This window comes from Panicum virgatum, chromosome 5N (genome assembly GCF_016808335.1).
Source record: "Panicum virgatum strain AP13 chromosome 5N, P.virgatum_v5, whole genome shotgun sequence".
NCBI lineage: Eukaryota > Viridiplantae > Streptophyta > Magnoliopsida > Poales > Poaceae > Panicum > Panicum virgatum.
Genome location: NC_053149.1, coordinates 67,660,858 through 67,791,978, shown reverse-complemented (window position 1 = coordinate 67,791,978; position 131,121 = coordinate 67,660,858). Strand labels below are relative to the sequence as shown.

Sequence of the window (131,121 nt, the reverse complement as noted above, 5' to 3'; positions counted from 1 at the left end):
TCAACCGGCAAACAAGCAACAACCCTTGGCCGCCACCAAGACAGCGATCGCCTCCGCGTGGGCATAGCAACATCCTTCCAGCTTGCCAAGCGGTGGAAATATCAACCCCAACTGAAGCCGCTATTGACAAAGGACCGCCGAAGCCACACACCGAGCTAGGTCTCTAGAGACGACGCCTCCAAGAAGGGCATGACGCCAAAAGCGCCGCCGTCGCTCGTCCAGAGGACAGGGTTTTCACCCGGAGAACCCCGTGCAGCAGAGTTGTAGCTCTAAAATGACGCCCCCAACGGGGAAAGCGACGTCAACGCTGATGTCATCCCGTCGGCAGCAACGCCGGCAAGGGCTTTCGCCCGGAGAATCCCAATCCCAAGCTGCACGTGCACAGCGTGGCAAAACCGGCACCAAAGCCACGGCAGCTCGTCCGGGACGACACCGCCGCCGCGCCTCCACACGCCAATGCCGCCGAACTTCACATCCACTTTGGTCGCCGCAAGCAGCCTCACGCACGGCCGGAGCATGCCCACCACCGAGGCCACCTCCGCGCGAGGGCAGCACCCCCACACCGAGACAGCTGCCGTGCGCGGGCACCATGCTGATGCCGACCAAGACCCTGTGCTGAAACTGCCGGGGCCACGCGCCCCGCACTGTCGCCGCCGCCACCGCGGCCGTCGTCGCCGCCACCGCGGCCATCGTCGGACGCCGCGCACCGAGCACCACGCCCTACGCCGAGGCCGCCGCCGCTACCGTGGCGCGCAGACTCCCGGCGCATCGCCCTCCGTCGGGAAGACGGGTCCCCAGACACCGGGCTGCCGTCCGTTACCGCCGTCCGCCCGCCCGCCGTCCCCGCGCGGCCACCCCCCATAGCCGCAGATCCACCCATAGGAGGGGCAGATCCAGCCAAGGAGACAACGGATCCGGCCGCCAAGTCGCCGGAGAAGCTCCGCCGGCCAGCCTCGCGAAGCTCCACGGCGGCGTCCTCACCTCCCACGCCTTCTGCGGGTCGCTGCACTCACTGGTCGCCGAAGTCCCGGCCGCCGCCTTCCTTGCCACCCACCGGACTTCCGGCCTCGGGCTCTGGCGGTGGCAGGGAGGAGGACGGGTGGGCCGGCGGCCTCTCGACGCGGGGCGAGTCGCCGCCCGAGTCGCCCAAGGAGAGCGGCTTGGGGCCGGGAGCAGCTGTATTGTGCTGGTAACAAGCGATCTGGATCAACAGCGTCCCGGTGTAGCAAGTGCCGCTTTGATTGATCCGATTGCTTCTCTGCAGCAACCAGCTGGTACTGTCCACTGCTTGCAAACAACTTTGTTCTCAATCTCGCTACTGCAGTGGTCTCATTTAGTTGCCTGGGCTGCAATCCCAAGGCAACATCAGTTGCCAAGTGCACCTCGAAATCTTCCTGAAAGTTTGGGAGCTCGATGGTTTTGCCCTTGGAGTAATACAAGGATGACCATGGCCTCTCCTTTGCTGAATATCGTGACTTAAGACCTTCAGGAAGCTGCATAATGAAGTAGACCGTAAGGAATGGATTGACAACTTATGAAAAGGTAGCTCTACTTGCTATGAGGAAACAAGAACTACATACCATTACGAACTTCGGTTTGAGCACTTCCAGTAATGTATCAATTTTTGCTGCCCTGTAAATAAAAAGTTGAGTTCTTAACTTATACTCTAGGACATGACATACCAGAAACACAACCTTTTGAAGTTCCAACATTTATTCTAGAAAAAAAAAGTTCCAACATACCTTACTCCAGGAAGGAAAGAACACTCAAGGACTCGAATCACCAAGGGCGTGAAAGGCTTAAGACTCAACTCAGCATCATTCCCTTGCTGCAAATAAAGATTTATGTACTTTAGCAACACAAAAACAGCAATCAGTAACACTACATGTTAGGTTCAGCAAAAATGGTTGTCAGTCTTTACCTCCAAAACAAGAAGGCATCGTTTGTCTGCACGCCAGTGACGAAGCAAGTGTACAGCCGGGCCAAGCCTAAGGCTCCAGTGTGGACAAATCGCAATACAAGGCTCCTTCCATGCTGCCCTGTCATGATTATAGTGTTGTCACACAGCAGAACAAATGGAGCAAACAATATGGTAAAAAACAGTTACTGAAGTATAAGTGAGCTCATATAGTCATATGGATGCATAAGTGAGCTCATATGCTCAATAAAATTAAGATCAAAGCCTTTAGTGATCATATATAAGAAAAGTAGCAAAGATCAAAAAAGAATTCCAATCATGCAACCCTAAGTCTTTTATGTGATAGCTGTGAATCACAATTTATAAAATTCTTACAGCAGGCCCTTTGAGTGTAGATGGGGGAACAGAAATAATTTGCCCTCCTTCAAAAGCTCCACATGGCCAAATAATGCCTCGCCAGAGAATAGCTTCAGCATAACCAAGCAATGAAGTGAGACCTTTTTTACTTTCATGTTTCAAGACTCAAGAGTCCAAAGTGAAACCTTCTCTTGGCGTGACTTGCATAGCCATTCAGGCAAGGCATTGGTAAAGGCAATTACTTCTGCTGCTGTTTCAGAAACCATAAATATGGGTACCTGACTCAGACAAGAACAATAATCAGACAAAGGACAAGAAAAAGAATAATGTAAGAAAAGGTGGGCATTACTGCAGAACATTGACACAATATTCACATTTCATGGTGTGGAATTCTATAAATGGTAGACACGTAGTTCTATGTCAAATACTAAATTAGCCATTCCTTATCAATGAAGAACTTAACATACTTGAATCATATGCATAGTTAAACATCCCTAAACACTAGAATTATCATATTGGCATCATGGTCCACATTAGGAAAAACATGGCACATCATAAGTAGAGAACTAGAGATACAGGGCAGTATTGACGTGAATGCTAGCCAGCTACACGAACTGAAAAGTGAATATGGCTCGGGAAAATAGTGCATTGATTAATAGAGGTACAAAGGGGTACAATATATAGGTAAGGAGCATCTAGGGTTTATAGAAATACCCAATCGACGGAGATCCTTGCCTAATCTGAATCAAACACCACAAAACCCAAGGGGCAACCCTAGCCGCATGGCTGAGTGCCACGGCCCAAAGGCCAGCCCACTAAAACCTTGCTAACACGCCCCCGCAGTCTGAACGTCAGCCACTTTGCACATTCAGACTGGACCTGAACTCCGTGAAGACTGAAGAAGGAAGGCCTTTGGTGAAGATATCTGCATACTGCGACGAAGTCGGCACATGAAGAACACGAAGATCACCAATGGCAACCCGCTCCCGGACGAAGTGTAGATCGATCTCAATATGCTTGTAACGCTGATGTTGGACGGGGTTGGAGGACATGTAGACGGCGCTGATGTTATCACAATACACCAGCGTGGAGCGGCGAAGAGGAGCGTGGAGCTCCTGCAGAAGTTGGCGCAGCCATGAGGCCTCGGCAACACCATTAGCCACATCGCGATACTCAGCTTCGGCACTGGATCTTGAAACGGTGTTCTGACACTTGGAGGACCAGGAGATGAGATTGTCCCCGAGGAACACAGCATAGCCCGAGGTGGACTTGCGCGTATCCGGACAACCCGCCCAATCAGCATCAGTGTAGACCACAAGATCAGCAGATGTGGAAGGTTGCAGCAGAATACCAAGGTGTAGAGTGCCCCGAACATAGCGTAGGATGCGCTTCAGAGCCGCCAGATGAGGTGCACGTGGATCATGCATGTGCAAGCAAATCTGCTGGACAGCGTATGCAATATCTGGCTGAGTGAACGTCAGGTACTGTAAAGGAGCCGGCAAGACTGCGGAAATCAGTAGCATCTGCTACGGGCGCACCATCAGTAGCGGCGACCTTGGGATTGGTGGGGGTAGCCTCAAATGTGCAAATGTTAGAGGTCATGCCGTCATGGGCACGGATGGGAGTTGATGGGTCGCACAAGGTCCGTCAACGGCCGGCCACTACCGCCGCCGCTCACCGTGCCGCCGAGGTAGGGGAGAGGAAAGAGGGGAGGGAAGGGGTGGAGCGGCCGCGCGATCGGGTGGTGGTCGAAATGGCGTGGTTAGGGTTTTGGGTTGTCGACCAATAGCAAGTGGGTTAGTGGTATGGCGGTGGTGGCGATTCGTCCGGCGGCGAAGGCGAGACTACGTGGGAGCACCGCCGGCCTAGGGGTAGATTTCAGTGGATGGTGGGCGATGACGGGGCAAGTAAAAAATTAGGGTGAAAGACATGCAACGTGGCGACAGCAGACGCCAACTGAGGTGGAAGCCAGCGGCGCAGAAGCTGGGGAGGCAGGAGGAAGATGGTGGAGGCGACGAAAAGGCTTCTGCGATTAGGTCCCCACCCCCCAAATGTACGTTGTCATTTGCGTCGATAAAGTCATCAGAACACAATATAGGTAGATCGCCGGAAGGGATACGGAAATTGGTCGACGGTGCGGAGAAACAGCACAGAATTGGAGTGTTCGTGGCAATTCACCCATCTCCGAAATTCAGAAGATGGATAGATGCAGCATGTCAGCAACGATCAGAAATAAACGACGTGCTAGGAACATACGAAAAAGAAAGGTGGTCAAACATTCTCGAAAGGTGGTCAAACATACGACGTGCTAGGAACATACAAAGTCTAGTGAGATAAGTATGAGATATTATTTTGGCCTTGCGTGCTCTGCCGCCCTGGTTGTCCACTCCCCACCGCAGAACCAAGCGCGTTCGTGCACGCCGCAGGATCATCTTCGCGTGCCCCATGTGGAGAGTTGCGCGCAACTGCACGTAACCCAGACCCCCATATGCCCATGACGTGATAGAGGCGGCGTAAGCGATTTCTGGTTGGGGTTCTCTTTTTTTTTTCTTTTCGGGGTTTTCTTGGAGCGATGCACATTCGCAACCACCTGCCATTTGCCCCAAATCGGCCTGATCGATCGATAATTAAAACAAGGAGCAGACGGGCGGCGGAGTTGATACATCAGCAGCTTGATTTGAGTTCCACTTCCACAGCTTCCGGGATCCTGGCTTGGGGATTTTAACTTTATACTATTATAACAAATGGCACCTCCTCAGATAGTATTCTTGTTTTTTATATTACATAATCAGCATCGGAAAGAAAAAATCTTTACATTTTTACTACACTCTTGCTAGCGTGGACACCAACGCATCGGTCCGGCTAGGATCCGCACGTCAGCTCTCACCGCCCGCGCCCGACCCGAGCCCATTTTTGTTCACCCCACGCGCTCAACCCATCCCATCCCACTCTCATTTGACGCTTTTTCCTGCATTCCTGCCAACTACTAGTAGGGACTGCTCAGATCAGAGCTAGCTGCAGGTAATTAATAAAAGAGGCATGCAGGAGGTCTCGATTAGTAGGGCCGTGATAATTAAGGAATTCGGTCAACCACGCAGGCTGTCGCGTGATCCGATCGATTAACCAAATGGTGGCCGATCGACAAAACAAAACAGCGGCCGCGCCAACCCGCTGACGCGTAACGACGACGAACTCGATCTGCTGATTATAGATTACTTCTGAACTAAGAATATGCGTATATAATATATCCGGTTTATGTTACGGGAAAAAATAGCTGATGATGCGTCGCGTTTTTGGTCCACGAGCAGTTACACGTCTCCCGCTACGTAATTTATATATACGCGTTTCCTCTTGGAAACGGATGCACAGAAGAAAACAAGAAATAACATTCACTACAAGAAAAAAGTCTTTCATCCCTATTTAATATTACCGGTCATTATTTTGTTTGGTACTAAATCTGGCGTGAGAACCTCTCGAAGCTAATTTAATACCGGACCAAAACACCAGTTGGTACTAAAAGTTATCAGTTAGTGTTTTGGCTCGGTACTAAAATAATGCAGCCATTCAATACTAATCAATGACACGGGCCGGTACTAAAGGGTGACATTTAGTATCAATCAGCGTCTTGATCCGGTATTAAATAGGCCTCCACGGATTACTTTAAAAGGATAACATCTCGCACCTAGTCATATAATGATGTATAGGTAAAATGGTAATAAAAAAAAGTTACGCACGAGGCTGGAGATTGTGGGTTCGAATCTTCACATACGTGTACATTTGTTCTTCTATGGTGGCGCGTTTGTACCAGTTAGAACATCCGATACTACTAATTAGGATCTTCCAATCGAACAAGCAGTATGTTATGTCTGTGTAATTGACGCGTATTTGCTGAGAGGTGGCCGCTTGTCTTAACTATAATGTATACGAATGCCATACAGCGATGACGCAAGCACGTCTACGTATGCAGGCCGTGACGTACAAATGACCAAGCAGCATTTCTTCCTAATCAGCTGAAGGTCGTGTATAATATAATACGGACTTATGATAGACCTGCAGGAAACAAATACTTTATTTTTTGAAAAGGATCAACCACTTGCTGACCTACCAATACACCAAATGTACAGGCATCAGCACTCGAAACAAACAGTCAGTACCCTTGTGGTCGCGAAGGTCATTGTCTACCGACCCCTTCATTCAAAATCTGTGCCATTTCAGTTTCGTCTAAAGCAATTTTTTTAATTCTAACTAAGTCTACAAGAAAATATATTGACAATAAAATATATCGCAGTGAATTTAATAAAACGATTAGATGCTATATAGTGGTTGTGCATTATTGACAAATGTGATCTGAATCAGAGGAGTTCGACTTATTAGGATATAATAAACACGACTTATATGTTTTTACAAGGGAGCATTTTGGAACGCAAATTAGAGGTGGAGAGGTGTATATTACAGTTGGGTGCATCATGTGAAGAAATCACGGCATATATGCAGTGTGAAAAAAAGGACCGGGAGATGTACGAGACTAAAATCATGTTAGCAAAATTCTTTTATTTTCGATAGAAGAATCCAAACATGTCGGCCTGGCTATTATTCCCCTCGTTCGTCCATAATGACCCATGAAAAGGACCCCCCGGCAGAGAGAGGGTTTCATGCCTTCATGGCGATTCGCTGCTCACAAAAACCTGAGAAGATAGATACAGCACGTGCCACGTGCTGAGGACCCGACCTGCTTTTGTGTGATTGAACAAAACAAACAAACAGGACTACAGGAGCATGGTCAAACATTCTGGAGGTGGGAAAGTCGGCATCGAATATGCATATGCACCACCAGCCTTCCAGCATCCAGAGAATCCCGCAACCACAGCCGCTTCCTGCACGCCGCGGCAGAGAGAGCCCACGTTGGGTTTCCAGGCAACGACCTCAACCTACCCGCGGGGAGATTGCCCGCGACGGCACGTAACCCAGCCCCGCGATGACGTGCCGTTGGCCATTCGCGACGCATCAGATTGCCTGCAACCCCAGTGCCCTGCGATCACCTTTTCTGCTTTTCAGGCCTCCGGTGATGCGTGAGGATATCCAGCAACCTTTTTCGCCCCTGCCCCGGCCTGGCCAAGATAATTAAAATGGTGGCAGATATGGATCCATCATCAGGTCCCGCCTCGTGCCTAATTGTTTGACGCTTGTCCTGCAAATAAGCTAGCAAACATTATTAGTTATTTGTTGAAAGCAGGGTGTGATTAGGGTAAAAGCGATACCAGGACTGGAGTAGCCGAGTAGGCGAGGCCCTCTGATAAGAATTTCAGTCCACCACGCTACTTAGCCAGATGAACAACAATGGATATATATCACGATATCAGGGGCTGCGCCAACCAAATGGTCTCGAGAAATCGTATCCTTTAAGTTTACTGCTATAGATAGCATATATACTTTCTTCATAGCCAAGTATACGCGTCATATATCCGCTTTTGTGTGTTTCAGCTGATTATCTGATCATCGCCGATCTAGATCTGTGTGGCAGCAAAACAGTGCCGACTGTTTGCAGTTGATTTCCTGGACGACAAACCGTCGTCTAACACGTAGTCACTACTAGAAAACACGCCATGAGAATCGGTTGGAAACACCCTTCGGCACCAGTTTTCCAACCGGTTCCCCCAAACCGAGACCAATGGTGTCTCCCTAAGACCCCGGGTTTTTAACACGGTGCCTTAGGCTTCCATTGGCACCGGTTGGAAAGACCAACCGGTGCCAAAGCGGCTGCCACGCTGACGCAAGGTGGCAACCCCTTTGGTACCGGTTGGTCTTTCCAACCGGTGCCAATGATCTTTTCCTTTTTTTCTTGTATTCCAGTTTTGTTTGTTTTATTTATTACTATTTATTCTTTTATAATTGCTAAACGCACTCGAGCTCTACAGTAGTATACGTTCATTGGTCGTACGTATGTGTTCATTTTCAAAGAATATCTGAAACTAACTAAAAGTGAAATTCGAGCATATAATTAAGCTAATTAGATGAACTAATATACTTACAAATATACAAACATCAAGACATCACGTTTAGAAATATTTACAAATGTACAAGTCATGTTTGTAGTCCAACTACTGATCTCCTCAGGAGGTCGATGGAAGTCCTCTATGGATGTGACCGTCGTGGTAGAACTCGCCTCTAGGATCCAAGATCTCGTTCAAAATGAATCCGGCGAGCTGCTCGCACACGGCGTTGATCCGATCAGTAGAGTAACATTCATTCCCCATTTGAGACATCTATCATTTAGGAAAAAAAGGATTAACATCATGTGCGTTAGTACAATTATGAAAATATACTAGTGAACAGTTTGGACGTACTCTCGTGTCTTCATCAGTAGCCTTCCCGCATGGAGTCATGATGTGCAAGTAGTCGCATACGTAGTATCCGCACCAATCAGTTCCTTGTTGTTGTCTCGCACACTTAGGGAGAAACAAATAAATTACTCAATTTAGAACAATTTGGGATTATATACTTAACTAGACAAATCTTTATGAATCAACATACCGGATAATCCATGTTAACGTTCAGTTCGGGCCTCCATTGACCACGTCCTTTGTTATTTTTCACAAATTTTTTCCAAACCCTGCGCTCAAAGTTAAGTTTGATATTCAGTAATTGTTATTAACAGGAAAGGGATTTGATTGTGCAAACTGAACTTACCTGTTCAAGGGGTCTAGGATATGTTGGATTGCAGACTTTGGATTTCTCATTGAGTCAAAGATTATAAGATTGCCGGTCTCTACGGAAAGTATGAGTAAAATCCAATGATAACTGCAGATATAGATAGGATATATACATACATGCATTAGACGACTTAGTATTTATTTAGTAATATAACAGAAGATTGAGTCGACCAAGGCTTACCCAAAGTTGTATGGTATGAATATATAAGATTTGTAATTTTGCCTAGTCAACGAATCGTACATGTTGCACGTTTCCTTGTAATTTTCGTTGAGCACTTTTTGGTTGACTAGCAAAGGAGACATGAAACCGATCTGATGGTGCCATCCATGTTTTCGGCTTCTTTGGGTCTCCTGTCTAAACGATACAATAGAAATTTTATAATGCACATATATAATTATGTTCTTGTTAACAAAAAGTATTAATGTAGAGGTAAGTGATACTTACAAAACCCAAATGGTGATGATAGAGGCGTCGAGGGCTTGTCGATGGTAAATGTGATATAAATTTTCGAAGTACACCCAGAAGTCGTCCTCCCCGCGGAAGAAATTATGGTCACGATACTTGACTCCAAATATTTTCCCATCGTCATTCGACATTCGCAGGTACCATCTATGCAAATTGAACATCTGCGTGCCTAGACTTTTCTCCTCTTCCTCAGTGACAAAAGGTTTTCCTTGCTGGAATGGAGTAAAAACGGGAGCGACAGGGATTTCCGCCTCCACTTGCCCCGTTGCCTCGTCTAGCGTTAATCCAGTTTCAGAAAGAAATATCGCGGCCTGTAGGTCCGCCTAGAGTTGTGCGTCCGTCGGGTGTAGGATTGGCAACCCTGGCACCCGGAGGGGCTCGAGTTCTTTTTGTTGTGTGCCAAGCTGAGGAATGGTCTTACCACATTTTTTCTTCAGATTTCTCATCTTGTGTGCCTTTGTCAGAGTACGATCATAATCCGAGGGTAAGCTTTTCGGTTTTGATGGGTTGTATAGGTTTGCGAGAAGTTTTTTCCCTAGTTCTAGAGGTACCTTTTCGCTCGGCGGGGGGACTTTAGGCTTCAATTGTTCTTTTATATATCGAGCAGTCTCCTCTTCCAATTCCTCAGTGGTTTTCTCGTAGGTTAATTTTCTTTCGACCGTTTTCTGCTTCTTCTTTGATGGTCCAGCCGCTGGGAGGGATGCTGTCTTTTTCTTTCCTTTTTCTGTTGTAGGAGGAGTTGGAGTACTCGTGGCCCTTTGCGCCGGCGGAGACGGTGGTGAAGGAGGTGGTTGTGGGGACGGCGGAGAGGGAGGCCGCGGAGACGGGCGATCGGTCTGCACGGGAGCCGTTGTGCTTGCAGTAAGTTTGATGTCGGCCTTGTGCCAAAGAACGACCCCGTGCAGTGTGTCTCCCAATGTCTTCTCTCCATCCCCTCCAACGAAGTCGAGCTCAAGATCCTCATTGTTTCCAACTATCTGCTCGACTGTGATGGAGGTGTAGCCAGGGGGTATCAGCCTTCCATGAATTGTAGTAGAAGGATTCAGGGGCAGGGCTGGCCCGTATGTGACATGAATGGATATATTTCTTGCTCACACATGAAGCTCGCACGGTGTCGGCATGGTGTCATCATCCACTGGATACCTCTGGTCATCTACCGTCGTTGGCTCAATCTGGGTTTGCTGTTCCGCTTGTACGTCGGGCACCGCCGTGGATACACAGCTGCTGCGTCGCTGAGAGGCCGGGCTTATCACAACATCCGGGTGCGACCCAGCAGTGGCCCTTTGGCTCAGAGCTAGCTACACTGCCTCATTGACCCTGGCGTCCATCTGAGATTTCAAGGACGCATACTTCCTATTCATCTCTTCTTGTATGGCACCAAATCTCTCTTCCTATTCGGCTTTGCTCTTTCGGTGAGTCTTGTAAGAGGAATCTCCGGCCCAAGCAACTTTCCATGGGACCACGCCGATGCCGCGGGCTCGTTCAAGGTGTTACGGATTCTTTAATGCCCTTGTCAGCTCATCATTCTCCCTTTCAGACTGGAATGTTCCTTGTTGGGTCTCATCTATTGCAGCGACTAGATCGCGGGACACTTCTTGCATATGCTCGGGCACGACCAAACTTCCATCCAACTGGTTTAGTGTCACGCCATTAGCAAATAACCACCACTTGGATCTATCCGGCCAATCCCAAGTCGTCGGCCTGATGCCTCTATCCATAAGGTCCTGCTCCATCTTCTGCCATTTTTTAACTGACTTCTTGTACCCGGCAGCCCAAAGGTGGTGGCTGTACTTCTTATTTGCTGCATTCACCTTGGCCTGTTCGGATTTTTCTTGGGCTTCCTCTGATAGTTTGTATTGTTTGAACTCCTCCCAGTATGGTTTAACCTGAGGAAGATCGTCCCAGTTCGGCTCCTTATCCTTCTTGATGTAATTGATGTACAAATTCTTCTTGAAAGTTGCAAAGGCAAGGGCCATCTTTTTCAAGGCACATTTCTTCACAAGTTCTTGGTCAACTCCTTCAGGAAGAGTGAACATATCCTTGAGTTCTGCCCATAGCATTTCCTTCTGATGTGCAGGCACGGCGTGTTGCTGTTCTTTGGGTTTGCTCGTTTTCCATAGTCTTGTGGTGATCGAAATTCTTGCCCGAACAATAACCCCACATAGGTTGACAAATTTTGTGCTAGCAGCCTCTGGAGCACTTGGACAACCCTCTGCGTCCACTTCTGTGACGACCTGTCTTGCCTCCATTTTCTTGGTTGGCCGGCGTCTCCCTTTTGACTGGCTCAACGAAGTCGATGCGGAGGTCGACTAAATTACAGAAAAGATATGTTAATCGCAAAGCTAATCTACCGAAGTCACCATGCATATAGTTTTAAGATTCGTACTAGAACATGCTGCTGTTGATTGGACGGCGGTGCAAAGTCATCATCTTCTTCATCAGCATCTCCAGACATATTCAGAAACGAATCAGCTGTCCGAGCATCTTCTTCAGCGATTGGCTGGGTGGTGTTGGCCCTCGTATCTTCGTTTATTGCGTCCAACATGTATTGCTTGGCGACCTCGTCATCACCGAAGGGGTCCATCCTTAACTAAAACCGTAAAAATGTGTTAGAGTATGTGTCCATCCTTAAATGAAGTTGGAGAATTCAATTCTTTGAGCGAATATGCGTGTTTGAGAGAGAGTGTGTGAGTGTGTATGTTAGAGGGACAGAGAAAGAGAGAGAGAGAGAGAGAGTTAGTGAGTGTGTGTGTGAGTCAGTGTGTGTGTGGGTGTGTCTGTGTGTTTGTGTGTTAGTGGGATAGAGAAAGAGAGAGAGAGAGTTAGTGTGTGTGTGAGTCAGTGTGTGAGTCAGTGTGTGTGTTAGTGGGATAGAGAAAGAGAGAAAGAGTTAGTGTGTGTGTGAGTCAATGTGTGAGTGTGTGAGAGTGAGTGTGTGTGTGTGTGTGTCAAGGGTCGAGGGTCGATACTTTATATAAATGTGTTAGAGTGTGTTAGGGTGTGTTTGTGTGTGTGTGTGTTAGTGTGAGTGTGTGTGTGTGTGTCGAGGGTTGATACTTTATACAATTGTGTTAGAGTGTGAGTGTGTGTGTGTGTGTGTGTTAGTGGGAGTGTGTGTGTGTGTCGTGGAACGGGGTCGAGGAACCGGGTCGAGGAACGGGGTTGAGGGTTGAGGGTCGAGGTCTAGGGTTGAGGGTCGAGGTCGAGAGTCGAGGGACGGGGTTGAGAGTCGGGGTCGAGGTCGAGAGTCGAGGGACGGCGAATGCGTGAGTTATATATGCTTAGCCGCAATCATATACGTGCCAGGATCAAGTCACACGTATATACAACAGAATGAGCAGTATATCACAGTACATATCACGTAAAAGATATAATAAAGCGAGTACGAATGTTATTTATTACATAAATGACAAATGTCTAATACAGAGTATGCGGAAGCGTAAAACATGTACGAAACTCAGAAGCTGGGCGCCACAGGGACGTCAACTGGGAGACGACCGCCTAGAAGTCCTCGTACTCCTGGTAGCTCTGGGTGAACTCCTCCGCGTCGCCGGGAACTGAGCAGCAGTAGAGTATCCCCAAAGAGAACAAGAGGAAAAGAGTAGAGGAGGCAACCAAAACATAGCTAAAGTTATTCTACGCGTTACAACGATCGCGTGGACAAAAAGAACACCTAAAATGGAGCTAGAAAGTGAAAACTAGAGCTAAAACTAGGTCTAGGGACTAAACTGCGAGAAAAACTTAGGTTCCAGGAGCTTCTGCGCAAAAACTAGGGACTAAAACGTAATTAAACCTTAGATCAAGGGTCTAACGTGCAAAAAGACAGGGGCTGGACGGCGGGTCCTATTTTTATAAAGGTCAGGGGCCTAAACGTTAAAAACTGGGCTGATCTGGAATTATTTTTGAACTACGCTGGACTGCGGGTTGATTTCTAATAAACAGAGGGGCTCTTTAGCAAAACTGCCTGGGCTGACCGGTACGCGGCCGGGTCAAACGGCTCTGGGCCGTTGGATCGCAATCGTGCGATCCCGAGCGAAGGGGTACGCGGGATCTAATCTGGGCCGCGTGTCCCGGATCGGGCGGCCAGGGTTGGTTGGGCGCGCAGGGCGGCGGCGATACGACGCCGACGAGCTATCCCGCGGCAGCGCTGGGCGAACTTCGCCGGACTTGGCTAAATCCGATGCTCAGGGGTCCAATTTGACCCGAGTTTTGGTCAGGGGTGGTGTACGCGACATGCGTAACCCTCCTAGGGCAACAGCGGGGTTCTGCAGGGGTCGGAGCGTGGTGCGCAGCAGCGGAGGCGGCGCTGCGGTGGCAGATCTCACCGGCGCATGCGGTTGGGCGACGCTAGTGCTCAGGTCTGGGCATAACCGGGTCAGTGAGCATGCGCAAGGTCAGCGCGGGCCAAAACAAGGGCCGCGCGTGGCTGTGCTGTGCTGTAGTGAGGTCCGCCACGGCGGATCCGCGGTGGGTGCGGCGGCGAGGCACCGGCGTCCGGTGTTCCGGCCCCTGGGGCTTGCTACAGGCTACGAAAGCTGGCCTAAAAGGAAGAGGAGAGGGAGGCGAGGCTCACCGAGGCTCAACACGGAAGATGGCGCGGTGCAGAGGGGTCAACGGTGATGTCCGGCGGCGAGGGCGGTGCGGTGCTTGTGGACGAGGCTGCAGGAGTACACCTCCGAGCTCCTGGACTCCACGGGTCAACGCACGAGGCTCCTGCGAAGCCGAGGGGGGGGGGTTAGCGTGGCCGGAGCAGCACCGGCGGCGACGATGTGAGGACGCGCGGTGGCGGTCGACTGGAGGAGGCGATGAGCAATGGAGAATTGGGAGGAAGAAGCAGAGGAGACGGATTTATACCCCAGGCCAAAGGTACCGGGTAAAAAACACAACCGATACCTATGTAATCCTTAGGTACCGGTTGTTGACCCACCCGGTACCCTTGGCAAGCCTAAGGTACCGGTTCTTGGCACACCCGGTGCCTTAGGCCCCAACGGGTGGGAAATGAAAATCACCTATGGTACCGGGTGGACTTCTGGAACCGGTACCTTAGGCCTTTTGAATTTAACTTTTCTGTCTACTTTGACCGGATTTTAATGAAATTCTTCAGTATCTCAATGGTAACGCGATGTAATTTGGGCTCCGCGGCTCCCGCGCGACGCCCCACTTTTGTTTTACCCAAATAGGCCGCTAAGGTACCAGTTGGATTTTCCACCCGGTACCAATGGTTCTCTTTTCTTTTCGTTTTTCTTTTTCTCTTATAATTGCCTAACAAATCATTTAGGTGCATAACTAATTAATTTAATTGCATAATAAATCATAATAAATCAAATAATTGCATAATAAATCATTTAAATGCACAATAATTTTAATTACTACATAATAAATCATTTAGGTGCATAACTAATTATTTTAATTGCATAATAAATGAAATAATTACATAATAAATCATTTAAATGCGCAATAATTCTAATTACTACATGATAAATCATTTAGGTGCATAACTAATCATTTTAATTGCATAATAAATCATAATAAATCAAATAATTGCATAATAAATTATTTAATTGCCCAATAAATCAATTCATTGCATAAGAAATCTGATAATGTTCACAGAAAATATTACAAGACATAATTATTCAACTAAGGGAATATTAACGATGGTTCGCTTTACAATCGTCCCTTCATTATGATCATGATCTGCGTACAGAGCCTCCTCTTCGGCTAAAAGAATACTTGTGTCAACCTCCACTGCGAACAGAGTCATATCTTCAACCTTATTGTATTCTTCTTCATCTGTGACATCGTCGACTCCCACAATTTTCCTTTTTCCTGCCAGAACAATATGGCGCTTTGGCTCATCTCCGGCACTTACAAAACTTGATTTATTCCTGGACTTGTCCTTTCTTGGTTTGCTAGACATGTCCTGCACATAGAAAACTTGAGTGACATCTTTAGCTAGGACGAATGGTTCGTCTCGATAGCCAAGCTCTTTGAGGTCTACCATTGTCATTCCGTACTCGTCGATATCGACACCTTTTCCTGTGAGTTTAACCCATTGACAACGAAATAGAGGTATCTTCAACGGCCCATAGTCAAGTTCCCAGATCTCTTCAATGTAACCAAAATATGAGTTCGTTTGGCCACTAGAGTCGGTGGCAACTATACGGACACCACTATTTTGATTGGTGCTCTTGTTATCTTGGGCTCTTGTATAAAATGTGTAACCATTAATTTCATATCCTTGGTACATCAGGATTGAATTTGCCGGACCCCTTGGCCAGCCAAGCTAGCTGCTCATGAATTTGATCATTGGCCATGACTTCCTTCTACAACCAGGTGGCGAATGTATCGTTATGATGTTTTGTAATCCATGTCTCAGACTTCAAAGGGTATATGCTTCGCACAATTTGCATGTGCTCCTCCATGTATGGAGCCACCAAGGCTGATTGTTGCAGAATTGTGAGATGTACTTTGCTCAACGTGGCATGATCTGTGGCATTTACTGATTTTTTTTTCCAAGTGTGCCCTTTCCAATCAGCCGCCCCTCATGACGTGATACTGGAATCCCAATTGAGCAGAGTTCTTCCATATAGTCAACACAAAACTCAATAACCTCCTCTGTGACGTAACCCTTCGCAATGCTTTTTTCTGGACGAGCCCGATTACGAACGTATTTCTTTAGGACTGCAAAGTATCGTTCAAAAGGGAACATATTATGAAGGAAAACAGGACCGAGAATACCAATCTCTTTGACCAGGTGAACTATAAGATGCGTCATAATATTGAAGAATGATGGAGGAAATATCATTTCAAGACTGACTAAACTTTGGACAACATCCTCTTGTAGCCTGCTTAAACTCGATGGATCGATTGCCTTTTGAGAAATTATGTTGAAAAAGGCGCATAGCTTTATAATTGTTGCTCGAACATTAGCTGGTAGAATACCTCTAAGTGCAACTAGAATCAATTGCGTCATCAACACGTGACAGTCATGGGACTTTACGTGTGCGAATTTCTTCTCTTTCAAGTTCAGTAGCCTCTTTATATTCGAAGAGTAGCCTGATGGGACCTTAATACTGTTCAAACAATCAAATATACTTTACTTCTCTTCCTTACTAAGAGTGTAGCACGCAGGACCTAGATAATGACGTCCTTTATCCCTTTTTTCTGGATGTAGGGCGGACCGTTGTTTCATACATTGAAGATTTTGCCGCGCTTCCAATGTATTCTTTAACTTACCGTAGACACCAAGGAAGCCTAGAAGGTTCACACAAAGATTTTTTGTTAGGTGCATCACATCAATTGCGTGGCGGACGTCTAAAACTTCCCAATAAGGTAACTCTAAAAAAATACTCTTCTTCTTCCACATAGGTGCACGTCCGTCATCACTCTGCACTGATATGCTGCCGGGTCCTTTTCCAAATACTACTTTTATATTTTTGACCATTTCAAACGCCATTTTCCCACAACAGTGTCTAGACTTGGTACGATGATCTGCCTTGCCATCGTAGTGAGCATGCCTCCTCCTTAATGGGTGCTTGATCGGAAGAAATCGACGATGACCCATATACACGATATTCCTACAGTGCTTGAGGTACTTGCTGTCGGTTTCTTCTAAACAATGGATGCATGCCATATAACCCTTATTGGATTGTCCGGAGAGGTTACTTAGTGCTGGCCAATCGTTGGTGGTTACGAAAAACAATGCACAAAGGTTAAAATGATCATCTGCGTGCGCATCCCATATACGAACACCCTCCTCTTTCCACAACAATAGAAGATCCTCAATCAGTGGTTTCAGATACACATCTATATCGTTACCGGGTTGCTTCGGGCCGGGGATAAACACCAGCATCATAATGAATTTCCGCTTCATACACAACCAGGGAGGAAGATTGTATATGCAGAGTGTCACATGCCAGGTACTATGGCCACTGCTATGCTCACCGAAAGGATTCATGCCATACGTACTTAAGCCGAACCTTATATTCCTCGCATCATTTGCAAATGTTGGGAATGTTCTGTCCACTTTTCTCCACTGCGACCCATCAGCGGGGTGTCTCAACATATTGTCTTGCTTACGTTCTTCTTTGTGCCATCGCATCAATTTCGCATTTGTTTTGTTCATGAACAAACGTTTCAGACGTGATATTAGAGGGAAATACCACATCACCTTGGCAGGCACCCTCTTCTTGACACGCATCCCCTCAACGTCGTCTAGATCATCTCGAGAGATCTTATACCGGCATGCGTTGCATACAGGGCATGAATCCAAATTTTCATACTCACCTCGATATAGGATGCAGTCATTAGGACAAGCATGTATCTTCTGTGCCTCTAATCCTAAAGGACAAACAACTTTTTTTTGCCTCGTATGTTGTCGCCGGCAAGGTGTTACCCTCAGGGAGTAAGTTTTTTATAAGTTTCAGCAACTCCTCGAATCCCTTGTCAGACAAACCATTTGATGCCTTCCATTGCAACAATTCCAATGTCGTACCCAACTTCTTTTGGTCTTATTTGCAATCAGGGTACAACAATGTTCTGTAGTCCTCCAACATACGCTTCAGATCTCTCGATTCCGTTTCTGTTTCGCAACTTTCCTCAGTTTCGCGCAGCATCTGACCAAGATCATCTTCTACAACGTATCCTTCAGTATCTTCTTCAAACACACCCATTGCAGTGTCATTGAAAAAGGCATTATAATTGGCTGCAAAGTCAGGAATCCTGTCCTCTTCTTCTACATTATTATCCAGCATAATTCCTCTTTCGCCATGCTTGGTCCAAATATCGTAGTTCGGCATGAAACCACTGTTGAACAAGTGACTGTGGATGGTTCTTGATGATGAGTAATCCTTCTCATTCTTACAGAATTTGCATGGATAACGAACGAAACCGCCATACTTGTGTTTCTCGGCCGCTTCTATGAATTCATGTACACCATCAATGAACTCCTTTGAACGCCGGTCGGCCATGTACATCCATTGCCGACTCATCTGGGTCCACAATACATTTATATACATCATTGTAGTGTATAAATAGTTCATTCATACTACCAATTTATAACTAATATTGAATACGCTATTAATAAAACTGAACTACAAAATTATAACGATGCATATGGGCTTCTGACTGCATGACTGTGTAAAAACTTTGTTTTCTATATGGAACTTTATATTTTTGTACAAGAAACGACGCATGTGGCCTTCTGGCCTAGCTGAGCTGCGGGTCTCGAATTGGCGCAGCATGCATCTCGAATGTGGAATCTTGTAAAGTTTTGGAATTTTGAAGGGAACTAAATAAAGCACCCTTGAATATGTAATTGATAATATTTCCATACAAAATTTGAATTCAAATATATAATTGATAATGCATATAACTATAATAAATAGATACTATTCACTTATCAAATAAATTGATAAAACATATAAATACAATAATTTGATAGTATTCACATATCAAATAAATTGATAACGCATATAACTACAATAAAATGCTACAACTAAAAATAATTATCACATGTATAAACTAAATTAAGTGATAACTGCTTCTAAAAACCAATTGCTAAGTTATGGAGAAAAATAGCTAATTTTTTTTGAAAAAAAATAAAAATTCGCCTTCCCTCCCCTCACTCAACTGCCGTGAACAGTGATTTCACGGCATCTTGAAGGTGGGAGGGGTTGGGGTATTTATAGACGTGGCTCAAAGGCACTGGTTGTTGCTCAACAACCAGTGCCAAACAATAGGCATAGGCACCGGTTGAAGTTACCAACCGGTGCCTTTGTTGTGGGCACGTGGCGGCACCGGGTAATGGCAAAACCCGGTGCCATTGTCCGCCCTTTAGGCACCGGTCCGGTACCTATTTCTCCTTGTTCTTTTGGTACCGGTTGGTGGCACTAACCGGTGGATTTTGGTACCGGGTAATGCTTTAACCCGGTACCAAACCCCATACCTTTGATCGCCGTTGGCCAAAGATACATCAATACTGGTTGCAAAAACAGCTGGTACATTAGTACCGGTTGCAAAAGTAGATAGTACCTTTGGCCAGTAGCGAGTCGAAGAAGAACACGCCCACTCTCGACGGCCTTGATTGCGTACACGGAGATGGCGTCAAATGGCCAAGTAGCACTTATTTCTGCATTAGTAAGAGGCCACTGCTCCACCTTGTCATAATTTAGATCGGAATTGCAGATTGACCTAAATTAAATAGGTCGACAAACTTAAGACTGGTACGCTGGATACAAAGACTGCAGACCAATCGGGGGCCGCCCGTGTCGTGCCCGAGTGATACGGAAAAGAAAACATATCATCTTGTTGGTTGGTATTTTACCTCACACAAAACTACAAAAGAAAGGGACTAGATGATTATCGAGTCGAGCGAATTTTCGTCATTTTAGTTGCCAGTGTAAACCATTTTATCCAAAATGAATTATCGTCGATGCGTGTAAACCAGTTGTTTTTTTAGGAAGGTGTAAGCCAGTTGTTTGCTTTGCAACTAGAAAAAAAAAGTATTTGGTTTACTTTTATCGCCATCATACTCTTTTGCCATGGGACATTCCACACGCACTGAATGAAATAGTGGTTATTTTTTGGAAGAATTTGAATGAAATACTACTAGCCCCGTGATTTCCCCCCACATTAAGCACCAATCAGACATTGCACATAAACCATGATGCATCAGCCTGTTACCGAAAGGATCCGATGTAATCATTGGAACGATCAAACACAGTGGGGCGTAAACTACGCGAGGAAATCATGACAAATTCCCACAGAAACATTCTCGTCTCTCAGTGGATGGCCTAACCACCAATCCAGGCTCTCCGGGGTTACACCATGGCCGTGTTTGGATTGGGCTGACCTTTGATCACTAATTTAAAGTATTAAATAAAGTCTAATTACAAAACCACCTGTAAAATTTTTGGTAAATTCACAAAACCAATCTAACGAGGTCTTTGACCGTACGATTAGAGAATAATTATTATAGCATCACTGTAGCAAATCATAGATTAATTATCGTCATTAGATTTGTTTTGAAAAGTACACACATCCGTGAAAAAATTTCGCAAATAAATTTCGTTTAATACTCCATACATGCATTCGTCTTTTTGTGAAAAAATTTTCGTGATCTCAACCAAACGCACCGCATGAAGATTTTTTTCGTGAAAGATGCCGCTGCAGTTGCGCAGTTTTTCTCCAAGATCCGAGACACGCAAAGCTCTGCTGCTCCGTGGTACAAAGGTCCTGTTTAGATCTTTAACAGTAAATCTCGTAAACAAAAAATATCACATCGAATGTTTTGACACATAGAGTACTAAATAAAATCTATTTATAAATTTTTTTTATGGATGGGCTGTAAATCGCGAGACAAATCTAATGAGCCTATTTAATTTATGATTTGCAACAGTAATGCGACAGTTACCATCCGCTAATTATAAATTAATCATAAATTAATTAGCATCATTAAATTCGTCTCGCGATTTACAACTCATCTGTGCAAAAAGTTTTATAAATAGACTTCATTTAGTACTTCAAATTAGCAAGAAACAAGCCCAAAATATAAAAACGATGGAAACCTCCTTCTCTTTTTTTTCCACCGCACGTGCTACGCGCACATGGGCCCACATTCAGTGCCCCAAAGCTGTCGCGCTTTTCCACGCAGGCAAGTCGGGAGCTTCGTGGGTTAACTTTTTTTTCCTGTTGGCCGGGGTGGTCCCACCGAGAGGCCCGTATATTAACCCCGGCTGCAAGCTGCCCGTGATGGCGTGACCCGTGAGCCAAGGAGACCAGCTCACAAAAAACTCTCGCAGATCAGCCAAGGAGACCAGCTCAGCGCCTGCGGCTCTGCTTCTGCCCCCCTCGCAAATCCACACGGTGGACCCGTGCCGTGCGCGGCCGCCGGAGGAAGGAGACGCGAAGCCTCGCCGCGCGTCGCGTCGCGCTCGCTTCACAACCGCTCGCGAGGCGGCGGCCGCGGTAGCTTCGCCGCTTTCCCACACCTGGTCTGGTCTCCGCCGCCGCCGTTGTCACAGCTGCTCAGCCTCCTGCACAAATACCCCGAACAGCGGTTGCCTCTTCTTCGTACTCCTTCGACGTTTCAACGCGGGATCCCACTAGACCGACCGGGGAGCCATGGGGGGAAGCTCGTCGAGGAGCAGCCCACGGGACGGGAGCAGCCACGGGCGGGGGTACGGCCGCTCGCGCTCCTTTGGCCAGCCGGCGGGGCCGCCGCCGCCGCAGTATGGAGGCTACTACTGCCAGGACCCGAGCGCGGGCTACTACGCCGCGCCGCAGCAGGGAGGAGGGTACGCCGCCCCGTACCCGGCCCCGGCGTACCAGCCCCCCGCCGCTGCCCCGGCGCCGCCGGCCGCGAAGCCGCGGCAGCTGGACCGCCGGTACTCGCGGATTGCCGACGATTACCACTCGGTGGATCAGGTACGCCTGCGATTATTTGTCCTTGGTGAATCGTAGCAGCAGCTGCGTCTCTATGTCTTCTGTTTGGATGTTGGTTGGATCTTAGTTAGTGGCAGCGCGGTGAATCGGATCGATTTGAACTCGCCGCTGGCTCGCAGAGGCCTTGGTCTAGATCTCAGAAGTCCTCAGTATTTTTCCATCTTGCAACCAAGTTTGGAGACCATGGCTGGTTTCTCCTCCTCCGTAGTTCCTCAATCTACAATGAATTGAAATGTAAGGAGATTAGAATGGCTCCGTCGTGGGTCAGCCGATTTCATGTAGCGCAAATTCAGATTGGGATGACGGGTTAAATGGTGGTCAACGATAGATACTGTTGATGAAGGATTCATGCACACGAAAGTAGATAGACGACTTTGTGACCACAGCTCATTGGAAAAATACACAATATTTTTCTGCAAGGTTGGCAACTTGGCATTATCGGGAGCACCAGCCTTTGGCTTGCTGCTGTGTTTGGTTAGAGTTGCTGAGTTGTCTGATTGCCTGGTTTTCTTCTCGCCAAACTGGCCAGACTGTCATGAGTTAATGGCTATGCGCCGGACAAAGTAGTAGCTGGGCTCATGGAAGTTATATAATCGACCTCTTGACACATCACATATTTTTCACAATTTTCTACTCTGGGATTAACCCTTTACATCCACCCTCCATATCTAATTATTGTAATGCGGGCTACACCTTATTAAAAGTCACTGCTGTAATTGATCGTTTATTGATGAAAGATTTATTATGTTCCATTAGTGCAAGTTTTAGGCACATACTAAATTCAGTTATGCTACTGTTACTCCTCTGAACTGTCTTTCTGAAGATCAAACCTTTCCCTTTTGCAGGTTACTGATGCCCTAGCTCAAGCTGGGCTTGAATCGTCGAATCTTATTGTCGGCATTGATTTCACAAAGAGCAATGAGTGGACAGGTTAGCGCTTACGGACTATTTGTTTGTTTTATTGCTTAATGCAATAGTTCGGTGCAATGCCTCGCTTACCGATGCTAATGATCTATTTTTCATTATCAGGGAAATTCTCCTTCCATGGACGTAGTTTACATCACATTAGCAGCTCACCAAATCCTTATGAACAAGCCATCTCAATTGTAGGGCAGACACTATCAAAATTTGATGAAGACAATTTGATCCCATGCTTTGGATTTGGAGATGGTAATGAATTTTAATATTTGACTTACTGCACTATTTCATAATTTCTCTACAACCTAATTCAACTGTACACTTATTTTTTTCAGCATCAACACATGATCAAGATGTCTTCTGTTTTTATCCTGTCGAGAGACCATGCAATGGTTTCTCAGAAGCTCTGCATCGATATAGGGAAATTGTACCACATTTGCGCTTAGCTGGTAAGTTGCTATTGCCCTGTTCAGCCATTTAACTGCATTGGGCATGTGTGCTAATTCATCTTTTTGAAAATGATTCTGAACAGGACCAACATCCTTTGCACCAATTATTGAGATGGCTATGACCATTGTGGAGCAAAGTGGTGGCCAATACCATGTTCTATTGATAATTGCCGATGGGCAGGTACCATGTTTACTTTTCTTGTTGTGATGCTGCAAGTAATTCCATGGTTGTGAATTATGATATGAGCAGTGGTTTTAATATATATATATATATATATATATATATATATATATATATATATATATATATATATATATATATATATATATATAAATATATAAATTAGACTCACTGTTGCATTGCTACTGCAAAATGCTGTTTTTCCTTGACCTGATATTGCTATGCAAATCCAGCATGTCAATACATGAAACAACAAATAGAATACAATTGTGTGTTTTGTTAAAGTTACGTATTAATGTGTACTATCTGCTGCCTGTGTGTTTTGAACTGTCGTATGTATGTTGGAATTCGAATATTTCCTTTCTGTTCACTAATTAGCTTATATAATAACTCAGGTTACGCGGAGTGTAGATACTGCATCTGGACAGCTAAGTTCGCAAGAGCAGAAGACTGTTGATGCCATTGTGAAGGCCAGGTAAGACATGCATAAATGTCGCTCATTATCTTGTTTCGTTGTGCCCATACTGAATGCACTCTGGCTTTTAGTTACAGATACAACTACTTCAAGTTTACAAAATTTACGAAGTCCGATGTGTCATGGGCGCTGCTGATTGTTTCATTTTCTTTTATCCAGTGAACTGCCTTTGTCCATCGTGTTAGTAGGAGTTGGTGATGGCCCCTGGGACATGATGAAGGAATTTGATGACAACATTCCTGCTCGAGCTTTTGACAATTTCCAAGTAAGTTGATGTGTCATACCTGAGGATTGGTTTCACTTCAAAATCTGCTCGTAATTTTGAGATGATAAATGATAAACTCCTGCTTCCTAACACTGGAAATCTGTTACTTCTCTAGTTTGTGAATTTCTCGGAGATAATGTCCAAGAACATGCCACAATCAAGGAAAGAGGCTGCATTTGCTCTTTCTGCATTGATGGAGATACCACAACAATATAAAGCAACCGTGGAATTAGGAATTTTAGGGTACGCCTTTCACCCCCTTGAATGTACATCACAGTACTCAGTTTGATTTTTTTTCGTTTTTAATTACATACTGACTTGTATCAACATGTTGCGAGCAGTCGTCGCTCTTTCAAGTCTCCTGACAGGGTTCCTCTGCCGCCTCCTGCTGGAATCGATGATGCTTATTCCTATTCGTCTAAAAGCTTTAGTAAGCCAACCACCTACCCACAGAGTTCATCATCCTCATCACCGTATCCTCACTACGAAAATCCACATAGCGCCACCCCAGCTGCGCCTACGTCCACTTACGACAACCAGGTACAACCCCGTGTGCTCCTTCTTTTCTGCTTTATCTTTTTTTTTAAGAAAGGATTTCTGCTTGATCTCTGAGTTAAAGTTTTTCTGAATAGAGGCATTTACGTAGCATTTATATCTGATCATCTAAATGCATCTGTAGGTCTGCCCTATCTGCCTTGTGAACCCCAAAGACATGGCATTTGGCTGTGGACACCAGGTGAATCCCTTTCCTTTCTTGCGGTACAGTGAATCTGTACCTTTTCTTTTTAATGAAAACCAGTATACCTGCCAGTGCCATTTTTCTTATGATATCTAATAGACTAGTGCCTGGTTGCTCGAGTCATTTTCGGTTGTGGAAGTGTGTTGAGACGTCAGCTTCATATCCATCCTAACAAAACATTTTCTTCGCAGACCTGCTGTGACTGTGGACAGAGTCTCCAGTCGTGCCCGATCTGTCGCATTCCCATCACCACAAGGATAAAGCTATACTAGCAAGTGGTGGTTTGGATCATTGCAAAATGGGTGGTATACTGGAGCCACCCTGCGTCACGCCCCGAGACCGGGACAGCACCACCCATTTGCAATCCGTCCAGGGAGGCCTCTCCACCATGGACCAATTTAGGCCGAGGACTGCAGGGCCGCTGATCCAGCGCTCCAAGATGGAGCAGGGTTGTCCCAGTATTGATACCCACCAGGAATGATCCGAACACAGTGCAATAGGCAGTGGGTTTCAGAATTTATCAAGGGCTATTTCCAAAGCAATGGGGAAAACACAAAATAGAAGAAAGAGGGAAAATACAAAAAAAAAAGAGTTGGTGGTGTGTTTTGCTATTGCGTGTTGGGCAATGGCACTAACTGTGTGGTTGCTCAACCGACGACTTGTACATATGGATATTCGTTCTTTTCTGGTCTTCTGACATCAGCGTTTAGGGGATTCTTTGTTCTGGTACCTTTTTGTTCGTCCCAAATTTGTTAACTTTATTTGTTGCGTGTTGTAAAAAAAATCAAACATAAATTTCATGTAATGCGAAGTTATAAACTGGCGAACCTGATTGCTGTGTTACAACAGATCGAGAGTTTGATGATGTCAGTTGGGCTTTTTCTTGTAATGAACCGGCATGAAATTGTGCAGCGTCCATGGATGTTGTGCCAGCTGGGTATCTAGTATACGAGCTATGGCTAGCATGAGGCACCTGAACCTGTTGCACCCTGCGCTCTTTGCCTCTTTGGTTTGGTGCCGTTACATGTCGGCGAAGAAGTTGTAAACCCTGGCGTTGTGGAAGATCAAACGGACAGCGGCGGCAGTGGTGGCGATGCCGAGAACCGTGGAGACGGCGATGATGCCCCAGTGCCAGATCCTGCTCCATCTCTTGCCGCCCTTCCCATTTATCTGCACCAGCAATCCACCATCAGATTAAACAAATACGGCTGCCAGTGCCAGCTAGAGCTGTGGGGACTACATGCCTTGAGGACGATCATGCTCGGCCCCGTTTGGTTTGCAGCGTGGTAGTAAATAGTGACATTTTGACCACTAATTACGGTATCAAACAAAGTCAGATTACAAAACCAACTTAAGAACCCTTGCGCTAGTGACCTTGAAGAATCTAATGAGGCCTTTGACCGAGCGATTAGAGGATAGTTACTGTAGCATCACTGTAGAAAATTATCGATTAATTGCCGTCATTTGATTCGTCGCGAAAAGTTACACTCATCCCTGAAAAGGTTTTGCAAATAGACTTCGTTTAGTACACCATGCATGCGAGATTCTTTTTGTAAAATGGAATAGCACGAGTTAAACAAACGAGGCCAAACGTGAGCGGGACGAGCGCGAAGGAGCCGAAGAGGTTGACAAAGTCGCCCATGAAGGGGAACAGCGCGGCGACGAAGACGTTGAAGCCCAGGACGAGCCCCCGCGCGCAGAGGCGACGCGTGAGGTTGTAACGGGAGGACGTGCCCTCGTGCAGCCGCTGCAGCCGCGTGTCCAGCGCCTCGTGCACCGGCGCCGTGAACATCTGCGTGCCACAAACCGAGACACGCACACATCCATGATAGGCCATCCACTGAATCACTGATCCACCAGTTAGCTAAGGTTCGCGCGGCTGCACGTTACTATACGTACGTGCTGCGAGACGACGCTCTGCAGGAAGGCGGCGGCGTTGAGGAGCACGACGGCCCACCTCGGCCCGCTGAGCTCGTCGGGGAGGTACTCCGACACCGCCGACCCGTACGCCCAGTACCCCGCCGCGCTGACGCCGTAGTAGGCCGCGGCGCCAGCGGTGTACTGCACCGCCAGCGCCGGCCGCATGTTGCGCACCGCCGGCGACCGCAGCGTCGACTACTGAAACCAAATACAGTTACGAAAAGGGTTGTCGGAGCTAGCCTACCTACATCACCTGCCTGTAATGGAACAGATGGAGATCACCTGTATCTCCGTGAGCATCCCGGACGCGTTGCAGACGAGGATGGCAGTGACGGCGCCCAGCGCGTTGAACGCCTTCTCCGCTGGGCTCCCATGGACGCCGTAGTCCTTTTGCCTGCTCGATTTCCCTGTAATTTGGAGAATGATCAATTCAAGCAAGACACAACAAATGACCTAAAGGCTCAAACACTGTGTTAATTAACCTTTTAAAAAGAAAAAAACAGGCCCGCACGGTTATTACCATCTTTCACCAGGATGGCCAGCAGGGTGACGTCATAAACTCACTACCGGGTTTCGCGTATTTGCCGAGTGCCTACGGCACTCGGCAAAGCCCTAATTGCACTCGGCAAAGGGTTTGCTGAGTGCCGCCCCCGGCAAACACCACACGGCAACCAAAGACTCGGCAAAGCCGAGTTTGCCGAGTGCTTTTTATCAGACACTCGGCAAACCCTTTGCCGAGTGCTGAGTTGGCTCTCGGCAAAAAAAAGTTAGGGGCGACATCAATTAACAGTAACGGAGGGAGGTTTGCCGAGTGTCAAGACCAAGACACTCGGCAAAGAGATAAAAGAGCTAAAAAATATATATTTACAAACACAAATCTGCATCCATGATTACAATTTTTTAAACCAATCAAAAGACCATACATAGATATATGTACAGAAGTTATTTGAGATCACTATACTCTACATTAATCCAAAGTTATTATTTCAGATGAATATGAGAAATTTCAGATGACCATACATAGACAGGAACACAGCCACAAAAACAAAGAGTATGATACACAGCCACAAAAACAAAGAGTAACTGACAACTAGCACTGCAAGAAGATCCCTATGATGTTCCATAAAAACAAAGAGTACATTAATTCATTATGATTTTGTCGTAAAGTGGTTTACTTGAAGAGATCTTTGATACACAGCCACTGTCATAGTATGATATAATGTCGAACAGCATAGATGAATTATAACCACTATTTCAGACAGCATAGTGTGATATACTTTGCTGCGACGCCAAAATCATAACCACCAGCCAAACAACACAGACAGCGCAAGCATTATTTCGACAGGCTATTTCAGGCTAGCGTGTCAACAATAATATCTCGAGCTATATAGGTGCAAGACAGAGTCCAAAAGGTATGCAGTATGGACCATCCATGAAAAAGGCAAGAAATTTGTGGCAAACGTAGTTTAAACGCGTGCCTCAATTTGTGATGGGCCTAACCATTTAGACGGTAGTGCTGGGATTCCTCCAGTTCTGAACATCCCAATCTGCGAATGAAGTGAAAGACATGAATATTATTAACCCAGAGAGACCAACTGAATGAAACAGGGAAGGCAAGGGATTTGGTCAAACAGGTTGCCGGCGATGGTGTCGCAGTAAGAGGAAGGGGAGGAGGTCCGAGCGCTGGCCGAGATGCAGCCGGGAAGGGAGGAGGTACAGGCACCGGCGCGCGGGCACGGGAGCAGGCCGTCGGGCGGCGGGCGCAGTCGGGGCAGAGCAGAGCGCGGGCGGATGAATCCGATGCGGACGCGGAGCGGACTGCTCCTCCCCCCTCCTCCTCATCCTCCTCCTCCCCCGGAAGCGGAGGCACGGGGGCACCCAGCCGGCCTGCCGGGGCGAGGGGCGAGGGGCGCGGGGACGGGCGCGGTGGTGAGCGCAGGCGGCGTTGAGGAGGAAGCTCACCCGGCGGCCATGGCGGGCGGCGGTGGCGAGCGCAAGTGGTCCGGCCGCGGGGGCGAGCGCAGGCGGTCCGGCGCGGGGGCGAGCGCAGGCTGAGGCGGAGGCGGGCCGGCGCGGTGGCGCGGACGAGGAGCGGCGGCACGGTGGCGAGCGGGAGCAGGCAGGCAAGCAGCAGCGATGTGGTGTGTCCGTGTGTGTGTGTGGTGCTTTGTGCCGACACTCGGCACTTCCGAGTGTTTAGATCTGGCACACTCGGCAAATGTATTTTTTCTTTTATTTTTCAAATCTTTTTCACTTAATTTCTCTTAATATAATTTCAAAAATACCTAGCCAAATAACTTAGAAATTACTATTTCATGTTTTTACTATATAAAAACCATTATTTCATGCAAACGTATACCTCAAATGTATTTTATTTCAACTAATTATTCTAATTGAATATGTGTTTGAATAAATTTGTTCGACTTTTTCATTAAAATGCCTTTTCAATTTCACTGAATAGTTCCTATTGATGCGTCGAAAATTTCATTATTTCATGCACTATTAGTTCAAATTCAAATTACTTCAATTGCATAGTGTAGTGGCAAAAAAAATTTAAAATTATCAAACGGATTCCAAAAATATCCAAAATTTAACAACAAACATTTCATCTTGTCTATTGCCTATACAAAAAATTTTAAATTCAAATTCCAATTCGATCATCATTGTTACTCAAAATCTAAATGAATCATCTCTTGTCTATGGAACTTCTTCGGAGATGCCTCATTTCGTAAGTTACATATGTCAAAACTTTTGCAAAACCTTCTCAGTTTTTTATTACACTATCCACATATGATATTATGGTATCATGACAAATCTCATAATTTTCAGACTTCATTTGCTTTTTATAGAATTTAAAATCTATTTAGCCATATGTTCGTGGTCATATTTCATGTACAAGATATTCTATTTTTCCTTTCAAATCTTTGACAGTGACTCAAAATTGACTCAGTAATATGAATATCAATTTTCCATTCATTATAGTACATTATTCCAAAAACATGCAGTACAACTTTGAATTTTTCCAAAAATAGTCTTTTAATGAAAGAAATTGACCAAATATAAAAAACATTAGGAAAATATACGAAATTTTAATATGTAGTGAATCTTGTCGTGTGGGAACAGACACAAAAGTTTGAAAGGTGGAAGAAAAAGTTTTGTTAAAGATTTGCCGAGTGTCACAATGTGGCACTCGGCATAGAAGTGTATTTGCCGAGTGTCTAACGTGGGACACTCGGCAAACATCACGGCAAGCACAGTGCCGTCAACGGGCATCGTGGGGTGAGGCGGTTTGTCGAGTGCCCACTAGTAGACACTCGGCAAACGCGTGGTTTGCCGAGTGCTCCCTGGTGGACACTCGGCAAACTTTCCTCACTCGGCAAAAGGGCAGTTTGCCGAGTGCCTGTATTTTTGCACTCAGCAAACCCTCTGACACTCGGCGTATGACCGGTTTCCGGTAGTGACTACCGTCATCGCAGCGGACATTGCGAGCCATTTCCGCATGGCCGAGATCGTCGGCACGAGGTAGGAGAAGGCGAAGAAGACGGTTCCGGTTCCAGGGACGAACCACTAGAGCCTGGCAGGGGAGTGGCTGAGTTCCGCGTTGATCGCCTGGTTAATATAATCACGGAGCGAGAATGCGAGATCAATGAGCTAACTGATGATGGGGCTAATCAATCATGCAGACATGCTAGCTGTTCGTCTGCTGGCTTTTACTAGGCTTCATGCATATATCGGATTATCGATCTGGCCGTCCTCATTTTCCATTTCAGGGGAGTGGATATAATTTTAGTAGTCAGATTAGCATACCTTGAGTGCTCTTGCTCCCAGTAAAATAAAGCCCATGTTTCCGAGAAGCTGGATGCTGAACTGCAGGAACCAAGTGATGTAGTACATTTTCCTGCCTTCAGAACAACAAAGCATAAACGTGAGGAGTCATCTGAATGTCCACTCCAAGAGAGGTAGCTAGTGTGCCATCGCACCAATGATGTGAGAACTGCACAATTTGATACTATTTTAAACGAATCGCCGGTCATTATCATCCAGATGAGAGTTAACACGTGCTTGCCGAAAAGCGTGCCACGTGTTATCCCACTTCTAGAGACACGAATAACCGATACGTCATTCATCCAAAATAATATCAAATCCGGTAGTCCCGGTATGTGCTCCAACATACGTCCAGAATCAGCATATGCACATACCGTTTATAATCGAATACATCGTCAATAATCCACAAAGAACAGTTTTACAAAAATAGAGTTAGAATCTTAATATTACAAGTTCAATATAGGTGAGTTTCAAGCTTCACTTACAGGACTTGGGCTCACGAAAGTCATATTAAACAGAAACATAAAGTTTATTGCATTTACATGCTCTCACGAAACTCGATTACGATAAAGACTTACTAAAGTAATGATGCATTGCTCAAGGACATCATTACAACCACCACGACCTACTCTTCCCCCGCGTTTGGATCAGCGGGGTAGAAGTGGCCGAACACCACTTCCGGCTCACCTGCAACTAGGTTTAGAAAGCAACCTGAGTACAAAAGGTACTCGCAAGACTTACGCGATTACATGTACAAGGATCATGCAATGGCTCAAGTAAAAGCTTTAAGGTTTAGTAATTATTGCATAAGCATTAGCTCCCTACATTATCACCTATCAGAATTAATTAATCTTGTCCAACCCCAAACAATTTTAATTGATTAAGAGAGTAATATAATCTATAACTGATCATAGCTGTAACATGAACCATTCCCATCATAATCGAAATTCTACGAGGAATTCATGGGATAAGGAGCTTGCTCATAACCGAGAGCGCGGCAATTCGAATTGATTAAAACCTTGCAAGGGTGTACTACTTTACCCACACGACGCGAGGACCATGCGACTCATCCAACCGGCCAGAGTTGGATAAGGGGATACTCGCGTCAGCCGTTCCCAACAAGGCTCGATCATTGAACCTCACACCTAGCTTACGAGTAGAGATTTAGTTCCACCAGGGACATCTCTAAACTTTTCTACACATAGATCCACCTGGGAACACACTAAGCCTCTCTGCATAGCCCGTAGCCACGTATCTAGGACTGCACATCAATGATCAAGTCAAAGAAGATAATTGGCTCATCTATACCATTATATTGGATATGTGGTAGCACGGAAAGTTGCTCAAAACCAACGTCATCCACGGACGGTCCTTAAACGATTCAAGCGGACTATGCCCATGTGACTCTATTCTCTAGGCCCTACCATTCCGCTTGAATCTCGATACTGCATTCCACTTGCCCCGGACGCTCAAGTGCGATCAAGGATAATCAGGTAAGTGTGATACTCCAAACCATTCCTTTCGAGCAAGAAAATGAGTATTCTAAGCAGGGCTAAGCATCTAGTCAGTTTAAGTTATTAACTGACTAACAAGTGACAAGGACATGGATAACAATTCAAGAAAGGGTAATGCAAGAGAGTAGGTACCCAAAATGCAATACGTACATACTAAAATAACCCCATATTACCCGGTGATGTAACTAACTAACTCAGATTAAATAGGAGTAAGGAATCATGCTTAGCTGCTTGCCTTAGTTAACTTCGGGCTCGACCACGAACGGGATTCCGGGTTCAGGCTCCACGGACTCGGTGGGCTCCACGGGTTCGACCTCCGACGGTTCGGTCACTATAATGCATGAATGCGATGCAAGAATTAAGAAATGAACTAAACAACAAGAAGAAATCATGAAATAAAATGAGCATGCAGAGAACATTATAAGGAACTCATGAAAATTAGATTTTCAGTAAAAGGATTTTCCTATAAGTAATCATAAATATATTAGTTTTCAGCCACTCTAAAAAAGGTAAATCAGAAAATGCATACAAACTTAACTAAACAAATCCAAGAAAATTATCTTAGATACTAGAAATGAAAAAAAGCTAACAAAACTGGTTTTACTATTTTCTCACTTTCCAGTAAAAAGTTCTATATTAAACCATTTTCAGACAAAGCATAAGAAAACAAGCTAAAACTTTGATAAACAGCAAGGAAGCATGTGAAAAAGTTGAACCACTGAAAACTACACCTCACAAGGAGTATAACAAAATTTAGTTTGAAATTTTTAGAGCAATACACAAATAAATAAGCATTAAACTCACTTTTGCAAGATAAAACTATAGATAAATCTACAACAAAGTAACATACAAAAAAATATTTTTCATGAGTATATCTAAGCTAGAGGAATCCAACAAAACAAGTTTCACATTTTTTGGAATTATACACGAATTTCTATGGATTTTGCAAGATTGCAAACAAAATAAATATCACCAATCCTAGCAAAATTGCTAGATCCACCCCGCAGAGCCGGCCCAGAGGCCGACAAGCGGGGCCCACGGGCCAGCGGCCCACCCAGCCGGGGTCAAGGCAAGGCGCGCGCGGGGCGACGGCGGCGGCGGCGCGAGGCGGCGCGGTGAGGCGAGGCGAGGCCGGAGCAGGCCGGGGGAGGCGCGCATGGGGATGAGGAGGAGGCGGCGGCGAGCCTCACCTGCGGTGGCGCAGGCGAGGAGCGGCGACGGACGGGCGGCGCGGCGGCGTTGGGCAGCGGCGGACCGAGGCGAGCGGCGGCGGCCCTGCACAGCAAGGCCCAAGGCCGGGTGAGCGCCGGAATCGGAGGAGGAGGGTGAGAGGGAGCTCCCCGTGCGAGAAATTGGCACGGCACGCACCGGAGGAGGCGAAACGGCGACAGCCACGGAGCTCAAGCTGCGACAACAATGGGGGATTTGGGGCTAGGGTTTGCGGGGAGAAGGGGGCCGGTCGGGCGCGGATAAGGAGAGGGCGAGGGGAAGAGTGAAGAGGCGACACGGCATGCGAGGATGGCCGGCGCGTGGTGCGAGGATGGACGCCGGCGACGGGGCGACGCGTGCGCGCCGCGTAACAGAGCAGGGAGGAGGAGAAGGGTGGCTGACAGGTGGACCCGGCGAGGGAAATTTATTTCTCTTTTTTTTTCTTGGGCTGTGACAAATGAATTCCCGGCCGGGGTGCCGCTGTGCAGTGTGCACGAATGAGTTCAGTTACACCTTTTCAGTGTGCCATGGTACGCACGCCGTTTCATCCATGCGTACAGCTCGTACGATCAGTGGGCATCGCAAGTGAGCAACGATTTGAAATCTCAATTATTTTAGAGGACAGATGAGGCATCGTTGTTCTGATCTTAATTCTTAACCAACATGGCTGCTTGCATCCATATGAAAAGTAGACCACATACATCGCCAACTTTTTAACAATAATGCCACTAGATTCACCAAGAAATTACAAAGAACATTTTCTCTCCTTTACCATTTGGAATGCATTTTCGTAGATATTGTTAATCAAAGTGTTGTAGTATAGTGAAGACTGCCTGATTATAATCACAATTCAGTAGTAGACTAGAGGTAGGGAGATGTATAAGAACCTCACTTACCGAAGACAAAGCCCATGAGGTCCCTGTACCGGATGAACCTCTGGCCGTCGATGACATGTAGGCCGGCGAGGAGCCAGTTGGCATACCACGCAGCGGCGGCGACGATAAGCAGGCAGGCGATGCCCCACCCCCAGCCCAAGGGGGCCAGCATGAGGTTGGAGAAGCTAAGCACATAGGCGCAGTTGATGGAGGTCACAAGAAGCAGGCCCACCTGCTGCCATGAGTCTGAAGCGAACGACCAAAATTCAGCCAAATGAATCGTAGTTCAGAACCAAGGAGCTAGTGCAGGTTTCCATGCTGGTACAGATTCATGCAGTTACTACTCAAAGAGCAGGTTAAAAATAAATCTTGCTGATCATGTGTACCTGTGTCTACAGCATGAGCAGTAGCTGCAATGGTGTAGCCACTGCCGTTGTGCTCTTGATCCGCTTCACTGCCCAGCGAAGATGCCATTGCTTCTCTCTTGGCACCTGCTTCCATGTGCGTTCTTCAGCTTGCAGAGGTCAGGAAAGATGCGCGGATTACACTCTGTATGGCTCATATACATAAGCACGCAAAGAAGGCCCAAAAGCCGATTCGCGAATGATTAACAAAGCTATCGTTTCTTTTCTTTCAGAACAAAGAATCACATTCCCGATAATAGCAGTTACTACTCTCATTAGTCTTCAAATAATTGTCATTTTATTAGGAAGCAATAAGATCCCTAAAACATTACTTTGATCACAAATTAATACTATTAAGCACACTAGTCTATCCACTCGTGCTTCCGCACGGGCTAATAAAAATTAATATAAACATGAGGTCAATAATTTTAATTATCTATCTCACGTCCTTTTTCATCTATTAAATATTCTAACACATACTCTAAAATATATATTCGGAGCTCTTGTCGAGGTCGCTGAGCTGCGCCAGGAAGGCCTTCTCTCGCTTCTTGGCCTTGTACTGGAAGCGCTTCTTGAGCGACTCCTTGTCGAAGCGTCCTCCCTGGTCATGACTGCGGTGCTTGTGGCGCCGACGCTCCTTGTTGGAGCCTCCCTCGTCGCGGTCGCGGTAGTAGTCGAAGGAGTTGTTCTGGCCACCGCCGGACTTCTTGGGGAAATCGGCGATGAAGTGGTTCAGATCACCGTAGTTGTAGCACCCGGGGTTCTTCTTCCTCTACCTATTGTGGTAGACGCGCTGGAACTTGCTGATGAGGAGGCACAAGTCGTCGTCGCCTAGCGTCTCCAGTTGCTCTTCTGAAACAGAAGGCAAAGAGACAAGAGAAAAGCCAAGAGCAGAGTTAGCGTTAGAGCTCGATCCACCTGTGCCAGTCACAAGAGCAACGCTCTTGGAAGGAGGGGCACCATTGAGCTTGGCTCGTGTCTAGTTATCCACCTCCGTGGCCTTGAGCTTGCTGAAAAGCTCATTCACGGTTAGAGTCTCAGAGCCTGCAGACTCAATGATCGTGTTCATCTTGAGATCCCACACAGAGCGGTCAAGTGCGTAGAGCAACTTGAGAGCCTTCTCGTGCTCTGTGTACTCAAGGGCACCAGCAGATCTGTTCGCATTGACCTTGTTCACAATCGACTGAAAACGACTGAACATCAGGCCAATGCTCTCACCCGGCTCCTGTGTGAAGTTCTCGTACTCACGCCGGTGAGTCTCGAACAGTCTGGCCTTCACCTGAAGTGTACCCTCGTGGTAGTTCTCAAGGCACGTCCAAATTTTGTGGGCTTCCTGAAAACCCTGGACACGTGAGAACTCCGCACGAGAAACGCCAGCGAACAAGGTATTGACGGCCTTGGCGTTAGCCTCGTGCTGGGTCACCTGGAGCGGCGTGGTCCGAACAGCCAGCACCTCGTAAAGCTGGTTCGTGGTAATTTCCCAGACCTCGGCTGGTCCGAACAGAGAAAACAAAAGACTCAAGAGACTCAACCAGCCACGGGCTGGTGGGGGTATTTATACCCGGCTGCTGCGGCCAGACCGGTCAGACCGGTCCAGGGGACCGGTCAGACCGGTCGGGTCAGCAGCACCCTGCTGTACAGCCTCGATCGACGGCGGAGCTTCTTTCTTCGACTCGAAGTCTTTGCTGCGATGCCGCCACGTCGACGAAGATCCGGTCCGCGGTTTTGGAGGGTCCGCGAAACCCGGGTAGGTGGCCGGTTTTGAGAAAACCGCCAAAACCTCACGCACGGGAAGATTCCCGCCTCCACGCCGTGGCCCTAGACGTCGTTCCCGCCTCGGCCTCCTGACGGCCCTAGACGCCGCCCGACGCCCATCAACTCCGTCAGTCCCGAGACCGACGCCCGTGCCTCCACGACTTGGCGTCTTCAACCGCCGTCCGCCTCTTTGGTTTTGTGGCGCAAACCAAGAAATAGCAGTTACTACTCTCATTAGTCTTCAAATAATTGTCATTTTATTAGGAAGCAATAAGATCCCTAAAACATTACTTTGATCACAAATTAATACTATTAAGCACACTAGTCTATCAACTCGTGCTTCCGCACGGGCTAATAAAAATTAATATAAACATGAGGTCAATAATTTTAATTATCTATCTCACGTCCTTTTTCATCTATTAAATATTCTAAAACATACTCTAAAATATATATTCGTCATTATCTAGTTACAATAGATTTTATTTTGTATCACACCTCCATATATATTTGATGTATATTTAGTTGAACTATTTGTTTGTGAATTGATATTCTTATCTCTTTCATCATACATGAATATATGGTGACATATATCGTAGTTAGTAATATAAATAATACATTAATAATGATAGAAATAGTAATTTAGAATTTTATATTGGTGCACCTTAATACTTCATTAAAATTATATAATTTAAATTCAGATTTAAGAGTAATTTAACTTGTAACAAAAATAACATCATTGGATAATTTATATACAAATTTAGGGTGTATTTGTATTATTTTATAATGGTATAGGTGGGTAATTTACACAAAGATTAGGGGTTACTTTAGATTCTTTTTATAATGGTAGATGTGGGTAATTTAGATATATGTTTAGGGGGTTACTTAATTTTATTTTCATAATGGTAGAGGTGGGTAATTTATTAGAAAAAATAACAGATCCGATGGTTATTATAATTAGAGTTGTTGGATTGATAGCTGGATGTTTCAAATTTTTGTGAGAATTTATAGGGTTTCTCTCACCGTGTTCGGCTGGACCATTTCCGGCTGGTATGGGCTGGAGCTGCTCCAGCCGGAATCAGGCGGCCAGCAGCCATGCAGCCGGAAGCAGCCCAGCTGCGTCTGCAGTACAAATTAAATTCAATTTTTGGTGCACCATCACACATACATAAGCGCAAGGGGGTGGTGGATGCCGAGGCTAGCTGCTCTATATCCACCAGCCGAACGGCTGCACTGAACTTGCCGAACAGTTGGGCTGGTTTCTCCAGCACAATCAGCCTATACCAGCCGGGAATGTTCCAGCCGAACAATGTGTCTATTTTTTAGAGTGTCCACCTAGAATCCTATGTGGCTTCATGTGGTGGTTCCAAAAGAGCCTCCAATTAGTAATAGTAAGATTCAAAATATTGTAAATGCGCAATATTTTGAAAGTACCGTTGAAGATGACGTGGCCATACTATTTTGCAAAAGCTAATAATTTAAAATATTCAAAGAGATATTGATGGTCAATATTAAAAAATGCTGACCACACACATCTCAAAACGAAAATTATTAGAAATCCGAGGGAGAGTATTACTTTCTAAATGGCTCTCATTTTGATTTTCAGTATATAATGTTTAAGTGCCATGATCGTAAAATCCAAGTTTTAAAAAATGGGTTATAACAGTAATACTCTTCTTGTTCCCGCTGTATGAATAATCCATCACGAGGTTATGAAATAAAAGTTTGTAAATGTGATTTTTTTAATGGATATGGACTTGTGCAAGTTGTTTGATTCGGTGGGTTGCTTATGTGCAGTGTTTGATGGTAGGCTTTGCGTACTACCATGAGACCTTGTTTGGGAGAGCTCCGCTCCAGAGCTGTAGCAGGTGGAGGTACATGTTTTGCTCCGCCTGTTCGCACGGTAAAACGACTCCATCTCTTCCAACCAGGGCGTCAGAAGCGCTCCAACAAGCTGGCCGTTTGGTGTGGCTCCCGCATGAGTTGTCGGCGGAGCTGGAGCCACACCAAATGGCTCTAAGCCACTCTCATGTAACAACAAAGGGGTGGTGCTGACTAGACGTACCAGTAGAGGAGGGGATATAAAAATAAATAAAATTGATACAAAGATTGAAACACCACAATATCTGGAGAGAGCCATCTTTGTTTTTTTTAATATTCTTCGTATACAATATACATATAGGTCCCATAGATTTTTCTCAGATACATGCTATATGAGCGTTCGTGGAACCCCTAAAACTTAGCTTCCAAGCTCACCACTGCGAGCGTGGCTGAAATCCGTTCCCCGACCAATTCGATTCTCTTGGCAAATCAAGTTAATTCTTAAGATTTCAACATCGAAATATGATATGGACTTAGCATTATGATGACATGCATATTTTGTGTCCAAAGGTCGCATTAGATTCTTCATAAAAATAAAAGCACAAAAGCAGTGGTACACGTTTATCACAATGACTAATCTCCTATGAACCCATCAATCCATTATGGTGCATTATTCTTGGTCCTTGTAAGAACCACGCATGCATGTGCTGCCGAAAAGTTCATCTTTCATATAGAAGGTGTTTTGTTTAAGGATCCGCGTCATCCTAATCATACATTTGTCAAGAATGAGCTGACCATTATTCCACTCAAACCTAACAAAGATGAAAGGAGTGAGAAGATAATTGATCATCCAATTCATAAACCTAAACACCTTCTAAGAGGCGATAAGCCGATAACCTAAAATGCCGCACCATGTTAATAGTATCTCTTCCATCGTCGTGTCTTCACTCCCCTACATGTCGGCGAAGAAGTGGTAGATCCTGGCATTGTTGAAGATCAAACGAACTGCGGCGGCGGTGGTGGCGATGCAGAGAACCGAGGAGAAAACGATGACGCCCCAGTGCCAGAGCCTGCTCCATCTCCCACCACTCTTCCCTTTGATCTGCAACACCATCAAATTCACCAGCCATTATTCTGCTACAAGCAATTCAGACAAATTGATTAAAGCCACTCAGGCTAGCACTACCTTGAGCACGACCATGCTGGGGAACATGAAGGTGAGCGGCACGAGAGCGAAGGAGCCGAAGAGGTTGACGAAGTCGCCCATGAAGGGGAACAGCGCGGTGACGAAGATGTTGAAGCCGAACATGAGCCCCCGCGCGAAGAAGCGGCGCGTCAGGTTGTACCGGGAGAACATGCCCTCCTCCAGCCGCTGCAGCCGCGTGTCCATGGCCTCGTGGATCGGCACCGCGAACAGCTGCACACGACGGCAAACCACACCGGAGCAGCTCCGGTCAGCTAGCTGGTGGATTCCCCCCGGCGTAGGAAAAAGAAGCGTACGCACGTGTTGGGAGACGACGCTCTGGAGGAAGGCGGTGGCGTTGATGAGCACGGCGGCCCACCGCGGGCCGCCGAGCTCGTTGGGGAGGTACTCCGACACCGCCGACCCGTACGCCCAGTACCCCGCCACGCTGACGCCGTAGTAGGCGGCGGCGCCGGCGGTGTACTGCAGCAGCAGCGCCCGCCGCATGCCGCGCACCGCCGGCTCCCGCACCGTCGACTGAAACCAAACGGCACATGTAAAGCGTCAACCACCGTCGCGACAAGGTCACGGGCAACCACAGCCACCTCCAGCCACACGCGTCGGTCGGCGTGCACGTCGCCGTCGCCGCACGGATTTGAGCGCTCGACGGGAGCCTTTTTTTAGAATAAGGAAAAAGTTCCGGCTAGTAGACATTGACAAAAGAGGTCGATCGATCCAGAGTCCAGACCTGTATCTCCGGGAGCAGCCCGGACGTGTTGCAGACGAGGATGGCGGCGACGGCGCCCAGCGCGTTGAACGCCTTCTCCGCTGGGCTCCCATGGACGCCGTAGTCCTTTTGCCTGCTCGATTTCCCTGTAATTTGGAGAATGATCAATTCAAGCAACAACACGACAAATGACCTCAAGCACTGTGTTACTTAACCTTTTAAAAAAGAAAAAAAACCAGGCCTGCACGGTTATTACCATCTTTCACCAGGATGGCCAGCAGGGTGACGTCATAAGCTACCGTCATCGCGGCGGACATCGCGAGCCATTTCCGCATGGCCGAGATCGTCGGCACGAGGTAGGAGAAGGCGAAGAAGACGGTTCCGGTTCCAGGGACGAACCACTGCAGCCTGGCAGGGGAGTGGCTGAGTCCCGCATTGATCGCCTGGTCAATATAATCACGGAGCGAGATCAATGAGCTAACTGACATGCTGGCTGTTCGTCTGCTTGCTTTTACTAGGCTTCATGCATATATCGGATTATCGATCTGGCCGTCCTCATTTTCCATTTCAGGGGAGTGGATATAATTTTAGTAGTCAGATTAGCATACCTTGAGTGCTCTTGCTCCCAGTAAAATGAAGCCCATGTTTCCGAGAAGCTGGATGCTTAACTGCAGGAACCAAGTGATGTAGTACATTTTCCTGCCTTCAGAACAACAAAGCATAAACATGAGGAGTCAGCTGAATGTCCACTCCAAGAGAGCTAGCTAGTGTGCCATGGCGCGAATGAGTTCCCGGGGTGTGCCGCTGGGCAGTGTGCACGAATGAGTTCAGTTGTTCTACCTTTTCAGTGTGCCATGGCACGCATGCACGTTTCATCCATGCGTACAGCTCGTACGATCAGTGGGCATCGCAAGTGAGCAACGATTTGAAATCTCAATTATTTTAGAGGACAGATGAGGCATCGTTGTTCTGATCTTAATTCTTAACCAACATGGCTGCTTGCATCCATATCTTTACAAATTCATACTGCATGATTGCCTAGTTCATCCGGTTGTGTACTAAAATTAACTAATTTAATCTATGAAAAGACCACATACATCGCCAACTTTTTAACAATAATGCCACTAGATTCACCAATAAATTACAAAGAACATTTTCTCTCCTTTTCCATTTGGAATGCATTTTCGTAGATATTGTTAATCAAAGTGTTGTAGTATAGTGAAGACTGCCTGATTATAATCACAATTCAGTAGTAGACTAGAGGTAGGGAGATGTATAAGAACCTCACTTACCGAAGACAAAGCCCATGAGGTCCCTGTACCGGATGAACCTCTGGCCGTCGATGACATGTAGGCCGGCGAGGAGCCAGTTGGCATACCACGCAGCGGCGGCGACGATAAGCAGGCAGGCGATGCCCCACCCCCAGCCCAAGGGGACCAGCATGAGGTTGGAGAAGCTAAGCACATAGGCGCAGTTGATGGAGGTCACAAGAAGCAGGCCCACCTGCTGCCATGAGTCTGAAGCGAACGACCAAAATTCAGCCAAATGAATCGTAGTTCAGAACCAAGGAGCTAGTGCAGGTTTCCATGCTGGTACAGATTCATGCAGTTACTACTCAAAGAGCAGGTTAAAAATAAATCTTGCTGATCATGTGTACCTGTGTCTACAGCATGAGCAGTAGCTGCAATGGTGTAGCCACTGCCGTTGTGCTCTTGATCCGCTTCACTGCCCAGCGAAGATGCCATTGCTTCTCTCTTGGCACCTGCTTCCATGTGCGTTCTTCAGCTTGCAGAGGTCAGGAAAGATGCGCGGATTACACTCTGTATGGCTCATATACATAAGCACGCAAAGAAGGCCCAAAAGCCGATTCGCGAATGATTAACAAAGCTATCGTTTCTTTTCTTTCAGAACAAAGAATCACATTCCCGATAATAGCAGTTACTACTCTCATTAGTCTTCAAATAATTGTCATTTTATTAGGAAGCAATAAGATCCCTAAAACATTACTTTGATCACAAATTAATACTATTAAGCACACTAGTCTATCAACTCGTGCTTCCGCACGGGCTAATAAAAATTAATATAAACATGAGGTCAATAATTTTAATTATATATCTCACGTCCTTTTTCATCTATTAAATATTCTAACACATACTCTAAAATATATATTCGTCATTATCTAGTTACAATAGATTTCATTTTGTATCACACCTCCATATGTATTTGATGTATATTTAGTTGAACTATTTGTTTGTGAATTAATATTCTTATCTCTTCCATCATACATGAATATATGGTGACATATATCGTAGGTAGTAATATAAATAATACATTAATAATGATAGAAATAGTAATTTAGAATTTTATATTGGTGCACCTTAACACTTCATTAAAATTATATAATTTAAATTCAGATTTAAGAGTAATTTAACTTGTAACAAAAATAACATCATTGGATAATTTATATACAAATTTAGGGTGTATTTGTATTATTTTATAATGGTATAGGTGGGTAATTTACACAAAGATTAGGGGTTACTTTAGATTCTTTTTATAATGGTAGATGTGGGTAATTTAGATATATGTTTAGGGGGTTACTTAATTCTATTTTCATAATGGTAGAGGTGGGTAATTTATTAGAAAAGATAACAGATCCGATGGTTATTATAATTAGAGTTGTTGGATTGATAGCTGGATGTTTCTAATTTTTGTGAGAATTTATAGGGTTTCTCTCACCGTGTTCGGCTGGACCATTTCCGGCTGGTATGGGCTGGAGCTGCTCCAGCCGGAATCAGGCGGCCAGCAGCCATGCAGCCGAAAGCAGCCCAGCTGCTTCTGCAGTACAAATTAAATTCAATTTTTGGTGCACCATCACACATACATGAGCGCAAGGGGCGGTGGATGCCGCGGCTAGCTGCTCTATATCCACCAGCCGAACAGCTGCAGTGAACCTGCCGAACAGCTGGGCTGGTTTCTCCAGCACAATCAGCCTATACCAGCCGGGAATGGTCCAGCCGAACAATGTGTCTATTTTTTTATAGTGTCCACCTAGAATCCTATGTGGCTTCATGTGGTGGCTCCATAATAGCCTCCAATTAGTAAAAGTAAGATTCAAAATATTGTAAATGCGCAATATTTTGAAAGTACCGTTGAAGATGACATGGCCATACTATTTTGCAAAAGCTAATAATTTAAAATATTCAAAGAGATATCGATGGTCAATATTAAAAAATGCTGACCACACACATCTCAAAACGAAAATTATTAGAAATCCGAGGGAGAGTATTACTCTCTAAATAGCTCTCATTTTGATTTTCAGTATATAATGTTTAAGCGCCATGATCGTAAAATCCAAGTTTTAAAAAATGGGTTATAACAGTAATACTCTTCTTGTTCCCGCTGTATGAATAATCCATCACGAGGTTATGAAATAAAAGTTTGTAAATGTGATTTTTTTAATGGATATGGACTTGTGCAAGTTGTTTGATTCGGTGGGTTGCTTATGTGCAGTGTTTGATGGTAGGCTTTGCGAACTACCATGAGACCTTGTTTGGGAGAGCTCTGCTCCAGAGCCGGAGCAGGTGGAGGTACGTGTTTTGCTCCGCCTGTTAGCATGGTAAAACGACTCCATCTCTTCCAACCAGGGCGTCAGAAGCGCTCCAACACGCTGGCCGTTTGGTGTGGCTCCCGCATGAGCTGTCGGCGGAGCTGGAGCCACACCAAATGGCTCTAAGCCACTCTCACGTAACAACAAAAAGGGGTGGTGCTGACAGGACGTACCAGTAGAGGGGATATAAAAATAAATAAAATTGATACAAAGATTGAAACACCACAATATCTGGAGAGAGCCATCTTTGTTTTTTTTAATATTCTTCGTATACAATATACATATAGGTCCCATAGATTTTTCTCAGATACATGCTATATGAGCGTTCGTGGAACCCCTAAAACTTAGCTTCCAAGCTCACCACTGCGTGCGTGGCTGAAATCCGTTCCCGACCAATTCGATTCTCTTGGCAAATCAAGTTAATTCTTAAGATTTCAACATCGAAATATGATATGGGCTTAGCATTATGATGACATGCATATTTTGTGTCCAAAGGTCGCATTAGATTCTTCATAAAAATAAAAGCACAAAAGCAGTGGTACACGATTATCACAATGCCTAATCTCCTATGAACCCATCAATCCATTATGGTGCATTATTCTTGGTCCTTGTAAGAACCACGCATGCATGTGCTGCCGAAAAGTTCATCTTTCATATAGAAGGTGTTTTGTTTAAGGATCCGCGTCATCCTAATCATACATTTGTCAAGAATGAGCTGACCATTATTCCACTCAAACCTAACAAAGATGAAAGGAGTGAGAAGATAATTGATCATCCAATTCATAAACCTAAACACCTTCTAAGAGGCGATAAGCCGATATCCTAAAATGCCGCACCATGTTAATAGTATCTCTTCCATCGTCGTGTCTTCACTCCCCTACATGTCGGCGAAGAAGTGGTAGATCCTGGCATTGTTGAAGATCAAACGAACTGCGGCGGCGGTGGTGGCGATGCAGAGAACCGAGGAGAAAACGATGACGCCCCAGTGCCAGAGCCTGCTCCATCTCCCACCACTCTTCCCTTTGATCTGCAACACCATCAAATTCACCAGCCATTATTCTGCTACAAGCAATTCAGACAAATTGATTAAAGCCATTCAGGCTAGCACTACCTTGAGCACGACCATGCTGGGGAACATGAAGGTGAGCGGCACGAGAGCGAAGGAGCCGAAGAGGTTGACGAAGTCGCCCATGAAGGGGAACAGCGCGGTGATGAAGATGTTGAAGCCGAACATGAGCCCCCGCGCGAAGAAGCGGCGCGTCAGGTTGTACCGGGAGAACATGCCCTCCTCCAGCCGCTGCAGCCGCGTGTCCATGGCCTCGTGGATCGGCACCGCGAACAGCTGCACACGACGGCAAACCACACCGGAGCAGCTCCGGTCAGCTAGCTGGTGGATTCCCCCCGGCGTAGGAAAAAGAAGCGTACGCACGTGTTGGGAGACGACGCTCTGGAGGAAGGCGGTGGCGTTGATGAGCACGGCGGCCCACCGCGGGCCGCCGAGCTCGTTGGGGAGGTACTCCGACACCGCCGACCCGTACGCCCAGTACCCCGCCACGCTGACGCCGTAGTAGGCGGCGGCGCCGGCGGTGTACTGCAGCAGCAGCGCCCACCGCATGCCGCCCACCGCCGGCTCCCGCACCGTCGACTGAAACCAAACGGCACATGTAAAGCGTCAACCACCGTCGCGACGAGGTCACGGGCAACCACAGCCACCTCCAGCCACACGCGTCGGTCGGCGTGCACGTCGCCGTCGACGCACGGATTTGAGCGCTCGACGGGAGCCTTTTTTTAGAATAAGGAAAAAGTTCCGGCTAGTAGACATTGACAAAAGAGGTCGATCGATCCAGAGTCCAGACCTGTATCTCCGGGAGCAGCCCGGACGTGTTGCAGACGAGGATGGCGGCGACGGCGCCCAACGCGTTGAACACCTTCTCGGCTGGGGTGCCATGGACGTTGTAATCCTTCAGCTTGTTCGATTTCCCTGGCGATCGAGAAAACAATGCAAATTAAGTTGGGGCCAGTTCTGACTAACGCTAGCTCGGAGTCATCCAGGCACATGATCGATCAGCAGAACGAAGGTGGTGTCACCATCTCTGATGAGGATGGCCAGCAGAGCGACGTCTTATGCTAACGTCATCGCCGCCGACGTGGCGAGCCAGTTCCTCATGGCAGAAATCGTCGGCACGAAGTAGGCGAAGGCCAAGTAGATGATTCCCGTCGCGGTGATGAACCAGTGGAGCCTGGCGGGGGAGTGGGTGAACTCCACGTTGATTGCCTGGGTAATGACCACGTTGATTGCCTGGTTAATAACCATTGGAGCAAAGCTGGTTGGGTTGCTGCTGACTCCTACGTTAACTGTCAGTCCTGTTCTTGTGCACATGTCAAATCAAGAACGAATTGGTGTACCTTGAGTGCTCTTGCTCCAAGTAAAATGAATCCCATGTTGCAGAGAAGCAGAGTGGTGAACTGCAGGAAATAAGTGATGTAGTACATCTTCCTCCCTTCAGATTCAGAACAGAGCATAACGTATCAGCTGCTTGTTCAGTGTCAGGCTATCAGCTAACTTGTAACAATTTCTTGGCATGAAGAATTATGATCGATCGATTCGTGCGTACCGAAGACGAAGCCCATGAGGTCCCTGTACCGGATGAACCTCTGGCCGTCGATGAAATGGAGGCCGGCGAGGAGCCAGTTGGCGTACCAGGCGGCGGCGCCGACGAGCAGCAGGCAGGCGACGCCCCAGCCCCAGCCCAGCGGCGCCATCATGAGGTTGGAGAAGCTCAGCACGTAGGCGCAGTTGAAGCCGATCACCAGCAGCAGCCCCACCTGCTGCCACGAGTCTGTCCACCACCAACAACGAACAGCGCTCAACTGAACCTGATCAGAATTCAGAAAAACTTCGCCAGCTCTCTGATCCTGAATGTTTCGTACCCGAGTCTACTGCATGAGCAGTAGCTGCGACGGTGTAGCCACCGCCCTTGAGCTCTTGGCCTGCAGCTTCAGTGTCCATGAACGAAGTCGCCATTGTTTCCCTCCTCTTGTCTCAGCTCCTTCCGATGAGCTAAGCTTGCACGACCCAGGAGAGGCATGGCCTCACTCTCTGCATAGCCGAGGCATATATAGGCAGGCAAAGAAAATCGCGAGAGCCATGATGCCGATTTCGGGCGACGAATAAAGCTGTCTTGTCCTCGCAAAATCCAAAAGCTCATTTCCATTGATAAGCATATAGCTAAGAGTGAAAGTTGTGTGACCAGTAATCACCAATACTAGACCTACTAGGCCTTTGGTTTTGAAAGATCAGTCACCGGATTTCCCAGAAATAGCAAGGAGGGGGCTAGTGTTTCGGTTGCGATCTCCTTCTCTTCGCTAGCAACGTCGTGCTGGTGCTGTTACGCAGTGTCGTAGCCCCTCTTGCCACCACTTGCTCTCCCGCCGCGTCAGCCGTCTCCTCTTTTCCGTGTCTGGTATAGCCGAGAATGGCAGAAAAAGTTGCGTGAGGTAGCGAGGTGACGCGGCGCCGGCGGTCACCGCAGCGGCGCCGGAGGGAGAGGCGAAGCTGATCTTGCTCACCGGTGCATCATTCGGCCGTTTCGGGCAACAAAGCTGCTATCGAAGTGGTTTTTTAGTAAGACTCAAGTAAGAATTTGAGCTGGGTAATTTTGGCTGGCTCTCCCGGGCAAAACCGAACAGCACCTGAATGACAGAAGTGGTAGTCTATTCATGACGTTTGCATGTCTATGCTACTAAGATAAAGTCGACTGGTCTCCAATTCTTCCTGAATGGCTTTTATATAGGCTAAAAGCAAAGCTAATTCCATAATAACGGTAATGACCGTAACGTTCACGGACGCCTCATTTCAGCCCTAAAATATGATTGGAATCTATCATCAGATATCCTGTTACTCTCAGTCTGATCATCCCATTATCTCGGTGCAAAGCACATACCATACCTTTTGAAAAAGCAGAGGAAACAAAAAAAACATGGCGATAACTTTGATGAATTTCCTTTAAGCCACAAAGGAGGAAGAGGATTTGATTGATGCAATGTGACACTCGACCATCCACCAATCACCGTTCGTTAGTGTGGTGTCATTGCAATACAAGATACTTTTTTATCTTCTATGCCTGGACCTAGGGTCGCCAAACCATGTAAGGAGACCATGACTAGGAAGAATAAAAGTAACTAAATTGATGCCATGTCTTTTTGCAGGTCAGAATGCCACCACTGACCTTGGGTTACAAGTCACAACACTATTTTTTTCTAACTCACAGCACTACCCCCCCCCCCCCCCCGGTAATCTCAACACGCTATCCATGAGGCTATTTGCACGCCACAGCCCTCATTGACAGCACATGTCCATGCACACACACAGATGTTACAGGCTTAAGTACTAATGATTCGTCAAGGCCAATGGTGCAAAAACATGGTAATCCCAATGTACTGCGCCCAAGATCATAACCAGCGTGCAAGTGCTCCTTCAAGTTGTGGTAGGGCTCACACTGGATATTCAGTTTAGAATCCATTCTGGATGCTATGGCCATGGAGGATTGAGAATCATTTCTTGTTTTCTTTTAGCGCATACTCCACGTGGTAATACAGCCTCCATAATGTTGCATTATCCTAACCAAACGAAACAAGCAAGGGTCAGGCATAGATAATAAGGTTGCATTACTCAGAAAATGCTTGTATTTTACAGTGGAACATACCAATTCTCCCAAGTTCATGGTTATCCGATCAGAATTCTGACTTGCCAGTTTCCTTGTTGTAATTATCTCCACAAGGCGATTAAGTGCCTCCTCTGGGAGCTTTCGGATGCACTTACCAAGTTCAATCTTCTCCTTAGTACTCATAGGTCTTCCAATATACAACAATTCAACAAAAGGATATTAATTCTACATCACATACTATAAACAAACGCTTTGTAATTTTGCAGGGGAGGAAAAAAATAATACGCAGCTCAGTGAAATGTGAGGACTTAAACTTACAGTTGTAGTCCAAAGAACGTATAGGATCTCAAATTTTTAAATCAATAAAATAAACACACGGCTAACTCCGCCTATGCTGACTGGAAGACTCTCTCTCCTGAGTCGTCTCAGCATAGCCGGTCCCAAGCCCGGGTAAAGGAGGAGGGTTGCGTTAGATTTTGGCAAACCAGCATAAAAAATAACCACTCTAATGGATTTGAAACCCACAAGAAACTCGTTGAGGCGTAACCCTCTTAGCGACGCGCTACATCGGAACCCGAGTGTGGTGATAAATGGGCAAGGGCCGGGTCGCCATCCCCCCAAGGGCGCGTCGTATCGTGACCTGGATACAATGATAAGTGAGCAAGGGTCAGATCGTCACTTGAATGGCGCACTACATCTACGCCCGGGTGTAGTAAAAAATGAGCAAGGGTCTTCGCACTTCCCTCGACGGGTGCGAAGGGTAAGAAAGCTAGCCGAGCCAACTAGGATTCGTATAGGTAGCTGGAACGTAGGGTCCCTAACGGGTAAGTTGCGAGAGCTAGTTGATGCAGCAATTAGGAGGCGTGTAAATATTCTATGCGTTCAGGAGACTAAATGGAAGGGCCAGAAGGCGAAGGAGGTTGAGGATACTGGCTTCAAGCTTTGGTACACGGGAGCAACTCCGGGTAGGAATGGTGTAGGCATCTTGATTGATAGGAGCCTTAAGGATGGAGTCGTAGAGGTTAGAAGGCAAGGCGACCGGATTATCCTAATCCGGTTGGTAGTTGGAGATTCGGTTTTGAATGTGATAAGTACCTATGCCCCTCAGGTAGGCCTTAGTGAGAGCACCAAGATGTAGTTCTGGAAAGATCTAGATAGCATGGTTAGTACCGTGCCTACCAGCGAGAAACTCTTCATAGGAGGAGATCTCAACGGCCATGTGGGTGCGACTAATGTAGGGTTCGAGCGAGTGCACGGGGGTTTTGGGTATGGTAGCAGGAGTCAAGAGGGGGAGGATGTGTTGAACTTCGCGTTAAACTATGACTTGTTGATAGCGAATACCGTGTTTAAGGAGAGGGAATCTCATCTTATGACGTTTCGTAGTGGACAACATTCGAGCCAGATCGACTTTATCCTTACTAGGAGGGAGGATAGACGTGATTGCTTAGATTGTAAGGTGATACCTGGGGAGTGTGTTGTCCCTCAACACAAGCTTGTGGTGGCGGACTTTCATCTTCGGGTACGTGTCCACCGGAACAACGTGCCAAGATTGCGAGAACAAAGTGGTGCAAGCTTAGAGGGGAAACGGCACAAGCGTTTAAGGAAAGGATGCTAGGTGAGGGGCCTTGGGAAGAAGAAGAAGACGCAGATGACATGTGGCTAAAGATGGCAACATATGTTCGGAAGATGGCCTCAGAGGTGTTTGGCGTGAGTAGGGGAGGCAAACAGGAGGGGAAAGACACCTGGTGATGGAACGACGAGGTGCAAAGGGCTATTAAGGAGAAGAAGGAGTGTTTCAAGCGCCTCCACCTTGACAAGAGTGCAGCCAACATCGAGAGCTATAAATTAGCGAAGAGGGTTGCAAAGCGAGCTGTGAGTGTAGCAAAGGGTAAGGCGTATGATGACCTGTATCAGCGGCTAGGCACGAAAGAATAGGAGAAGAACATTTATAGGATGGTTAGGATCCGCGAGCGGAAGACAAGGGACATCAACCAAATCAAATGCATTAAGGATGGGACAGATCGACTGCTAGTGAAGGATGAGGAGATCATGGATAGATGGAGAGAGTATTTCGACAAGTTGTTTAATGGGGAGAGTGAGGGCCCTACCCTTGAGTTAGATGACTCTTTTGACGATACCAACAAACGTTTTGTGAGGAGAATTCAGGAGGTAGAGATCGGAGAGGCTTTGAAGAGGATGAAGGGAGGTAAAGCGATGACTCCTGATGGTATCCCCATTGAAGTGTGGAGATGCCTAGGAGATAGAGCAATAGTATGATTAACTAAGCTTTTAATCTCATTTTTCGGTCAAACAAGATGCCGGAAGAATGGAGAAGTATATTAATACCTATCTTCAAAAACAAGGGTGATGTTCAAAGTTGTACTAACTACCGTGGGATTAAGCTGATGAGTCATACGATGAAGCTTTGGGAGAGGGTTATCGAGCATCGCCTAAGAAGAGTGACAAGTGACCCAAAACCAATTTGGGTTCATTTCTGGAAGGTCAACCATGGAGGCGATTTTCTTAATACGACAATTGATGGAGAGATATAGCGAGCAGAAGAAGGACTTGCACATGGTCTTCATTGACCTTTAGAAGACATATGACAAAGTACCGAGAAATGTCATATGGTAGGCCTTGGAGAAGCACAAAGTCCCAACTAAGTACATTACCCTCATTAAGGATATGTACAAGGATGGGACGACGTTTGTCCGGACATGTGATGGCAACACCACTGACTTTCCTATTAACATAGGCCTACACCAGGGATTAGCATTGAGCCCTTATTTATTTTCTTTAGTGATGGATGAGGTCACAAGGGATATACAAGATGAGATCACTTGGTGTATGCTCTTTGCTGATGATGTGGTGCTAGTTGACGAGAGTAGGGCAGGGGTTAATAGGAAGTTAGAGCTGTGGAGACGCACGTTAGAGTCGAAAGGGTTCAGACTTAGTAGGACCAAGACCGAGTACATGATGTGCGATTTCAATGCGACTAGGCATGAGGGGGGAGACGTTAGTCTAGATGGGTAAGTGGTGGTCCAGAAGGATACTTTTCGGTATTTAGGATCGGTGCTACAAAAGGATGGCGACATTGATGAAGATGTTAGGCATAGAATTTCAGCTGGCTGGTTGAAATGGCGGCAAGCTTCTGGCATCCTTTGTGACAAGAGGGTGCCACAAAAGCTAAAAAGCAAATTCTATAGGACAACAATTCGTCCGGCGATGTTATACGGTGCTGAATGTTGGCCTACAAAAAGGCGACATGTCCAGCAACTGAGTGTAGCAGAGATACGGATGTTGCGGTGGTTTTGCGGGCACACAAGGAGGGATAGAGTCCGGAACGAAGTTATTCGGGATAGGGTCGGGTGGCACCAATTGAGGAGAAACTTACCCAGCATCGGCTGAGATGGTTTGGACATGTCCAACGAAGGCCTCCTGAGGCGCCGGTGCGTAATGGGGTTCTTGAGCGGGTCGATAATGTAAAGAGGGGTAGAGGTAGACCTAAACTGACGTGGGATGAGTCGGTTAAGAGAGACCTTAAGAATTTGGAATATTTCTAAAGAGATAGCTTTGGATATGAGCGCTTGGAGACTAGCTATCAATGTGCCTGAACCTTGAACTTATTTCTTTCGTGTTTCATCTCTAGCCTACCCCAACTTATTTGGGGGGAAAAGCTATGTTGTTGTTGTTGTAAAATAAACACACGGCTCATTTGAGATGAAAGAGTATGGCACCTGCATTTGGATGCTGCTGTATTTAGCAAGTCGTCGACACCTTTCGCCATTTTACCAAGCTGGAAAGAGAGAACATTCTCACTTGTATCCTATAGAACTCTTACAACATATTTAACATACTAATGCTAAAAAGGACTATCCAACCATCATGCCATGCTCTGTAAGTATACCTTTCCCAACAAACCAGTAGATAACTTCTTCACAGCCTCTTGACATGTTTCGCCATTTTCTTCCATTGCCTGAATATCTCGATCGACCTGCAAGAAGTCCTGTCAATGTCTTGTCTTGACAAGATAAATTGCGAACAACTTTCCACAGTTGGCTAACATGATATACTGTCTTCTGACATAATTTGACATGGCAGAGCCATACCAAGTAAATCTGGTAGAATTGGCTATTTCAATTGTCATGTGTGAACATCACAAAAGTGATAAACTCCCATGCAGTCTATGCATTAACTCATCGTCACAAAACACATTTGGTCTCTGAAAAATTCAATAGGATGAAGATTTTTCCAACGCGGGGTACTCCCCTGATTTCATTACTGATAGTAACGAAATTACAGCAGTTCAAGATTCAAGTTTGACAGAAAAGAAACGGGGTTTTAAAAGGCTAAAGTCTATGGTCTAACATTCTCCAGCAACCCACCAGCAACAAAAGAGTGACACTGAGAAGCAAAAACGCTAGTAACTAGCTAACACCTGCTGTTCGGTATGCAAAAACAAAAATGGTTTGCATGTTGGTTTAACATTGTCTATCAAGCATAACAGTTAGCTCCAGAATAGTTTACTCCACCTGTTGAAAGATGACTGAATTAATGTGATCGTGTTTGGTTACATGAGCATATGATCGAACAAAGGTATTAGTTTTTCATTTTTCACTTTTCAAGGAAACAATATATGAATTTCCAACATTTTACCTTTTCATTTTTGTCCCCAGCAAGTCACTGTGCTTTTACTGTTATTTGTTGTGGTTTGTCAAAGGAAAAGGAATAATAATGTTTCAGGCAAAGTCAGCCTCAAATTGCATGCTAGTCTTAAATGCAATCTCCAACTGCAAATCGATCACATGTATTTGGAATTGCAATATTCAACTACATGAAGATTGGCCTCCACTAAACTGGTTAGATGTTTTACCTGATCCATGGTTTTAAAGGCGTCCTACGGGTTGGATTGCTCGTGTGTCCACGGGACAAATCCCATTTGAAATGGATGGTGTGAGTTTGTCAAATGCTCGACAAGCCGCTAGATTAGCAGCGCATAAACCATGTTCGTCAACCAAGTTTGTTCAGTGGTCATAACGTAATTGGTTAGTGGGGGAAAAACTAAGCCGGGACTCAAAAGAATTTTACGAAGTGTTTGTTCCTGAACGAGGGAAGTGGAAAGACAAAGAGGGATAGGGAGCTCGCCTCCTTTTTTGTAATCGCCGAAATTGAAATTGTACGACGACCCTTCTTGTTCCAGGCATACGACCCTGAGACGCCTAGGCATCCGGGCGCTGCTGGGCGTGCAGGCCACCTAGCTAACCTCGTGTATGGCGTCCGCTTTCCCCTGTTAGGCGTCCGCCTTTCCTTGTTTGGCGTCGGCAGGACGCCAACCACCCTTTGGCGCGCGAGATGTAGAGGTCGCCGCCCGCCCGCCCACCCCCAAAATCGTTCCCGCGCATGGAAGAGAGGGTTCCCGCGCGGTACTTCCCGCTTGTCCGCTGTCGCGCGGAAAGAATCGGAGAGGGATAGAGATTAGGCGGGAGGTAGGGACAAGAAATAGAAAGGCAGAGAGGAAAGACCTGGGCCGACGAAAGATAGGCAGCTAGCTTCTCACCGACGCATCTGCTTCCCTTGGCGCCGGTAGCTCTGCGCCTCCATCTCCCTCCCTTCCAGCCGTCGGAGTATCCTCGAGCGGCACGTTAGATCCGGCCGCCTCTGCATGTTTCCATCCGGCTCTGCGCCTCTCTGTGTCTCCCTCTCTCTCGGTCTGTCCCCTTCCTGGCCTCGTCTTTATGTTGTGCTTGCATATAAAACAGAGCGTGGGTCTGCTCCTGCACTTCGGTTTGTCCATTAGCTGCTCTACTTTGTCCCCTTTGGCCATTTGTTTATTAGCTGGTAGTAACTAGTAAGATCACTGATTAGGATATTAGCTGCTCAGTTTTTATGCTAATTGCTCTTTTTTACATGGTAATTGCTTAATTTATATGCTAATTGCTATGTTTTAAGCACCATGGTAAATAAATGATTAGGATATTACTTTATATTCAGCTTATATTCTGAATTTTGTGTATTTTTGTATGGCGTCGCCTCGCCTAGCACCTAGTTCGCCTAGGCGTCCGGGCGGGGATCGTTCGCCTAGCCTCGCCTTACCACCTTAAGAACCATGACCTGATCTATCATGTATTGTGTCAGAATTTGCCAAATGCAAGCTAGGGAAAAGAAGATGAAGGGGCTTATGCTGATGCCAACAAAAATGGATTACTTGGGTTAGACACCCAAAATTAACATACCATAGATTATCCAAATCTTCACGCCTAGAAATATGCAACATGCATAAGTATGATTGAGATATCTCAAAAGACACGACAAAAAGCAAAAAAATCTAGAACTGCACTTAGCTAAGCTCTATAGCCTATGGTACAAACAACCTAAAGAGGCTACATCTGAGTCCATTTTTTTACACATTCCTATGAGGTCATTAAGAGATAAGAGCTCACCGCTATCAAATAGTTCTAAAGATAATTCCTTGCATGCCACCGAAAGATAGTGAAATACTCAACTTGCCACTTAGAAAACTAAGGATCCCTTCTATCCCCCCCCCCCCCGACTTGTTTGGTTGGAGGTAACTAGTGTAAGGGACTGGGAGTTGAGAAGTGAGGGTTTAACAATCTCTCGTTTGTTTAGTGGGATTGTGATTTTTAGTGGGATAGGGGAAAAGAGTTTAGAGAATCTTCAAGAGTGCCCAAAACTAGTTTTAGGAGGAAACGACAAAAACTCTCCAACCGTAGCCTAAAACGGTACCCAATCTTTTCACACGCCCAAACCGAGTGGCAACTCGAGCTAAATTTCCACCGCTAGGCCACACTCCCAATCCCCGATGGCCTTCAGCTTTTTTTTTCTTCCTCCCGCATGATTTCACCTCCTACGCGTTTGCTCTTCCTTTAGCCTGTCGACCTCTCTGAATCGTCAAAGACAAAGCCAACACCATATGCATCTGCCCTCCTCGTCCAGGTGGCCATTGCGCGGGCCCTACATCTCCCAAATAGTTGTCATTGTCTCGCAGATGGGCAGTGAGGAGACCCGGAATGCCACCCCTGATTCAGAATCCTGTCACTTCTCCAATCCAATCCCGCCGCCCCACTTGTTGTTGCATCTCCCCACCATGTCACCATGAGAGGTCACTGGAAATCGAAGAGGGTGGAATTGAAGCAGTAGTCCATGAGCTGGGGAGGGGCGCTTGGTGTGGTGGGCCCACATGTGGATGATGTGGCAGTAATTAGATCTATTTTAGGATTAAACTTTTTGTAAATGTTGGATTTGACAATTTTTTACTCCCAATAGTTTTTCGCAAAATTCTAAAATCATCATTTTGGATATCTATTTTTTTTGACACTCTTGGAGATACTCTTAGGGGCAAGTCCTACCAAGGAATTACTAGGTGAGGGGTGGTAATTGGATGGGAATTATGCTTCAGTGTAAGATCAATACATCACAACTGTTTATTCTAACTTATGATCCCTTCTAAGAGTATCTCCCACGTGAATTCCCACTATCAACTCCCACTTATAATTCCCATGCCCTTTATAACTACCACTTCCGTCAGCAAGACCTTAAGCGTCAATTAATTGGTGTTGGGAAAAAAATAGTTTTACCCTCATGTCCACTTATCTAGTGGAGGTTTCCTTTACTCTCTTTGGAGGACCCACAACAAACTAAGAAAAAGCAATTCCCCTCTTTTCAGACTTCCACCCACCAAACCATAGCCATTCAGAAGAGGCGCGCACACCTGACCTAGTTTTCTCATTGTCCTGCTGCAATGTATGAGGGAAAAAGGTGGAAGGGGCCATGGATCTAAAGGATGGCAAGTGGAGGGAGTGATAGGGCAGGGCTTACTATCAACAGCACACTCAACAGGGTTGGGGTAGGGTTCGACGAGGACTTTGGTGGAGCCTCGACGCCCACAGCCATGGACAACAAAGTAGATGGTCATGTTTTCCACCTCAACCTCACAATTTAGTTTATTGAAAGAAATATACTAAACTCCATATGTTCAAACTTCTATACATTTATTATCATACATTGCCAAGTATAACCGCATTTTTTCAAGAAAGCATTGCAAGGATTTCATGACAAACTAACTCAATAAAGTATGATGGATACAATAAGAGTATAACGTCAAGTTTTTACCTCATCCACATCATTGTTGAAGAATGTAATAATCTCATGAAGAGCGAGCTTTATTTGCTCCTTATCATTCTTTGATAGGCCTCCGAATTGTTCCTTGAATAATGGAAAAGTTTTCTTGCAAATGTAGCCTTCCTTGCCCTTATTTTGGGAATTAGTGTCTCGATCTTCGTTATTAACTCCTTTGCAAAAAGAGTCATCTTGCCCTTGCAACAACTTAGACAGAATATATTTGTAGTGCTCCATAAGATCAACATTGGATTCATTCTCCTCGAAAGATTTCCTTGTCAAATTCCTATATTGTATGTGGCTACACATGTCAAGACGGAAAGTAAAACTGGCTCTCCGATTTCACGAGTTCAATGAGAACATCCACAACTTGAAAGATACCGTAGCTTCCAAAGAAAATGATACCATAGAGGATAGATAGATCTTGATATACATATAAGAAAATTCTTGGCAGCAGAGAGAATGGCTAATGTCATTGACTTGCCATTCAGGGTGCGCATATTAATCGAGACCGAAAAAAAGAACCAAAATGACCGGAACCGAAACCAAAATTTTCTTAATAACCGAAACTAGTCCGCCCAGTTTGGTTCTTAGCCTCGCTTAACCAATTTACCCGAAAAAATTGAAATCTACCCATTTGACACTTATCAGCCCACGAATCCTAGTCCTATGGTCCAACAAGACAAACCCTAACTATCTAACCCACGATCGACCCTTAGCCGCTTCCCAAATGCGCCTCCATCTCCCAACCCACCCACCGAGCCGGCCACCACCCGATACTCGCGCTCCTGCTCGGTGGCGATGGGCGGCACCGCATCCCCATCGCTTGCTCATCTCCAACGCATGGCAGTGCCTCGCCACCCTACTGCTCAGCTCCGTTGGGCAGCACCACATCCCCAGGCTCCTACTCACCTCCGACAGGTGGCAGTGGGCTCCGCCTCCAGCTCCACTCAAATGGGCAGCATCACAACTGTTCTGGAGGATTAGGAGTTGGGGGCATCTCATCCTTCTTCAATTTGTGTTGATTTGTGCAGATTTGTGGGTCATCCTTATGGATTTGTGCTTCATCCATGTTCTTCGCTACCTTAATCTGGCACCGATTTGTGATTTTTTGTATCGGTTTGATGTCGTTGCTAACTGTCTCGATAAGTTCGAACACGACCAAGACCAAACCAAACTTACCGAGCCCGAATAAGCTCGGTCTTAGGAATTTAAAGTAGCCGATCGATCCATATTTTTGGGTAACCGAAATTTAAGAAAACCCGAAGAACCAAACAGATCGGCTTGGTTAGACCAAATCCCCACCTTGACTTGCCATGGAACAAAGTATCCTATTGGCTCTATGATGTTGGTTACAAGGCAGGTTATATAGTCGCCTAAGGTTGCAACGCCAGCCACGTGCAAATACTAAAATCTTTGTATACGTGGAGCATGGGAAGCAAGCATAATAGGAAGTTCCTGGTCAATAATTACTATTTTAGTTGGCTACAATACCTCAATTTAATGGGAATGCAATTCTTTGTTTTTGAAAGTGTTGTCGATATTGGCAATTTTCAAAAGTTGATAACCAATTTGGATGTACTATTGAGTCAGAACTATACTTCTTGACCAACATGAGAGACCAAAACTTAACTTGATGCATTAGGGCATCATATTAAATGAAATATATAATTGTGTAATTAGATGTCATCTATTACTGGATTTTGAGGCTGGGGTTCTATAATTATCTCAACTCCGCAAAAATTATTTATCATGACGACTTTTGAAATGAATTTTATAACATGGATAATGTGGCCAATTATGAATCTCAATCAATATAGGCATTTTCGTATTCTTTTTTCTTTTTGAAAAAAAAAGCACTATAGCAAGTTTAATATGATTAGTGTTTTAAAGGTGATAAGGCGACCCAAGGTGAGTTGGATACGCCTGGACGCCTAGGCGACAAGGCATGACTATTGCCTAAGGCAAGCTGGTCCACCCGAACGCCTAGGAGACGCTTAGGCGAACACCTTTGAAACATTGATTTTGTTGCCCACATTTGGTATCTAGTAGCCAAGCAAAAAAAATAGCATGCAAAATTGGGATTGACAAATTAAGTGGTCTGCTTTGTTCATCAGAATGAACTGAGATGCCAAATGAGGCAAATTTTGACACAACCAAGTGGTGGTGCCAAAGTCAAACAAGGCATATTTAGAATTACAAGACACCGTAGCAAATACACCCATAAGCACCAAGGACAAATTATGGTTCGTTTTTAATAAAAAGGTACCTTTCTATTCTAGATAACATCTCTCAAATGAGAATATTTTGTTTATGCTATGCCTTTAGATGCCAAAGAACAAAAAGAAAAGGTTGAAGCATAGAGCCTTATGAGTTATATGATAATGTCAAGCTAGTTTCAAACTGATTGTGGATTGTGGATTCTTAAAAGATGTACATGTAAAATAAAGGATAATATTTATATTTGCAGTACGCTATTGTTCCAAAAGAGTGTCTTGGATAGAGATTGGATAAGTAATAGAAGCAATAGGTATTTTTATTTCAAAATCAATGGCATATCCATGCCCCTCACAAGCTGATATAAGCAAGCCTAAGATATTAAGAATTTTGAAAATATATATTATCCAAACTTCAGCTTTTGAAGGTGGAATCCACAGTTAGATCTAAACAAACATGGTCCACTTGCAAATCATAAATAGAAAACAAATTTGAAGGTCATCTTTATAGATCTAATACATATTAAGATGCATTTTTCAACAATCAAAAGAGGAAAAAAGAAGGCCCACCTATGCTACACCTAGACATTTCAACTATTACCGTATTTTTGGATCTTCATTAGATCTGGTATCATATTTTCTTCCTTCTCTCACTCTCTCACTCTCTCACTCCTCATTCACCTTGTATCATATTCGACGATTCCCACCACCTATACTGTCTTTGGTGACTACCGCCACCAGATCTACCGCTGATCTATCACAGCAAATCGCTTCGGTTTAACTCTCCCTAGCAGCCATCCTTCACAATCCTAGCCCGCAGCATCCCAATCGCCTCCACCGCCGAGCCAACCTTTATCTTTAGCCTTGCATTTAATTCTCCAAATTATAAATCACAAATCTCCAACCTCAATCCCCTAAATCAACAAATCTTTAACCTAATCTTACTGTATGAGCCCAATCTTATTAGATTTGAGGGATAGACAAATCTCACTAGAGATCTATAGAGAGGAAAATGAAACAAACACCATGCACCATATATAGAAAATAGAAAATCTCAATTCCATTTCCATAAAACGTAAAGAGAAAAAGGAAGAAGGCGAACAAAACAGACCTAGCCATCTCAGATCCTTCAATCTCCGACCCCCGGGGTCCTTTTTGGCCTAGCTCCGCCCAATACTCTCTTATCGTGGCCTCGCTGGCCTTCTTGCGCCTCTTCGTGGATTCTTGGTGCCGTCGAGGGAGCAGCAGGTGGCGGCTCGCCGCACTGCATGTTCCTTCCGTCATAGCCAGCGATCCTGCTTTATAGCGGAGTTTATAGCCCTGGTCGGTTTCTTCTCAATTTCTCATACAGGAAACTTCGCCAGCTTCACAATGGAGAACAGCATGGCCCACAAGTCAGGCCCAATTAGTCATGCGGTCATGGGCTTTATCAGATTGGGCCACGCCATCGAGCTGATTCGATCTCGTGAATTTTCCGAAAAGCCCCTCGGCGTCTGTTCTTTTCGCGCAAACCCACACGTCGCCTCCCAGCCGATCACCACGGCACCACCAAACCCCCGTACGTTTCGTTCCGGATCCCCCACCGCCGCCGACGACCCCGACCGGAACCCTAATAATAGGTGGAAAGTAAGCCATGAGGCCGCACGCCACGGGGACGGGCGGCGGCGGCGTGGGGAGACGGAAGGCGGGGGCCGCTGCTGCCGCCGCCAGCCGGGAGTGGATGGTGGTGCCGGCGTCGGGCTCGGCGAGGGTGGAGGAAGCCGGGAAGCACGCGGTGATGGCACGGACGGGGCTTCCTGCGCGCGATCTCAGGGTGCTCGACCCGTTGCTCTCCTACCCGTCCACGATCCTGGGCCGTGAGCGCGCCATCGTCGTCAACCTCGAGCGCGTCAAGGCCGTGATCACCGCCGCCGAGGTGCTGCTTCCAAATTCCAAGGACCCCGCCTTCGCGCGCTTCGTCCGTGACCTACAGACCCGTGTCCTCGCGTCCTCCTCAGACCAGGTAGCGTTTTCTACCCCCTCGCTTGTTGTTCGGTTGTCTAGTAGTCAAATGTTTTCTTTTCAGTCTTGCAAACTATTAGGAATCGTGGTGTGAGATTTCAAATATGTGTGGAGGACACTGTACTAGAGAGTAGTTGGTCCTGAGTGTTTTTTTTTTTTTGGAAAAGCTTGCTCTGCTCTGGTCCTGAGCTTCGATCACAATACCACATTGCTCTGCTCAGTTGTGGAGTATGCACCACCTTGACTGGAGCGATGTGGAACAAATGAGCAGATAGTTTTGCGAAGTGGACAGAAAGCGATGATGTTTGGGGCAGAAAGATAAATAAAAATATTATGATGGAGTATTTTGGTCACTTATTGTTATAAGATAATGCGATTAGGGGATTTATAACTAATTGTTTTCCCCTTTTCTATATTAGGCTGCAGATCTCACCGACATGGAGGGTGAATCGTCAGCTGTTGCTTCACCATTTCCTGTTCCGAATTCATCCAAAGGACATGAATTGGAGATGACTAAGAAGTCTACTACCGTGGTGCCAGAAATGACAAGCAGCACCAGTATGCCTAATTTGGCTGCTGCAAAAGATGGAAATGCCAAGGTTTTACCTTTTGAATTCCGAGCACTTGAAGTCTGCCTTGAGTCAGCCTGCAGATCTTTGGAAGAGGAAGTATGTGCTTGCATCTGGATCTTTTTGTCTGGTTATCTGAGTTCAATTGAATTCATATTTCTCACATCCTGCACTCTGTGCTTTAGCATGCTTTTATCCATTGTATTCGCTGTTCAGGAATTATATATTTTTTCCGTATTCATAGAATATTGGGTAATAGTTTCAGACATGTTTATCTTTGTTGTTCTTGGTCATAGAATATTGGATACTCTCCAGACGCTACTGATAGATTCAGTTATGCGTCTTGTAGAAACTGATCTGTTTAAAATAACTTATGACCATTATCTGTTACATGTTTCTTGTATAGTGCATTTAAGATTAAGGCTTATGGATTACTTTTAAGATAGCCAAGTAGTTTTTGCAAATAAACAAAATATGTCCTTGCAGATTCCTGTAATGACTCCCATCCCTTACGTTTTCTTCTTTCATAGACTTCTACTCTGGAGCAAGAGGCATATCCAGCATTAGATGAGCTGACATCGAAGATCAGTACATTAAACCTTGAGCGAGTTAGGCAAATCAAGAGCCGCCTGGTGGCGATATCTGGTCGTGTACAGAAGGTACTCAACTGAGATTCTTTGATATACGTAATGCCAATCCTCTTTAAAATTTGTCAATGATAGGTTCTTTGGTGCCTGGTGTGTACATTTCATATTGCTATCAAACAAATTGCAGTTAAGTGCTATTGCCGTCAAATAGGAAGGTGATGTACAATAGGGGTGGTAATGGATCATGGCCCTAATGCCTCCTTCACAATCCAATACTCCAACTCAGCCCTTAATTATTTTTAGCTCAAAATTATATAAAATATGAGCCTGGCCCTTAAATTATTTAGGGTAAAATTTTAGGCCCTTTACCTCCCCTATGTACATTATAATTTCCTTGCAAGAGACTTGCTTACTTTACTAATGTAGTTTGCCCTCGTGCAAACATCATGTTCTGCAAGGTGAGGGATGAGCTTGAGCATTTGCTGGATGATGAAATGGATATGGCTGAAATGTACTTGACAGATAAGCTTACTCAACAAGAAATCAGTGAGGCTTCATCTAGAGTTGAGGTTGATGATCCATCTAAGACTGAGGAGGACAGGCAAGTCATTGTAGCTAGATATTTTTATTTGAAAGAAGAACAAGCTATACCCCAATCATTATGTCCATAAATAATCTGAACTGTTTTGTATGCATCTCTTTGCAAGTACTAATGTACCAATTTGTTAATGTATTATATCATCTTTTATTGTGTCTAGGGATGAAGATTATAGAAGTGAGCCAGATGGAAGCAATGGTAGCTTTATTGGTTATAAGCCTAACATTGAAGAACTGGAGATGCTTCTTGAGGCATACTTTGTGCAGATTGATGGCACACTTAACAAGCTGTCGCATGTAATATACCTTCACTCTGCATCTTATACTTATATTGTTCCTAATACTGTTGCTGTTGCGTTTACAAGCTTTTATTGGTGACTTTTTTTCTCTCTTTTTTTTGCAATGTGGTGTCACTTTACATCAGAATTGCCAAAAATTGATGAAAGTATTTGGCTTAAGACAGTGGTGCCAGAAGTAAAATAAACTATGTTGAGTGTTATAACTGCTGTCTCACGGTCACAACGAAAAGATACTGTACCTTGATAGACTGGTAGGTTGAGCATCCCCTGACATTATTGATTAAGGCTCGGGCAACATTTTTGTTTATTTTAGTAACGACATGATTTCTCTAAACAAGCTAATCTTAAGAATTAGCAGTTTTTTGTTGGATCGGAACTTTGCTGTATTTAGTGAATCATGTGGCACTAGCTTAGTTTGTTCTGCACCTGATTGCTGATTTGCTGGTGGTTATGCATGGTTCTTTCTTTGATGCCCGCCATAAGTCACAGGGGCACTAGTGTAGGGTTGGATTTATAAATCAGATTCTGATGATGTCTTATTCAAGTATTCTGAGCCATATGTCTTCTGTATGATTGAAGCTGAGGGAGTATGTTGACGACACAGAAGATTATATCAACATAATGTTGGATGACAAGCAGAATCAGCTTCTACAGATGGGGGTTATGCTCTCGACTGCAACTGTCGTCATTACTGCTGGAGTGGCTGTTGTTGGACTTTTTGGGATGAATATTGGCATATCACTTTACGACAATCCAACAACTGAGGAGGAGAAAAGGGCGGCAAACATGAAATTCTGGGAGACCACTTTGGGGACCGTTGCTGGCTGTATGATTTTGTACATTGTAGCCATGGGTTGGGGGAAGAGAAGTGGGTTGCTGCAATGATGGCAGAAGCCTGCATCTTAACTTCACCCAAAGAAAACTAGATTGACAAAGTTCTCCAGTGGTGAGATTGGCATACAGCTCGGTACATAATGGGGGAAAACATCTTTTGTACTGCTAGTAAACGGGTAATGAGAGCGAAAGAACACTGTTGTAAAATTTGCTGCTGCACAGTTGAGGCGGCAACTCAGTTATTTTGTCTTGCACCTGGTGTGCAACTGTTTACCAGACTAGTGTGGTTTCTGCACTTGCTATTGTAATCTGTAGCTGTCGTATATGTACCTAGTTACCTGTAGCTTGTTGTTCCAAGTGTTGTATCAATGCCACAAGTCTGTCTTCCCTCAAGGATGAATTTGTCAAGTCAGTTACGGCCAAAGTCTGAGAAGAGGGTGTTAATGGCCTTCGAGTAATTTTATTTGGCTTTTGATCTAATTAATATAATATTTATGTTAATAATTCATCGGCGAAGTACATAGGTATCCCCTTATCATTTTTTACATTAAATAAGATTATAGAGAACCGAGTTGGACTCCATGACAGAAAATTAGTACAAGTTGTCACATCAAAGGTTTTGACTGTTCATTATGACGAGATGTTTTTGTTGTTCGTGGTACTAAAGTCTATTCAGGTCCTTCAAGCAATTGCCTTGCCGCGTATTATGACTATAAGATATGAAAATTGGACGTTGATGTTTATGTTTGGGTCCACTCATTTGACGGGCCCTTAATCGCAATTACTGGAAACAAAATTTCTGTTTATTAGGATTCCTTTATTCTTCACGAATTCTTGGATCTCCGGCAAGCATGTCTGGAGTAATTTCATTCTTAGCTGTTTGTCTCGTAGAGCTTCGGTCATTACTAGGTGTTGTCAGCGGCACACTGAATCACTGGATAGATGATTTAGGCCCAGTAAGGAAAGAAGGGCCAGCCCAAATCACTCCTCTCAGCCCAAAAGGAATCCCTGCCGCTCACTAGGAGGAGAACCCCCTCGGTGTCCAGAAGACGCCGCAGCCGTCGCCAAAATTCCCCAATCCGCCGCGGAGAGCCGGAGAGGGGACGCAGCCAGCCAGAGAGATCGCAGAAGAGGAAGAAGATGGTGCGGGTGGCGACCTACTTCGCGATGACCTTCGGGGCGTTCCTCTTCTGGCAGTCGATGGACAGGGTCCACGTCTGGATTGCTCTCCACCAGGACGAGAAGGTGAACTAATCACTGGCCCAATCTGTTCCCCTTCTCCCTCGGAATTCAAATCCATTCCTCGTTACTATGCATGTGCCGCTCTTGGGTTCCCTTATCGCCTTAGCTTGTTAGATCTGGGTCGTATATGCCTGAGACTAGCAGTTGCTCGAACCACTTAAATCTCGGAATGGTCTAGGGATTGCTGGATCCGACATAGCTTGATGAACAGATTCGGAGATTCGGGAAGGAGTTTCTAGATATATCTGAGATTCTGAGACTGGTGTTAAGTTTTGAGAAGGAGTCATTTAGAAGCATAGGTTTTCTTCAGTTGGTCTGTGCTACGGGTTTTACCCTTTTGGGGGGCATTCTCTTCTGGATTATGCATTTTGATTTGTTGAGAGGCACGCCAATTCTGTGTCCTAAAAAAGAAACAAATCTTATACAGTTATGCGACTAACATAATGGGCTCAGACGATACATCTTCTGACAGAAAACACAAGTGAAATTTAAGCACCAGAATACCAGATATTGGGGGTGCTACAAGAACCTGAATTTGGAACACATCTGAAAGTAACCCATTCTGATCCATAGAAGAGGTTTTTACCTCATGAATCTGCAACTATGGCACCCAAATTTGGCAGCATTAATGCTGCTTCAGTCATCATTCAAGGCCTACACCTATCAAAATAGTTGCCTTCAAGTGTTCCATGGCTGCAATAAAATGTGAATTGAAAATTAGCATTCAGCTGCCTCTTGTTGTTGGGCTGTATAATTATGGTTTGTTTTGAGTCCTTACTCCTTAGTGCTCATATTGCAGTTCCAAAGCCATTTAGAATTAGGGGTGCATTGCCAGGGAAGTTTCTAACCTGTTTGAAAACACATCATGTGTGATAATAATTTGGTATGTTCACACCATGACACTTTGATCCTATGATTAAACTTTGGTCTCCATTGCACCCAAAAGTAGATAATTGCCACTATTAAGACCTGGTCTGTTCTTGGCTGTGTGTGTGGGTTGGGTTGGGCGGGTTGCTTTGCTTTTATATGCATGATTAATCCTTTTTGGGTTCCCATTGTTCAAAGTTGATGTTAAGACATGACAGCATTATGTACCCTTGTAGTGCTGGACTGAAACACAGACAGATAAACTAATTTCATGTCTGATCGAACTTTAAACTAGCTCATTGAGCTAATGGCCAGAAACACTTGTTTTATGTTCTGTTTCCACCAAGAACACCATCATCACCCATATATGCAACTTGCCACCAAAACCATTAACATCCCTAAATGCAAATACATGCTCCGTCAGTGTTTGTAGTTTGTTATACTTGTGCTTGTTTTCCCGAAATCAGCTGATAGTGGTTTTGTTCTTTCAGAAAGAGAGGATGGAAAGGGAGCTGGAGATAAAGAGAATGCAGGCAGAGCTAATGGCCCAAGCTAAAGAGAGTGAATCATGATTATCATTTGGCCAATGGTTTCCGGCAGTACCTTTATCATATTTCAGCTGCTGTATTTTCCAAGTGATATCTTGACTGATGTATGCTTGACACCTCCAATAAAGCGAGAGATGCCATAACTTTGTTGAAGGCAAGCGGATATGCTCATGTTGACTCGTTGCGATTTGTTGAACAGCACAAACCTGGCCAGCTTGCTTCGATCAAAAGGATTTGTTATTGTTGTTGTTGTTGTTGTTGTTGTTGTTGTTGTTGTTGTTCATGTTATAGAACAGCACGACTCAACCCTCAGATTTTCTGTCTGATTATAAGGTGTTGTTTTGTACTGATATTCCATTGTTCACTTGAAGAAACCCTTGTCGTTGGGAAGCAAAATGCTTGGTGGTTGTGTTTCAGGTAGTTCTTTTGCTCGTGTTCAGGGTATACACGTCTCGGCATGTTGGTTGCTTTTCTGTTGTGCTCTAATTTAACATATATAGTGCTGTTTCTGTTCCGTGTAGTTTTGATAGTTGCTCTGGCCCTGTTTCCAAACTTTTTTCAGAAGTTCCTATCACATCAAAAGGAATCTTACTATTTTATAGTATTAAATAAAATCTGTTTATAAATATTTTTTGACAGCTGAGTGCTAATTCGCGAGACGAATCTAATGAGCCTAATTAATTCATAATTTGCTACAGTGATGCTACAGTAACCATCCGCTAATCGTAGATTAATATACCTCACTAGATTTGTCTCGCAATTTACCCTCAGATTTCTGCAGTTAGTTTTATAATTAATTTTTATTTAATACTTCTAAATACTAAAAAGTTCCAAGGACTTAAAAAAGTCCCTGGAACCAAACCACCACTCTGTGCAGCAATGCCCTTTCTTTCTCACCCTCTCTTAGGGCTTTTCGGGTGTGATCCAAAGCAGTTTAATCAGCGTAGCCATTTTGCCTGTCCGCTTGTTAGTGGCCTTTTGATTTTGTTATGATGACTACACCTTGTGCTTCTTGAAAGCCTGAGCTTTTCTATGCTTAACGAAATCTTAGTTGATCCCATCTTTATTATCAAGAGCAAGTTGGTCAGTTGGATGATGAAATCATGATTGGAGTCGTAAATAAATGCAGGTCTTGTATTCTGGGTTTAGGTCATTTTGAATTGATGTCTGTCATGGGCAAGAAACCTCAAAGATATCATAAACATATATATTTATTTATCTCATATTTCCCTGTTACAATACAAGCAGTTTTTACAACGATTTCGGGTTCATTGATTCCCCACCTGGGCACCTTGCTGAAGGACTCTAGCAACGTACTATGAAGTGTATACCACAGGGTGTAGCCAAAAGGCGTGTACAGTACATAGCTCACAGAGATCTGGCGTATCAAAAAAAAAACAGAACAAAAAAATAACTGCTCACTTAATCTTCTCACTCTCACTAATCTAACTAACCCTAACCATTCCCGGCTGAAACTACGTTTGCTCAGCACCGGGAGGTGGGGGTCATCTGCTTCCTGTTGGCCAGGGAAGAGAAGACCCTGGCAGCCTTCACCTTCTTCACCAAAAGGCCCCATTTGTCGCCATCATCACCGGCCCTCCCGGCCGCCTTTTCCTGCTCTTTCTGCTTGAACCTCCTGCATGGCAGCGCACACAACAATGTCAGGTGTGAGCTTCTTAGGGCTGCAACGAATGGCTGCCGGAGCTCTGATCGGCGGCGGCGCTTACTTGCAGAGCGGGGTGTTGCAGCGTTCGGGGCGGTCGCAGAGCGCGGAGTGGAGGCGGAGCAGCTGCCACATGCGCTGGCACCTCGCGCAGCTCTTGCGGTGGCACTGGGAGAAGTGGCGGATGAGCAGCTGCAGGCCCCGGCAGGTGGTGGCGTAGCGCGCGCACGGCGCCGGCGCCGGCGCCCGCCCCGCCGGGCCGACCTCCGTGCAGCCCTCCGTGCAGATGTGGTCGAGGCAGTCCATGGCCTCGCTCAGCTCCACGTACACGCGCTGCTCCGCGCGCTTCCGCCGCCACTTGCGCCGCCGCTGCACGTCGGAAGCAGAGCACCCATCGGTCAGCGCTTAGCTCACACAGGGTCAGTGATTCAGAACAAAACGAAGGTGCATCCGTCACAAAAACTGAATCGATTCTTCTTACGGCTTTCCTATCCTTGGGTTGAACACTGTTCGAAGTTAGAAGTGAGTAGCCGCCAAGAATGCAAACTTTGGTCAAACTAAAACGTTAGTTGGACTTGTTTAGTTGCCTTCAAAATTTCAAAACTTTACAAGATTCCTCGTCACATTGAATCTTTGAACGCATGCATGAAGTACTAAATGTAGCTAAATAAAATAACTAATTACATAATTTGTCTGTAATTTGCGAGACGAATCTTTTGAGCCTAGTTAACCCATAATCGGATAATGATTATCAAATACAAACGAAAGTGCTACAATACTTTACACCCAAAAGTTTACGCATCTAAACACTACCTTGGTCTCAAGTCTTAAACTTGACCTGGCTGGCCTGGAGCCTGGAACTGTTTCAGGTCACGATTTTTGTACCCCAGATAAAAACTTCAATTAGCCAATTATTCGGCATGGACAGACCGCCGCCCCCAAACAGACGCACCAACCACCTAGAAAACACACTAGTGTCGTCATGCATGTCGTACGCGCACGAACGCGACATGGAGGTCCGGCCTTGCCCGCCATTTCCTGGAACAAAGCTTGACGCTAAAGAAAGCATGCTCCCCACTGGCGCACTGACGACAGAGGCGTCGTTCAGGTGGAATTCGTCGCGCTTCCATTTGGTGTGCTCACGTGTCAGCACGCAATCTACATCGACCGCGTGTATTGTGTTGTGCAGGAGGAGAGAAATTTCAAAAGGGAAAAAAAAAAAGAGCGTACCATGTCGGCCTCGTGCAGGCCCTGCAGGACCTGGAGCTCCTGCCATGGGTCGTTCTCCTGCAGGAAGCGCCACGCCTCGGTGCGCTCGACGGCGGCGAACTCCTTGGCGAGCAGCCTGGCGCAGCGCAGGTGCAGGCGCGGCGCGTCGCAGAGCGCGGCGAGCTGCAGCACGTCCACCACCGTGTCCGCGGTGAGGCGCGCGCCGATGGCGCCCTCGCACGCCCGCTTCAGCCACGGCACCTGGTACGCGTGCGCCAGCACCAGCACCTGCACCGCGTACTTCTCCATGTCGTCCTCCTCGCCGTCGCCGCACCTGCCGGAGGTTCATCACGATGGTCGGGAAATTAAAATTAAGCACGAAAGTTTAGGCAGGCCCTGTTTAAAACTTTGCCAATTTTTTCTAGTGTTCCATGTGAAATTCAAATTTCTACTAGATTCCTGCTATCCACATAGTCTCGGACCACGAAGGAATCATCAGACACTACGGGACTGTTTGAATTCTCTAACTAAACTTTAGCCATATCTTCATGCTCCAATTAGAAGGACTGAAGATAAGGTAATTATAAAATTAATTACATAAGTTGGAGCCATTTCGCGAGATGAATCTATTAAATCTATTTAAATCATCATTAGCATATGTTTTAATATAGCACAATGTGACCAAATCATGAACTAATTAGATTTGATGAATTCATCTCGCGAATTAACCTCCATTCATGAATTGATTTTATAATTAAATTATATTTAATACTCCTAATTGATATTCAAACCTCACTAAAAACTTTAGTCCCGAGGATCCCAACGATCCCTACAAGTGCCAGTAGCATGATACGAAGAATCTTCGACAGGCTCCACGGGAACATTCGATCAAGGTAAGGCCACGGTCGTCCCGGCCGTCCCTTTCTCGGAATCCACATGTGCAGAGAGGCCTGCAAGCAACACGATGATAGCTCACCCGTCCCCGTGCCGGCCGCGGCCGCGACAGCAACGGGGCCCGGCCGCGGTCGCCTCCGGGCCAGTCGCCGCCGTGCGCTGCGCGAGCGATGATGCGCACGTCGGCCGGGGAGGGTCCAACCGGGCAGGCGCCACCTGCGCCGCACCAACCATGCAAGCGGCGAGGGGGAAAGCCAAGTTTTTTTTCACTCCCTGCTCCCGCGCCTTGCGGCGCTTTTGTTTCTCCCCTTTTTTCCCCCTTGGCAAGCCGTCGTATTCGCCGCCGGGACGGCGACGGGATTTTTTTTCCCGTGATTTTCAGGCGGTGGCCAATCGCCGGCTCGCCATGGGTTCGGCAGACTCGTGTGGCTGTGGTCGATAGAGGGGTCCGGCGGCTGACGTGGCTGCCGATCCGAAACATGACAGTTGATAAGGCAGGTGGCTGGCCCGGCCCAGTCAGCGCCATTTGCAGACAGGTCGGCTTGATGATTGGATGCCCCAGGGAAAAATATCAAGGATCTGCCTAGTCGGAGTACTACGATTCAGGGGTTGGTTCGGCGAACCGGCGAGCGATCAACTGTTCTCCTGCATTTTTGGCGATTTCTCTGCCAAAGGTTTGGGTGCTATGAGGCTTCGTAGGGGAGCTCGATTAGACTGAATTTTGTTCAGCCAATTTTCAGATCGATCGACGCGAAGAGACTGCTTTACTATTCCTAGAACGTCAGACAACTAGAATTGCAAGTTTATACTGCTGTTAACAAACAATGGAAGGAATAGTCGTCTGAAAAGTAAAAGAACAGAAGGTATGCATGTGCTGATGTGGCATGTTTTCTCTCCTCGTGTGTTTAGAATAAACTAGTCGGAATTAGTCCTTGCAAGGCGTGCTTGCCCAGCCTCGCAAGGAAGGGACAGACGGGGGCGTGTGCAGAAATAAGACTAGCAACAGCGAATCAGATTGCAGCCTTGCAGGGACGGAGGCAGGGAGGGAGGGGGGCGCGGTACCTGCCGGCGTCGAGGAGGCGGACGAACGCGGCCGCAGCGTCGTCGGTGACGCCGCGGATCCGGACGACGGAGCGGCCGGCCTTGCCGCTCTCCCTGTCCTTGCGCAGGCGGCGCTCGAGGATGCTCGCCAGCACCGGCGACGCCGAGGCCTGTGCGCGCGAAACAGAAACGAAGATCTCTCGTCAGGCCAGGGAGCCGGATGGACGGATGGTCGAACGAAGCAAGCCGCAGCTGTTTAATCGTTCGTTCGTTCGCGAACGAGCAGAGCAAATGCGCCGCCGAGAGACGGCCTTCCGACGCTTACCAGAACAGAGGAACGCGCCGGGATCCTCCGGCGTCCGCCGGTGGTGACGACGTCGACGTCAACGTCTGCGGCAGCCGCGTCGCCGGCGCCGCAGCAGCGGAGCCGTGGTGCCTCGCACATCTTCCTCCGGTCTCCCGGCGCGGATACGAATCTCGACGGCGGCAAGGAAATGGGAGGAGGCAGCAGGGGAGGAATAAAAAATATCTGGCGTGGAGCGCGCGAGGTGTTTGGGGCCTGGGGGACGGACGGGGGCGACGTCGCGTCGCTGGTCGCTGCGTGCGTGGCGAGGGGAGGAGGAGACGGGGCTGGAGGGAGGGAGCCAGGGGGCGCAGTTTGCCGCGGGGTTCGAACGCTTTTATAGAGGTGGCGGCGCCGACCGTCCCACCCCACCACGTTTCCAACGCAGCCCCGACGGAGAAATGTGATTCGCAGAAACGGCCTCCGCCAGTGCTAGCCTGCCTTGCCCTTCGCCTGCTCTGCTGCTGATAACTTCCTGCACTTGTAAAAGACTGTTAGGTAGTATACCAGTACCAGTAGTTTTTTTTTCTTTTAAAAAAAGCAGCGCGTAGTTTTTTTTCTTTTAAAAAAAGCAGCCGGGTGATAGCATTTTAATCTTGCCGGGGCAGCATTCTCTAGCACTGATGCCTGACCTGCTACCCTCATCTCTTCTCTTGTGCCACCAAGAATGACCCCAAGATCAGAAGAAAAACTCGCAAAAAAAAAAAGAACTTTCTTCTGACGCTTTCCAACAATTACTTGTACCAAGAAATTTCTCTCGAGATATTTGCATTGAACACACGCTGCGTTTTGCCCCTCCGAGGAGGCGCTCCGGGTGCAGCTCCTTTTTATTTTCTGAGCATTCCGGCTCTTCCGTGCACAGTACGTCCAGGGCGTGCCGGCGGCAGCGACTGCTGGGTTGGGTGCCAGTGACAATGACGGCCGGGGCCACCCTAATCATCGTGCCATTATATGGGAGACTGCTCATTGTTCAGGTTAGCTCTCAGTGTGTGCATGCACGAGCCTCGATCTATTCTCATCAGGGTCAAGTACTCAAGTGGCAAGTTGATGGGCACCTAGCACTTGTAATCCTCCTCCCCCCACATGGGGATTAGATTATGCTCGACCTATCGTATGCGTATGGCGCCTAGCTAGAGGAGGATACGACCGGACCTGGATACCACCGGGGTTTATGCTAGTTTGATGCTTCTGCGCCTCTCGTACCAACCAACTCAAATCCACTCGGCGGATTGTACTACTTTTTATATACATATATGCATACATATAAATCGTCACACTGATCGTAGTCAAACGCTCAAATTCAAAACTCTTTATTTATCCTTTATTTATGATGAAGGTGTGGCTGTGTACCGTAATATATACAGCCTACAGGGACTTCATACAGAACACGCGAGACCATGCTGAGATTTTAAAGATTATTGAGTGTGTTACTCGCTCGATGGCGAAATGATTTTTTCCTTTCAAAAGGACTCCAATGAAATCGGCTGTGACGAGTTAGGTTTGCGCCGGCCCTGCTTCGTCCCTCATAGCAGTATTTTGTCACTGGGGATATATAAAATTTGCCACACGGAGGGAGATGCATGCATGTTGCATGCGTAAATTTCGAACTCCTTTTGTGGAAAATCTCACTATTACTAATTGGAGGCTCATATGAAGCCACCTAGAATCCTAGGTGGACACTCTAAAAAAATAGAGAAATCTTATAAATTCTCACAAAAATCAGAAACATCCAGTCATCAATCCAACAACTCTAATTATAATAACCATCAGATTTGTTATCTTTTTAATAAATTACCCACCTCTGTCATTACGAAAATACACTAAAGTAACCCCCTAAACATGTATCTAAATTACCCACCTTTGCCATTATAAAAAATCTAAAGTAACCCCTAACCTTTTTGTAAATTACCCACCTATGCCATTATAAGAATAATACAAATATCCCCCTAATTTTGCACATAAATTATCCAATTATGTCATTATTATTACAAGTTAAATTACTCCTAAATCTGAATATAAATTATATAATTATAGGTGCACCAATATAAAATTCTAAAATTACTATTTCTATTATTATTAATTTATTATTTATAATATTTTTTATATAAAATACTAACCACGATATATGTCATCATGTCTTCATGTATGATGGAAGAGATAAGAATATCAATTCACAAACAAATAGTTTAATTAAATATATTGAATACATATGGAGGTGTGATGCAAAATAAAATCTACATTATAATTTGATAATGATAAATATATATTTTAGAGTATGTGTTAGAATATTTATTAGATGAAAAAGGGAGTGAGATAGATAACTATAATTATTAATCTCATTCTTATATTAATTTTAATTAGCCCGTGCGAGAGCTAAAATAATAATATGGTGGGTGCATCTCAACTAATCTCATTCTATCAACCCGTGTCTAATTTTAATTTTAATTAGCAATTTTAGAGTTGCTAATTAATTAACATCGTACAAATATACAGAGACTTTTTTTTTTGAGTAGAGGAGCTCGCTACTGCTCCCGGCCTCATTGGAGGCTAAGCGGTGTGGTGCAGCACCCCGGGTTCAAGCCCGGGCGGGTGCGCTCCCCACCGGGAGGCCGCACCAACCGAGCTACGCTCGGTCTGCCATATATACAGAGACTTTATACATACACGTTAGACGCCCTGCTGATTGAAGATTCTACGCGCTTGACCGACGAAATAATAATATGGTGGGTGGCAAATAAACGAACCCCTGTCTCGGTTCCTTCTTTTTGCCTCAGTTTCAGACGCATCTTTGTTTGCTGCAGGATTCATTGTGCTTGAGATATACGTCCGTCAGGTATTTATATAATTGTATACTGCTAGGAGATCTTTAGTTATCCAATTAGCTGCCCTATTTGTATCCACGGCAGCTAAATTTATCTAGCTAACCATTAGCTATAGTTTGAAAGAGGGGCCTAATAAAGATCAACACGCACCCAAGGAAAAATACAAATACACTTTGGTCCTGTTCTCGCATGATCAAGGTTGGCGAAAACGATTACACATATAGTCAGCCACGCTTTCTTTTCAAAAAAAAAGAGTCAGCCACGGTTCGAGTATGTCCGTACTTGTGCACAAGAACAACTGTGTATGCGTGTACTCGTACACATGCATGACAGCATGAGAGTATGGCCTCTCTGACTTGGCTGCACAGCACGACGTATCTTTATACATTTGTTTTATCCTTATTTATATCTTTTTCTTGCCGGACATTCCTATCCGTTTGCAGCTTCAGATCTCGCACTGACTGATCTGCTGATCGTGACAAAAGATTGCCTGGTGATCACAGGCTAGTATGTAGAGGGAGTAGTGATTTATCGTTGTCTCCATCGCGGGGCCCTCCTTATCTCATATAAGCAAGTTTTCTAGAGCAGGATCGGAGAAGGATTCTGGAGTTCCCAACAAGCACAAGCTCTGTATTTATAGTATAATATTTTCCTCCCGGCCCTTGGTGCGTGGTTGGTCCATCTAAACTGGCCTGGACCTCGGCATGTTGTCATTTGCTCGGTCGGTTCCATTTCCATATCCTGCTTTTTCGTTGCTTCACGTTGCTGATGAGACACATGTGCGAAAACGTGACATGAAAAATCACTCAGTTTTTTTATTGTCAGGAAAATTTTCTTTTTGGTAATTCCGGTACCTTCGATCATACTTCAGTCATCTGTTTTGAGTTTTTTTTTGTGTGTGTTGAGGGGGCCAAAAAACTTCAAGATAAGTCTCGTTGCTAATGGGCTTGTACTTCTAATTGGGCCATACGGATCCATACAACATCATTTTCAACGCTTTTTTTATTTTTATATTAAAAAAACAAAATTTCAAAAATATATGCCGAATAGGGAAATTTTCAAGAATGGTTGCCTGTCGCCCCCTAATGGGCGACAGGGTTCCTGTCGCCCACTGGATGGGCGATAGGACCTAAATGTAAAAAAAATTACATTTAGGTCCTGGCGCCTAGGGCGCATTAAACAGTGAACTTGTAAAATTGATATAAAATCGTAAAAAAATCAAAAAAATACAAACTCAACTGTTCTGGATTCTATGAAACAATATCTACAACTTTTGTTACATAAAGTTTTTCATTTGATCAATGTATTGCTCTATTTTAAATACCAGTTTAATGCACTTTTATTTAAATCTCAAGATCCATCCTTTGGATGCATGTCATCTTTGGCTAGAGTATTGCATATGGTGAGAATAGTCTTGTACAAAATTGGTAGGCCCAGAAAACATTTCTAGAATAAGTTTTTAAATTAGATCTTGCAATATGTCTAGTTTAAATGTGTTATTTATCCATGCTGCTATACTGAGTATTAGAAGCCATAACTTTTACAGTACCATTATTTTATTTCCTAAGAGATATAAAAAATAGTTTGGTAAATTTTAGATAAGCACAAGTAGACCAAATGAATTATTTCAGATTTTCTAGGTACAAGAACAATTTTTCTTGATTTAGATACATTGATCAAATGAAAAATTTTATGTAACAAAAGTTGTAGATATTGTTTCATAGAATCCAGAACAGTTGAGTTTGTATTTTTCCTATTTTTCTACGATTTTATATCAATTTTACAAGTTCACTGTTTAATGCGCCCTGGGCGCCAGGACCTAAATATAATTTTTTTTATATTTAGGTCTTGTCGTCCATCAAGTGGGCAACAGGCACTCATTTTTGAAAATTTTTCTATTTGACATATATTTTTGAAATTTTGTTTTTTAAATATAAAAATGAAAAAGGTGCTCATTTTCAACTAGCTGCTCTTGGGCTTTTTATGTCTGGAGAAGGAGGAGGACCCATCTTCTTGATCAATGTAGGCCCATCCCGTGAAAGGCGTAGGAAAGAATATGAAGCCATGTCAAGGGAAGGGAGTTGACGATGTGTACGGTCGATTCAATTAGGCCCCACAAATCGACGGTTAGGGATAGATCCCGAAACATATCCCGCTAGCCGACACGTTTCTGAAGCTGCGCGGCCGGTGGGTGCATCTCAACTCCCGAAGGCCAAATCCATGGCGAGCTCGCCGAGCTCTCCACCGCCGGCGCCGCCGCCGGATTTCGAGATCTCGCGGCAGTCCCGCATCTTCGCGGCGGTTTGGCCTCCTGCTGTTTGCGTATTGCTTGGTCTTGGTTTTTCGGCTTCTGGCTTAAGGATTCATAGGCGTGCTGGACTCTTTGCAGCTGTCCAAGAAGGTGATAGATCTCGATGAGCTGAGGATGCTGGCCGCTCAGGGCGTCCCGGATGCGGCCGGAGTCCGTTCGACAGTGTGGAAGGTACTTGATTGGCTCGCTTTTTGTGTGTTTTTAGCCTTCGTAGTTTGTTCTATGGGCAGGGACTTCAGACTTAAGAAATTAATAGCATCGAGACAATGACAGTGCAATATACTAACCAACTAATTCGGTTTTCATTTGTAGGATGGCCTTAATTTATTTAAATGTCCTTTAATCAGCCCTCTATTATGTAGGAGATTTAAGTCTATCCTTTTACTTTGGATGCTTAGGGACGGTTGAAACTGTCTGCTCGTTTCTGTTCACCCTCGGTGAAGGAGCATTCTGATTCCATAGTGGAAAGGTTGCAGTCAAAGCTTTTGGTTTTGCCTTTTCAGACACTGACACGGCATGTTATTGTTGTGCAGCTGCTACTGGGCTATCTGCCCAACGATCGCTCGCTGTGGGAGCAGGAGCTGGCAAAGAAGAGATCACAGTACGCAGCTTTCAAAGATGAGTTTCTTAGCAACCCTGTAAGTCACTGCAAATTCAGGTCATCCCTATGGTATCTTGATTGCCAGTTTAGTTGCACATGTGGTACCTAGTGTATGGCCAGTATGCCTGACTAGATCCTGTCGAGAAAATAGAGATCCTGAATCCTGAATTTGCTAGGTAGGTAGAAACAGCGCGGCAAGTGGAAAGAGAAGGCAACAACAACGATAATGCAGAGCATGTTGAGAATGGGTTGCTCCACAGGTCAGAGGTAACCCAAGAGGAGCACCCTTTGATCCTTGGGAAGACCAGTGTTTGGAACAATTTTTTTGAGGTACATCAGTGCCTTGCAATGCTATCACTGTTTATGTTTTTTTATATAGCTAGAATTCAGTTCACCGAATGCAGTTGACTACACTTTTGTCGGTACTGTTTTTGAACTATGCATGAGCCAGTGGTTGTGGAGTCTATGATTTATTGGCATTGCTTTATAGTGCATGGTTTAACCATAACAAGAATCAAGTAGAACTGGAATAATGCAATTGGCTCGCAGCTCATTTATTCCTGCTCCAAAATCTAGGTGTACCGTGCTTAGAGAAAAAGAAATGATGCTAAGAAATTTTTGAATCAATTATTCTGCAGCTAGTTTATTTTGCCATAGTTTTCAGAAACATCAGTTTTGTTTCTGAGTGTTCATGCATGCAGTGTGTACCGCACTGCACATATGCTGCTGAGTTCGTTGCAAGTATGAGCTGATTCACCTTACTCCGTTTCTCTTTTATTGTTAACATATGATGTCTGGAATTTTTCTTTCATACAGTACACGGAGATTATGGAACAAATTGACCGCGATGTAAAGCGGACACACCCTGACATGCACTTCTTCTGTGGTGATTCATCTTTTGCAAAGTCCAATCAGGTAAATCTTCACGGGCTTTGAGATTAAACAGTGTTGTCAGATGCCTGTCTGATCTTTTTATGATTCTCACCAGGAATCTCTGAAAAATGTGCTGTTAATCTTTGCCAAGCTGAATGCTGGAATAAGATATGTGCAAGGGATGAATGAAATTCTGGCTCCACTCTTCTTTGTCTTTCGGAGTGATCCAGATGATAAAAATGCTGTATGGAGCAAGAGATTGTTTTACCAGATTCTTATTGGCCTTTGTTGTAGTGCTTACAGCTGAAGCTTTTCCTGTTTGGTTTAGTCATGACTATCTGTATCATGATGTTGCTATTTGGAATCTTTGCAGAAATTTGCAGAAGCAGATTCATTCTTTTGCTTCGTTGAGTTGCTTAGTGGGTTTAGAGACAACTTCTGCCAGAAACTTGACAACAGTGCTGTTGGCATTCGAGGTACACTTGCGAAATTATCACAACTTGTAGCAAAATATGATGCAGAACTCCAGCACCATTTGGAAATAACGACAGAAGTAAGTCTTCACATGCTTGCATATTGCTGTCCTGCCTTCTAGGTCACTTGTATTGACCTGAATGAAACTATCAAGTAAAAACGGTATTTCTGTTGTAAGGATAGTATAACAAAATGTAGGTGGTTCTATTATAGTGTATATCTACAAATGGTTTAGCTGTACCTGTGGGTCTTATGTTTTCTGAAAGCATCCTGTCAACTATCTTAAGGTAGGGTTTGGTGCCTGCAGTTTTCGTTGACAAAATCTTTGCTCTCTGCAGGTTAATCCCCAGTTCTATGCATTCAGATGGATAACGTTGTTGCTGACCCAGGAGTTCAACTTTGCCGATACTATTCATATATGGGACACACTATTGAGCGATCCTGACGGTCCCCAGGTAGTAACACAAACCCTGGTCTGCAAGGCTTTGATCCTGTGTTTCTTTAACTGAACTTTTTTACCTGCCGAACACAGGAAACCTTGCTCAGAATATGCTGCGCAATGCTGATCCTTGTCCGGAAGCGGCTCTTGGCCGGCGATTTCACCTCGAACCTCAAGCTCCTGCAGAACTACCCGCCAACAAACATCAGCCACCTGCTGTACGTCGCGAACAAGCTGCACTGAAGCGAGCTCTAGCGGCGGCGTGCCGGCGTGGAGCGCTGCTGTGCTTGTTCAGCTAAAACTGCCACTGAGCCGCAGAACAGCAGCAGAATTGAATCATATGTATCGCTATGGTACTTGTCCATTAATCCGACAAGTTGCATTCTATGACCTGTCTATGTTAACATGACGATGACTTGTACCCCGAGTAATCAAGGTGGTGCCGTAATTAGCACCTGGCTTATCTGTTGCCCTTTAAATTTCTTCTTAACCAACTATATTACTATGTCCAGTTTGGATCCAAGTGCTAACGGATGGAAGTGCTAAACTTTAGTACTGGTGTATCCAAACTGGAGTACTAATAGGTTATTGGGTTGGCTAAAGTTTAGCCAAGAGTTAAAATTTTTAATAAAGATACAAGTGCTAATATGTGTTAATTTAGCACTCAACTTTAGTCCCTCCAAACAGGGTTTCGGTTCTGACGGGGTCTCATTCACGTTACATGTACACGTACCAGTTGCCGCAGTTAGTATGCACACCCAATTGCAAGTTGCAACCACACTGTAGGTCTCTCCTCTGCCAATGCAATGTCACTCTTCTGTACGTTCGTATTTACTGTTGAAGTATACTCCCAGTCCCAGCCAGCCACAACAGCAGCGGCAGCCTCCTACAGGGATGTAACTCAGAAGCCATGTATGGTAGGGTTCATGACATGTACTCCTTCTAGGGGCAAAGCTAGGAATTTGTTTTTTCATTATTAGGAGGGCCAACCATAATAATTTATAGAAAAATTTAATCAAAATTTAAATATTCAATAATGCAAATTCGGGGACCGGGGCCAGGCCCCTGCCCGCCCCGCCCTGTATACGCCCCTGACTCCTCCTATATGCGTATCAATCACATCACAATATCAGTGTGCGTGTGTGTACAGACTCCAGACTCCCATATCCCAGAACAATGTTGCTCCGGTGAGGGGAAGCTTCCGCGACGCCGAAAGGCTACAGCCTCGTTTTCCCTCCTTGTTCTCAGAGCTGAAACAGCCCTCTCGCGTCGTTGCGCCGGCCCGGAACGCGCCCAGTGGAGGACGTGGCCTCCGCCTCCGCCGCCGCCGCCGGCGGCGCAGGCCCCCGGCTCCGGCTGCACCATGCAGGAACGCTCGCTCGGGAGCTCGGCGTAGCCCCTGACCTTGACACCACGAGTGTTCGGCGGCGTTTTGCCCGGACCTGGCCATGCCATACCAATTACCATGCCATCCAGAGCATGCAGATTACTGTGTGCATGAGGCTGAGAATTTGCGCTCGGAGTCGGAGGGTGCACGACACCGGGCAAGTGAACACATGGCACATGCATAGTGGGATACGGGTGCGACCGCTAGTTTGTCCTGTCCTACACTCCTACTCACTGCTCCCTGCCAGAGAGAGAGGGTAGTGGGGACGACGAAGACCGGCCGGGGGAGGCGCTGCAACAGGGGGCAGAGGGATCCCAGCGCCGGCGACAAAGACCGTGTTTTGTAAAATTTTACATAAAAAGACGAATGTACGTATGAAGTATTAAACGATGTTTATTTGTGAAACTTTTTAAAGATAGGTGTAATTTTTTTGATACGAATCTAATGAGCCAAATTCTATCATGATTGACTACAGTGATGCTACAATAATCGCGCTTAATCATCCACTAATAATATGGTCAAAGATCCCATTATCTACATTAACTGATACAGTGCCATAGTTGTGGAGTTAGTTTGTAATTATATATTGTTTAATACCTCTAATTAGTGGTCAAATGATCGAAAAGTTTTCCAAAAAAATTTTTTACCCCCCCGTCCAAACACCGCCAAAATGTACAGGGCGCAGAGGTAGGCAGGCGGAGCGGAGCGCCTGTAGTCGCCCCCTTGCTGTTGCTGCTCCGATGCATGCCGTTGGGTCTCTCCTGATGGGCTATGGCGGATGGACGTCGATCCATGGAACAGGACTCGCGCCTCGGCCTCTCCCCCGAGCTGACACGGTGACGCGATGGAAACCCGCTGGCGCGCCGCGCGGTGTCACGACGACACCACGCCTCGCCACCGCTGCAGATGCCTTGCGGCCACATGCTGCATTGCTGCTAGCGCATGGATCGCCGCCAGCAGCCGCACGCACTGTGCCCCTCCACCACAGGTTGCATCGTATGCCGCGCCGGAAATTGGCTGCCGTGCTAGCCGCTAGCGGCCGGTTTGCCGCTAGCGCAGCAGTTGATGACAGCACCGGAAATTGTATGACGAAACAGTTCCGTTTCAGCATGATCCACACGAAAGGTTTCGATTGAGAAAATACATACTACATGGCTACTCTATGTGCTGCTAGGCTAGGGTAGTTCATCAGGCTCCGGGTTTTACGAAGTGCGGCGTCGGCGCAGGGGACACGCGTGGGAGAGACGGCCGGGCAGTCACCCCGGCACGGTAGCGGCAGTAGGCGTACCCGGCCCGCGCGTATACATGTCGCCCGGCCGGGGTCCGGGGACCAGATCCAATACGAGGTTGGCGTTGCCGTTGCATGCGGCACAACCAGCCTCCGACAGGCGCCAGGGGCGGCCGAGCCCTCTCGTAGCCGCTTGCCGCGCGCACGGCCGGCACGCCGCATGCCATCTCCGCGGACTCTCGGCATGCCGCGCCGCGCGTGTCAACCTAGACCTCCAACGCACAAATAGGCCGCCAGTATTTTCTTTTTCTTATTTTTTCTAACCCGCTTCCTCAACCTCCCACGCCGCATGTTGGTGTTCTAGAAGAATGACCCCCGCAAAAAAAAAAAACCTTTTTTTCAAAGAAGAAGATGATGAAGAAGAATGATCCCAGATACAACCATATATCAGTCTGTAAAAGGCTCTTGATCTTAAAAAAATAAAAGGCTGTAATCCGGAGGGGGGGGGGGGGGGGTTATATCAGTCTGAAAGCTTGCCTATAGTTACTCATTTGCTAACCTGTGAGCTTCGTTTGAGCAAGTATAATCTGCAAGAGACTGCACAAACTACTACCAGCAGCGAGCGCCGAGTAAACTATATAGTAAACTTCCTACTTACAGCTCGGCGACATGCCAGTAGATGGCTTCTCCTTCGCCCCATTGTCGCGGTTGAACCTTTAATTTCAGAAACATTTAATAAACTCCCGGCTAGCTCCAGATCAGCACCTCCCTCATCTCTCCAAGTGTCCAACCCTCCATGGCGTGGCATGCATGTCATCACAGATTCACAGGCCGAGAGCTAGCTACCTGTAACACCCTGCCTCGCGGACAGTCCGCTTGGAGCGGCGGACGGTCCGCGACGGCTCTGTTTCACCTGCTCCGTGACCGAAGATCGTCGGTCGCCGCCACGTGCCGACAATCGAGCTCTCCCGAACCTCCACGTACGCCGCATTGAAGTCGCGCACCGTCCTCCACCCACCCCGCGCCCAAGCCCTCGTTCTCTCTCCCTCAGTTCACTCTCCCTCTCTCCCGACGCCATGGACGGCGCGTGAGCACTCCCGTTCGCCGGCCGATTTCGCGAGCTCCCCTCCATGGATTTCAAATCCACCGCACCCAAAGCTCAACCACCTCCCTAGCTCCGTCCTCAACCCCTCCAACCACAGCCACAACCCCGACCTCGCCGGGAATCCCGAATTCCCCGGCCGCCAGTTCGAGTTTCGCCCAAACTCGACCTCACCGTGGAACTTCATCGTCCGGGCACCGTTTCCTTAGCCCAAGGGCTCAAATCGATTGTAAGTGAGTCGCTAATGCTCATGCTCCCCTCGTTCCTCCACGTTCATGTTGTTTCCACGCACGTTCTCGACAATGTCGTCGTGAGCGCCCGGGTCGCATGTCGCCGCCTATGCTCGGCTCGATTTCTTCACATGCGTCACCCATAGCCGTGTGCGTCTCATCCAGCAGATGGTGTGGTGTTAGTCTCGCCATCGGTCGGGACCCCGTCGGCGAGAACGGCGTGCGGTGCCGCGGCGTCGGCCTAGCTCTTTTGCACGCCGTCAGCCTGCGCTGAGTCAAGGGGTGAACTGCGGACGGTACGCCCAGGGGGGTCGGACAGTCCGCAAGCCGCTCTAAGGATATCCCAGAAACGTAGTTGTTTCTGGTGAATTTGAGTAGATGAACTGCGGACAGTCCACCTAGGAGGGCCGGACAGTCCGCCGATCAGGTTAGGATTTGTCCAGAGACGATGTTGTCTCTGGTTGTTTTGCAGACATGAACTGCGGACGGTCCGCTATTGGAGAGCGGATGGTCCGCCGTTGAAGCTCGAAATTTGTCCAGAGACGGTGTTGTCTCTGGTGGGTTTCGCAGGGTTGAACTGCGGACGGTCCGCTAATGGAGTGCGAACAGTCCGCCGTAGAATCTGGAGTTTTGTCCAGAGACGTTGTCGTCTCTGTTGGATTGGCAGAGTTGGACTGTGGATGGTCCACTAATGGGGAGCGGACAGTCCGCAGTATAGATTTGAAATTTGTCTAGAGAAGTAGTTGGTTCTGGGGGGATTGCAGAAGTGTGTTGCGGACAGTCCGCTCCTGAGGCGCGGACAGTCCGCTACTGAGGCGCGGACAGTCCGCCAGTCAGTCTAGAAATTCTCCAGAGACGTTGGGGGTTCTGGTGGCTCTGCGAAGTTGAACTACGGACGGTCCACCATTTGGTATAGTGATTATATTGTTTGAGTTGCACTCAATCATTTCATATGTATTCGTGTAGTATCCGCAGCTGAGGGCGCCGTATATGAGGTGATTGCAGCACCGCAGGAGCAGCCGGAGCAAGCCCACGAGGAGAGGCGTGAGAACCCGGCCCAAGGCCCGTCTGACCCTAGCTCTGAGCAACAGCCCGAAGGCAAGCCCCGGTGCACATCCCACTATTTTAAATTATGACACCTATATATATGTTTATATTACTTGTGCATTAGGTTTAGTAATTGTTTGGAACCCTAGTTGCATGATCCCTAGGTTTCCTTGAGTTATACTAGTATGTATAGGACAATAGAAATGTTATGCTAATAATTCTCGATAGAAGACGAGTGATTCTTGTCACTTGCGAGATATAGGATATTTAGAAGTCGAGTAATTTCTGGTTACTCGCGAGATTTAGGGTATAATTATATTCCAGTACAGGAGTTATTGAATTTGATATGGAAATTGGTGACCGGACGGGAATGGTAATGATATATAGGTATGGCAGCAGGACCGGGTTCCTGGGTGTCTTAGCTCCGTCCGTGTCAATTAAGGACCGGCCGTTGTCGGCAGTGCTGATCGGGGATTGAACTGTACTAACCGCATACCGGGAGTAGGAGGTAGTTGAAACCGGTAAGCCGAGTACTGCTTTGTTTCGAAAGTACAGGAACCCGCACCCAACTCCTGGGGCGAGTCGAGTAGTCGCGGAGAATTGGTGATGCATATGTTTACTTTTGGTGGTCTCACATTGAGCTCGGCTGACCATATGTCGTTGGGCTGGTTCCTGTAGTTCGAGGCGGGGAGGGGAAAGGTTGGTGTGTGAGGTCCGACGGGACTTTTGCGTGCCGTGTTGGTTAGGTCCACCTCGAAAGGTTAAATCAAATCGATTCGCCGTGTCTCACAGATATGAGGGTCTCGATCTCTTTGTCGCCTCGTAGAAATGAATTAGAAATATTAGTGATAAATTATGGAACTATTTTGAATCATTATTGTAATGCTCCAACATGACTGTTTTAGATATGCCAACATTAGATGAGAGTTTTTCTATATAGAACATGTGGCTAAAACATTGAAAGTAAGAATTCAACTATAGAGGCTTTTCTGCAAAACAACCCGCTAGCCAGAAAGCCGTACATGTCTAGATAGGGGCTATGTATACCCCTGGTCAGATAAGCCTTGCTGAGTATTAGTATACTCAGGGTTTGTTGCCAAAATTATTTCAGGACACCCGGATGTTGACTTCTGTCCCTGCTGCGTTAAGTTCATCCGTCGAGACGCAGTGTGATGGGAGGTTGTGGAGCCCGATGTTTAGTTAGGGATCACCTCGGGGTACTCTTTTGGTAGTTGTAGACCCTTTCCTCTATTCGAACCTTAATTTCGTTATTGTAAAGTTTATAATCTATGTATATATTTAAACTTGGTTTGTATAACTCAAGGTCGAGTCTTATGTATATTGTTGTATTTTCAAATATGTGTCGTGCTTGTACCATCTGCACTCACCTTCGCGTGAGACTATCGGTGATGTTTCGATCGGAACGTGGGCTGAGAAATGACTACCAAATTAAACCATTAAGCTAATGCGCCCGATGTGTTCAAATGACGGCCATTACGCTTCATTTAGAGTTTTAATTTGACGGTTCCGTCACAGCTAGTATCAGAGCCGAAACGCACCGAGGGTGGTACAGGCATGACTAATTTCAAGTTTTTCCAAAAATATAAAAATGAATTTTAGCGTAGGGCGAGCATGCATTATATATTTGGTTGGTTTTGGGCTTTGTCCCGTAGGAGTTGATGGGGGGAGTGAGTTTAAGACCTTAAGGACTTATGTAGATGAAATTTGGGTCGTAAGATTTTATAGGCACGGCGCGAAGTGTTGTGAAAGCGTTGTCGGTCGGACCGGAGACACTATTTGGTAGTTCAAACGTGTTGCGCGGACAGTCCGGTCATGACACGCGGACGGTCCGCCGGCCGTTGAGGAAAAATACACAGAACCATCTGAAACCGAGTTGGGTTGGCATATTTGTAAAGCGGACGGTCTGCAGAAGCTCAGCGGACGGTCCGGTTAACTGGATTTTTGTATAGCGGACGGTCCTCCCTAGTACCCCGGACCGTCCGCCATACATTTTTTTCGGCTGGACCAGGGCAGCCCGGTCAGACCGATTGAACTGAGCCGGTCGGACCGCCTGGCCCCGCCTGCAAGCGTCACACAAAAATTGTTTTTTAAGCTCTATATTCTGCAATGTGCTATGTATAGAGAGATTAGTTACTATCGGGATTGTTATAATTAATCTGGATGATGGAACTAATCTTGTCATGGTTAAATGCAGAATGTCAGCACTCCCAAACCCTCCTGATTTGGCCCAGGCCATTGCGGCCATGCTCATCGGACGCGACGAGCAGACGGCACTCCTCCGGGAGATTGTGGAGCAGGGCAGAGCGCAGCGGCACGAGCATCACCACCAGCCAGCTGTCCCTGGCTATGAGTAGTACCTAAGCACCCAACCGCCGCTATTTCACAAAGCCGATGAGCCACTGGAAGCAGATAGCTGGCTCCGGACCATCGAGTCCAAGTTCACCCTGCACCCGTACAATGATGGGGACAAGGCAGGATTTGCAGCCCAGCAGCTCAGGGGTCCCGCACGCACTTGGTGGGACAATCACGTTGCCATGTTTCCCGAGGGCACTCGGTTCACCTGGGCACAGTTCAAGGAAGCTTTTAGGGCACATCATATCCCTGCAGGGGTCATTCGCAGGAAGCTCACAGATTTTTGTCCCTGGAATAGGGTAACAACAGTGTCCTACAGTATGCCCCGGCCTTCAACAATTTATCGCAGTATACAGACTACCACGTGGACACAGATGAGAAGAAGCAGGCTCGCTTCAGGCATGGGCTCAGCAGTAAGCTCCAAGATTGCCTGGCTATGGTCAAGTTTGACACCTTCAGTGAGCTGGTCAACGGTGCTATCATTCAGATGGATGCACATTTGGCTCACAAGGCAGAAAAGAAGAGAAAGGCGCCGGCGGCGGGATCTTCGAGCAGCACTCCCCAGAGGTTTCGCTTGGTGCAGTCGGGCCCACAGCATGTCCCCTTTCAGCACCCGCCACCGCAGCAGTGGAGATACAGGCCCCCTCAGTACACTCAGCCACAAGGGGACAGTCAGGCCTCCTGCCCCTCAGCAGAATGAGCAAAAGGTCTGGGTGCAGCAGCCGGGGGTGCGCCCCAATTTGTTTTCGTGTTACAACTGTGGGCAGCCGGGTCACTTTGCACGGAACTGCCCAATGCCACCCAAGCAAGGCCAGCAATCGAGCCAGCAAAGTCAGAAGCAGAGTGTGGTCCACTTCAAGCCGGGGCAAGTGCACTACACCACCCTCGAGGGTATTCCTAAGGGCGCTTCGGTACTATCGGGTATGTTTTCAGTGAATGAATATCATGTTACTGTCCTGTTTGATTCTGCAGCATCTCATACTTTTATTAGCAAGGAGTGTGCTATTAGACTGGGGCTGAAAATAGAGAGTATGCCCCAGCCGTACCATATTCACTCACCTGGGGGATAGTTAATCACCAATCAATTTGTCAAGCAAGTACCCCTACAGTTGCAAGGAAAATTTTTTCCTACGGTCCTGATAATGTTACCAACCCAAAGGATAGATATGATATTGGGCATGAACTGGATGGAGGGTCAGGGAGTTAGTCTGGACACGACCTCACAATATGTGCACATCAAATCTTCTATTCATGGATGTATGACCTTACATTTGAGAGATCATATGTCTTTGACACCTACGGTGAATCAGATTGAGGGTAAGAAGCTAGCAGACATACCAGTGGTATGTGAGTATCCGGATGTCTTTCCGGATGATTTGCCTGGAATGCCTCCTGATCGTGATGTGGAGTTTGCCATTGAATTGCAACCGGGAACGGCACCAATTTCCCGAAGACCTTATCGAATGCCACCCAATGAGTTGTCAGAATTAAACAAGCAATTGCAAGACCTGCTCGATAAAGGCTATATCCGCCCTAGCACTTCGCCCTGGGGTTGTCCAGCGCTCTTTGTTAAAAAAGGAGGATCAAAGCCTCAGATTGTGTGTGGACTATAGACTTTTGAATGCCGTCACAATCAAAAATAAATACTCACTCCCCCGGATTGACATCCTGTTTGACCAGTTATTCGGGGACAAGATATTTTCAAAAATTAATCTCCACTCGGGTTACCATCAGATCAAAATCCGAGTAGAAGATATTCCTAAGACGGCCTTTTCTACCAGATACGGGCTTTATGAATATCTAGTTATGTCTTTCGGGCTAACAAATGCCCCTGCTCATTTCATGTATCTCATAAACTCGGTGTTCATGCCTGAGTTAGATAAGTTTGTCGTGGTTTTCATCGATGACATTCTTATATATTCCAAGAATGAAGAGGAGCATGCAAAGCATCTTCGCATTGTGCTTCAACGCCTGCGGGAGCACAAACTATATGCTAAATTCGGTAAATGTGATTTCTGGCTCAAGGAAGTCCAGTTCTTGGGCCACATCATCTAGAAAAGGGGATTTCTGTTGATCCTAGCAAGATTCAGGATGTCTTGAATTGGAGCGCTCCCACCTCTGTTCTAGAGATCCGGAGTTTCCTTGGGCTAGCAGGGTATTACCGGCGGATTGTTCTGGACTTCTCAAAAATTGCTAGGCCCATGACTGAATTACTCAAGAAAGGGTGAAATTTAATTGGGACGACAAATGAGAGAGGTCTTTTCAGACATTGAGAAAGCTCTTAACGTCGGCCCCTGTCTTGGCTCAGCCGGATATTACTCTACCTTTTGATGTGTATTGTGATGCATCAGGAACGAGTTTTCGCTGCATTCTCACTTTTGTTTTGACTCAACACGTTATTCCTGGGCCCTTTTATATTTATTGTATTTCATCAGGTACGGGTCTCGGCTGTGTACTCATGCAAGATCAAAGGGTAATTGCTTATGCTTCCAGAGCCCTAGGCGGCATGAGGAGAATTATGCTACCCATGACATAGAGCTGGCAGCAGTGGTGCATGCCTTAAAGATTTGGTGCCATTATCTTCTGGGCAATCCGGTGCATATATACTCAGACCACAAGAGTCTCAAGTACATCTTTATCCAGAGTGAGCTAAATTTACGCCAGAGGTGGTGGTTAGAGCAAATTAAAGATTATGATCTGGAGATTCATTATCACCCGAGCAAAGCCAACGTTGTTGCAGATGCATTAAGTAGAAAAGTGAATTGCAATTGCACCTCAGCAACACCTGTGCATGCAACTCTATGCCAAGAAATGGAGAAATTGAATATGGTTATGGTAGCTGAGGGGACACTTACCAACATTACCCTCACCCCTACGCTTCCAGATCAGATTATTGCTGCTCAGAGGAATAATATTGGCATAGAAAAGATTAGACAAAGGCTCAGAGAAAATGACCTTCGAGTGGCATGTTTCCATCTAGATGACGAGGGTGTTTTATGGTTTAAGAACCGACTAGTGGTACCTAAAGATCTGGAGCTTCGAAAGAAAATTCTCGATGAGGCTCATCTCTCTAGGTATTCTATCCATCCTGGCAGCAACAGGATGTATCAGGATCTGAAACAGCGATTTTGGTGGACAAGGATGAAGCGGGAAATTGCTAGGTATGTGTCAGAATGTCACACCTGTCGGAGGGTTAAGGAGAGCCACTTGAGACCAGCCGGCCTTTTGCAGCCCTTGAGTATTCCATCCTGGAAGTGGGAGGACATCAGTATGGATTTCATTGCCGGCTTACCCAAAACCTCCAAGGGATATGACTCGATATGGGTTATTGGGGATCGTCTCACCAAGTCGGCCCATTTTCTACCAGTAAAGACCACACATACAGTGAAGCAATATGCCCAATTATATCTGGATCGTATTGTGAGTCTGCATGGAATTCAAAAGACAATCATTTCAGACCGGGGTGCTCAGTTCATTGCCCGGTTCTGGGAGTACTTTCACGCCGCCCTCGGCACTCAGCTCCTCCGCAGTTCGGCTTATCATCCCCAGACTGACGGCCAGACAGAAAGGATAAATCAAATATTGGAGGACATGCTTAGAGCATGTGTGCTCACCTATAATCAAAAATGGGATGAGTACTTGCCATTGGCCGAGTTTGCTTATAACAATAGTTATCAAGAAAGCATCAAGATAGCTCCATTTGAGGCCTTATATGGACGGAAATGCAGAACGCCATTGAATTGGTCAGAAGCTGGGGAGAGAACTTTCTTTGGGCCCGATATGGTAAATGAAGCAGAAGAGCAGGTTCAGGTTATTCAGGAAAATTTAAGGATTGCCAAATCTCGACAAAAGAGTTACGCGGATAGGAAACGTCAATCGATCATATTTCAAGTGGGGGATCATGTCTATCTGCGGGTATCTCCGATGAAAGGGGTTCAACGATTCGGTGTGAAGGGAAAGCTCGCACCTCGCTATGTTGGGCCTTTCCTTATTATTGAGCAGTGTGGACCAGTGGCATACCGCCTAGAGCTTATTACCCAATTATCCGCGGTTCATAATATTTTCCATGTCTCTCAGCTCCGGAAATGCCTCCGTGTTCCAAAAAAGGTGGTTGACATTGAAAAACTACAAGTGGAGCCCGATCTTGTCTATCCCGAGTATCCCATTAAAATTGTGGATCATAAAACTAGGGTCACTCGGAATCAAACCAGCAATTTCTACAAGGTGCAATGGAATAATCACTCCGAGCGAGAAGCCACTTGGGAGATAGAAGGATTTGTTCAATCCAAGTGTCCTGAGTTGCTACAAACTTATCGAGGTACCTAACCTTTCGCTCTCGTTTTAATTTTTGCAATTTCACTCTAAATCTCAGGACGAGATTTCTTTTAGGGGGAATGATTGTAACACCCTGCCTCGCGGACAGTCCGCTTGGGGCGGCGGACGATCTGCGACGGCTCTGTTTCACCTGCTCCGTGACCGAGGATCATCGGTCGCCGCCACATGCCGACCGTCGAGCTCTCCCGGACCTCCCCGTACGGCGCATTGAAGTCGCGCACCGCCCTCTACACACCCCGCGCCCATGTCCTCATTCTCTCTCCCTCAGTTCACTCTCCCTCTCTCCCGACGCCATGGACGGCGCGTGAGTACTCCCGTTTGCCGGCCGATTTCGCGAGCTCCCCTCCATGGAATTCAAATCCACTACACCCAAAGCTCAACCACCTCCCTAGCTCCCTCCTCAACCCCTCCAACCATAGCCACAACCCCCACCTTGCCGGGAATCCCGAATTCCCCGGCTGCCAGTTCGAGTTTCGCCCAAACTCGACCTCACCGTGGAACTTCATCGTCCGGGCACCGTTTCCTTCAACCAAGGGCTCAAATTGATTGTAGGTGAGTCGCTAATGCTCATGCTCCCCTCGTTCCTCCACGTTCATGTTGTTTCCACGCACGTTCTCGATGATGTCGTCTTGAGCGCCCGGGTCGCATGTCGCCGCCTATGCTCAGCTTGATTTCTTCGCGTGCGTCACCCATAGCCGTGTGCGCCTCGTCCAGCAGATGGTGTGGTGTTAGTCTCGCCGTCGGTCGGGCCCCCATTGGCGAGAACGGCGTGCGGTGCCACGGCGTCGGCCTAGCTCTTTTGCACGCCGTCAGCCTGCGCTGAGTCAAGGGGTGAATTGCGGACGGTCCGCCCAGGGGGGTCGGACAGTCCGTAAGCCGCTCTAAGGATATCCCAGAAACGTAGTTGTTTCTGGTGAATTTGAGTAGATGAACTGCGGACGATCCGCCTAGGAGGGCCGGACAGTCCGCCGATCAGGTTAGGATTTATCCAGAGACGATGTTGTCTCGGGTGGTTTTGCAGAATTGAACTGCGGACGGTCCGTCGTTGAAGGTCAAAATTTGTCCAGAGATGGTGTTGTCTCTGGTGGGTTTTGCAGGGTTGAACTGCGGACGGTCCGCTAATGGAGAGCAGACAGTCCGCCGTAGAATCTGGAGTTTTGTCTAGAGACATTGTCGTCTCTGTTGGATTGGCAGAGTTGGACTGCGGATTGTCCGCTAATGGGGAGCGGACAGTCCGCAGTATAGATTTGAAATTTGTCTAGAGAGTTTGTTGGTTCTGGGGGATTGCAGAAGTGTGTTGCGGACAGTCCGCTACTGAGGTGCGGACAGTCCGCCGGTCAGTCTAGAAATTCTCCAGAGACGTTGGGGGTTCTAGTGGGTCTGCGAAGTTGAACGGCGGACGGTCCGCCATTTGATTGCGGACAGTCCGCAGGACATTTCATTTTGGGTATAGTGATTATATAATTTGAGTTGCACTCAATCATTTCATATGCATTCGTGTAGCATCCGCAGCTGAGGGCGCCGTATATGAGGTGATTGCGGCACCGCAGGAGCAGCCGGAGCAAGCCCACGAGGAGAGGCGTGAGAACCCGGCCCAAGGCCCGTCTGACCCTAGCTCTGAGCAACAGCCCGAAGGAAAGCCTCGGTTGACATTCTACTATTTTAAATTATGACACATATATATATGTTTCTATTACTTGTGCACTAGGTTTATGAATTGTTTGGAACCCTAGTTGCATGATCCCTAGGTTTCCTTGAGTTATACTAGTATGTATAGGACGATAGAAATGCTATGCTAATAATTCTCGATAGAAGACGAGTGATTCTTGTCACTCGCGAGATATAGGATATTTAGAAGTCGAGTAATTTCTGGTTACTCGCGAGATTTAGGGTATAATTATATTCCAGTACATGAGTTATTGAATTTGATATGGAAATTGGAGACCGGACGGGAATGGTAATGATATATAGGTATAGCAGCAGGACAAGGTTCCTGGGTGTCATAGCTCCGTCCGTGTCAATTAAGGACCGGCCGTTGTCGGCAGTGCTGATCGGGGATTGAACTATACTAACCGCATACCGGGAGTAGGAAGTAGTTGAAACCGGTAAGCCGAGTACTGCTTTGTTTCGAAAGTACAGGAACCCGCACCCAACTCCTGGGGCGAGTCGAGTAGTCGCGGAGAATTGGGATGCATATGTTTACTTTTGGTGGTCTCACGTTGAGCTCGGCTGACCATATGTCGTTGGACTGGTTCCTGTAGTTCGAGGCGGGGAGGGGAAAGGTTGGTGTGTGAGGTCCGACGGGGCTTTTGCGTGCCGTGTTGGTTAGGTCCACCTCGCAAGGTTAAATCAAATCGATTCGCCGTGTCATGCGGATATGAGGGCATGATCTCTTTGTCGCCTCGTAGAAATGAATTAGAAATATTAGTGATAAATTATGGAACTATTTTGAATCATTATTGTAATGCTCCAACATGACTGTTTTAGATATGCCAACATTAGATGAGAGTCTTTCTACATAGAACATGCGGCTAAAACATTGAAAGTAAGAATTCAACTATAGAGGCTTTTCTGCAAAACAACCCGCTGGGCAGAAAGCCGTACATGTCTAGATAGGGGCTATGTATACCCCTGGTCAGATAAGTCTTGCTGAGTATTAGTATACTTAGGGTTTGTTGCCATAATTATTTCAGGACACCCGGACATTTGTAAAACTCAAGGTCGAGTCTTATGTATATTGTTGTTATTTTCAAATATGTGTCATGCTTGTACCATCTGCACTCACCTTCACGTGAGACTATCGGTGATGTTTCAATCGGGACGTGGGTTGAAAAAGGACTGTCAAATTAAACCATTAAACTAATGCGCCCGATGTATTCAAATGACGGCTATTATATTTCATTTAGAGTTTTAATTTGACGCTTCCGTCACACAACCTCTGGCGAATCACTCGCTCAATTGTCGGCGGCGGACGGCGGGGGTCCATCCAAAGCGAGACTACGCTCCGCCAGAAATGGCGGGGCAAGTTTTTGCCCGATATAGCTACTGTTTGCCGGCCAGTTCGGAGCAGCCGGCCGGTACAGTGCCCACACGCAGCCCCGGCCGGCCTCGGCCAATCTACTGTGCCAGTGTGCCCGGCTGGGCACGCACACGGCACACGCACTGGGCAGTGCCACCCAGGGCAATGGGCAGCAGCGCACGTACGTGCATGGCAGATCGACGCAGGCCGCTGCGTGTGCTTCCCCTGGCCTTGCTGCTGCTCGCAATTGTGATGACTGATGAGGAGGGCCCAAGGCCAGGGCGGGGCAGGCGACGCCAGGCCTCGGGGGCGGGCGGGCCCATGCATGGCTACCCACTTCAGTTGTGTCATCGACCTCGCCTAGTCTTCTCAACCTGTCTGCGGAAAAGCAACCGCTCCTGGCCAAAAGATATCATAATCAATTCTGTCAGGCTTCAGCCCCCTAGAAACACAAGGACGCAAATGATTACGCATAATTCGGCTGCCGGGTTTGGTTCGAGATTTAGCGACAATCGGTGTTCAGAGAGCAGGGTTCTTTCGACCTGCAAAAAAAAAAAAAACATGTTCAGACGCATGGGATAACTGAACGTTGATGATGCTTCTAGTGAAAAAATAGTGGCCTTGACATTTTATGTGATGGTATTATAGCACTGCAACGCAAGATACTTCAATACTGCCATAGCTAGTATATGATTGGTATATGCTCATTAAGGAAAAAACAATTTAAAAGAAACGATAGATATGATTATTCAGTGGTGTTGAAGATGTTTGAAACCTCACTGTTTTCTCATCATCAGTACCAGCTCATCACCAGTGTTATGAAGCGGCATGCATATGGTGGATTGGACGATTGGTGGTACATGAACCTGTCTCACTGAAGTCCAGCATTGACTGACCATTTGGTAACCGCAGACTGGGAACCCGGTACTGCCGCGAGCGCGACAAACCATCTAGCATGAACAGCTGTACTTATATTTTTGGGTCACCATGCAAATCGAAATTAAGGTAGCTAGCCACGTACACAAGGACAGCTACCTTGCTTCATTATATTTTGGCTGCCTCTTTGTTCATCTTATGCATGCGCCAGAGGAAAGTTAAGTACAAATTAGGGAGTGCCCATGCACCCACGCGAAATTTTGTAGAAACAGTGGTTAGATATAAATTTTCACTATATGCATATGTGCACAAAGCTTAACTTCATGCATCCACGCACAAGGCTAGTCGCTAGTGCATCTCCACCATCAATTTGCTTTAGTTTCGTCACTGCGGTGCACATACCTACTCAATTGGGGTAACCATTTCTCACATTTAGTACTATAACACTGCAGCTAAAAGTTCTCATAGGCATATATCATAGTGCTGATATAGAAGCCCAATGATATATATGTAAAAATCCCTCTCTTTCTCTCAGTGCAGACAAAAAGATCTCACATGAATACTTTTATATAGCTAGTTAGCTGTTTATTAGCTGTGGCTAATGGCTAGTGCTAATTTGTTATGAGAGAAAATTATTAATTGTTGATTGACTAGTGACTGGTACAGAGAAAAATATTGTCGGATGGTTGACTGAAGCAAGCAAATAGTTTATGTTGCTTCTTTCTTCCCGATTTATGTTTCCTTTTTCCATTTCGTTTCAAGAACCATAGCCCTAGCTAATTTTTGGCCGCATTTGCTTATTATCTGCCTCAGTTTTTTTTTTGAAAGAATTATCTACCTCAGTTGGTCAGTTGGTCTCTCTGGCCTTTAGTCGTCAAAAAGAGACTGTCCCCGCTTACAATTGCGTGCAATCAGCATGAACTCGGAATATAAGCATATTTTACTCGTAATAGTGCAGGTGAAAACTTAACCGGCTTTGCACTTGAAGTTGAAGCCAGTAAATGTGGCGCACCGGCACACTAATACGGTCAATGAAACCGGGACCCCACCAGCCTGGTGACCTGAGCCAAGGTAGTGGGTGCACGGGGCCACAGCTCAGTCCCTGACAGGTGCGCGCCCAGTGAAGACCCCTCGTCTAGCCACCGAGAGGCCCTCCGGCAGGTCGTGGACGTACGGAGCCAGTCAACGGCGCGGACCGCCATGTCATTGGAGGCCGCTGTCCTACGTGGCGGGTACCGCCGCTGCCACCTCCCCTCTCCTCTTCTTTCTCTCTCCCACCATTGCCCCGTAATTCGCGCTCGCAAGCATCTCTCGCTCCTCCCCCCCCCCCTCTCTCCTCTTTTATTGACCTCTTGAGTTTTTTTAATTAGTTCCCAGCACGCGCTCACAGACGCACACGCATCACCCTTTTGCATGGACGGAGCACCCTTGTAACCGGGTAATAGCCTGAACCCCCCCTCTCCTTCCTGCGTTGTCGTCGTCGTCTCTCACTAGTCACTACAGACTACAGGCACGGCCTTTGCGTCACTGGAACACAAGTCGTCGGGAGGTAGACGACGGTGCCGTTCGACCCTCCTGCTGCGTGGGCTCCGCTTCACGTGGCTCCCGCCTGTCAGCGTCCACGTGGGGCATGATCGCATGCACGGATGCGCCTGCCTGTTTCTCTCATCAGCTGGGCGATCGAGACTCGAGAGGAGAAAAGGCGGCCACCAGGAACATGATGGGTCGCCGGCGGGTGGCTGCATGTGGGGTAGACGATGACGTTGACTGTCGTGTGTCGTGTTTACCTTGTCCCATTTTGGCCAAGCCTTTGGTTCGTTGCTTCTCTGTTAGATAGCCTGCTACCTCACGCTTTCTCACGATCGGTCGCCATTTTTTGCAGCTCTCACCTTCTGTGGCCCTTGGGAGCAGAATAGTGACTGGACTTTGCATAGCTATGGTAGCTAGGCTTCGCCATGCCATGCATGCTTTAGGTCGCGTTTAGTTTCCAAACCAAAATTTTTTTTTTATCAAATCAACAATTTGATCAGATGTCAGGAAGACTTTTCGGACACTAATTAAAAAACTAATTTCAGAATTCACCTGGAAACCGCGATACGAATCTTTTGAGGCATTTGATCGCATCATTAGCACAAGTAGATTACTGTAGCACTTATGACTAATCATGCACTAATTAGGCTCAAAAGATTTATTTTGCCGTTTACATCCAAACTGTGCAATTAGTTTTATTGTTTAACTACATTTAGTACTCCATACACGAGTCAAAAAAATAGTCACAAGCTGAAAATTTTTGGAAACTAAAGGCGCCCGACACCAAGCTGCACAGCTAGACCTCGGGAGCCATAAATCGTCGTGCTTGTGGGCAAATGTGGTGATACGACGCTTTGAATGATACTGAGTGCCTGGTTTGACATGACAGCTACGTGTAGTCTAGCCTCTTATTTAGATGGATAAAATTTTGATATAAAATATTGTAGTACTTTTATTTGTATTTAATAATTATTATTTCACCATAGGTTAATTAGATTTCAAAAGATTCATCTCGCAAATTATAGACAAATTATGTAATTAGTTATTTTATTTAGCTACATTTAATACTTCATGCATGCGTTCAAAGATTCGATGTGATAGAAAATGTTATAAAATTTTGGAGTTTTGAAGACATCTAAACAAGGGCTAGTTCTACTTGTGAAAATACTTGGAGTTGTGATGGGATGTAAATTCGGCTGCCTTGTGAGCCAACTAGTATTTTTTTCACACCAAATCAGCACCAGCTGTCTGGCTGTTATAAATCATCCATTTATTTTAATCTCTTATATGTTATTATGCAGAATCTATTCTATTTTATTATGTAGAATAATTGTTTTGATAAGCTTTACCTATGGACTGTCAATCAGTAATATTGCATTTTTATCAACGGACTCCGGCCGTTAATCTAGTCAATCTAGTCTTGTGGTGTAGTGACTAGTGAGAGGCAAGTTTTTTTTTAAAAAAAGTAACAAGGAAAATCAAAACAGCAAGGAATATGTGGAAGTTGAAATCTCTTTTCTGACTAGCAACCTTTTAATTATTAAACCTTTGAAGTTGTGACAACTCCTACTTAATTCATAGATAGAAATTTGCTTCATTTCTGTTATAGCAATCCTTTATTTTAAGTCTGTATTTCTTTTTTCTACTCACCATACAAGGATGATAGTTCGTGCAATTTCCCTATGTCTTATGATGCTCTATTATTCGTACTTAAATTTCAAAATTTCTTCTATTTCCCTTGCTTTTTTATAATTTAGTTCCCGTGGTTTTGTGATCTATATGATTCACCACTTGCTTCCATAGCATATATACTATGCATATCTACATCTTGGGGTACTTCTAATCTCGTAGGAAGAGAATAATGACACCTGATGACCCTGTGTGTTGACAAAGTTTCAATAAAGCTATCCCACTCCCAGTCTCCTAGATGCGCATCAAGCAGCAAAACTGGTTACAATTAGTACTTGCCGTACAAGCAGGGTGGCCGAGCACTAGTAGCGCTTTTCAGGAGACAGAAGGTCCACTCCATCACCAAAAAAATCACATGACCGGTGGAAAATCCCAGAAAGGCTTCTTCGGTTGGTCGGCGGTGCTGGTAGCTGGTACCACGACGTTTCCCGTAGTGACTCCTACTACTACGACTTTTTTGTAGCACTGCTCCGATCCTCCTAACAGTGTAGTACTCCACATAGATTGCGCACGCAATGTATGCAACCAACGAAGGGAGAGCAAGGCAAATTAGTTCCTGCGACGAGGCCTCTCTCTCTCTCTCCTTGGTGGCATGCATGCGACCGTCTGCCCCCACTGTTTCGAGTCACAACACAGGTGCCTCGGAATTCGCGGCCCATCGCCACCGTGCGTGCCTCGGTGACCCCCAAAGCGCCCGCAACTCGCAGGTTTTAATTTGGCTCACCTCGCTCCACTACCTAGCTTCCTCAACCTGTCGCCCCCCGGCCACCAATTCTTTTTGGCCCTGCCACGCCGCACGCGCGCACCACAAAACTAGCTAAATCCTACCTGAAAACGCTCCACCTCGACCCCATAAACTAAGCTAATTAGCCTCTCGATCGAGAGTGTCAGCGTACGTGCAACAAGAGTGTTGAACTCGTCTGCGTTCCCGCACGGGTGTAGCGGCTAGCTTGCAGTGTGGCAGCTTCCCTGATGTGGTGGATCATCGAAGCCACACACGCATCTGATACGATCTGGGGAACCAAATCCACATGGCCCACACCGAGCTAATTAATTAACAAGTTAAACAGGACACATACGCCGTATTATATTCCATGATGCTAATCTTTGTTGTATGTACTTGTACAGCAGCATGACCAGAACCTTAAGGATCATCATTAGCAACCTCTTGGCTGTAATTTAACCATGCAGTGAGCGAGCGAGAGAGCTGAGGTAGCCGGCCGGTCAAATGGAGCGCTACGACCGACACACCCACCCACACGGCTCGGGCTCGGTATCCGTTGTATCGTTGTGACCCGAGTGCAATGCGGTGCGCTCGTACCACCACCCTGGCCGTTAAAGCGGCCAATGCTGTCAGAATGTGGCGTGGGGCCGAGACCACACCAGAGGGATGGCCCACAAGGCGGTGTCTCCGGTGGCAGGAAGGCGAGGTCCAACACATGAAATATAGACAAGTACACCACCGGGCAGATTGCTAGTGGTACGTGCATCCACCAAATAAATAGGGGCACATGCAGGACAAGCAGAAGCTAGGCAAAATCTTGTCATCATACTCGTTCCAATAAAAAGAAAGATCTTATCCTGCCTTTCACATTGCGGATTTGTTTTCGAAATCGTTATCTTAATGTCTATATATATGTGTGTGTTTTCCTATATGCTTCTAGTTTCGAATTTCCTACTCGCAGGAACTTTTTGGCGGTATGTTTGTAGTTGTCCACAAGGCTATATATAAGAAAAATGTGAAACATGCAGCTGTTTTGACGAAGAAAAACGTCAACAGAAAAAACTTATTAGAACTCGACTTTTGAAATTCATTGACCTGAACTCTTGTAGGCGCCTGGGCTTGATACTCCCTCTGCCTTAAATGGAAAAAAATATAAGCGATTCTGAATTTATCCTATGTCAAACTAATCTAAATCTCTATCTCTATATTTCTAAAGTAAGTATTAATTCCTTTAATTTGTCGGTTAATTGGAATTTTAATCAGAACCCAGGCAAATAAATTATCCGAATAGTCATAATCGGAACTTGAACAAATCAATCGAAATTCCAGTTAGAACCCGGACAACCAATACCTCCACAGTGAGGGCACGGCCTGTAAGAGCGAAAGAGGGCAAAATTTGTGGTCTCATGTATGTCCGGGTAAAAGTTATATGAAGCGTGCCAAGGCACGGGGCACTGTTGCTAGTGAACTATAACATGTAATCTTTTATTATCAAATAAATAAAATAGTTTAGTTATTTAAAACAAACTTAGAATCCCTTTTTATTACAGGTGGAATCGTATGAACCAATCACATTTCAAGCCGGGCCAAGCTGAACGCGTAGCCACAGCCCACAGCCAAGCTCCCTTTGTGAGGGAATCGGTCAAATCAAGTCAAGGTACATCAATGCAAGGCAAATCAACATGATGCACCATAAATCAATGTCTAATCCGCGTAGCCTTAAGACCCACCACATGCAATTTCCATTTAATTTTCAAAATACTAGTATCACTTTACAATATCCGCATAATTAATTTGTTATCTAGAATGCACTTTTTTCTTAACTTAAGAATGCACTTTTTTTTATCGACGTCTTTCTAGAGAACCGCGAGACAAGAGATCAAATGAACAACTCACTCCATACGACCATGCCACTGGATCTTACATAAACTTGAATGCCAATTTTCTGTAACTTTATTCGCTCTGTTCAACTGGCTTGTCAACCAGCCAACAATATTTTTCTCTCATACCAAATCAGCATCAACCATCAACTAGCCAACATGATTTTTCTCTTATAACAATAAGTAATAGCCTACTTTTCTCTTATAACAATAAGTACCAGCTACCAGCCACAGCAAGCCGCGCAGAGTGATTGATTTTTTTTTCCACGCACATTGCAGAACTCCGTGTAAGATCTAGAAAGGGCTATGTATAAATGATACGACTCTACATTAGGTGGCGGCATGGAGGTAAACACATAAAAGCGTGCACATCTTTTTTGCCACACTGAGATGGAAGACCAGTTCTCCCGGTACTCTGACCTGTGGTCAATGTGTAACTAGACGGTAAGGATAAACTCTCATCAGATTAATAAAAGAACAAAAGACAAACCATGATGAGTGCCCGGCCTTAATTCGGCAGAAATTTTTTTCCAACATTACAGAATTCCATATAAAATGTTTCATAACGGAGTAGTTGTACATTTCATCAAAATACAAGCACCATAAAAGATCAACCAAACTACTAGCATACTGGGAGGCACGGAAGAGGACAAGAAGCCGCCAAGAGCCCAAGAGCCAAAGATATCATAGGAGTATAGGGGAGGGCGAAGATCTCATCTCCTCCTGGAGGCTGGTGCGAATCATCAAATCGAAGAGATCCGATGGAATCTATAGCAGCTCATGAGATATCAGATCAGAAAGGCTGTCTCGGAATATATATCGAGTATGGTAAACTGTAGTAATTAATGTAATGAACAAACGCATGGCGAACAAAGAATTGATGACAGAAACTTCAAACCAAAACGCATGGCGACGCTAGCTAGCTCCAAGTTTCAACGACGACAGAAACTTCAAACCAAAACCCAAAAGAACACGACTCCACTTCTCCACCCACCTGCTGCCGCTTCTACTTCTACGAGCCAACGAACCCACTCCCTTCTCTTTCCAACCCCTCCCCTCCTCTATGTGTTCTTCATGTGCCATAAATGAATCGCCACTCCACTCCACTTCACTCGCTGCGCGTGCAGGAGCTACGGATCAGCGGAGGCCTTGGCCGCCATCATTGCCTCCGCTTCTCGAAGCAACGCAGCGCACGCGCGCCTGCCGATCGCCGCTAAGCTAGGCCGGCTAGCTAGCTGAGCGACTAGAGCTGCGGCGAGCTAGTCGGTGTAGCCCAGGCGCAGCAGCTCACCGGCGAGCCTGTCTGCCTCGCTGTCATCGGCGTGGTCGTCGTCCGACGGCGCGTGGGTGGACGTCGTGGTGGACGACGCGCCGTCGCCGTCGCCGTCGCCGGACGACGAGGGTGCCGGCATCAGCTCCTGCGCCAGCGGGTCCACGCTGGCCGCCCGGCTCTTGGGAGGCGACGACGACGCGCCGGACGCGCTAGGCGAGCGGCCCACGATGGGCACCGGCTCCGTCAGCAGCTTGCCGTCGCGCGGCGGCGAGAACGCCACGGGCAGGTACTCGTCGCTGTCGCACGGGAACTTGGAGTTCTTGAAGTGCTCCTTGAGCGCCTCCAGGCCCTGCGCAGCGCCACCACAATGTGAGCGTGTCAAGCCACACGATTGAAAAATGTGAGCACGCAGATACGGTACAAAAATATTTTTTGCCTAGGAGAAAGGCAGCTGCCGTACTTGTACGCGCGCGTATGTGACTTGGCAAATCTTGCGTGAGTTGTACACCTCCCACGGCTGCTTGTGGAACGCCTTGTACAGCCGCACGGCGGCCTCCGGCGAGGTCATGTTGACGAAGCCGTAGCCCACGTTGCACTTGTTGCTGAATTTTTTATTATTGCAAAAAGAAATTTGCTTGGGTCAAACACGTAAAAAAAAGATCCTCATTACGTGCTAGTAGAAATGGAAATTCAGAATGGCATGGCAACGAGTAAACTACTAAAGCCTTAGAATTGAGACAGAACAGAGTAAAAAAGCTTGTGGCATGATGTGTATGTGAACTGTGAAGCTGCTGCATGCCTTTTGGCAGGCCACTAATGTCCTCTCGTCATTGGGCATTGATAGGTGCAAGAGGAAAGCTGCTGGTGTAAAGAAAGAGCATTTGTTTGCATAAACTTTACTCGCTCCGTCCTGAAATATAGAGCATTTTAGAATTCAAAATTTGTCCACAAATATAAGACATTCTGGATTGAGAGTGGATCCAACTATCTTAATTGTGCATCGTTTTCGAATCTTTTCCAACAGAAAGACATGCATTCAACCATATAGAAGTGCATGTGAGGAAGATGCATGGAAAAAGGCATACTGCTTTAATTAGCATATATTTAGTGACCCAAATAGAATCCTAATATTTAATAATTAGGGGTAGAAGAGTCTTCTCTACCCAGTCATAATCTATTCTATTCTAAAAACTCCAGAGTACATTTTAATAGGGAGAAAGCATATTCGATCGAAAGTTCATCTTTTTACATCTTCAAAAAGGTTCGTTTTTTTCCCAAACGGTTCGATTTTTTTCACATTGCCATGACGCAACTGACGCCTCTCTAGTCTCTACTCTCTCTACATCTCCAACACTGCGTCTCCCCTTTGTGTTGGCCTTGTTATGGAAGTGCAAAGCAAGAAAGGCAGGCAGGGAAGCGATCCCAGAGGGCAGAAGCAGCTGCTGGCTAGAAAGGCAGGCAGGTTGAACAGGCAGCAGATATATATGCTGAATCCGCATGCAACCAAAGAATCCATGGCATCAAAACGAGATGGACCTGGCGTGATCCCCCTCGGGCCGCTGCCAAATTTATTTCCATTTGGGCTAGTAACGCCATAGCCATCTATGCCTGCTGCTCCACTGCACTGTGTACTCTCACGCTACCCACCCAAAGGCCAAAGATCCACAAGCTCTCACGCACGCTGTCAGCAGCCGAACCCCTCGCCTTCAAGCACATTCCCATTCCAGGTACTCCACCATATCGACAATTTTCAGGGCACCAAATTCCCACAAAAAACAACCGAATTTTCAAGCTGCCAAGCGTCTGTTCTTGCATCGGGCACCATAAAATATAAATAAAATCGGCCAAAAGTACTCACTTGAAATCGATGGGGAGGTAGACGAAATCGTAGGAGGAGAAGGGCTGGCCCTCGCCTTCCTCGCCGCTCGCCGCGATCCGCTCGTTGGAGTGGATGCAGTGGTTGTCCAGCATGTTGAGGAGCAGCTTCTGGCTGCGACCCAGAGGCCTCGAGCATCAGCACAATTGCAATTCTAAGCGTGCGATGCCCATGAAATATAGCATTGTCGCGGCGATGGGGAGAGTGCATTGGCGAGGATACCTGTACTTGTTCGGTATGTTCCTGATCATGACGGTGGTCCTCGTGTCCATCTCCTGAGCCGGCGCCGGCGGCGTGTCGGCGTCGCCGCCGGCGGGCTCGGGCTCCTTGAACAAGAAGCGCGCCTCCCACCCGCTCTTCCGTCCTTTCCAATTCCCGCCACCGCCGCCGCCGCCGCTCCCGGAACCTTTCTGGGTTTGCTTCCCAGTCGCCGTCGCCGTCGCGGTCGACGAGGAGGGCGCCGATGGCACGAGCTTGTTGCCACCCTTGCTCTTGCGCTCATGGCTCGTGCCGCCCTTGGACTGATCACCTGCGCTGGCCTTAGAGGAGCTCCTCCTCAGAAGCACCACTCCTTCCCTCGCCCTCACGGAGCCCGACGACGGCGACGTGGCCGACGGCTGGGACGTTCGCCACGCCGATTGATGCCTCGGCGGAGTCGGCGCGCTGGGCCGGTGGTGGGGCACGTACCCGCGCCTACGACCGACAGGCACACGGCAGAATTTCAGCCGCCCACTGGATGACGAGAAGGCAAGCCTGGCTGACTGAAATTACCTGCGGGGCCCGGGGCCGGAAGGGCGCGTGAACTCGATGGCGAGGCGGCGGCCGAAGAGCTCCTGGCCGTTGAGCTCGGCGAGCGCGCGCGCGGCGTCGCGCGTGTCGAAGAAGTCCACGAACTTGTGGCTCGGCCGATGCGCCGACTCCCTCACATCCTTCAAGTCCCCTGCGAACACGAGGACGGGCCAATACAATTGCTGCGGGAAACACAAGAAACGAGCGTGGGAAAACGAAATGGCTGGTTGGTCGGCTCGGTCGGCGGAGGGCGTACCGAAGGCCTGGAAGACCTGGCGGAGGTCCGCCACCGAGACGCCCGGCAGGGGGCTGAGCACGACCAGGGAGCCGCGGTTGTCGCCGTCGTTGGCGGCGGTGGCGAAGTGGGCCCACACGGCGTGCCCGAGGACGAGGCCGCGGCAGTCTTCGTGGGGCCAGTCCCAGGCCTGGGGCGTCGGCGTCGGCGGCGGCGGCGGAGGCCAGGCCGGGGACACGGTGGCCGCCGCCGCGTAGAGCTGGCCCAGGCGGCTCTGCTGCCGCATGTGCTGCTCGCGGACGCAGGCGACGGCGAGCTCCGCGGCGCGGATGTCGTAGAAATGGACGGTGGCCACGCCCTCGGACGCCACCGCCGACGCGTCAACGGAGCGGATCGCGCCGAACGGCGCCATCGCCTGCGCCACATCGGCCTCCTGCGCGTGCGGCGGCACCAGGCCCAGCAGCACGACGCGGCTTGATGGGCCGTCGACCACCGGCGTCGACGTCGGCAAGGTGTACCCCGGCTGCGGCGGCGCCAGGGCCATCGCCATCTGAGGCACCGGCACAGGCACGGCCATCGCCGCCGGCGCCGGCGCCGGCATGGCTGGATACGGGTGGGGGTAGTATATCTGGTGCGGGAGCGGCTGTAAAGGGTAGGGGGCACCGACAGCAGGGTAGAACGCCTGAGCTGCTGCATCGAGAAGGTTGCCCGAGGCTCCAGGGAACCCACCGATTCCGCTCCCTCCCCCACCCTCCATGGCTAGAGCTCGGAACAAAAGAAGCCGAGACGTCCAGGGAAGACGCCCGTCCAAAGATCTAGGACTTCCTAGCGATTCTTGATCATGCCTTCGATCAAGAACCAGGCGAGAATTGTACTTGGGGACCCCGACTCTCCCTTTCTCTCTCCTGCTTAGCTGAATGCTCGGTGTCTGTGGAGTGAGTGGGGAGGTACGACTGACAGAAACGAGGGGGAGAGAGAGGGGGCCGGAGAGAGGAGAGAGAGAGAGAGAGAGAGAGAGATTGTGAGCTCTTTTTATGGTAATTGTCGCGGGAAAAGAAAACCGGTGGGGTTTTATTCGGAGCTCTACAGGAACGAGGGGGGCGTCAGGAGAGATGAGAATTGGAGAGGGAGGAGGGGAGTCGAGGAGGGAGGTGAAGGGCGCGGTACGGAGGGAAGACGATGGTGAGTGGCGTTGTGCTGGATTGTTTTGCTCGGATCCTCTGCAACGACAGCACTTGTTGCTCTTGCACGAGTCATGCCCCGTGCGTACATGACAGGCCCCACGTCTGCTTCTTTTGCTGGAGAGATATTTCGAGAGATTTGTTTTTTTACTTTAATTTCTGAGTTTAGCTTTAGATTTTGCAAGCAGCAGGCATGCAAATATCTAGCCTTTTGATACGAGCAGGATCCCAAAATGTGCCACAAACACGTTCCGGCTCATTCATTCCTCACAATTTACCTATATATCTAAAATTGTAGTGTCATACTAAATGTATTAACATTTTGAAGTTGAAAAAAGTCCTAACATTTTTGCAATTATTTGTGTCCATATGAGTGCTCGAACTAAGTACAGTTTCTTATGAAAATGGACTCTCTTTTGAACAATTCCCTAAAGTTCTAAAAAAGAGTCTGTTGGGGAAAAAAGGGGATCAGTCCCATCACTAAATATCCATCGGAAGAGGGAAAACCTACTGTATATAACAACTATTTTGATAACCCCGTCAGTTGCTAGGCAGACCTCACAATCACCGTATTCGGCAGGCTGGAGCTGGAGTGATGTGAGAGAAAAATACTGTTACCTGGCTGGTGGCTGGAGGCTGGAGCTGGAATGGTATCTTATAGTATAGATTTCAGATTTGTTGTTTTGAATGATGGCCGCCTAGAACATGGGCACAAATTAAAGTACAGATTTCAGATTTGTTGTTTTGAAATACTGTTACTAATAGTATTTTTTCAAACCCTAAACCAACAAAATTTGCTGCAATATTATGTCATGTAGACATACTTTGTATCTGCGTGTTGTGGTGCATGCGTGAGCATTAGCTGGGTACGGTCAGGAATTTGAAAATTAAAAAAAATGCTCCCTCCATCCTTAGATATAACGCGTTCTAAAGTTTTCAAAAACAGATTATAGTTGTGTTGAAAAGATTCTTCTACCTCTAATTATTAAACGTTGGGATTCTATTTGGATCATTTAAATATGTGTTAATTAAAGTAGCATGCCCTTTTCAATGCACCCCAATATGCACATGCATCTTTCTATTGGGAATGACACGGAAACGATGTATAATTAAGATAGTTGGGTCCACTCGCAATTTAAAATATCTTATATTTGGGAATAAATTTTGAATCCTATGATGCCTTATATTTGGGGATGGAGGGAGTATGAAACATCACTACACATGTGAGGAAAATTATGTGACCAAATTCTAGAATGTCTTATATTTGGGGATGGATGGAGAATGTCAATTGTGTGTCAAAGATATTATGCTGGTAGCTTAGGAAAAACTTTGTATATGTACATATATTGTGAGTGTCTGAGTTGTACCATATAATTTTTTAAAAAATAAACTCATGACGTGTGGAAGAATCATGAACCCTAGGACCGATAAAACCCTACAATCACCTCGGTTTTGGAGGTCATGTATCCAAGTTCATGTTTTTTTGTAGGGATGTACTAGTATCCTTCTTCATCGTGATATACTATAAGATAAAAAAATGTTAGTTAGACGACTCTCCCTCTAGTCCCAAAACTGCGAACCAAAGCGGTAAACAGCAGAGGAAACCACAAGAATTCTGACTCGATTCCCTGGAAGCAGAAATGGGGGCAGACAAGACGGAGGCACCCCGATTTGTGGGAACACGTACAGTAATCGCAGAAGATCCTGCACCTCCGGCGTCGCCCAGGGACAAAGGCGCGATAGCGGAGAGGGAGACGGAAAGGCAACAGCCTGCAGGCAGGGGCGATGCGCCGGCGGCGCGCAGCCCTCTCTTCACTCCTCTCCTCTCGGCGGGAGACAGTGGCCATGGCATGGGGTTTAGGCCGGGGGGCCCACGGGCAGCGGCATGTCCGGTCTTGTCGAGGTGTGTATTCTGTGTATTTAGCCACAGTAGCTATCCTTATCGCCGCAGCCTGTATTGTCATTCCTCACCAGGCCTTTCACTTCTCGCTGCCTCCTCTTGCTTTGCTCCCGCTCCGCTCTCTGGGATCTGATCCATCCACTCGTCGATCCGTCGTGCTCAATCTTCACGTGGATCATGGCGACGTGGAGCGGAGAAAACAATACTCCAATTGATGGCACTGCTGGTGGTGGTGGCGTTCTGTTCGGCTGCTGCGGTAGGCTGGAGCAGACCAGCAGGAGCCGAACCGTCTGCAGGTCGAGATGGCGCGGATCGCATCGCAGGAGGATCGGATTCCGCGGGAATTTTGACGGGTGTTTTGCATGAGCCGGAGGGCTGCTTCCTCCGCCGCCGCCGCCGGCGAACGGTGGTCGCCGAGGTTCCTGCTGCTGGTCGGAGACAGGGAACGCTGGCCGGCAGAGTTTGGCACATGGGGTCGGTGTTGCAAGCGGTCAACCCGCGCGCGCAGCCACGCCGCCGTGCCGGGGCTCAGCCTCAGCGCTCGGTCGATCGTTCCCGCGGGGCGCAAACGTAACATGCCAGCGCTGGCAACACGCTCTCTCTCGCACACATTTTTTTTTTGAAAATACGGCAGGAGCACTGCTCATTCATATAAGAAGAAGACAAGCAAGCTGGTTTTTACAGAGTTGATATTACATAAAATAGACTACACTCACTCATACAACAGCACACAAGAGCTTAAAACATTAAGTACTAGACAACTCTGGCCTTCCACATCCCACAACACGTAGCAATAGTTCTGCTTTGATCATGCCAAACACTTGAACCGGCTGCTGGAACTTATTGTTGAAAACCCGTCGGTTCCTCTCATTCCAGATATTCCACGCCGACACCATTAAGATGACTGCCACTGACCTCCTCTGCTTCTTGGAGTTGTGTTGCTGGATAACCGAAGCCCACCAAGTCTGAATATCATCACAATCAGGAAGAAGAGAAGATGGATCCAGATGTGCCCAATTAAACACCAAGTGCCAAACTTCCTTCGCATAGCTGCAGTTAAAACACAAATGCAAAGCAGTCTCAAACTCTTGATCACACAAGCTGCAAATCGGATTACAAGGCCAATTCCGAATCATTAGTTTATCTGCCGTTAGTAATTTGGAATGTAAGAGCAGCCACGTGAAAAATTTATGTTTCCCTTCGGCGTGGGCCTTCCACAACGTTCTTCCATCAAAAGTGGTAAAAATTCCTTGAAATTGGATATTGTAGGCTGACTTTGCTGTGTACACGCCATCAGCCGTCCATCTCCAGACAATCTCATCCGGTTGTTGTGTAAGTCTCGCACACATACACATCTTCTCACATCTACACAAGAGCTTTTCATCAGAGTTTAAGAGAGTGGATCGTCGATCGATGGGCAGCGCGGCTTGTCCTGGATGGAGATGTGGACTCTCTGTCAGGACGGTTTTTTTTATATTTTTCAATTTTGTTTTTTACAAAAATATTTTTTTGTTTTCGAAATTTACAAGAATATACCCCGGCTGCCCCGCTGCTAGGCGGCCGGCACCTGGCCGCCCCGCTGCCGGGTGGCAGAGGTTTTTTTATAAAAACTTTCGCAGAAAATTTGCGCCCAGGTCCCTGGAGGACTGGTCGCCCGGCAGCGGGGCGGCCGGTCCCCCAGACCGCCCGGCAGTGGGGCGGCGGGTCCTGGCCGCCCGCCAGCAGGGTGACCGGCTCCCCCACCCTTATATAAGTGTTGGCTGATCCCCCCACACCTCATTTGCATCACAAAAATTCCAAAAATCAAGAAAAGAGAGGGAGAGCGGCGAAGCCCTGCCGGATTTTCGAGCCGGCGATTGCAGGTAACCAAAATTCTTCTACGCTTTACAAATAGATTATGTTGTAATTATTTTGTTGACACATTAGATTAGCAATTAGTTTGTGATACAGTACATTAGCAATCTGATTGCGCACTTGTGATTGCCAGAGCTCAACACCATAGCCTCCTCAGGATCCACCTACATTCCATGGAGTAAGGTGAGGGAAATAGTCCCCCAAGGAGTTCAGGTGTCTATGTGCTTTTGCGGATCCTTGTGCAAGCTAATGAAATCCAGAGTTTTGGGGGACGACTTTGGCATGAGATTCTTCATGTGTGAGAATTACGAGTATGATCCGCCCAAACATTACGACAAGGATCGAGCAAATGTACTACAAAACACTATCAGAGTTTGCCACTTTCGGATCTGTTAATGACTTCTAACATGATTTGCGGAAAGACTCCACCGCCTCTATGTGATTTCGTGCAGTGGTTAGACACCGAGCAATCTTAGCAGGATAAGGATCATGTTGAGCGTCAAGCAAAGTGGGCTGCAGAAAGGTGGCAACGAATGCTGCTAATCTATTGTGTCAACAAAAATAATTATAACATAATCTATTTGTAAAGCGTAGAAGAATTTTAGTTACCTGCAGTCGCCGGCTCGAAAATCCGGCAGGTCTTCGCCTCTCTCCCTCTCTTTTCTTGGTTTCTGGATTTTTAGTGACGCAAATGAGGGGTGGGGGGACCAGCCAACCCTTATATAAGGGTGGGGGAGCCGGTCACCCTGCTGGCGGGCGGCCAGGACCCGCCGCCCCACTGCCGGGCAGCCTGGGGGGCCAACCGCCCCGCTGCCGGGCGACCGGTCCTCCAGGGACCCGGGCGCAAATTTTCTGCGAAAGTTTTTGCAGAAAAGCCCCTGCCGCCCGGCAGTGGGGCGGCCAGGTGCCGGCCGCCCGGCAGCAGGGCGGCCGGGTATATTTCTGTAAATTTCGAAAACAAAAATATATTTTTGTAAAAAATAAAATTGAAAAATAAAAAAATAAAAAAAACCGCCTCTGTCAGTTTCGTGGGCAAAAAGATTAACTGGGCTTAGCCCAATTCTACAGTGCACCCTGCAAATTCTTTTCATCGTCTCAGAAAATATTTGCGTCGGCAGGCCGAAACCCATTCCTATACCTCTCGATGCAAAACGACCTGATGGGCTGACTGGTCCAGCTCCTATATATGGCCTGGAAAAAAAAATACTCTGGTAGCGCCTGGGGCGCTCTCGTATCCGTATGTAGTACTACTGTAGAAGAAGCGTGGCAGGCGCTCGGCTAAAGGGTGCCGTCTACGATCGAACCTGACCGACGCAGTGACGCTGTTACTGTGCCGGCGGCCGGCGAACAGGGTCGGCGTACAGTAACGGAGCGGCCGGTATTGGGTTACTGCTGCGTCCCCCCTGAGCACGGCGCGGCTGCAGGCCTACGTGCAGCCGAGCCGCAGAAGCTGCACACACCGCGGGTCCGCGGCGAGCGGCGAGCGGCGAGCGGCGCGGTGGTTTACGCGGAAGCGGGTGGAAAGGACTCGAGGTCGCCGGCGGGGAGCGGCCCGGAACGGCGCGGGCGCTGTTGGTTCCGGACGGAACAGCGGTTCGTTAGGATTGTCGGCGCCGCCGAGTCGCCGACCCCGCCGAGCGAGATGGCTCTCTCGGCTCCGGGGTCACCGCGACTGCACGCAGGGCCGGCCCTATATATGTGCTGCTCCCTCCGTTCAAAAAATAGCGTCACTCTCACTTTCTCAAAAGTTAAACAATTTAAACTTTAACCAGTTTATGCAAAATAGTTTTAATATTTATGCTACAAAATAGGCATCGTTTAATTAATCATGTAATGTATTTTCATAATTAATCATGTAATGTATTTTCATACTAAATCCAAATTAGATATAAAATATTTATAACTTTTTTGTATAAATAGAGTTAAATCTGAAATTGTTTGATTTCTCAAAAAGCGAAAGTTGCAGCGGTGCATGTTCATTTGGGTCAATCTCAATGGAAGTGTCATAGGAGCAATGGCAGAGGCTAGGATTTAAGACTGGGTGTACATAGGTACAAGGGAACCGAACAATCATCACATATAAATGATCAAGGTTAACGAAACACAAAGATTAAAGGATACAAAATACAATACAAATACTTTCTCAATTTGTTATCTATACAATATTTTGAAATTATCAACTCATTACAAGTTACAAATTAACTCGACGAATAGCTTTTGGAAATGGGAGATGATATCTTCATCAGCACGTAGGAAAAATTACTTCTCAACAACTGAAACCAAACAATCATTTAAGTATTGATCCCCTATGCAATTGCTTAGCTTGTTCTTTATGAAATTCAAAGCTAAAAAAATGCCCTTTCAACACTTATTTCAAAATCCTGTATGCATATGAGTGAATTACGTTTATCTGTTTCAACAAGTAAGACTATAAGCTCGGCAATATTCTCTACTTTATAAATCTGTCATGACCACAGACATCAAAAATGAATTTACCAAGTTGATAGGATAGACGCCTCAACTTGGTGATTGAGAAATCGTTCGTATAAAGTTTAGCAAGTTTTATCAAGTTCTTGTTGAATGCATCAAATGAATGCTTAGGATTGATGATGACATGTAGAAAAGCAAATCAGTGTTCCACTTCTAAAGAATAAATCATGTTTCTCTTGAAGTAGGCACCGAGGCTTGCAAGAACCATGCATGTGTGTCAAATTTACTTGTCTGATTTAAAAAACTAAAGCCCCCATCCACAAAACTATTTCCACCTTTAGAATTTTTATCCTTTAGTATTTCCACCCAACCGCCACTGTCGCGGATTTGCCACCGCAGCGAGCATCGCCTTGTACCCGCTGTTGACGCGCCCTCTGTGGCTCCGTCAGATCAGCAGCCGGTGAGCCACCATAGGCGGTGGATGTCTCTGCTCTTGTGCTCCTGGGCGGGTCTGGCGCTGGCGCTCCGAGGACGGAAGCTAACCCTCACCTAGTGGCAGCGCAACAGCAAAAGATGAGAAGTCCAGAGGAGAACGGGCTTGTTATTTATCTTAATTGGACTCAGATAGACGTGATCTAATCTAATTATCTATATACATACATGTATATGGATACTTCTTGAAAAAATATTTTATCCAAATTATTAGGTGTATATGTACAACCCATGCACCTATATTAATTTCGCCACTACATACGAGTGTCATGAGTATTAAATTTCTTGATATGTCAAAATTATTAATAAGAGAGAGGAGGCGTGTCATGAGATACGAGACGAGTGTTATTACCATAACACTTTTTCAACTCGATTACTTAGTTCACGATCTTATTAACTGCACGATAACACTTAGACTGCCCTGCGGAACGCCGTCCGGTGCTAATCGCCGAGCGGCCGGCTGACAAAGACGGCTGGTTGGTGCAGCAGTAGATAGAGGCAGCGTTTAGTTCCCAAATTTTTTTCTACAGTACCAATTACATCAAATTTTCGAACACATGCATGAAACATTAAATGTAGTTGGAAAAAATAACTAAGCACACAGTTTAACTGATTTCTACGAAATGAATTTAATGATATTAATTAATCTATAATTAAATATTAATTATTAAATAATAATAAAACATGGTACAGTATCCAAATTCAAACTTTTTCACCAACTAAACCCAACCTAGAAGCGCTCCGCTGCTGCAATACCGGAACTCCGCCCGGAAGGAACAGCGCCAGACGCCATTCCCCAATCTCAAAAGTCGGAGGACACCCGCTCGCTCGTCCCCCGATGTCGCGAGCACATCAAGCCGGACGTCCGCTTCCGCTCTCTCCGCGCCTGTTCCTCTCGCGCCACGATTTCAAAGCAGAAGGGCCCGGCACGACCCGGCCAGCATCGCTACTTGTACTGGCACCACGCGGCCGTTGCCCCGGAACGGCCCCGGCTGGCCCCGCCGGACGTCGGCGCGCTCGTCCTGCGCCACACCACCACCCAGTTGCTCCGGACGCGGGAGCATGGTTTTTGGATCGCGTGGCAGAGCATGCAGATTCTATTCAAGGCTTTGTTTAGTTACCCAGATTTTAGTGTGTAAAACACGGTAACATTTTCATTTGTATTTGATAATTATTATTTGATTATGTGTTAACTGGACTCAAAAGATTCGTCTCGCAAATTACAGACAAACTGTATAATTAGTTATTTTGTTTAACTACATTTAATACTTTATATATGTATTCAAAGATTCAATGTGATGAGAAATCTTGTAAAGTTTTGGAATTTTGAAAACAACGGCCAAGTGCGCGGGGACAAACGGAGCCTGCCCCTGCTGCGCACGCAGCACGCACACCGGGCTCGATCTGCACGTACTAGCTAGTAGCTACCTACGTCGTAGTATACACGTAGCTAGCTAGCGTACGCCATGCCCCCCCTACGCGCGCGCTGCTGCTTGATAGCTGCACGTACGCGGCGCGGCAGTAGACAGGAGCAGCGGCGAGGCCGGGCCGGCAGGGGGATGACCCGCGAGCCTGCAGCTAGCAATACGTGCGTTGCAGGAGCGCCGTGCAGCGGCAGACCTAAAGCTAGCTCGATATATCCATCTCTCTACTGTAACCAACCTGCTTTCTCTCCCTGGCTGATCACTAGCGCCGTGTCACGAGCAACGCCAGCGCTTCCGGCAAGCCAGGCCAGGGAGGAAGGCCGTGCTCTCGTTTTGGCTGATCACTATCTATCGAGGTCATCGTGCTCTCGTTTTGGCACGGCACGCCCGTTATTTTGACCGGTGGGCAACTCCAAACTCGGCGATCAAACGGGGTGCTCTCTCTCTCTATATTGTTTTTTTTTCTTCTTCTCTTTTCTAAGCTTCCTTTCGCGAGGTCCCTATCTATCAAACGGTAGATGGATAAGCTTGCTAACTTTGAGCCCAACAACAATAAATTTTCCATCTTCTTCACTTCCCGCTATCCGGCCGCGCCCTCCACCCACCCGCCCGACCATCCTCCGCCCCAACTGGTGGCTCTTGCCACTGCGTCGCCCACCTCTGACCTCGATGTTCATCGGGCCCATCGTCAGCCACTGCCTAACAGATATCCCCCCCTCGCTTCCACCAGCCGAACCACTGCCACCACCGGCTGTCGCCACCGCCGACCTCCTCTGAGGCAGATGGTCATTAGAACCCTGGAAATCCAAAACCCTAACCTCCGCCGCCTCGACCACCACTCCAGCCCAGCGATTCCCCTCCCGTAGCTCGCACTTCTTTGGTCAGCACACGCGAGAGCGACGGCGTGAGATGGAGCAGCGGTCGGTGTGAGTGAGAGGTGGAAGATGGAGATCGTGTGGTTCCATTAAATCTCAAACAATGGAAGATGGATAGAAAATTTTTTTTTGAAAGATGCATAAGATTCACCTCCTTTCGCTGCCCTTGAATTCGTTTCAGTCCAGCCCACCAAGCCACGCTTAATTAATAAATTAGGGGCGGGTCGGTAGCGCACCGCCAACCTCCCCTAAAGCCAATGGTCATTGGAGCTATGAAATCCGAAAGCCTAACCTCTGCCGCCTCGACTACCGCCCTAGCCCAGCGACCCCCCTTCCCTAGCTCGCACTTATTCGGTCAGCGCACGTGCGAGCGACGACACGAGATGGGGAACAGCGGCCGGTGTGAGTGAGAGGTAGAAGATGGAGATCGTGTGGTTTCATTAGCCGTACGAATCTTAAACAATGGAAGATGGATATAGAAAAAAACTTTCGAAATATGTACTCACATCCTTTGGCTGCTCGTGAATTCGTTTCGATCCAGCCCACGAAGGCACGCTTAATTAATAAATTAGGGGCGGGTTGGTAGCCCATCGGGCCCAGCAGTTTGAGCCCGCTCGGAATCAGAAGTCACGGCAAGAAGCCTTAGGTGTGTCCGTCCCTGTGTTGCGTTGCGTACGACGAATGCGCCTAGATTTGGCAAGATTTTATTTCGATATCAATAGAGCATTGTAATAGAGAAACAAATTGTGTAGCCGATGAATTAGCTAGAATGGCAATGGCCTCGAATTTGACATGTAATTGGGTCGATGAACCCCTAGGAACATCCTAGAAGTTTTGGTGAACGATGTAACAATGTTCCAAGATCAATAAAGTGCGCCAAATGGCTTCAAAAAAAACTGCACTGTACTGTACGACGTACAGGCTCGGCCACGAGTTGGCACAGTGCGCACCACTGTGCCCATGGTGGCTCGAGGCTGATGGCAAGAATATCCTTTGCCTTTTCCCCAACAGGAGATTGCGTATTGCTACTGTGCGCGTGGGCACACGGGACGTGCCGGTGCGGCGCACCGCCAACACCAACCAAATATAGGGGTAGGGGTCAGGATTGGACGCGACCTGGGCCTGCCCCGCCTGGCTGCCCGGCTCGGAACAGCTCTGGAGGAACACCGTACGGCCGGTGGACTGGTCTCTCTGATCGTGTTCGTCGCCGCTCTGCTCCATATGCCCCTGCGGCGGCCATGCCGAGCAGCAGCTACCACTACCAGCCAGCCGCCGCCGTCATGCGTGTCCTCCCCCCGCCCCACGTTGCCATCGCTGCTGGGCTATGATTTGATTTCCACGGTATATATATGGATGAAATCCAGCCCAGCCCATGAATGGCAGGTGACGCGCAGGCCCGCAGCCCAACAGTCAGCAGAGGAAATCCCGGCCCGAATTCTACAGAGGTTGTCGCCGTGGTTTCGTTGCAAGCATCATCATCACGCGTAGGGATGGCATGGTACCCGAAACCCGAGTACCCGACGGGTTTTACCCGATAAGAAGATGGGTATGAAATGATTTTTTTATCTGTGGGTACATTATTGGACAAAATCCTATACCCATAGAGTATGTCGGGTACGGATGCAGATTTATACTACCCATACCCGCCTACCCGCGGATAAGAAATACCCGTAGAAAGAACAAACGTGCCTAAGTGCCTAACTCATTTTAACCCATATGACATATGAATTTAACTCAAATCCAATTAAACCATTCTAGTATATATATTGTTGAACCATCTCTAACTCATTTTAACCCATATGGTCCATTAGCTTGTTGCAATGAAACTTGGAATGATTTATTCTTCATGTGAATGTCTAATATTTATATGTAGGCAAAATTGGATCTGTGACACCGAAAGGTCACCGTTTCAGAAATTTACCATCGAAACGACCGGGTACAGATTAATACCAGCGAAAGATCCCTCCGTTTAGAAATATACCATTCTGTCAACTTCCGTTACCATTGCCGTCTTTTCTTTTTTTTATTCCACTTGCCCACGTGAAATGACACTTTTGCCCTTTGCTGGATCTGAGTAAGAACCCAGGGACTTGTTGGTTTGGACTTGACGTTTCGTCTCGGCCGCTGCTCGACCCTGGTGCCGCCGCCGAATGCTCGTCCCGCTCCGGCCGCCGCCTGCGCTAGGTCCGCCGCCGACTGCTCCTCCAGCTCCGGCCACCGCCTGCGCCAGGTATGTCCAGCAGCCTCCTGGTCCTCCCTGCCTCCGCCGCCGCTTGCTTCTCCCTCTCCCGCCACCACCTGCTGTGGTCCCCCGTGCCGGCATGCTCCTCCCCCTCCCCCCCGGCGGTTGGGCCTGCCGCTCCTGCCGCCGCCTAGGCCCCCATCTGCAGCCGCCGCCTGGGCCCCCCATGTGGCGCCCCCGCCTGCTCTTCCTGGCATTGCTTACCCTACCGCCTGGCCCCTGCAGGAACCACCGGCGACTGCTCCCTGGCTTCCCCATGGTCTGAATCTGAGCTCTCTTAACTGAGATGGATGGTGCACAGTCAAATGAAGGGTAAGATTCGAATCTTGTTGTCTTTGGCTTGTCATCTTGCATGTTGTGTTCAAAAAAATGTTGGCCGAAGTTGGTGCGCTGCTCGAATTAGGAGATGTCATGGCATTGAAATGAAGGGATCAGTGCGTTCTCTTAACTCCGTGACCCTGCTATTTTCAGGGTCGATCCAGGGGCAGATTGTAGGATAGAGATTAAAGTGGCTGCTTATTTTAGTGTGATTGATGGAAGGCAGGAGTACAAGAAAGGTAGCTATATTGGTTTGGCAGTTGATCCAGAGGAGTATGCTATCGTGGAATTGGTGAAGGATGTGCAAGCTTACTACCATTGGGCAAATTATCAGGATGTAGAGTTTTGGTATGTTGGTCAAGGCAATGACTATGTGAAGTTGTGCAGTGATGCTGAGCTTCTTTGTTTGCTTAGAGCTCATAGGAAAGTGAGGTTTGACATGAAAGTTGTTGGAGGGGAGCACGTTACTGACAGGCAACTTGCCTTGGTTAGTGGGATGGAGGAAGAGCTTGCGTTTCTGGATGACAATGGCGTCCAACTCGATGATTTCCATATTTTGAAAGACCCCCTATATGGACAGACTGTAGCTGGGCCGTTTAGAGTAGATGAGGAAGAAACAGAACACTATATGATAGAGGGTGTCGATCCTGACGCAGATGAGCCAGCAGGTGCTGATCGGGTATGATTTTGGGTGCGGGTTACCCATTGGGTAAAAATTACCCGCGTGGGTACGGGTATGGAAGCATTTTTTTACCCGTATGCCGGTACGGGTAACCCGACGGTATGGGTGGCCACTAGGACTGGACGAAATGCTCGCAGCTCGTTAGCTCGTTCAGTTCGTAGCCGGCTCGGTTTTTGTTGGAGGCATGTTTTTGTTGTTTTTCCAAAAAAAACTAAGTATAGCAAATCAATTTGGCAAACTCTTGGAGATGCTCTTAGTATTTCCACCTTCGCAAAATTTCTTGCATAACCTAATAAGCATCACATGGACCTCAACGGCATTGAGGACTACCACAATTACAGAAGATGTCTGCACAAGAAGATATTAGTTTCACTTATATATTCGGTGCAAATGTTATTAATCTGTTGAAACATTTCAACCAATACTTACCAGGACGAACCTCTGGTTCGGGTGCTGTTGACCAATGATGTAGAAAGTGAAACCATTAAGTACTCTAGAGGCAATAACATTGGTGAGAAAAATACAGCTATCAGCAGGTCCAGTGATTTCCTGCAGAAAAGCAAGAACAAATTGGTCGTTTGAATTGAAATGAACATCAACATGGTTAGCGGGATTCAAAAAAATATGTACAAATATATCTGCAATTACAAATCCATGAAATACAACCAGAACACCATTTTTGCAAACCATCCAACAAAAAATTATATGGTCTCAGGAAGTGGAGTGCCAAATCTTATACAGTAAAAAGTGAATTGCACTGATGCTATCACCTTACCAATGAGAATATTGGCCTGCAAATACAAAAGACAAGAATTAGTTAAGACATGTGGGCAGAAAAAAAAAGATTCCTCTACATGTAAAGTAAAGGTTTTTTCTTACCATCCATCTTCGCCCACGGAGGCCGAAGTAAACCATCAAGTACGAGAACCATGAAAGCAAAAGCATGGGATAACCGAGTACCAATTCCAGACAGTCATCTTTTTTCACAACCATAAAGGCAAAAAAGACCCATATCACGCTGTTAAGCACATCAGCCAATACGGCCAGTGCCTGAAAAATCTTAAATGTCCTCTCAATAGACCCAGTATATCCAAGGAAAGCATGGGGTAAGATGGACAGGATAACAGTCACTGCTGCCGCTACTGACACTGGTTCAGGGTCATAAGAGTTCATCATAAGCTAGCAGTGGTAAAAATAACATGCGTCTGGGTTTGAGTAGCTAGCATGCTCATTTTATAAGGTTTTCATGGCAACTTAGTCACAGTTTCATTAATAAGCAAAATGTGAACCTATAGCTCTAATCAGTCTAGGGATACCACCATCATGTTGGCAACATAAAAGCATCAAGTAGGTATGTTTTTTAATCTGCCTGAAGTGACTAGGTTTTGCATCAAAAGGCATTAAAACAACATTCAAATCATGTAGCATACAAGTATAGGCTAAGATCCTCTCTGGAACACAGGATAGAAAAAAATACAGGAATAAGAAAAACTCAGGATTTGAGTCACACTACTTGAATCCTATAGGAATTGAAAAACATAGGAAAACAATGAAGAAGCCCTTTGGTAGGACCATAGGAAGAGCATGGGATTTTGAAACTTGCACAGCACTTTGAATTTGAACATACAGACTAGCAATTTTGTCGTTAAAAGTAAACTAAGCATGTGCATATTATCTGCTAGCAATTTGGAGACTAAAACTCATGAATCAAGGTAGATATTAGCTCCCGGCAGATGTCAGAACAACCTAGAGTCAAATCTAGGTGCAGTAATTTTTACTGTCATAAACATTTCATTGAATGACTCATGTAGAGCTACCCAGTGATGCCAAGCGTGCTTTGTTTTCCCATAGGATTCTTACCAAGAGGTCTGACCTCATTGTCATTTTCATGTGAAATGGAGGCATAAGAAAGGATTCCATAGGATTTTTTCCCACGGGATTCCTACATTCCAAAGGTAAAAATTCCTTAGGAAGTGAATCCTAAAAAACCCTTTGTGCATCCTCGTATCCAAAGGAGGTCTAAACCACTTTATTAGAGTTGCAATACTGAGAGACAAACCGAGGTCCACAAGCTCATAATGCCCTCAAACAAGGATATGCTTTCGTAGTTCCAGTAAACAAATCTAAGAGCAGCAGGCTGATAACTAGTCCCAATCTAGGCCTAGCAGCACATTTCGCCCCAATCTAGAAATTGTTCTCTAGCTGACTAACGTGGAAAGTAACAAGCTGCAGTGCTCACCATGCAGTATTCATCGTCGTTCGACAACGACGGGACAGCAGGAGTTCCTTTGCACCTTTGCGGCGGAACAACCTACTAAGGTGTTGACACCGGATTTTGACACGTGTCAAAGAAGAGTGTTGCAAAGGAGAAAAGGTTCTACATGGTACGAACGGTGGACTTAGAAGGGTGATCATGCGTCACCGTTAGAAATCTTGTTGACCGAGGAAGGAGAGATTGACTAGATATTTTGGTTTTGGTTTGGCAGGAGTTATCTTGTTTTAGAATTAGTTTTGTTTTCTAGAATAGAATTGTGCTTTACCGTAATCGGCTAGGATTGTGTTAGCGTGGGGTATAAATATGAACCCCGGCCATTGTAAAAGATTGATATACATCCAAACAAACAAACTTTACTACTTGCAATTTACTTTCTCGTCGGCAACTTCGCCATCTTTTTCTTTTTCTGCGAGTTCTTTCAAGCTGATCAAGGACGCCTCACATTCGAGCGACTTGGTTCGCTGGTGAGTCTTCGTTTACCGAGTAAATCTGAGCTTTAGCTTCTGGGCGCATCGTTGTGGCTTCGTTCAGATCTATTCAAAATTTACCGAATTTATCTAAACTTTGATCTCGGGCGCATCGCTTGTCGCTGCGGGAAATGGGCGACTACAAAACTACTCGATTGCTCGTTTGTTGTGTGCTTGATCGGATATGGTCTAGCACGCAAAGACTTGTGGATTTAGACTTGTTCAGGCCTAATGTGCCCTACATCCAGTATGGGGGGTGGTGTTCTTGCTCTATTACTCTCAAGCCCGAGTGCTCAAAGTTCTGAGAGGAGCTTACAAATAGTATCCAGCAGTGTCGAACCTCTAGGAGTTCAACCCTTTCCTACGCGGGGGCTTTCCCTTTTATAGTCCAAGGTGGGCCCCCATTTACATATATCTAGCGCTGTGCCTTGGCTCCGTCTGGGAGTCCTTCGTCCTCGTCAGTCATCGGGGCCCACTCGGTCAGTCGGGAGTGGGGAGGCTTGAGCCTGGTTGGTTTTCTTGGCCAATGGGTTGTCCAAGTGCTGTCCCATCCTGGGCCAGTCGGGATAGCCTGGTCACTCGGATGGTCGCTCGGGGATCATCTCCGGTCTTATCCGCCTGTGCCTACGCTACTTATCCGCAGGGCTACCTCACGTCCTCCTCGCGTAGCCCCTGTCTGTAGGACAGCACGCCCGGTGAGGGGTGCCTTACCGAGGCCAGGCATGGTCGTCCGGTCACGCTCGCTGGAATAATGGAGTGGTGCACAGGGGCAACCATCATTACGGCACGGGAGGCAACATCCGTTGACGCCCTCTCCCGTTGTGTCGTGGGGCCCGCATGGGAGGCGCTGTCCCTCTGTCAGAGAGCCCTGTAGCCTATGTGCACGCCGCGCGATAAGGGGAGCAAGTGTCGTGGAGCCTGTACGGGGGCCTGGTTTGACCGGCACGCCTATCGTGCAGGGTGGCAATCTTGGAGCGCACGGCCCGGGTCATCCGGTACGGCTCTGACCCGAGGCGCTAGGTCTGGGAGCCTCCATGTCTCGCGAGAGGTCGGGCTCCCGGCCGTGTTGGCTTATGAAGGAAGGCAACTGCCCACACTGGTTGGTGGGCTGCGCTGCGTCCAGCCTAGGAGACTTGTTGGGCTGCCCTTATGCGAGTTAGGCCCGTCAGGTGTCCCAGGTTTACACCCCCATCAGAGGCCACCGAGTGGCTCTGCGATTTTAGTAATCGTGGAGCCGCTAGACTTGGTTTGATGACCTCTGGCTGGGGCGTCTCATCCACCTGCCCGCGTTCTCAGCTTTCGGCGGGCGCCAGCGCTGGCGTGATGGAGTCGTGCCGGTCTTGATGGCCGGCTGGAGCACGGGTACCGCAGAATCTCGAGGCTTGCCGTCGCGTCTAATCACTGCACCGCGGGCGCCTTGCCTTCCCCCTTGCTCGGGGCCGCCCCTCATTGGTTGGTCGTGCGGTGACCGAGCCCCGAGTGGGGCGGCGGCCGTTCGGCGCGCTGGGCTCGGCCCTTTGGCATTGAAGAGGGGGGAGTTCGGTTTGGTGAGGACTTTTGTTGTGCCCTGTTTGACCGACCCGTTGGGTGCCGGGGCCATTTGTGTTCCCATTTGCCTATAAATAGGAGTGTTGTGGATACATGGTTCCACATAAGAAACGGATCATGGAAAACTCTTTGGTGGTTTTCATCCTCACACCCCACACTCGTCCTCCAGATGAGATCGGGCATGTCCTATGTCTCTGGTGCTAGAAGAATGCTTGTGAGTGGCGAAGGATCTTCCTCAGGCATGAACTCGTCAACGAGTTCGTCCCGCCTACCGCTGATCGGGGCCAAGGAGTTCGAGGGCTTGTTGCTGGAGTTTGGCAAGCCAGGCCACTAGTCTGCCGGCCCCCTTGCCAATCGGGGCGGGGGGCTCTCGGCTTCGCTGGTGTCCTCCTTGGACTCTCCTCGGCGTCGGCCTGGTGACCTGGTGGTGGTGGACCTATCCTGCCACGGGGGGGGGGGGGCGCCCTTCTGCGTCCTTCTTGCTGGTGCCGCTCCCCTGAGACTTCGGGTGGGTGCGTCACGCGCCGTTGGCGCGGAGCTGCGGATCCACTCTTCGTGGCTGCGGGGGACGGTCATGGGCTCCACTCTCTGCTGGCAGGATGGTCTTGCAACCAGGATGGGTCTCCACACCTCCGTTTGGAGGCGGGCGGTTTTCTGAGAGGCGACTGGAAGGCGAGTGGCCGGGGCAAGGAGATCATGGCCTGTCTTCTAGTGCCTGAGGAAGATACCCAGAAGCAGCGCCGGCGAGGAGTTCGGGCTAACCTCAGCTCCATAAACTCCTCGACGGCGTCGTCTGCCTCTACCTCCGCCGGGGGCTTTTCGGCACGGCTGATGCTAGAAGAAGGCTTGCGAGGTGCTACAAGAAGTCTTGCGACTTTCTTTGGCCGTGTCGTCCAGCTTGCCAGGTAGCAGCCGTTGCCTTAGCCCTTTTTTGTTGCTCCCTTTGTGGGAGTAAATGGATTTGATCCATTGTATCCGCTATTTCCTCGAGTCGAGGACAACTAGCTTTTGTTTGTCGTAACGGCTTTCGGCCGATTGTCTTAAGAAGACGAATAATGAAATAAAGTTTGCCCTGGGCCATTTGTGCTTGTTTGTATTGCCGCACTATTTTTTCATTTTCATGCCTCAATGATGAATGAACTCCACTGCGATCCATGGCGATCGGAGGAGGTGAACCATGCCACTTGACCTAGATGGCCCCGAATGGCGGGTTCGGTCAGCTCGATAACGGGTACGCCCATTTGAGGACAATCCGAGTGAAGTCCGACCCCGTCGCGGATGACAGGGTCGACAGAACCCCATTGGGAGCACTCCACTGCTCTACAGCCCGCATTCCAGTCAGATGCAAGAACCGTCCGCCGGCTCAGGTGGCCTAGTTGGCCTCCCCCTTGGAGGGGATTCCGTGGAACGCTAGAGGCCGGATCGGACAAGAAAATTTTAGATGGCCCGACTACTACCGGGGCAGGTCTGGCTCAGGCCGCTTGGTGCTCGTCTCGGTTTGTATTCCCTGCTCTTTTAGTCAAAGCGGCGCGGAGCCCTTAGCGGACTTGCCTTTGAACCTTGAAATCGAATCGTGCGGTTAAGATTCGTTTGATGCATGGAAACAATTCGTCATCTTCCCTGCAATTGGAAACGTATGGACGATGAGGGATTTAATTGAAATTATGGAGTACGCACCCGTAAGCCGATGCGTCGCGCCGTTTGCCGCAGGGAGGTCCGTGTGCGCCAGCTCGCGTCTCGAGGCATCGCTTAGCTCGGGAACCACCGCGAAGTGATGATGTGAGTCTATTTAAGCCCTTCCTTCCTGCCGCCTCATCTCCGTCGATGCTGTTGCCTGCCAGTTCGCGAAAAAATAGAGAGAGGACAAGGCGTTGGGGGAGAAGGAGAAAGGGGAAATGCTCACCGCCTTCGTCGTCGTCGTGATCTTCCCGATGGTCGACGGTAAGCGCCCCCGCGACAAGGAGTCTAGTGCTCCGCCGCGCGGCCTGCCATGGGTGTGTCGTGAGTTCTTTTTTGGGAGGTATTTTTCAGCGCCACCTTCCTTCATCTGCTTCTGCATTTGGTCTTGCCATGTTTTTGATGATACCTGCATGGTAGTAGGGTGGCGTCGTCGGGTCCCGGCGAGTGGATCGCAGGACAAGGTGGCGTCGGGCCGTCGGGCAGCGCCGTTGCCTCAAGCTCCTTTTCGCCTAGCGAGCCCCTGGCGCGGGACGGTGCTGGGGCGTCTGCCGCTGCCGCCGGCAGCTCTACTTCGTCTTTCATCGCACCTCCGGCGCAAGTCGTCGCTGCGTCGTCGGTCGCCGTTGCTGCCGCGCCGGGTTCGCCTGCGGTGTCTGCCACATCCTCGGAGTCCGGCCCTGCAGAGGTCCATCCAGACATACCGGTCTTGCAGCGAGAGTGCGACTTGGCGCGTGGCCGCTTCTCGGTCACCTCGGTCGAGATCGATCGCCTGCGGGAGAGCCTGCGGGTGGTCGAAGTGGCCCGCGGCGTTGTCGAGGAGGAGGTGCACGCGGCAAGGGATGCTGCCGCGGATGCCCAAGCCCATGCCTTTGGTGAGTTCTGTTCTTGGTCGTGTCTTCCGTCCCCTGTTTTTCCTGCATTTCATGATTTTTATCCGCAGTGCTGGAGGAGGAGTTGGACACCATTCGCTGCGAGGTAATGGACTTGCAGCGCCGTCTCGGCGAGGTGGAGGACCAGCGCGAGGCCTTGGAGGAGGGCGCGCTCGCCGTCTTCCGCGTGGTGGAGCTGCGTGCGCCTATGCGAGTGGATCAGCTCCACGCCCTCCCCGACATCGTTCGCTCGGCAGTGAGGCTGGGGATCTGTCGCGGTGCCGCTACCACGTTGGCCTCCGTCTAGCTTCGCACTGGGATGCACCTCGGGGGCATCGACCCCGGCTTCCCGGAGACCTCCAGCGCGGTGGTCCGTCGGATGGCCATGCTGAACTTTGCCGGGTTCGGGAGGGTTGTTGCGGCGGAGATGGACGTCGACGACCTCCTGCAGTGTGGCATGGATCCGGACTTGGACGGCCTGTAGTGGCCCGGCGGGACAGAGGCGGAGCACGGGGCTGGCCGGCGGCCATCTTTTTATTTTGTTTAAATGTGAAATGTTTGTAAATGCTGGGCCCCAAGCCGTTCGTGCGGCTTGGGTGAACATCTGGGATGTTCGCCGCATGTGCGGCATCCTGCTTATGTTTAATGTCTTATTTGCTTCTTATGCTCTTGCCCCGTTTTCCGTCTTGTGTGAGTTTGGTTTTTTTCGAAAAAGTTCCACCATTTGCTTTTCAACTTGGTCGTGAACATTTTTGCGTGTTGTGTGATAGGAGAAATCGGTGTGTGTGTGTGTGTGTGTGCTGCACAGTCCGTCCCTGTGAGGCCCCCGAGCGCCTTGGCCTGAGAGTGCTCAGGTCAAGGGGCTATAGAGGCGAAAAAGCAACAGAAAGCGGGATGGTCAAAGACCATGGTTTGGCCCCCGAGCGCGTCGAGCCAAGTGAAACTGGGTCGGTGTGCTGAAAATCAGAAAGCTTATGTGCTGCGATGAGATAAAATGCAGGTATCCAGCCCCCGAGTGTTTCCGAGCCGGGAGTGGCCGGGTCGGGATGCCGGAAGAGTCTACTGTGCTGTGCGGGGAGAGAAAAAATGACAGGTGTCGGGCCCCCGAGTGCTCCGAGTCGGAGGTGGACGGGTCGGGGCACTGTTGATGGTGCTTAGGTGCCATTTTCATTCGTCAACTATACTCAATAATAAAGGAAAACTGCATGTCTTACTCGCATATTTGTATCACTAACCTTGCTCCACAGTTGTTTTTGAGTTTTGTACATTTCAGATGAGCAGGAGCGGAATAAGACTAAAACACGCAGCAGACGCCATACAACTACGTAGAATATCGCGTCCGGCGTCACCCACTTACAAGGAGGGCCCATCTGGCAGAGCAAACGGGCGCGCCACGCATAATGCATACAAGGAAAGATATCAGGGCCCACATGTCAGCCTGCCAGAGAAGGATAAGGACGAGAGGCGGCCAGGTTCCTGGGTTGGCCGAACCTGGCCGGCCTCCCGTCTAGGTGCATTTCCAGGAGCAGTCGGCCCCAAGTCTCCTGATTACCTTCCATACGTGCATTTGGCGGGAACCGACCTCCACTACTATAAATAGGGCCCCCTCTCACCCCCCACACACACTTCATTCCATTCTCTCCAAGAAGGCTCTCCTCTCTCTTGCTCTCTTAGCTAGGTACTAGAGCTAGGCTACTTCTCTTTAGCGAGCATATCGTCCTCGGGGTCGTTGAGCAATCCTCGGCTCCTGGTATGGCTTTGTATCCGACTTGTCAGACTTCTATTCATAATATAGAGTTTTGCCATGGTTGCTTTACTATCTTGATAGTTTATCAATCCATGCTTAGTTCGTTCATAAGTTATGCTACGATCTTGGTTAGGCCAGATGATCCGGGTACGGATAGAGGTTCGTTGTGCTTTCGGGTTTGCTCTAGTGTTTTACTCGTCCATCCGAAGGGAGGGAGACCTGGGGGCACTAGAGTAGTGACTTCATACACGAGCGTGGTGCTCGGGTATGCGGGATCCTTCCGATATGACTGTGCTCCACGGTGTGACTGGGGTAGATGGCAGGTGGTGACAGCCCTGTCCGTCCGGCATAACAGTGGTGTTACGTTTAGCGTACTCCCCGACGTTCGGGTTCGGCATAGGAGTTCATGCAAAGAGGTAACAAGACTGGATGTACTCCGGTGCGGGACCTTCTCCCCGCCATCCCATTTTCCTGGCACCTGCAGTCCTAACCATGATCTAACATGACCCCAGCTTTGGATAGAAGCACTAGGACACCTAACCTAGCCTAAGCTCCAGCTGACTTGACGTAGGATAGAGTAGTTCTTTGTTTTATAGTTTCTCTCCTTTATTCCTTCCTCTTGGAGTGTGGATGTGTGCTGTGTCGCATTACCTTTGCTTATTCTTTATATGTACTTATCCCTGTTAGAGTATTGCCTATTGCTTGAGGCACAATGTCATGGTTAATGTTGAGTATGTACGATACCTTTGCCGCTACCGTCCTTTGGGACACAAATAAATGACGATACCCTTACTCTCCGGGTGAAATGCTACAACGGTATATACGTGCGCTTGCGGATCCATCTGTAATCGTATTGATTATACCACGAGAGTGGCACCCCTTTTGTGCAGTTGCTAGGATGGGTTCGACACCCTCATTTCTAGTGATTACACTAAGGACTGTCAACAGGCATTTCTAGCGCTGTTGCTAAGGATTAACCATTCCTAGTGATTGCGCTAAGAAATGTCAACAAGCATTTCTAGCACCGTTGTCGGGGACGGCATGTGAACAAAGATATTGTGCTGATATTAACTTAGACTTTGTACTCAGGATATAGTCTTTACTCTTTCAGGCTAATGTCACTTTATGTCTTCTTTTATTTTCGATTTGAGAGAAGGCAGGGGTAGTGTATGACCGGTTTCTCCCTGCCGGAAAACTACACAGACAATCCAGAGAGGCTTGTGAGAAGGGCACGACCTCGCATCGTTCCTCCTCTCGCTATCCTCCCGGCACAGAAACCCATTTCGGAAGCACCACTCATTCTTGAGGCTATGGCTGAAAAGACTCTCCGCGAGTTCTCCGTCCCCTCCATCGACAATGTGGCCACTGGCCCCAACATCAATGTCGGGGACGTGAACTTTGAGCTCAAATCAAGCCTCATCAACATGGTGCAGGCTAGTCCATTTTGTGGCAAGCCAAATGAGGACGCAAATGCACATTTGCAGAATTTTCTGGAGCTCTGTGAAACCGTTGTCATACGGGGTGTCACTGCTGACGTTGTCAAGCTTCATCTGTTTCCCTTTTCCCTCCTAGAGAAGGCGAAACAGTTGGTTTTATAAAGAAAATGACATTGACACCTGGGCCAAATGCTCCAAGGCATTCCTCGGAAAATTCTTCCCGCTGGGCAAAACAAATGCCCTGCGCGGGAGAATTTCAAGTTTCCAGCAGACAGGGATGGAATCCATCCAAGAAGCTTGGGAGAGGCTGCAGGAATACATCCTGTCCTGTCCTCATCATGGCATGGATGAGTGGGTTGTCCTGCAAAGCTTCTACAACGGGCTCACAACGACATCTCGAGCCAATATTGATACCGCTGCTGGAGGAACCTTCCTCGACCTGACCATAGCCAATTCCAAAGCATTGGTTGAGAAGATGGTCTCCAATTAGGGGTGGAGCGATGAACGACTCCAACCCCGCACTAAGGGCATGCATACCGTCAAGGAGATGGATATGATCATTGCCAAACTGGACCTCCTACTGAAGCATCTTGGCGAAAGGGCCGAATTCAAGAAGCATAGAGAAAACTATGCTCGTGCCATGGAATCGCACTTCACGTGCGAAGTCTGTGGTAATGATGGACACTCGGGGAACGTCTGCCCCGAAACCCATGAAGACTGCGCCTACCTCAACAACAACTACAATGGGTACCGTCCACAACAAGGAGGCCAGGGGTGGAACCAGCCATGTCTACATTTTCAGGGAGGTAATAACTACAATCCTTCTTATAATTCGAATTTCAATTCAAACCAACCTCCCTTGAGAGAACTTGTTCATGTCCAAGTTAAAATCAACGAAAATATAAATAAAAAGCTTTTGGCCAATGACAAATCCTTGGAAAGTTTAAATGTCAAGCTTGAAATTTTGTCTTCAACTCTTAAAAACTAGTTAAGTTTCAACAAAATGATCGAAACCCAGCTTGCACAAATAGCTGCTTCGTTACCTGCTGTGGAGAGCGGGAAGATCCCGGGGCAAACCGAGTCTCCCATTGAAAATGTCAGTATGGTGTCTACTGGACGGGATAACTCGTCCCGGAGGCCACCACGCAATAACCATGCAGGTAGGTACTATCCCACCAAGGAACGACGTTTGGGATGGCATGGTGGCAGCGGTGCAAGAGGATCCAGGGGTCCCCATGATCAGCTGCTCGATCTACATCAAACACTTTGAGCGATGCCTATGCGATCTGGGGGCAAGCATGAATATAATGCTCAAGGTAATATATGAAGCACTTGAATATCCTGCTCTTCCCCCAACAACTATGCTCGTACAACTTGCAGATTCAACTATTCGGTATCCTGAAGGGATAGCCGAACACGTTTTCGTACGAGTACGAGACTCCTTCGTCCTTGCCGACTTTGTGGTAATGGATATGGAGGGCGACCTCGGAGTCGACCTCGTACTTGGGCGACCTTTTCTAAGGTCTGCCAAGGCAAGGATTGATGTCGGAAAGGGAGAAATTAGTTTCCGTGTCGGAAGGGAGGATATGTTTTTTAGGTTCAAGAAGAAGGAAGAGCAGCGCTTCATGATCCAACAAGACAGTGAAGGGCAAGCACTCTGGGGTGCACCGGAACTCCAGCCAGAACAACGACCCTCAGCAACTAAAAGAAAGAAGAAGGAAAAGAAGGTGTGGCGGAAGGTCAAGAGTTCGGCCTCGTCCAGTTCTCCAGGACGAGCCGACAGATGGTAAGAATGATAGAGAAAAGTCGTGCACGTCGGACTTTAAACGACACACCCTTGCCAAAGGTAAATTGGTATTTATCTCATATTTACTTTCTCTGCTTTTCAACATTTTCTTTACACCTTATTAGTTTTTCTCCACTGCATGTTTGAAATTTTCAAAATTATTTTCTGCATGCTGGAATTTTTCTAGCATTTTTTCCTTTTTACAAAAAGACCAAAAATATTTTCTAAGTTTTAAAATCCATTGGGAAAAATAATTTGGACATCTTTTCGAGCAAACTTTTGGCTGTGCACCATATTTCCAAAGTTCATAACTGTTGAGGAAGCATCTGGCCAAAGGGGGGCACCAGGGGGACCCACCCTGGGGCCGGCCAACCCCACGGGTCGGCCGACCCAGGACCAACGGCTCCGGGGCCCCACCATCTCCAACGGCTACCTAACCGTTGTGCCTGGCTATTCCTCGGGTGCACTCGCCCAAATTCCTTTAAATAGAGGCCGAGAGAGGGGTGATGAGCTCTCATGCTCACTCTCTCCACTCTCACTCCCTCTCACACATTCTTGCTCGGGTTTCCTTTGGATTTTGACTCAAGTTTGAGTGCAAGAACACACACTCTCTCATTTCTTTGCTGCAAGATTGATCACATATTTGGAGGAACAACTTTTGGGTAAGAGTTTCATTTTCATTTCACTAACGTAACCCGAATCGAGTTGTTCTCGTTCGTTCTTGTTCATTCTTGTTGAGAGGTGCAGGGTGGAAAATTTCCGGAGCTCTCAAGAGGATGACGAGGTTGGGCTCGTTCCATTCGCAGGGCGAGTCGAGCTCTCATCATTCCCCCGAACCTGCACCAACTCAACTACAATGGATTATGAGCAAGATGAACAAGAAGAACAGTTCGAGGAGCAAGCTGCAGAACCGCAAGCCGAGGATAAGGATAGAGATGAAGATGATGCACCATACCTCGACTTGCAAGATGACCGCGAGCGTCAAGCCTACGCCATGATCAAGAATCGAAGCTTTGGTCATACCAGAGCCTTCGATCCAGACCATCTAAAAAAACAGGTATGGACATTGACTTCGCTCGTGTTTGGCATGCGGTTGGATGGGATGGTTTTGTGCCCATTGAGGAGAATGGTTCTCGTCTCCTCACCATCCAGTTTCTTTGCACTCTTTGGGAGGTGGACGATGGTGTTTCTTTCCGACTTTTTGGAGTTGAATGCTATTTTAATTGGAGAAATTTCAGTCACCTCCTTGGTTTTAGCGCGTGCTTGCCAATTTCCCTTGCAAAAGCTTGCCGCGGTTTTGATCGACATGAGTTTTGAGGTTTGATTTCGG

General features: G+C 47.2%; 8 protein-coding genes, 1 long non-coding RNA gene, 1 other non-coding gene and 2 pseudogenes across 19 annotated transcripts; 4 read left to right on the top strand and 8 right to left on the bottom strand.

Moving 5' to 3' along the window:
- Positions 1 to 1,941: 1,941 nt before the first annotated feature.
- LOC120675589 lies at positions 1,942 to 2,556 on the bottom strand. The gene is made up of 3 exons (XR_005675394.1): positions 2,461 to 2,556; positions 2,294 to 2,385; positions 1,942 to 2,039 (listed from the first exon to the last, which is right to left on the bottom strand). It is a non-coding gene; the product is annotated as an uncharacterized LOC120675589 (long non-coding RNA).
- An 18,646-nt stretch (positions 2,557 to 21,202) lies between these two features.
- Positions 21,203 to 25,770, top strand: LOC120672316 (E3 ubiquitin-protein ligase RGLG5-like). The gene is made up of 11 exons (XM_039952648.1): positions 21,203 to 21,877; positions 22,741 to 22,825; positions 22,925 to 23,065; positions 23,149 to 23,262; positions 23,346 to 23,443; positions 23,839 to 23,918; positions 24,078 to 24,183; positions 24,299 to 24,426; positions 24,525 to 24,723; positions 24,863 to 24,919; positions 25,114 to 25,770. Exons 1-11 carry the CDS (start codon positions 21,575 to 21,577, stop codon positions 25,192 to 25,194), a joined length of 1,392 nt encoding a protein of 463 aa, XP_039808582.1. The 5' UTR covers positions 21,203 to 21,574; the 3' UTR covers positions 25,195 to 25,770.
- LOC120672317 (proline transporter 2-like) lies at positions 25,725 to 34,833 on the bottom strand. Of its 8 annotated transcripts, none has more exons than XR_005674059.1 (9): positions 34,652 to 34,833; positions 34,287 to 34,511; positions 30,650 to 30,740; positions 28,343 to 28,389; positions 27,125 to 27,249; positions 26,822 to 27,037; positions 26,505 to 26,714; positions 26,297 to 26,416; positions 25,725 to 26,092 (listed from the first exon to the last, which is right to left on the bottom strand). XR_005674059.1 is itself a non-coding variant. In XM_039952651.1 (9 exons), the coding sequence occupies exons 1-8, from the start codon at positions 34,764 to 34,766 to the stop codon at positions 26,383 to 26,385; spliced, it is 1,053 nt and encodes a 350-aa protein (XP_039808585.1). In that variant the 5' UTR covers positions 34,767 to 34,832; the 3' UTR covers positions 25,958 to 26,092; positions 26,381 to 26,382. The 8 variants fall into 8 exon arrangements, 4 of the variants coding, with proteins under 4 accessions (XP_039808586.1, XP_039808584.1, XP_039808583.1 ...); XR_005674058.1 differs by having other exon boundaries at positions 26,515 to 26,714; XM_039952651.1 differs by having other exon boundaries at positions 25,958 to 26,092; positions 26,381 to 26,416; positions 26,515 to 26,714; positions 34,652 to 34,832.
- Positions 34,834 to 38,881: 4,048 nt separating this feature from the next.
- LOC120674222 (proline transporter 1-like) lies at positions 38,882 to 41,978 on the bottom strand. Of its 2 annotated transcripts, XM_039955366.1 has the most exons (9): positions 41,810 to 41,978; positions 41,445 to 41,669; positions 40,761 to 40,855; positions 40,409 to 40,595; positions 40,174 to 40,298; positions 39,747 to 39,962; positions 39,429 to 39,659; positions 39,154 to 39,344; positions 38,882 to 39,054 (listed from the first exon to the last, which is right to left on the bottom strand). In XM_039955366.1, exons 1-8 carry the CDS (start codon positions 41,922 to 41,924, stop codon positions 39,195 to 39,197), a joined length of 1,344 nt encoding a protein of 447 aa, XP_039811300.1. In that variant the 5' UTR covers positions 41,925 to 41,978; the 3' UTR covers positions 38,882 to 39,054; positions 39,154 to 39,194. The 2 variants fall into 2 exon arrangements, with proteins under 2 accessions (XP_039811300.1, XP_039811299.1); XM_039955365.1 differs by having other exon boundaries at positions 38,948 to 39,344.
- A 2,262-nt stretch (positions 41,979 to 44,240) lies between these two features.
- On the bottom strand, positions 44,241 to 47,202 carry LOC120674223 (annotated as a pseudogene).
- A 557-nt stretch (positions 47,203 to 47,759) lies between these two features.
- Positions 47,760 to 60,157, bottom strand: LOC120674066. Its single transcript, XM_039955153.1, has 6 exons — positions 59,890 to 60,157; positions 56,557 to 56,848; positions 52,334 to 52,420; positions 52,164 to 52,222; positions 48,466 to 48,613; positions 47,760 to 48,379 (listed from the first exon to the last, which is right to left on the bottom strand). Exons 1-6 carry the CDS (start codon positions 60,060 to 60,062, stop codon positions 48,314 to 48,316), a joined length of 825 nt encoding a protein of 274 aa, XP_039811087.1. The 5' UTR covers positions 60,063 to 60,157; the 3' UTR covers positions 47,760 to 48,313.
- A 116-nt stretch (positions 60,158 to 60,273) lies between these two features.
- Positions 60,274 to 64,092, top strand: LOC120674065 (magnesium transporter MRS2-F). The gene is made up of 6 exons (XM_039955152.1): positions 60,274 to 60,780; positions 61,199 to 61,447; positions 61,879 to 62,007; positions 62,394 to 62,536; positions 62,694 to 62,829; positions 63,411 to 64,092. Exons 1-6 carry the CDS (start codon positions 60,412 to 60,414, stop codon positions 63,714 to 63,716), a joined length of 1,332 nt encoding a protein of 443 aa, XP_039811086.1. The 5' UTR covers positions 60,274 to 60,411; the 3' UTR covers positions 63,717 to 64,092.
- Positions 64,093 to 64,657: 565 nt separating this feature from the next.
- Positions 64,658 to 66,746, top strand: LOC120674064 (annotated as a pseudogene).
- Positions 66,747 to 67,515: 769 nt separating this feature from the next.
- On the bottom strand, positions 67,516 to 71,796 carry LOC120674063 (BTB/POZ and TAZ domain-containing protein 1-like). Its single transcript, XM_039955151.1, has 5 exons — positions 71,455 to 71,796; positions 71,151 to 71,299; positions 69,216 to 69,528; positions 68,050 to 68,354; positions 67,516 to 67,958 (listed from the first exon to the last, which is right to left on the bottom strand). Exons 1-5 carry the CDS (start codon positions 71,572 to 71,574, stop codon positions 67,808 to 67,810), a joined length of 1,038 nt encoding a protein of 345 aa, XP_039811085.1. The 5' UTR covers positions 71,575 to 71,796; the 3' UTR covers positions 67,516 to 67,807.
- A 4,589-nt stretch (positions 71,797 to 76,385) lies between these two features.
- On the top strand, positions 76,386 to 79,474 carry LOC120674062 (TBC1 domain family member 13-like). 2 transcript variants are annotated; one of them, XM_039955149.1, is made up of 9 exons: positions 76,386 to 76,595; positions 76,684 to 76,776; positions 77,139 to 77,243; positions 77,387 to 77,536; positions 78,023 to 78,121; positions 78,195 to 78,323; positions 78,453 to 78,632; positions 78,892 to 79,008; positions 79,086 to 79,474. In XM_039955149.1, exons 1-9 carry the CDS (start codon positions 76,515 to 76,517, stop codon positions 79,233 to 79,235), a joined length of 1,104 nt encoding a protein of 367 aa, XP_039811083.1. In that variant the 5' UTR covers positions 76,386 to 76,514; the 3' UTR covers positions 79,236 to 79,474. The 2 variants fall into 2 exon arrangements, with proteins under 2 accessions (XP_039811083.1, XP_039811084.1); XM_039955150.1 differs by lacking the exon at positions 78,195 to 78,323 and having other exon boundaries at positions 76,429 to 76,595.
- Positions 79,475 to 101,029: 21,555 nt separating this feature from the next.
- Positions 101,030 to 105,594, bottom strand: LOC120674061 (protein terminal ear1-like). The gene is made up of 6 exons (XM_039955147.1): positions 104,607 to 105,594; positions 104,333 to 104,501; positions 103,784 to 104,254; positions 103,544 to 103,675; positions 102,146 to 102,287; positions 101,030 to 102,034 (listed from the first exon to the last, which is right to left on the bottom strand). The coding sequence occupies exons 1-6, from the start codon at positions 105,340 to 105,342 to the stop codon at positions 101,672 to 101,674; spliced, it is 2,013 nt and encodes a 670-aa protein (XP_039811081.1). The 5' UTR covers positions 105,343 to 105,594; the 3' UTR covers positions 101,030 to 101,671.
- Positions 105,595 to 128,241: 22,647 nt separating this feature from the next.
- Positions 128,242 to 128,350, bottom strand: LOC120677142. Its single transcript, XR_005676205.1, has one exon. It is a non-coding gene; the product is annotated as a small nucleolar RNA R71 (small nucleolar RNA).
- Positions 128,351 to 131,121: the final 2,771 nt, after the last annotated feature.

Bases quoted from the DNA above. Each gene is read 5' to 3' on its own strand.
- LOC120674062 (XM_039955149.1), top strand. From the start codon at position 76,515: ATGGCGAGCTCGCCGAGCTCTCCACCGCCGGCGCCGCCGCCGGATTTC. The intron at 77,244-77,386 runs GTAAGTCACTGC...TTTGCTAGGTAG, and splicing joins ATGAGTTTCTTAGCAACCCT to GTAGAAACAGCGCGGCAAGT. The intron at 78,122-78,194 runs GTAAATCTTCAC...GATTCTCACCAG, and splicing joins CTTTTGCAAAGTCCAATCAG to GAATCTCTGAAAAATGTGCT.
- LOC120674065 (XM_039955152.1), top strand. From the start codon at position 60,412: ATGAGGCCGCACGCCACGGGGACGGGCGGCGGCGGCGTGGGGAGACGG. The intron at 62,537-62,693 runs GCAAGTCATTGT...TATTGTGTCTAG, and splicing joins TCTAAGACTGAGGAGGACAG to GGATGAAGATTATAGAAGTG. The intron at 62,830-63,410 runs GTAATATACCTT...GTATGATTGAAG, and splicing joins CACTTAACAAGCTGTCGCAT to CTGAGGGAGTATGTTGACGA.
- LOC120674063 (XM_039955151.1), bottom strand. From the start codon at position 71,574: ATGTGCGAGGCACCACGGCTCCGCTGCTGCGGCGCCGGCGACGCGGCT. The intron at 71,300-71,454 runs GTAAGCGTCGGA...TCGCGCGCACAG, and splicing joins CGGCGCGTTCCTCTGTTCTG to GCCTCGGCGTCGCCGGTGCT. The intron at 68,355-69,215 runs GTACGCTCTTTT...TCCGACGTGCAG, and splicing joins GCCTGCACGAGGCCGACATG to CGGCGGCGCAAGTGGCGGCG.
- LOC120672316 (XM_039952648.1), top strand. From the start codon at position 21,575: ATGGGGGGAAGCTCGTCGAGGAGCAGCCCACGGGACGGGAGCAGCCAC. The intron at 23,919-24,077 runs GTAAGACATGCA...TCTTTTATCCAG, and splicing joins GATGCCATTGTGAAGGCCAG to TGAACTGCCTTTGTCCATCG. The intron at 24,920-25,113 runs GTGAATCCCTTT...TTTTCTTCGCAG, and splicing joins CATTTGGCTGTGGACACCAG to ACCTGCTGTGACTGTGGACA.
- LOC120672317 (XM_039952649.1), bottom strand. From the start codon at position 34,766: ATGGAAGCAGGTGCCAAGAGAGAAGCAATGGCATCTTCGCTGGGCAGT. The intron at 30,741-34,286 runs GTAAGTGAGGTT...TTCTGAAGGCAG, and splicing joins CCTCATGGGCTTTGTCTTCG to GAAAATGTACTACATCACTT. The intron at 28,390-30,649 runs GTATGCTAATCT...CTTCATTCGCAG, and splicing joins TGGGAGCAAGAGCACTCAAG to ATTGGGATGTTCAGAACTGG.
- LOC120674061 (XM_039955147.1), bottom strand. From the start codon at position 105,342: ATGGAGGGTGGGGGAGGGAGCGGAATCGGTGGGTTCCCTGGAGCCTCG. The intron at 104,255-104,332 runs GTAATTTCAGTC...TGTCGGTCGTAG, and splicing joins TCCGGCCCCGGGCCCCGCAG to GCGCGGGTACGTGCCCCACC. The intron at 103,676-103,783 runs GTATCCTCGCCA...TCTGGGTCGCAG, and splicing joins AACATACCGAACAAGTACAG to CCAGAAGCTGCTCCTCAACA.
- LOC120674066 (XM_039955153.1), bottom strand. From the start codon at position 60,062: ATGACGGAAGGAACATGCAGTGCGGCGAGCCGCCACCTGCTGCTCCCT. The intron at 52,223-52,333 runs GTATACTTACAG...CTCTCTTTCCAG, and splicing joins CTACTGGTTTGTTGGGAAAG to CTTGGTAAAATGGCGAAAGG. The intron at 48,614-52,163 runs GTGCCATACTCT...GTATATTGGAAG, and splicing joins ACAGCAGCATCCAAATGCAG to ACCTATGAGTACTAAGGAGA.
- LOC120674222 (XM_039955366.1), bottom strand. From the start codon at position 41,924: ATGGAAGCAGGTGCCAAGAGAGAAGCAATGGCATCTTCGCTGGGCAGT. The intron at 40,596-40,760 runs GTATGCTAATCT...TATATTGACCAG, and splicing joins TGGGAGCAAGAGCACTCAAG to GCGATCAATGCGGGACTCAG. The intron at 40,299-40,408 runs GTAATAACCGTG...TCCAAATTACAG, and splicing joins GGCCATCCTGGTGAAAGATG to GGAAATCGAGCAGGCAAAAG.